Raw genomic sequence first — 121,896 nt, 5'->3', positions numbered from 1 at the left:
AAATACACTATACGTCTACTATTTTGAAGTGGCAAACTAAACGATAAAAGTGGTATTTGAACAAAGTGTGTTGTGTATTTGGTGTCGTGTATTATGTCATAGTGATGGCAGAAAATACAATAAACACAGTAAACAAAAAGACTGGTGGCTTATTTGGAAGCCATTTAATACCCAAACTGCACACTGCTATCTGTTATTTGCACAGCAGCCAGACACTGGTTCAATCAGGGCTGGTGCAGACAGACAGGCATTGGCTCACCATCCAGATGGTGAACCGTTTCATGAGTGTAAATCTACCAGGTCATTCGCTTGGCTGTCTGGCCAGCCCGGCGGCTCATTGGCTGCCAGAACAGACAAAAATCTGCCTAGTAACGACATCGACGGTGAGACAGTGAAGGTGTTTATTACCGTCAAGGGCTTATCTACTTGTTTCTTCAAGCATGATCTTATTTTAAAAGAACACCCATAAAGATATGTCCCCCTTTTTTTTTTTCCTTTTTTTTTTTAAATGGGGAGAACACTATATATGAGCTTTGTTCTCATATTAAATATTAAAGAATATGATCCAGCTGAGACTCATAAGGTACCTGATGTTAGATTTGGCAGGAATGTCTTTGTTTCAATTTTGTATGAGCACACAGCAGAGTGCAATTTCTAAAATGTAGGCTGTCCCCTTTTAAGATGATATACATGTAGATATGCTAACAATGCATTTCTCCAAATATCAACAGTTGGATAGTACATGTATGTTTGTTTGTTTTTTACTGCACTTGAGCAACACAACTCGTCATTTTTTCTGTCATCATATGGTTGCCTTTTTTGAGCAAAAGCGATCACACATCACCTGACTCAAAGTCACAAGACATTTTGTAACATAATTGCAATTAAGACAAGCAATGTTAAACAATTAAAAATACCAACTTTTATTCTTTGAGCATAACATATCAAAGATAAAACCTTAACTCTATGATACCGTCACAAATAACAATGAACTATACAACAGTAAACAAAGAGCAATCAATAACTTCCTTTGGACATGGAATTGTACTCCCTTGGTTAATAATAAAGCAGCGGTGAAATCAATTTTGTGTGTTGATTTGATCATCTGATTGTAAGACAATTATGGAAATGTAAAAGATGCCCTTCAGTCTGTTAAAAAAATATTTCTGATGTTATTTTACGGAAGTTCTTGGCACAACATTTCTAAATGCAATGCAAAACATGCGACTAAACAATTTCAGCTTGCGATGTAAATGTCACGGTTTCTAATGTCACAATGAGACAAACACTTCACGAGCAGGTCCTTAAACGCTAAAGTGCAACACGACACCCGTGTACTTGCCACACGTTTCTTGAATTCCAACACTTATAGTCCCGGTTGCTGAAAGAACGGCTTAACTAAAACACACAAATATTCTTTATCATACAAAAAAGGACTTTAATATCGATTTACAGGCCAAAGAAATGGACAAAAGGATGGCACGTCGCTTACAATAATGTTAGAACGAGATGAATAAAAATACACAGGTAAATGAACAATGTAAAATACAAGGTGACTGTTCCCTATATGACAAGACAGTGAGGCGATAAAGATTTTTTTTAAAAGCATCACAGTTGGGGGGCGGAAATGTGACAAAACTTCATGAATAGCTGCTCCCACACTGTTGCTCTCGTTTTTTTTGATTGGCAGCGTCAATTTGTCTTGACTTCCTTCTTAATACAATAATACTACTCTAAATATCCTGACACAGCCAAGTAACTAGACAGAACTAGATGCATGACAACACAAACAAAACCAGACAGCTGGCAAGGATCAGAACTAATAATCTAGAGTAGAAAATGCTGTTTTGGTTTCATTTTAATGATGTTTAAATGCAGTGTCAGATTTGTCTCTGGACTGTTTATTAGGGGTGGGGAACCTTTTGCAGGCCAGACAACAACAAACAAACAAAAAAACAAAACAAAACAAAAAAAAGTGGGAGTTTTTTTAGAGGGGGAAAAGTTGTATTTTGGTTAAAGGATTTTGCCAAGGAAAGAGTCGTATTACAAGAAAGTGGTATATAAAATAAGAAAAATCGAATTAAGTTTGAGAAAAATCTTATGAGAATAAAAGTCATATTTTTAAAATAAAATGTTCAAAAAAAAGGTCTGAATTTTTAAAACAAAAAATATAGCATAAAAATATAATTAAAAAAAAAACAAAAAACAAAAAGGGAGAAAATGACATTTTTCTGTTTAGCTTTTTACTTTAATCCCAAAGTGTTATGACTATCAGTCCTGTCTAATTACAATTTTCCCCCTTTCAAAAAAAAAAAGAAAAAAAAAAAGCTACTTTTTCTTTAAATTATATATATTTTTTTTCAAAAACAATATTAACATTTAGTTTGTTTCTGGGCTTTTTAACTGTTTACGTTTTGCAGCAATTAGCATTAGAATATAGCTAAGTTTCATCATTATTCACAAATCTGCTTAGAATTGTGGGGAAACAGCTTATCATCATCATGGCCCTGGTTGATCTATTATACTCTGCTGCCACCTGCTGGCCGTTTGTGTAATTACTACCATTTTTTCCAACCCATTCTCTGCAGTTGAAAGGCTGCATCAAAGCCTTCTGTATGTTCTAGCATTAAAAAACACAAAAAAAATGTATAAATACGTCTTTAGAACACTTAATACATTTTAAATGTAACGTATTTATACGTTTTTTTGGGGAGCTAAAGAGTTAAATGTTTCCTTTGAATCCTTCATACACCCACAGTGTTTTTTTGTTTTAGTTCTGAGGTTGTGGGTTCAAATCCGGCTCTGGCCTTTCTGTGCGGAATTTGCATGTTCTCCCCATGCTTTTGTGGCTTTTCTCCCACATAACAAAAACACATTTTGAATGTGAAATTAACTGAAAACTCTGAATTGCCCTTAGGTATGAATGCAAATAGTTGTTTATGTTTGCCTGCGTGCGTGCGTGGGTGAACGCCTGCTTCTTGCTCAAAGTTAGCTGGAATCAGCTCTACCCGCGATTCCTAATTGGCATAAACGATAGAGAAAATGTGAATGTTTAGAAGGCTGGTCATCAGTTCCCCACCCCTGTTGTATATTGACACCAAGTTGTACTGTACAAGAGTGGATTTCCATGTGTATTATGGCGATAGAAAAGTGGCTTATTACCGAAAAAGTCCCATTCGGAAAACTGACTCGCCCTCAGAGAAGATGTATGGAAATGAGCCTGTAAATGTAAACGGAATGGGTATGTGTGCGTGTCTACATCTCGTGGGTGAGGACTTGATGTTGGATCACCAACCCGTTGGCCTGCATGCCGCCGCTCGGCGGCAGCAGCTCGGGCTGACCGTTGGCCTTGGGTTGAGCGGAAGGACGCTCGGGCGGGTGCGAGCTCAAGTGACTGTTGGACTCGTTTAACCGGCGCACGCGGTACGTCTCGTAATGGATGCTGCCCGTGATGTCCTTGATGTTCTGCATGTGCGTCCTGAAACAGACGCAGACAAACGCGTTCTTTATCAATATATAAGTTATGTATAAAACAAACAAACAAAAACTGTAGAGCTGGGGGGGGGGGAGTCAAACTACAATAATGTGACAAATAGAAAGGCGGGGTGGGGAATCACATTACTAGTAAAATTTGAATTTTGCAGAAACAATTACTAATTTAATTAGGCTATTTCGAATTTTATTTGTCTTTAATTCTTTTCTTCCTAATAAAATGAGAATTTAAACACACCTGTGGCAGTTTAGGGTCAGAAAACTAAGACAATAAAATAAATTAAAATAAATAATAAATCAATTAGAATTGCAAGAAAAATTCCCAATTATATCAAATGAGTCAAATTATATTGAGAAACAAGGCTGTAATTTTTGTGGCAACATTTTAAAAGATTTTAAAGACAGAGGCTGAAGAAAATATGAAATACAGTTGAAGTGAGCATTAAATCATACATAAAAACTTTTTTTTTTTACTATTATGGGAAATATATTATATTAAATTAAACATATATTAGAATATTATATATTATACATATTAGAAATCAAAATTTTATAAATATTAAATAAATAAATGTGTATAAATTAAATAAATAAATGAAATAATTTTTAAAAAATAATAAAAAATAAAATAAATATTAAATTAATTATATTATATATTATGAAAAATCAAGTCAACATATTTATTTAGTTTTATAGAAGAAATATTTAATTCGTGGAAAAGATGGCAATTTTTGTTAAAAAAAAACCCCTCATATTTATCTTATTGTATTATATTTACAAATACTTTTTTTCTGAAATAGTTTATTGCAGTAATATACTGTTTACACAATTAACTTTAAATTATTTAATGATTTTGTTTTCCAATTATGGTCCTATATATATGGAATTTTTGTTGACAAATTAAATAAAAAAAATAGTTAAGGAATTGAATAATAAGTGAATAAAAATAAAATCTATATATAAACAATAGCATGATATATATTCCGAATCAATATATTTAAGCTGTTTCTTTACTGCTATTCCCAGACATTTTTATTTAATTTAGTCAAAGCAATAATTATGATAGCCGCTCATTATTATTATTTTCACTATAATCCAACATCACATTATAAAGGAATGCTTCTTTTAGACATAATATACAATGAAGTGTCTGACCTGATGAGAAGGTCTCGCAGGTAAGCGAACTCACAGTGTGCAATGTTCTCCACTGCAAAACAAAGCAGACGCGTATGTCGGTTAATTATTTCATCATTCCTTTCCTGATGCCCTCTAATGGAACTCAACACCCACAGGCAAATCAAGCAAGCCATTAACTAGAACGATATAATGAGAAATTATATGAGCTCATAAATCCACTCAGCTCCAGTGTGCCTGCAAGTCATCCGTTTGCCACATGGTGGTGCTGTTGTTCACCAAAGCTAATGCAGAGCATTTTCTCTGACATAGTGAGTGCAAACCCTCAGCTTTGCACTCTTATTTAATTCACTTTCTTTACTTTGTCTTTGACTAAGGGGGATTTTAAGTGACTGGTTTTCACAAACTAACTGTGACAAGCGACGGGTGCCAGGAGTAAAGCTAACACATGTTTGAATGATAGATTATGTCAAATGTGGAGGAGGAGGGGAAGCTATTTATGTAAAGCTTTGAAATCCACAGGCACTAAATTAAATTCGTCTTTGAGCGCAAGAGAGCGGAATATCTGCTTGGGGTTGGCAATGCTGATTAGTGACGTTGAGTGAACTTGCAAGCTGTATGCACAATTTCCAAACTAGACACTTGAAATCAAGCCTATGAGACATGCACACATAAGAGCATTAGCCATGCAATTCTAAAAGTAAAACACCAGTGGAACTGTTTATTTAATAATAATAATAAAAAAAAAAAGCCCATTCACGCCACCTCCTGGCAGCAAGGTTGTAGTTCAATATCACATGCAAGTATTACCCTCGATGGTGCCCCATTTTGTTCTCCTTCCCAGAATCCTCTTTCCATTCTCCTGGTACTCCTGGTCACTGCCCACCACAGCAAAAGGGATCATTTCCTGTAGATAACACACACACACAAGCACTTGTTTCATGCTGGTTCCATTGACATTTCAGTCATTTATGACGTTTACCCTGATTTTATCATTAATCATCCTGTCCTCCGCGTCCTCGTCAAACTCTTTCTGAGGATAGACGTCGATGTCGTTGGCTCGCAGCCCTTCCCTTATCTGTGGCAAACAGCAAGAGTTTGTGGTTGAAGGGCTCAAAAACGTGGAATGGGTCTCGATGCTCACCGTCTGCTTGAAGTAGTCCCTCTCCTCCAGCGTCAGCGTGTCGGCCTTGGCGATGACGGGCACAATGTTCACCACCTTGCTGAGACGCTTCATGAACTCCACATCCAGAGGCCTTAGGCTGCAAGGGAGACCCCAAAAAAAGAAATGATTAGAAAATGAAAGACACTAACATGCATAATTTATGTCCACTATGCTAATAATGTTGTGGAAGGTGGAGTATGTAACTCATTCCAGTGCGACACAATGTGCATCAATCACACACAGTTTACTGTAATGACCCAAAGCAACCACCAGGTGGCAGCCATGTTATATTCTATTGCAGTCAAGCTGACAACGCTGCATTTTATCCAGTGATACAATACAGACTTACTTGGTTGATTGACGTAACCAGTTTTGTGCGTTAATCAGAACATGTTGTATCAATAACCTATGCTAACCCAAGGAATAACAACAATGCTGGAAGTTACCAGGATCTTTTTAGAATGGTGAATTGTATTGCTCGTGTTTTACATAACAGAACATAATAAAATCCATTTGCTGTTTTTGGCCATCCTCCTGTGGTAATATGGGAAAGAAAGCCAAATAAAAAGCAAAACAGGTGTGGAGTAATCTTCTAGTCTAGATTAGTCTCACTGAGATCGCACATATGGTGATAGTTTGGACTGCAACGTTTGACTTTTAAATCACATTCCCCCCACAAGTTTAACTGAACTCCATCTTGTATCACTTTTGTAATGTTTCATTTGTACTCCTAGCTTCCATCTCCCAACAGCAAGCTCATACTAGCCGCAAGAAAGTCATAATTAGTGACACTGTTGCAACACTTTTCAACTTGTCACTCTCTGTTTGACTTATTTTCTGTTGTTGTTGTTTTTTTTTCTTCCAACTCCCATACAACAACTCTTGGCTGTGTCCTTAAATTAGCTTCAGCCAAGGCGATCCCGGTTCAAAGATCCAGCCGGGCTCAGCCTGGAGGCGAGGACGAGCTGTCTGGGCGCATGACAAGAGAAAAAAAACAACAACAACAAAAAACTACCCAAGTGGATTAGCGAGCAAATGTGACAACAGGAAATCATTCATTCAAACAGATGTCATGTGAGACATACATGAGTAGACATGCATGTACATTATTCTGTATTTCATGTTTCACATATCCCTGCATATATTGCAAAGACAATGCATTTGCACAATCAGATGTGCACCATGTGCTATATACAGAATCATGCTTCTCTTTATGCGGTTGAAAAACAAAAAGATGAATGGAACATTTACCAGCTACAATGCAACACTATATTTTACATAATGCATCATAGCTATATTTCCCATCAAGAAGGCTTTCAGAATGAGGTAATAACCAGAATGACCAAATGGGGGGAAAAAAAAGCAGAATTGGCTTGGTTATTATCAGTAATGGTTGCTGTTGCACGACAGCGCAGTGGCCACTGTTCAGCTATCCAAAACCTCTAAAGCCAAATAAAAGGACTTTGCTGACATGCAAGAAGAATTAGGGCAAGATGATATATGCGAGCATCTTCAGATAAACACAGCAAGATCCTAAATTGCTTACAAAGCACATTTCCCCTGAACAATCAACACAACATTGTAGAACCATCACAGCAGTCTAAGCCTGGTCAACTGCAGACAACTATAATAATAATGGAGCAATTAAAACTAAAACATTCTACATGCATCCTTACTGTGCATTCTAAGCCTTCATTCATTCTGCAGCTCAGATTCATGAGTCAACATACATTTAAATCCATTGCCAATATGCTGACAGATGTTTGTTGTTCCAACATTCATTGAATGGTGACGATTGTGTCTGCATGTAAGCAAACAATACGTACAGTAAAGCGGTTTAGTGGTCACTGTGAGCCCCGTGTTGCAAATCCGAGGCATCCAACGTATTGCATTGTTACAGTGCACACTCACACATGCACATTCCAAAAGCAACAGCTGTGGCGACATGAAGACACGATGAGGGAGGCTGTTAAACAAGGTTTAAACGAACAAAGCTGGACGTCGGAAACATGAGCCAGTAGTGAATGAAGATATCACTAGGGGGTCACAAGGTCACGTTCGTGCTTGCAGTCTGTATGTGTAAACCTTCTGATTTCAATGAGTTAGGCATTAAAATGGCAAATGTTATGAAAGGTACTATTTGGACAAAGTCCAGGGGTCAGCAACCTTTACCGTCAAATGAGCCAGCAAATTAAATATATACTGTATATATATTTTTTGGTCACCATTTTATGGTAATTTCCGTGATTTTCTTTGTTTTTGGACATTTTATGGTTACACTTTAATTTTTGTCTATTCCGCCATTTTTTTTAATTAATTTTCTGACTATTTTTGGGCAATACTTTTCAGCTTTTTATTTTATTTTTTTTTATTTTTTATTTTTTTAAATTCTGACATTTTTGGCAATTTCATGGAATTTTAGAGTAATTTTCTGCTTTTCCCCTTCCTTTATTGACAGTTTATGGTAATTTTTTTAGACATTTTAAAAACCTTTTCATCTACCCTTCGTCTCAACTTAAAAATTTGGATTCTGGCATTTTTTTTTTTTTTAATTATTCATCCATCTACTCATTTTCTTGGCCGCTTATTCCTCACAAGGGTCGCGGGGGGTGCTGGAGCCTATCCCAGCTGGCTTTGGGCAGCAGGCGGACTGCACCCTGAAAATGGTTGCCAGCCAATTACAGGGCATTAATTATTCATTTAGTGTCTCAATCATTAATTTAAAGAATATTTTATTCAAAAATGAAAAATAAATGTGTTTAAAAAATTATTAATTTCGACTAATCTTTTTAGGGAACCACAGGAGAGGGACCAAAGAGCCACATGTTGCAGACCCCTGATAGTCAAATCCATTTGTCTCTTAGGTTTTTTTTTTTTTTAAGTGAATTTTAATGTGGCATTAATTGTGTGTATGGATCAAATGTATAATCTAGTTCCCTGGTGGGATACAATAAATAGAATGTAAAACTGTTTATATAATCTGCCCGTGTGAGTCAGCAATCTTACAAAACGTTAGCAAGTGAGCACAACAGAGTCGGGTAACTTTGTGAAATATGATTCTCCAAAGGCCTCCTCGAGTGTCTCTGAGGAGGTAATGACTTCCACATGTGGTCGCAAGAGAGCCAGCTGCGGTACAACTGATGGATTTGGGAAAATCCCCAGTAGGCCTGCTTCAGCTTGGCAGTAAGGGAGACACAAGTGTGTGTTCCGAGAATGTGTAGTTAGCGACATGCTAGCTTACATTCGACTCTTGTGCGTGCTCACCAGTGGCCAGTGGGCGGGATGAAGTATATGCAGCAGTGCACCCTGGAGTCCGGGATCCTCTTCTTCCTGTCGATGTTGATCTCTTCCTGCAAGTAGGCTTCGTACTGGTCGTTAATGAATTTCATGATGGGCTGCCAGCTGAGGAGAATGTGGGGGAAAAAAAATGTCAGTCAAAATGGAACCCACGCAGAGTAGGATTGAATAGGGGGAAAAATATGTTTTACGTATATGTTATCATTTATTTGTTTGTGAATCAAATCAATATGAACGGAGTTGGACACATTATTTGCTGCGATTAAGTTGTATTATGCACATGAGATTGTGATTTTGTGGTCGCACCAGTTCTCATTGTTGATCTGATCCCCAAAACCTGGCGTGTCGATGACCGTCAGCTTCATCCTCACTCCTTTCTCCTCAATATCTGCACACAGATAACACGCATGACACGTTAACTTAAAGCTCTACATATGAGTCCTTGAGATGTTTCCTATGACTGACTGGCGACCAGTCCAGGGTGTATCCTGGGGCGACGCGCGACGACCCACCGTGGCTGATGGACTTGATTTCCACTGTCTTTGGGATCCTGTCCTCAGGGTTGGGCGCAGCAGACTTGCGGCTCACCTTCGATTTGAACAGCGTGTTCATCAGAGTGGACTTGCCCAGGCCGCTTTGCCCTGTAGATCGTACACAAGCAAACGCAAACACAGTTTGGGGAAGGCTTTTTTTCTGTACCCAGTGTAAAAAGCAAGGTTCTCTCAACTTTACTTAGTGTGTGTGTGTTAACTATTTTAATGGAGCATGAGCATAGTAGGACAGCTGCAGGGTCACATGAAGAATCTATGGAGGTCAAGGGGACAGATGTGTGGACCACACATACATTTTTTTTTTTTTATCAAAGAACTCATTCGCCCATGTTACATACTCTACTACTGTGGTGATCTATGAGGTCAGCTGTTGTATGGATAATATCATGCGTGGTGGTGGTATGGATTTCAATCAAGCTCTGTGAGTGTATAGTATTATAACCAACAACGTCTACCAAAGCTTTCTAAGCCTGTAGCAAAACATTGCAAGATCAATTTATAGAGGATTTCAATTGATATTTTCCAAGAACATACTTTCATTGTTTGGTACACCAGTGGACAGTAAAAAGTGTGATTTAACAACACAGTGATTTATCATCTAAGCGCAGGTTTCATTTGCAGTCAAGGTGATAAAGCAAGTTGATACATGACGGCCTCAAATGTGAGTTGGCCCGCAGCAGTGATGAAAATGCATTACATTTGTACTGAGGTGCATAGTAAATTATTGTATCTCAATATCAGAACAACTGCCTTGAACTGTACTTTGATATGCAAAAAAAAAAAAAATACAGATGTCATGCAGCAGGAATGCAGATGTGTTACCTTGTGGTTTTGTACGTTAATACCTTATAGGGCTTAAAATCAAGGCTTTAATGTGTAGACTGGAGTGTGTTTACACCCATTCACCACTTAGTTATTTTAAAATTTAAAAAAAAAGTTTCAAATATTGCAAATATATAAATTTAAACAACTCAAAATTAGTATTAATAATAATATTTTTGTTTACGATTATGCCGACTTTGTAATTGTGGAGTGTAATAATAGAAATTGTAATTGAATTTCGATTAATTGCACAGCCCTAGCGTGGGGTGCTGTTTTTGCTTTGTTTTCTTTCCAAATTTAAGTGCAATCGCACAGCCACATTTCCATTTAAGTGCAGACAAGCAAAAACGGATGCATGCTGCCCTTTAATTGAAGGTATATTTCTTAACATGACAAATCACCAATTACTTATCGTCATATTTATGTCCACACTGCTCGTTCATTGCAGAGTTAAGCACTGCGTGAGAATTATTACGCCCTGAAGTTCATCCATAAAAAGAACTGCTTTGTTCCACATTTTGGAATGTGGCAACCAAAACCCCAAAATATTCATAATGGATACCATGTGATTGTTTTTTTTTTTTATTGAATTGAGTGCTGAGTCAATAGCTGCTGTAAACACATATGAAAAAATTACAGCTTTGGGGTTTATTGGAAACATGTGCGGTCGTTTCAAAGAATGGAAAAACAAAATGAAGTAACCATTTGTGGAGCTACAGGACAGGACGGCTTGAAAGGTTAAGTCGTTTATTTGAGAGTAAGCGTGGCTTTTGCGATGACCACATGTGCTCGCGTGGAGTCTGGAGAGCAGTTAAAGTCATCTTGAATTATTTTTACGATAAATATCTGCTCTCGCCAACAAAAGCATGACCAAGGAACAAGGCCGGTGAACTTGCTGAGTTATGGTCTGAGGCTCTTAATGCATAAAATGTTGACCCAGACAAGTGGTGCACTGAAAGCAGCGTGACTTTAATACTTAGTTTAACTGAACCACTACCACCACCATATTACTTACTGATTTGACACTGAAATAAATGCATTTTTCATCCCATAATGCAGAAACAAAGACTGAAGGATTTTCCATTTGTGAGATTTCTTCTCACCTTGTTAACCTGTGTGTGCTGCTGAAAGCAATGCAAGATATGTATGGATAACATGGCTGAACAATTACTCAAATTCCTAATTGATCTTGCAATGCAATTTCCAAATCATAAAGGCCATAATTTGGAAGAAGAAAAAAAAAAAAGATCAAAACATTAACAAATCTGCACAAATAAATACATAAATAAATAAACATCCCCCCCCCCCCCCCCCTCCCCCAAAAATGTATCTTTGAAGCTTAAAAGGTCAAAAGTTCAAGGGCGCTTTCGTAAAACTCTGCAAAAATGATTATTCCGTTTCTCATCACCATGTTCGACTCACCCACAACCATGATGTTGAGCTCGAAGCCTTGCTTCATGGCCTTCCTCCTCATCTGCTCCAAGATGGCGTCGATGCCGACGTAGCTGAAGTCGCCGCCGTGGTGGGCCTTGTCCCCTTTGCCGTGCGGCGGGTTGGGGTGGTGTGGCTTGGTGTAGTCGGACATGTTGCTGACTTCTGACCCTGAAGGAAGTATGGAGAGATGATTGGCCTGATGCGTAAGTGACATTCATACCAGAGACCGTGATCTCACATTTACAGCAAGACGTTTTTTTAGTTTAGTGTTATTCCCTTAAATCCTTAATGCAGTCTACTTTACTTTAATTAAAACTACACCAAATAATGAATCAGCAAATGTGAATAAACTAAGAAGACACTAAACCTAAAATATTTGCGTTATTACTGCACAGTGCGACAGGTGCGCTTTGTTTAAGATTTATGAAAGCTCAACAGGCGGATGCTGCCAACTACAAATCACGCCTTACCTCTCTATTGAGGAGGATCTGTAGCAAGACAAATGCTAAATAAACCATGTGCCCAGGTACTGTTGCAACAAGCAAAGTGAAACATTCACAACTCTGCCAACTACACTGGTATGTAGTGCACGTTTCCCTCTGTGGGAGGGGCCAACACATTTCCTGTGCATGTCAGGAAAGCCACAGAGATGTCTCACAGTGCAAACCACATACATACTGGTATACATGGTACACCTGAAGTTGAATAGCTACAAGTACACGCAGTTTGTATGTAGTATTAGAGTTTTGTGCATTCAAATTAAAATGTTTTAGTGTGTGGCTTTGTGGGTTATGTGACGTTATTTCAAAAGCCACAACATTTTATATACACTTGACAATCTAATAAAGCCAAGACAAGATTGACACTGTCACCTTTTCACTTTTACACACACCGACATTTGTAAACGTATCCGTACTTTTGACTCCTTGGTCAAAATAGGCTTGATACTTTTTTCAACCACTGTACGTGACATAAAAAAAGGTAGACAGAGGTTGTTATCTACAGTGGACAGAAGTGACATGGTGATTATTAACGAGTATAACAGATTCAGAGAAGCAAAATAATCCACATCCTTGTGCAACATTTAAGAGAATTGTGCATTTTATGACAACCTAAAAAAAAATAATCACCTGTTCTATTCTAAAAGCTCACAGGTAGGATTTTTTTTTAAATAAGTATAGGCTAATGCTATGAGGACACATTGATTTCATAGGATAAAAGTTGTGCTAGTGTTAGCGTAACGAACATGCCATTTGTAACCACAATTTTTGCTTCTTCTCAGTGTAAGCGCTGAGAAATTGTCAAAGAGCAGGTGTAAATGATATTAATAAAAATAAAAAAAATTTAAAAAAAAAAGAATGAAAGAAAAAAGCTTCCATTGCATTTTCTGTGACTTTAGTGAACATTATCAAAGCTACGAGGCACACATTGTTTGATAGCATAAAAGTTGCGTCAATGCTAGCTAGCTTTTTTTCTTGTAAAAGGGCACACACTGAGAAGTTATCAAAACAGGTGTGAATTACATCATTTTCACTTTTACTAAAATCAAATACACAGTTAATTGCACGCCACTAGAGCCACAAACAATTACATAAGTACATTTCAGAGTCTCTATTTTTACTTAAGCACAAGAATTGACTCACTACTTCTATTTAAATACCACATTTTGCCATTAAAAAAAAAAAACGAGAAAAAAAAAACGAGAAAAAAAAAAAACGAAAAAAAAAAAAAACGAAAAAAAAAAAAAAACACCTGAATATCGTCATACGAGAGTCCCATAAAGCAAATGACAAAAACAGGAAGTTTAGTGCATCTGTTAAAACATTAAAATGTACTGCTACTTATAAGCCTTCAATCACCCAATCCAGCAAAGCACCCCACACAAGAGTCAAGAGCAGAAAAGGCTGTTTGGCATTGGTGAGCGAACATTTGGAACATGGGCGCCCAGCCCACCAGTGCATGCTTCTTACAAATGGGGCATCATACAAATGGAAATAAACAGCCTTTCCAAGAAGCACAAACAAAAACGACTGTCACAATGATTCGGTGCAGTTCGACAAGTATATGAGTGCGAAGTACAGTCACAATAATAAACACTGTTAAATCAATAACTCTTTGACAGTGTCAATCAAAAAAAAAATTGAGCAGATTTTAAATATCCTTGTAAAGGCACATTTTCTGACACGGTTCTTGAATTTCATCAGACTGTGCAGGTGAACCAAATGCCCATCACATTTGACGTACGTGGCAACAGCACCAATTTGCAACACTGCTGGTTGCTGTCAGAAAATGATTTGAGGGGCCCAGCATAGAGTCCTCAAAAGAACATAACAGTAAAGTATCAAATTGTGTTTTCATTGAGGCCCAAAAATGTCCCGCTGCACCCCTGTGTGCAAGCTTTGACAGCACAAGGCTGTTCTCATGTTCCCTCCACTCAATCCCAGTTAGCTTCTCCTCCAATAAAAGACAAAAGAGCTGTAGTTTTGCGCCATACACGAGGGTGCGCCACACCTACTTGCAGCCTCTCTGGTATCTTCCAATGCTTTTCATCTCGCAACTCCCACTTGAGCTGACCGCATCAATGTCCTCACTGTGTGTTGGCCAAATTGCAGTAAATGCAGATGACCCACAACACGATGACCAATTCTATAATAGAATGAGAGCCAATGCAACAAAAGGGCCTTCAACAAAGAGAATGCTTAATTTTGGTTCGTTAAAAAGCCACAAGGACGAAGTAGCATGTAAATGACAGACTGTCCAAAGTTTGGGATGATTTCGCACTTAACAGGCTACTTGACGCATTGAGCCATTTTCAACAGAAAAAAAGATATTATTTAGTCTACAATTGTGACAAACTTCATTATTTTTCATGAACAAGTAATACCTTTAAAACTAATTTTTCCACTTGCTGTCAGGTGAAGATGACATCACCTGTGCTGAGGAAGTAGGTAGCGACCAATCATGGCTCAGTTTGCTGACCAAAGCCAGAAAACAGATGAGCCGGGATTGGTCATTAAAAATTAAATTACCTAAATTAGTTTTTCAAGGTATTAATTGTTCATGAATAATAATGAAGTTATCACATTAATTATAGACAAAATATCAGCTCAATGAGTCAAGTATCCCTTTAAAATATGCAATATGTCTACTACAATGTAGAACCAATTAATGTGCGTTAAAAGCACAAATCTTGACAGGCCCTACCCTTTAAAGCTTTCAAATTTAAGGTCACACACACATTCAAAGTCGCAGATACTACAGTGTAGAACGTGAGGATAGTGAAAAATACATGCACCTCACATAATTTTGTATTTGTATAATGCACAATCATTTTTTTTTTCCATCTGATTTTTATCTCTATTATTCGAGAGGATACTCTGGAGGATAATTGAGTCTAATAATAGTTGATAGCTGTAGCCCTATTTTTTTTTTTTTTTTTTTAAACTAAGTTCACATATAGAGCTACAAAACAACCAAAAACACTGCAGCACACATGCCAGGTCAGTAGGTGGTGATGTTACTTTGTAAAGAAACACGACCAAGTCTTGCCCAACTATATTTGGAATATCCTCCATCTTCATAGCTCACGGATCTGTTGGTTACATAAGCAGTGTAGTCAATGTAAATTTGACTGAAATAATAATGGTGTCATTTTCTAAAATGTCAACTTTGAGAAATTTCTTTCTTTTGATAGTCCAAAAGACAGTTGAGTGGCCAAAATGATACAATTTTTACTGCTGCTAAACTCCCTTATGATGGTAAGATCTTTAAATGGGCCAGGTCAGGGAGGGCACTGAAGTCATGAGCAACAGGCAATCCTGACACTCAGGAATGCAAGATTAATCCACGCTGTAACACGAATCCTCTGAATAGTGCCTGACGGTGGGCCGGAGTTGATTTCCAGCCACGTCGCTGTCCTCATGAACCCCTTTGCTGGGGAATGCAGACGATCAGACGTGACAGGATGAGATCCATTTAACTTTAGTGGACGTGAGGGGTTATCCAACACAATCGTTTCCATGACTCCTTCAAGCTGGACTGGTTGGTCCCAGTGTTGTTGGTGAGCTGCAAATGAGCTGTACTGACATGCTTCAGGTCTGCGGCCAAGCAGCCTCCTGGACACCGTGACCATCTGCAGTCATAGATTTGTGCTTCTAAGAATAGAGCAACACTCTGGCAGGGACAAACAACAACCAAATTCAAGCTGAACACATGCAGTGAAACCAAACATGACCTGTTTTATTTCAAATCTCTTGTTGCTGAAGACTATTTTCATCTTCAACAATGAACTGGCCGTTAGCAGCACCATCCCTCCACTAACACATTATTATGTATTTGCTAAGTGTCAAGACTGCAGGGGCGTCTCATGAGTCACGTCGTAATTAGAGCGTCCTAATGCGACACAAAGACGATGGCGTTGATGACCTTTGCCACACATGCGGCCTTTCCGGATGAGTAAACGAGCGACAAATTAGCAGAGATGTAATGTGTGACTCATATCGCCACTAATGCGTGACATGCAAATCTCAACTCAGCATTGTAACAAAAGCTGGACCACTACGTGGAGTAAAATGCCTTGAGAGATACAAGGGTGTACCTAAACATAGTTGAACCGCTAAATGTGAATAACAATTAAAAAATTAAGTAATGAACAATTCTTTGGATAAAAATATGCCTGTTTAACTTATTCACTGTCAACCATTTTCACTGAAGCAACCCCGATTGACTGATTTTGCAAGTCCCACAGAATATTGTGTTCTATCACTATAAAAACATGGAAGCTACCAAAATAAAGATTAGAGACTCTTCTTTCATCAGGAAAAAAAAAAGTATTTGTATTTGGTTCTGTTTTGCAGCAATTAGCATTAGCATATAGCGCAGTTTCATCATTATTCACATTCCTGGCAAAAAGAGCTTGTTGCAACATGGCCCTGGCTGATCTCTTATACTCTGCTGCCACCTGCTAGCGTTTTTGTTTTTTTTAATAATACACTATAATTACCATTGCTTTAATGCAACCTATTCAGGTCAGAAGCTGCATCAAAGCCTTCAGTATCTCTTGCATTAAAAAACAAAAGAAAACAAAAAAAACATATACATACGTTTTTGGGAGTGAAGGACAAAGTATTAAAAAATGTATATGCACATGTTTGGGCTTGAATGAGTTAATGTAAATTTAGACTAAGATGCTACAAGGAATGATGCAAAACTATGTCTGCTGTCACGTGCAACCCCCAAAACCCCCCATTGTGGCAACTTTTGGAACAGTGAATTCTATCCATCAGATGACAATATTTTTGTCTTTGGAGAAGATAGTTTACATCACAAAAATCTAGCATTTGAACAGGGGTGTGTAGACTTTTTATACCCCCTGTATACACATGTAACTCTGCTGTTTTTGGTGTTTGTGGTTCATCTTTCTGGGGGTGAAAAAAACCCAGCAAATTTCGACACCGCCATCGTTTTTAAATTTTTATTCTACAGAGGTCAACCTCTTTATAAAGGAACCAGTTTGACCCCGGCACAAATCTTAATTCCGCTATTTCCTTTCCGGCCCAACTGTATCATCAACACCTGACCTCTCACAATAAAACACATTCAAATATTTGAGCCACTGACAGCATTCCTTCATTTAACTCCCTTAATGAAAACAGTGTCAACTGAAAACAGATGTTCAGACTGTGACAGTCTTGTTTCTTCCAATACAAACATCATATCAGATGATTTTTGTCTTCACCTTGTGACTTTAGAGAGGATTATGTGAGAGGCTCCCGCTCGGTTTGAGACCAGTTCGAGCTGTAATTTGTGCATGAGTGGACAGATCCCATCAAAGGCAATTCCACTCTCTCATCCTTGATGAAATGTACCTTGGGTCAGGTTTTGGCAGACGTGAATATCCATATTGGGTCATCATCTATCAGAAAATGAATGCATGTAGTATATTGTATTGCTTATCTTTATGCCACGCATTAGTCAAGTATAAAAATCCTCCTGGGACAAATTGCAGCAGCAGAGGAAAATAGGCAAATGACTCATGGAATATACAACATATCATTAACCCTAATGATGAAAATGCTTCTTGCGGTCGTTGGCTGGTACTGAACATTAGAACATGAGGATGGGAGGATTTGTAGGAATGAGCAAAATGTCTTTTACGATTATTTTATTAATGATGCTATCATGTTCCAAAAGACTCTTAATAGGCGCAATATACACTAATGCAAAATTCATCAGATAAAAACAAATGCTTCCCAAACATCTAAGTTGTGTTTTTTTTTCTCATTCAATTAATATACCTATTACCTAAGAAACTCAGGGCGCTAAAAGGTGACCCGCCAGGCTTCCTGTTTTGTTTGGATTGCCCTTTTTGAGATCAATTTGAATTAATTTAATTTAAAATACAAATTAAAATCAACCTTACATATACTTTGGCAACTACTGATTTTCCTTTATTTGTGAAAAAAAAAAAAAAAAAAAAGATTTGAATGTGCACACAAATTCGTGGAGCGGCCGCATGTCAGAGTGTCCTGGAATAGCAATCGTTGTTAAAAGCACCGCCTAACACAAGATAATTTGTCTCGGGGAACTGATTTATAAAATTGTTTTGCCTGAGAGACTGTGCTGTTGTGCAACTGTTTTTCTTAGCAAAAGAGTGCAAATGGGCTCAGAAGCATTTTAGAGGAAGTGAATTTATCTTCAGCTTGAACCACAATAGAATCATTACCCCGTGTGGTCCCGTTGTCTCTCTGAACCAGGAAGGGGCCTGCTAATATGAGCATGGAAGACAAATAGCTTTGGAGGTCTGCACTCCGATACTTTTACAAACCAAATGTGATGACTTGAAATGATTTAAACAGCTCTGTCACTAAGATGAACGTTTGCTGCGGTGCGGTATGATGCGACTGCAATGACATCAGATTGCATTAATAACTTTTAGTCTTCTGTTCCCGCACAAAGGCGTATACTTGCAGTACACCGCACACGTCAGAATAACAAATGAATCCCCTGATGGAGGGACACTGACTGCTTGACAGCATTTAAATGGTTTAAAAACACATGACGGAGACATTTTTGTCACAAGAGACACATGTTTCTTGCTCAAATGTGATTTCTCATATAGTGTGGTTACTTAAAACTATGCTTTTCCCCTTTTCAGCATCTCCCTGCAGGTTTGCTTATCTGCTTTTCCACTCAAATGGTTACTGACAGCGCTTAAACACTGTCTGCACTTATAAGCGGCTGCTAGTTAGAAAAAAACAAAACAGAAAGAAAACATTGGCTCTCATGAGAGGAAACCCCTGGATTTTTGCCCCTGACTGAATTACCAGCTTTCCTGTAGGTGTACATGTACTGTATTTATCTTGGTCTGCCTTGACATATTTCCCCTCACTTTCTTTTACTATATTGGCCCATTGGTGGAACTATAAAAAGAGGGGAGGAAAAAGACATGGCTGCATGGTTACGAGTTTTTTTTGTTGTTTTTTTTTTTTTAAGAAATAAATGCAGGAATGAAATTATAAACATTTTTTTGTACAACAAGACTCAACTTTGTTGCTAGAAAATTGCCCTGTTATGAACTTAACGTGATGTTTAATAAAAAAATTAAAAAAATAAAATAAAAATCATATCACAGTAAAAATAGAATGAATTCAACTCTGCAAATACATGATATACTCTATATTTATTATGATATGAAGATCTTATAGTTCAAATGTGAATAAAAGTAGGACTGCTATTTTTTTCTGTACAAATTAGGTACACAAAGACACTAACCCCGGGTTTTCACCGGTTGCGGTTGCGGTGCGGTTGCGGTGCGGTCCGGCGACGCAAGCAATTAGATTCCATTCATTCGAATGGTGCAGTTTACACCGCTTGCGCGTGCGTTGCGTGTCGACTGCGGAAGGCCTGCGGCGTGCGCGCAAGCCTTCCGCAAGGATAGACCTATTTTCTATTTTTGCCGGACGCCGCAGCGGTAGGCCTCCGGCAAATGGCAAGCTAGCACAAAACACATCGAGCGGGACAGGAAGACCGAGGCAGTTTCAAAATAAATTTCCGGTTACCTTTCAGAATAAAACACTCGCCAGCTCCTATTTCGCAAGCTTTCAGCAAAACGTGACGTGGGCGTCGCCGGGCCATGTGCTCATTCACGGTTTAGACACCAGCGAACATGGACGAGGAGAGGTTTATATTGGAGGTGGAAAACCACAAAATAATATATGACACGGCACATCCTTTTTATAAGGACTGTAATGTATTGTGAGTTTGATGTTCGCGATTGCTTGTTGTGCCCGTCTCGCTTGCCGTACTGAGCGGCAGCCGGACGGGGAAGACAGAAATAAAGAGTGGACCCGCACTGACCCGACTCTCGTTATTAATATACTTTACAAGGACAACCAAAAAAAGGATGCTGCATAGAATCTCATAGCAGAAGAGCACAGACATTCTGTATGTTTGTCGTTGTGAAATGCCACATGATCGCGCGCGCGCGGTCCCGCGAGACACGTTGGGAAGTGGGCGGCGACGGAGCTGCCGGACCGCAGCTGTGCGGAGCCGGTGTGGATTGACAAAAAAATTGACCCGTCCGGAGCACGCAGTCAAGACGCACCGCACCGCAACCGCATCCGGTGAAAACCCGGGGTAAGCGTGAAGAAATTTAACATTTTGTTTCAACTCAATTCTATTGAGAACGTGCATTTGCATATGAGCACAGGATTCAAATATGCACAATTCAGTTTATTGAGTATTTTTTCCTGAACGCTATCAGTAAAGAATGTTCTTTTTAATGGCAAATAAAAGAAATGAAGCAGGTGTGCAAACATATTAAATGCCCGTTTTTTATAACCTTGGCTCCATGTTAATGATGGTTTTATCACATGAAGACAAATAACATTTTTGCAATCTGAATACACAACAGCCACACAAGACAGCAGATCTTCGTCAAATGGCCATTAGAGTATTGCTATGCATATTTTCCGCAGAAAGACAGCTCAAGTCAAGACTGGATAAATTACGCTGCAGTCACCTTGGCCAAAGAACGATGAAAGTCTGTCACAAAACATAACGGGCTGCTTTGGAAAAGTGGCCTGAATGCTGACACCAAACACATTGTGAACCATCCAAATATCTTCGCATGTTTTCCAGTCAGAGTCACTTCTTGCAGGAAGGGACGTAAAAGTTTTGGGCCAAGCACAATTTGGAAGGGATTACTCTTAAAACTGAGATTAATAGGCTTGCATGTTGGAACTGAATGTCCTGTAAAAGGTTTTGAAAAGGAATGCTACGTTTCCATGCATTGTGTGACATACTGGCTGATTCTAGCTGCGTGAATGGCTCGTGAATCTCCATTCTGAAAAAGTACCAAAAGTGACCTGTTTGAGGGTAGAATGGTGTCACACGACATCCAGACTGCTAGGGCGGGGGGGAAAAAAAAAAAAAAAAAAAAAGTATAGTAGAAGAAGAAATAGAAGAAGCTAGCAAACAATTAGCTAACAGTTAGCTTATCTCAATTGGACACTGCAGTTGCAAACTTCTTGTCATTTTTATTTACAGTTACTCCTTTATTTGTATCTGGCAACAGTGTAAATTTCAAAATGATGAGACTAAAAGCTAAGAGAGGCCTGCCGATGACGGCCACAGCTGCCACAGGCAGAAATCGGTGCTTCAAAAAAGCTCTGAAGAATGCTCCTGGCCCTTTTCATCTTTCAGCCCCGTGCTGGCCTACAGAGAGTTTGAACCTCTGAGGGGCCAATGTGGAGCAAAGCAGATGGCGTGATGGGGTGTTGAAATTGTGCTTTCTTCACTGAGAAAGCATGGATAATGACCCGTTCCACAATAGTTCAGTCGGGGGTGCTGTCGATGGAGGGGATCCATGTGGGATTGAGGCTGATGATATAGGACAAAACTCTACAATAACAGTGAAGGAATGGACATTTGTATGCACAAACATTTTACACAAAAACAAAACTTTAAAACCTGCATGTTGCCATTCTGCATAGTTTGATGGGGTTAAACTGGTATTGATTTAGTACATTCCCACTACATCTTATTCAATATTTATCAGACTTTTATCCAAATTGAGAACTTGTCTCAAACATTGCCGTGTAAATAAAACTTTGATGTTTGCATTTCCTTCAAAACACCATTGATCTACAAAAAAAAAAAAAAAAAAAAAAAAAAAAAAAAAAAAAAAAACGGCCAACATTTTTTTTCCTTTATTCTTGTAAACAGCCCCTGTGAGACCGTCTAAGCAAAGGCCAACACCGTAGGGAGGTCTCAGTGGCGCTGTGATGCAGACTCTCTGACAACGGCTATTCATATGTGAGACACATGGAGAAGGAAGTCACAGGGTACAGCCAGAAGGGGAACGTTAAACGACAAATAGCTTAGACGAAACGCAGAAATAGTGCACAGTAAATCACACAAACACCAAGTATAAAGTAGAAACGAGGCTGTCAGGACTTGGACGTTATTCTTCATCATAATGGAACCTATGCACGCTTCAAATGGATGCCAATTCAAAATAACTGAATGCGCAATAAATTGTATTTTTGCAGCATCTGGATGCAACTTTTTTTTTTTTTTTGGATACACCAAGAACTTTACAGTAGGTGCATCAAAAACATGCAGGAAAACTTTGAAACACCATCATGTGTGACATCACAAGAAAAATCAGAGATCAGAGGTGTTCATTTAAGTTGAAGGATTACTTTTTTTTGTAAGACTCACTCTAACGAAAGTGTGAAGTCACAACCTTCGGAGTTGCATTTTGTCGCACAGTATCAGGAAATAAAGAAATATTAAACATGCTTTACAGCAAAGACTGTTCTATTGCTTTCATGTTGGAGGGCTATACTATTTCTCTTGCATGACAGTTAATGACGTTACGCAAAAGTTGCCTGAAGAGTTAATAAAGGTGTTATTGCCACAGCAGTTTGACTCTAAAACAGATTTTCTATTACTCTTATTTCTTACTGGAAAGTAATTTGAAATACAGAAAGTGTCCAAAATCCTCCACCACTTTTTTTCAATATTAGTGTTTGTTTACGTCTTGTTTTCCATCAAAGTTTAGTGAGTGGAAAACTGCCTAAGGCCTTTGAGTGAGAATTTCAATAATATCCTTGCCAAAGAAGTTAATGCCAAATAAAAATAATCTCAAATAACTAATTTCCCCCAAATATTGTACAACTGCAATCCAAGTGTGAGTTCGAACAGATGAAGAACACTTTTTTTCTTCCATGTTGTGTATCCTAAATTCTATGGGAATTATTATTAGTTTGTTTTTTTCAAAATGTTTCAGCCTAAATATTTATAACCTGTTTAAAACAGCAAGGGACCTAATCAAATTAAACTGAATTAAAATCAATATTTATCCATCATCGCCATCTTAGCTGTAAACAGAAAGGGGCTTGTCTATAAAAGCACACAATTACATACGACACAGCTGAAAGTTAGAGAAACCGCTTACTAGGGGTGTTTAAAAAAAATCGATTCGGCGATATATCGCGATACTACATCGCGCGATTCTCGAATCGATTCAATAATCGGCAGAATCGATTTTTTTTTTTTTTTAGGATTCACACCTTGAGCATGGAAGAATGTTATATGAACGGCACATTAAGCCTTAATATTTTTATTTTAATGCTGTTCAAACATGAAACAGATTACAACCTCTATAAGACTGAAATTTCAGATAAATAAATAATACATTTTCATATAAATCTTACACTCTACAAGCTTACTGATTAGTATTTTCTAAATATGAATGAAAAAAAATCGCAACAATCGACTTATAAATTCGTATCGGGATTAATCGGTATCGAATCGAATCGTGACCTGTGAATCGTGATACGAATCGAATCGTCAGGTACTAGGCAATTCACACCCCTACCGCTTACCTATCTACATTTTTCACTTTGTGAACAGGACAAGGCCATGAGACTCTACACATGGATTCAATTATGCTGAATGACTATGGAGAAGTAAGTACTATATAGTGGGACAGAATATTTGCACTTTCGCAGACATGCTTGCTTTACTTTAATACTTGCTAAAGTTTCTCTTTGCAGATATGCATACTCGGGGTGGGGAAAAAGGGGGGGGGGGGGGTTCACTATCACTGAAGTGAAGTGACAAGTAGCTCATTATATAGCTCATTATATACAACAGCCTTTTCTCAACTTCTTGGAACTTTGTTATCCTTCTATAAACTTGAATGGAACCGTGTGAAAATGGGAAAACCATGCCATACTGAAAACTTAATTAAGTCGAGATGTGCTAAATAACAGCAATGGAGAACGGGGGTCTCTTGTATTGACTTCACCATGGTAAAGAAACAAATGAAAGTAAAGGGCTCCAGCGCAAATGCACTGTGGCAGAGTTGCTAACAGCACGTCAAGCTAACATTAATATGTGTGATTATTGTCGTCATTTCTAGCAACATATGCTCAAATCAATGGTTTCATTATTATTATAGACTTAGAGTAGCAAGAAAACACACCAAAAAAACAGAGATTCAGTAGCAAGGAAGAAAAAAAAAAAAAAAAAAAAAAAAAAAAAGACAGGGAGAGAGTAGAGACTCCAGAGTCTCCAGAGCAACAAGCTAAGTTAATGCTAGGATATGTGTGTACTTTATTTCGGGAATTTCTTGCCATATATCCTCAAAAGATACAATTTTACCCCAATTCTGTTGCAGAGTAAACTGAGGTGAGCATGTAAACAGGAAACTGTGGAGTACTATACTGGAATTGGGGTAAGCTAATGTTAGCAACTTAGCACGTGTGTTACAATGTTGTGGCAATTCTGTTGTAGAGAGAGTAGGGAAAAAGACTACTGCAGCAAATTGGAGATTGAGGAGTCGTCTGTCTGTAGTCTCCAAAACAACAGCGTAGTCTCGTGTAAGCATGTGTTTTTACTTTTGTTATTACTAGCTGAGACAAAGACGTTTGCATAGTGTGTAATAATTAGTCCTTTGACCAAACCATAAAAACAGTTAAACTCATGCTGGTTTCAAACAACCCTAATTAAATTTGTGTTAAGTGAACTGATCTTATTAATGCAACGAAAAACAGTAGTTGAGTGGCTTTAATTGACACCCATCGAGACGACGGTAATGAGTAATTGATGCTAAACAGAAATACATGTGACTTGGAGGCAACAAAGACAGGGGAACTGACACCTTTTTTTTTTTGAAGGGCTTCCTCACTCACATCAAAGAATTCGGCAACACACTTATATGGACAGGATAAAAGCTTAAAAGATACAAAACAGGAACTCAAGGTAGTTCCATTAGGATCAAGCAAACGGTGAGAGGAGTTCCTGCTGTGCAACAGATTGAATCAGTCAACTCTTCCTGAACTTTGCCACAAACTTCCAGAGCAGAAAACCAGCTTTTGCATGTGCTAGCATCCCTTTTAGGGGTCGAACTGTGCACTACAGCACAACTGTGGGGCCCTTAAGAAGTAACATTGATTATCCATGCGCGTGCAAGACACAATGGGAGGGAGGTAAAAGGAGGGGGGTGGGTAGACGGGGTGGAGAGTGTGTGGGGGAGTACTGGTAGTGATGACCCCCTCAAACCAACTCACTCTCACACAGACAACAATGGCCTGCATAGCAAAGCTAAACAGGAGTCATTTAGTTTTACTGATCTTGTGCCAAACACAAGCTCAACCTCAACACCACAGTAGACACCTGACAAGCCCACTGGAACACCTCAAAGCGCCAATCAACTACACTCCACTTCTCTTCCTTCCTCCCTCCTATTTAAAAAAAAAAAAAAAATAAAAAAAAAAAAAAATAAAATCTCTCCCTCAGCTTGAAAGAGGAAAAAGCACAAGGCAAGACATATGAACGGCTTCAACTCACCCAACCCTCTTCTTCTCCTTCCTGCTCTTCTTCTCTCCCACTTCTCTGGTGCACACGCTCCTCAATCACAAGCTCCAGCTGGTGAGGCTGCACTGTTGCTGCTACTAACCCCGCCCCCCACTCACACAGTCATGTGACCACCATTCCAAGTGGTGGCCGGGAAAACTCGCCACACTCCACACAGCCACACCCCTCATTCATGAGAATTCAATGGGGAACATTGTGGATGTAGTGCAAAAATCATTTGTGTCTGTGCTTTACATTAATCACAAGACAGGACCACAAGAGTAATTGCTTGTTTACACAGGACAAGAGTTGTTTTCTACAAGAATCATATTTTATATTGGGGAAATCCAGTATTGGGTAGTGACACGCTACATTTACTCCATTAACTTTACTTAAGTCATTTTTGTGATAAATTGTACTAGTCATAGTATTTCAAATGTAACATTATTGTGTGAATACTGAGACATTCACACGTTATTCATATTCTTTATTATTATTATTATTATTATTAATATTCCGCTCCCTTTTTTGTTAAATGCTTCTCCTCCCACATGCAGTAATTCATCCAATTCACATTGTTTCAATTTTAACATAAAACGAAAATTCATGCATCTCCAGTGTGTTATTTTTCTAATAAAAAAAAAAAAATAGTTTTCCCACACAAGTCCACATTTTTCATCCAAACATTCCCCATTGATTCCCAATGGCACGTTCAACACAACAAATTCACATTGTCATGTTCAGCTCATTTAGTTCACCTTGGGAATGATTTTCAACATTCTAGAATTTCCCACAAACCACAAACTCCATATTTTCCCAACATAATGCAATTTTTCCACCAATATTATTCCACATCATTCCATCCATCCATATTCCGAAACTCATTTGGTTTCAAATTTAGCAGCAACGTATTGCATGGTTTTCACTAATATCATTCCAAATCTTTCGATATCATTCCATATCATTCAATATAATTTGACACTTATCAACATATTGCACATTTTTCACCAATATCAGAGCATATCATTCAGGACAATTCCACATTTTTTCACCAACATATTGCGCATTCTTCACCAATAGCATTTCAAGTCATCTTGCGTGATCTATACTGTATCTTTACGTTTGTCAAACATACTTCGGTTGACATGGCTAACTCACTACATGCCCCTACGATGACATAATTTAACCACAATAAGAAATTTGCTGTAAAATCTGTGTTAAATTCTTGATCCTTGGATATTTTGACGAATGCATGCCGATATAGATATTTATTCATCCCATGTGACAAGACAAGTGAGAATTGTTTTAAATGCATAGCATCTGTTTTAATTCGGTACTTCCCTGAATCGTAGACTGGGTGAATGTTTGTGTTTGTGTCTGTGTGTGAACATGACTAACATGTAGAAACTTAATTAAAGCTTCCTCAGAGTCAAAACCAGTAGCAGGAAAATATATGAAGTTGTGTTTCCAAACCCTAAATCTCCATTGGTCAGATTGCTTCCCGTGTGGTTGCTCACCCTAAATGTGAACATTACAAAATGGCACACTTTTGTCAGCTAAAGAATAAATACAGATTCTGGTTATTACAGCATTTTGATTATTTTGTTCCTGTGGCTTTTTTTTTCCATTAGCTCACAAATACAATTGAGAGCAGTTTCACAACATTCAGCACAAATGTTTCCTTCCTGTCAGTGTTGCACTAAATCTTGTTCACACATGGCTGTGGTTTCCACGTGACATGTGTGTCTACACAGCGCACAAAGCTAGATGCATTTCGTGAATGTTGTCTTTGTGGAGTGCTGTGTCCGAACATTACAACTGTAGCCTACTCAGCTCACTTTGAAACGTCTTAAATTAAATGTTGATAGCATCATTTCAAATCCGCCGTAGTAGTGAATAAAGGCCATAAGAACTGTCCGAATACTTCTGCACAAAACTGTGCCGACTCAGCCACCATGACATTAGAATTTCCTGCAAGACTGAACCCTTTGAAATGTGGTGTTCAAAAGGATACATTCCCACAGTACATCTCTCTTTCAACAAGGGGACTATTTTCCATTGAAGCGCTCATGAAACAATTATTAGGATGAAACTCATGACCAGTGGTGTTTGACCTTACTATTTCGTTGTGGGAACTAAAGATCAAACGCGTCAGAGTTATTTTATGAGTCCTGGTAAGAGCCTAAAAAGCTTCGCTCCGAACTAATTTATGGTCAGTAAATTGAATTTGAATTCAAGCACGGTGGTTAACCTTGTGAAAAGCACTCGCAGATGGCGAGAAGCGATGGATCTCCATTTTCCATTGACAAATGTCAAGCAGGAGTCAAATGTTTTGAAAATGAAGTCACCCGATCTTCTCCTTGCAAGTATTGGCTTCCAGAAAGACGAATGTGGTTTTTGATGCCGTGAGGCCCCAAAGTGGAGTGCCATGATTGGCTGCCCACAGTGAACCAATCAGAGCGCAGCACACATGGAGGCGATTAACAAGAATCACCTCGATGACTCAGCCGCCCGAGCGACACGGTAACACTTCCTGCATGAGAGGTCGGGGGTTGGAGGGGAAAAAAAAGGAGAAGTAGGCGGAACCGCTGGGAAAGGTTGGAAGGTTGAGGACAGACATGGAGACGGAGGAAAGAGGAGGAACATCTGGCTCGCAGTGCAATATCTCCAGGGGAGATAGCAGAAATCTGTCAGAGACTTCCTGTTGTGTTTTTTCACTGAGGCTGCGGTGCTCCCCTGTGGTGCAAATGGAGACAGCATGTGTGTGAGGAGTGGTCATCACTCTTAGGGCACAACCATTCACACTGACATTCACACCTATGGAAAACAAAGACTTAAAGACATGAATCTGATGAAGTTGGACCACACAAGGAGCTCAAGATTCAAACGCAGAATCTCTGAACAAGGCCATACCAAAACGTGTGTCTACTTATCTAATTCACATGAAAAGATTTGCCTTAACCGAAAAAAAACCCATCATATGCACTTTCTCAAAAGAAGAACAGATACTCACACACGGTTTCTATTTCATGGTCGGTGTGTGTCTCGCTGTAAGATGAATCCATCTCCACTGTCTCCATAGCGCCTCCACTTCAGTTTAACTAAAGCCCCAAATGTGATAAGACTTGATATCGGCCACGACAGCTGCTGACCGGAGTGACAGTGATGCGCATACGCCAACGTGTCCTCACTCTTTCTGATGTTCTGCAGTGAATTCCTTCCCTGATGAAGAGTAAACACGACGACTCCAGGGGATCGGCCTTCTGGGGAATCCATGGCCCCTTCCTGGATTAGTGGAGGGTTAGTTGCGACGGAGAACAGAAGCGGAAGTCTGCATGTCTTCTCGGAACTCTCCCACTGACCCAGTTATGATGCTGCTCAAAAGCTTCTATGTCCAACGACAACAAGATCACCTCGCTGATCATGTTCCATTGGCTAACCCAGAAAAACTCTTTGTAGTACTATTCAATTTAGTTGGGTTGAGAAGGGCATCTGAAGGACCAGGTGTTTGGATATTGGTGTCATCAGTGTAAGATTTTTAACCTAAAAATCTGGCAAATGTTTACAGATGTAGAATCCTACGTGTTCTGACTAATAGTCCAAAGGCCTCTCTTTGTTGTCAGGTTCAGTACCGAGGCTTTTTCAACCAAAAAGACCTTAAGTTCAAAAGTGATATGCCGAGTTGGAAGGACCTTTGGGAAAGGTGACGCCCGTGTGATTGACCCACAATCTCTTTGATAATTGGAATAGGGCCTCTCTTTTTGGTGTTGTACAGACTTTTAAACCCAATAGACGCAGACTCAGATCTAGGTTGAGGGAACTAATCCCAAGATTTTGATACGGTCCTGTGACGATTTGAACCACAACGGTACGATCCCTTCTAAAGATATACAGCAGCTGGAAACATGTTTATTGGTTGGTTGCCAAAGAATTGTCATTCCTGTGTACTTCTAGCTATTTGTTGTGTTATAGTGTTGTTTCTTTTATTTATTGTGTTCAAAGGCAGGTTACACTGTATTACACTGCTGATGTAACACTGCATCTCGCCTACGCACCTTGAAGTATAAATAATTTCGACGTAAGGATTAGCAGTTCCCAATTGAATCAGTTCAAGATGAACTGAGCTACACTGATTTATTGAAACATGTTCAGGCTTCTATCCTTCTCAACGATGTCATCGACAGCACATCCTGCTCTGTGATGTAACCCCTGCACTTCCTGGCAAAAAGGCTGGGAGAAAAAGTGATCCACCAGCGTAACCTCAATACTTTGCCTAAGATCTTACATAATCTTCCTGTTGCTACAAAGCTAACAATCCCATCTTAAATAGCTGCAACTCTGAGCCAAATGGTGCAACGTTGAAGTAAAGATTTGGCAAATTACAACACAAAATTAGAATTATGGGTTTATATTATTGAACTTTAACAGTCAAGTCTTCCTATGGGGCACATGATTTATCAAAGTCATTGTTCTGTTTTGTTTTTTATTGGCCACAACTGTGTAAGTTTATTTCTTTGGCAAGGCTAAACGTCTGCTGTGGAAATGTGGTGTGAAATGCACAATAATAGATGAGGGTTTCCATAATAGATGAGGGTTTGCGAGTGTTTTTTCTGTCTGTGTGGAAAATTCTGATCAGATCAAAACAGCGTTTGCGCCCTTGGATTTCCCTTTATAGATCTGGAAATAATAGTAGTTGGTACTAAAATGGCACTTGAGTGTCATTTATCACAGCTTAGCCAGAAGAGAACAGCTTGGTTTCATTCATTAAATGATTGGTATATTTTTGAAAAATAGGCTGTTCGGCTGTAAATGGTTGACATTCACTGAAGTGTCTCTGTTATTGTCTCACACACTGACACACACCACGAAATGAGGAGCTCCGTAGGTCCAGAAGAGCTGCCGTTAGCTTGCTAGCTAGCTGGTGGCTAAATGCGCTCGTCGTGGTTGGACAGCCCCGTGACGAGCCGGTGGAATGATTTAATTTATAGCTACAAGAGCCTTTAAGCAGAAATATTTTTTGGGCTCGAAAATATGGGATGTGTGTCGTTTGATTGACAGACTCAAATGCTGTTGCACAAGAGGGTCAATAACATAGCTACAGTTAGGCTGTACTTCGACCTCAAACAAAACAAAACAGAGTTCAAACCATGTAAAATGTTAATGTAAATTTTCAAATGTCTTATGAGACTTGAGCTGTGATCATTTAAAGATGTTTTTTTTTATGCACTGAAAACATTCCTCTTTAAAGGGTAAGGCTACTTTTGTTTTCTTTCAGTTTCCTTTTCAGCTGTTAATGTCTCTGAAATGTGTTAAATGTTAAAACATTGCCAGTGTACAGTTAATAAATATGTGTATTTTGATGACAACAATGTATGCATAGAACTAATAAATTAACTTTACATTAATTCCTATAAAGAAAACTTTGAAAACTTTACTGTATATTCACCATGCCATCGAAGCTGGTGCAAGTACTCTAATAATAGAGACACAAACACATTGTCTGATTTGGGTATTTTAGCATATGTTCACTTCACATGTATACACGCACACACACACACACACGAATCCCCCTGTTACCTCTTCATGTCGGCACAAGTCAGCAGATGGCCGCACTGACCATCTGCTTGCCCGTCCACACAACACACATACACATACACACAGCAATTATTGTCTCTCCAGCATGTCATCAGGCCCAACATCATTAGCAGAGATGTTCTGACCACACATGAACTTTCCAAGTGAATTATCAACTTTCTGCTTTCCACACATCTCAATTTAATTATATCATTGAAATGCCCATTTGTTATCTTCTTTCTTTTTCCTGCCTATCTGAAGAAAGATTATATCAAGTGAAAGAAAACGTGACCACGATTTGCCTAATGAAACTCGGATGGGCCAGACTACACTTCTTTGTTTGTTTTTTTTCATTTCTCGAGATGAGAAAGTCTGATTACAGAGAGACAAATTGTAATGACAAATTGTGGCATTTTCAGCTGCTTGGGCAAAACGGGACTTTTTGCATGTGGTGCATGTGACTGAGTAATGTGTGCAGGCAAAAGAAAGTGTAATAAAGTGGGAAAATAGGAGGGACGGGGGTTGGGATGGGTGGATTTAACGGCGGTTCTGGGATTTGGCAAAATGTCCTAGAAAGACAAATGTCAAGCAGCAGTGGTGGGAAACTTCTTTAACCTCTGACTTCCCCCAGATGCTCAATGTAAACTTCAACTTCCGAACGCCTCATCTGGGCTAAAAAGCCCTGAGTGGATGAGGCCCTTTGTGCGCGTGTGTTTGTTTACGTGAGCCTCACTTGATCTAAAGATATGAATCTATGTATAAAGTCTTCTCATAATACATCATGGAACTTCTAAATAAGGATGCATTGAATCTCTTTGTGTATGTTTGCTCTCATGCTGAAAAGAGTGCCAATATGTATGCTTGCCCAGTTTTACTCAGTTTCACCTGTGTCGCACTGCCTCCTGGTGGCACGTTTGGAAAAGTACACATGACTTGTGACAGCTGCCACTTGTTACAGACTATGGGATGTGCTTGACCTCAAAAGGCAGATGTGAACCATCTTCTTGGTGTTTATTTTTTAATTAGGCAGCCAAACGATGTCTTCCAATCACCCGAGATGATGTCTCAACTGGCGCTTTTAGAAAGCGGATGATTTTGCTCACAAGTCGAGTCATTACCGACCGTCGTGACCTCCAGTGGGATTGTGCCCGAGGCCGCGCGCTCCTGTGTGCGTGTATGTGTGCCTCAATAAAAGCAATCAAGCACAGCTAATCCAAATCTCAAGCCAACGAGTCTGTGCGTGTCTGTCGGTTCACACACGTGCCCTTTCGTGATCTTTGGGCAGGCAGAAACTAATCAATCACCTCCTCACTTTCAAAAGGTCAACGCAAAGAGGAGACAAATGGCTCCGCTTGTTGCCGTCATGACAACTCCACAATTAGGGAAATAAATGCAGCACAAGATTATATGTTTATTTGGGCAACACGAGATACATTTCAGGTCTCCATATGAGCCAAATGAAATTTATTTTGTATATGGAAAAACATCTGAGAAACGGCGCTGGAATGAAATTATAGCTTTTTTGTTTTTGTTTTTTGATGACCACTACACCTCATACTTGACCATTTATTACTTGTATTTCAAATTTTGGCAACAATTACAGACAATACACACATTATACTGTAATCATATGGAACTGAATGTTGATTAATCATGTCATAAAGTAATTGAGTCAAAATGAAACATTACTTGGCAGCAAAGTAGCAAAGACGCCCATCTAGTTTGTTGTCTTGAGGCAGCTCCAGAAAGTTGAGCTACAACCATGCTAGAGCACAACCTCTAGGGACAAGATTAAAGTAGATATAAAAAGTCTACACACCCCTGTTCAAATGCTAGCCATCAGTGTTGGCACAAAACCTTCAGGCTTCTGCTAGGGAGAAGAAAAAAAAAATATCAGGAAAAGTCTACTAGAACAGCTAAATGGTGGCCACTGTGCACTGACTCCCATTTAACAGGAGTTTGAATGTGACTGGTTAATTCTGAACACAACCACATTCCGTTATAACTTAGGGTGTGCACACTTGTGCAACCACATCACTTCAGTTGTTCATTTTGTATCCACACTGTTTGTATGTATTTTCCTTTCATTTATTTTCATAACTTTAAAGCAGTGTTTCTCAATTCCGGTCCTCAGGGCCCCCCGAGCCAGCCTGTTTTCCATGGCTTTAAAGTAACCTAAAATATGTTTTTTTTTTTACTACTTATAGGCCTTCAATTGCAATACGCACTAAATCCCATAAAATATTTTATGAAAAGAAAATGCAGAAATGCAGCCATTTGATTACATTTGTTACATTATTTTTACAGCACAGTTAGACGACAGCAGGACGTCGCCAGTGAATATAGGGGTTCTGTTTGATGGACTGACGAACAGCAGGCCTGTCGGTCAACATAAGATATCCAATACACACAAGTTGATCCGATACTCACGCATTTCTGAGCTCTCAAGGCTACATCGTGCTGGTCAGATCATCATTTATGTCCTTTGAAGTGTATCATCAAAATGATGCTTTATGTCTTCACAGTTTGTGACGGTGAGTTTGGAATCGTAAGAATGTGATGACATGAAACCGAGAATCCTTATGATGGAACGTTTCATGTTGAACTTTGACACACACTTCCCAGCGTTCCTTTGGCCGCGCTTTGATGGAATCACGCTCGGAAGCTGACTAACTTAGGTCACGTGACCCTCGAGAGGGAAAGAGGACGTGCTCCTCCGGGCGGGGGAAACAATCAGGTTGACGTAACCCGGAAGGCAGGAAGGAAGGAAGGATGCGCGCTCGTGTGTGTGTGTGTGTCAGGGACGCATGATGTCATTTCCTCTCGAGTTAAAAGGTCACAAGAGGAGGTACCCTAAAGTAAGAAATATTAAACAAACAGTATGCAAGACAAATGTATTGCTTTTGCTATCAGGTGTTGGATAATTGCCAAGTAAAAACCATCCACCCATTGATCCCATGCCAGCTTTACAAAAGGTGTCACCATTATTTTATAGGTAGAGAAGGAATTAATAAGGGTATAACTGTCTGTAAAAAAAATAAAAAATAAAATAAAAGCCAAAGAAAATGCAAAACACTTTTGGATTTATATCTTTATATGGTCAGATTTGTTCCCCGTACACCAGACCATTGAGCTATATTTGACCAAGAACCTTTTGTTTGAACTCTCCACTGGAAAAAATGGGGGTGAATGAAATCAGTCTGAAAGGAGTGACTGGATTTTTCTTGGGGACTAAAAAGTGGATGATCCTTCAGCTGCTTAAGGCCAACATTTTTAAAATTATGGTTATTACGGCTGGTTGCTAGGTAGACGTGTGTTCGCCTCACAAACACAGCCAGGTGTTTTTGAGAAGAAGCCTTAAATTTATACAGTAGAGGTGCGTCATGAGAATGTTCTCACCTATAAATTGTTCCGTTTGAAATATTTATTTAATCTAGAGGGAGAATTTCTCTGTGAATGTTTTGAAATTCTATTTCATGACAGTTTTGTATTGAGAAGACTCATACTGCCCCAAGGACTTTTTGGATTGAGGAAATATTTAATTTTGGACACTTTGTATGTGAATGAATGAGACTGATTTATTTTAATGTTATTATTATATTAATATTTATTTATTTATTTATTTTTGATGACTAAGATGGACACACACATCCTTGGCCATGATTTTGCTGCAAGACGTTTTGTCTGATTTCCATATTTTTCGGACTATAATTTTTTATTTTTTATTTATTTTTTTTTACATTTTTTCTTCATAGTTTGGCTTGGACTTTCTGTATATTCAGGTCCAACTTGTCAAGTCAAGTCAAGTCAAGTCAAGTCAAGTCAAGTCATCTTTATTATGCACAAAAAAAAAGACTTTTAGACCAGTGTGATTTTTTTTTATGACCTGTTTTTTTTTTCTCCTTCTTCATTATGCATTTTTTGACTGTTGCAACCATTGCAATGACACAGCTTCAATTCAGCTTTTAACAAGCCAATAAGCAATTCAAAGCATGTTAAACTGGATATTTTCTAAATTCTATATTTTCAACAAATAACAATAACAATCTATGATGTTTTTTTCCATGTCTATAAAGTTCAGTTAAATATTTTAACAATGCTGACCAATCAAAAATTCTGCCAAAGGTTTGTTTAAAGAAGAAGTAGCAAAGTTGGATAATTATTTCTTGCAGGGGAGTAAAACCACTAAAAGTAACTCGAGGAGCTTTGAGAAACTAAAGCAAGACATGCTTCAAACAGATATGTGTCTTTATAGTAAGGGTGTTATAATCAAATATACAACATATGTCATTTTGTCATGTCAACAGCAACAGTTACTAATGACAATGCCGAAGTCTGGAAGTGATGTTGGAAGGCAACCGGCCAAGTGCATTGTGGTTATTGTAGGGCCTTTTCCATGCCCCTGTTACTTAACTCATCTTCCAGAATAATGGGAATAAACAGGCAAACGGCTTTCATCATCATCCTCACCAGAAAGCAACATATAAAATACTTGGCAGAGCAACTAATAGTAGTATGACAACACCAGCATTTATCAACCCCCTTACAACAGCATTTAAAGTGTAACTAATACTAATGGCCAAGGTTAAGCTTTCATAGCAAATCATTATAGTTCGCGGATTACCATAAATGCCAGACAGGCCTGCGAGGAAAAAGACATGCTCGCTTGTGTTACTGAGGGCTATGCAAGCCGTCACATTTAACACAATTTGTTACTGGATTTTTCTGGTCAGGAATGTGATGCTGTGGTGAGGGAGTGAGTGGAAAAGAAGCAAGAAGTGAAATGTCAGTAAAAAAAAAAACATAGAGAATCCAAATGGAAAACATTCTAATGTTTTTGTTTGTTTGTTTTAATCTATAGTGGGATTCAAACTTTCCTATAGCCCAGTCAACAGTTAACTTTCATAATTGTGCCAAATTGCGTTGATTGTTGTTTATTGGTGGTCTACCATTTGCTGCACCACTATGATGCCCCATTATGATAGGAACACAGCTATTAGGGACAGGAAAAAAACAAAAAACTAAATGTGCCTTTCGCCTACAGCCAGCTGGGATAAGTTCCAGCTTCAAAGTGACCCTGAAGAGGCTCTTGCAAGTCTTGGTGATATGAGGCACAATTTTGAGTGTAGCCAGAGCCTGTCATGGTAGAAGTATGAGAAGCGCAGCTATGCGTCCAAGAACAGCAGTACATTTTGGCTACAATTTGAATTCATTAAGAACGCATTTTGAACATGACCCCATGTACTACTATAAAGTACGTTGCCAGCATAAAAATCTGTCAAATTGTATTGTATGGGATCTGGTGATGTTGCTTCATACGTCCATGACTCACAAAAAGTTAGGGATATTCGGTTTTCAAGTGAAATTCAGGATGAACCTAAAATGTTCTACCTTTATGGGTGAACTTAACTGAAACACTAAACAATTGAAGATGTGTATTCAGATTATTAGAGATGGTCAAATTTGTGGTCCTGCTATTTCTCTGACTTTTTTTTGGACAGTTAATAATTCTTATGTTGTTCTAAATCTCATCTACTATGGCTGTTATACTATTGTTGACCACTAGATGGTGGCACACAACTTACTCTGGCATGGTGTGAATTTGAAAGAAGAAGAAGAAATAATTCAGAAGTCACCTGCACCGCCTAGTTTTACAATTTAAGGTCATCCTCTGTAATCCTGTTTGTTACGCCTACAGAATTTTTGCCAAATTTCATTTTATAATAGATACCCATACATTATATATTGATATATATTATAAGGTAATACGTTTGTCAGATTGCAAAAAAAAAAAAAAAAAAGCTGACTTTTATTAGTTCTATAATGCTATAAAAACAGTATAGTAGTTATTTATTTCTATATCGTGGATTTCACTTACGGTCAGGGTGGTCTGAAATGTAACCCCACAATGGAGTGGGGATTACTGTAGTGCATTTTATTTTATATTCATCCAAAAATGTCACCCAAGAGCTGAATACTGATAACATTGTGAGTACTAGTGTAAACAGTGCAAATGTATCGTATTGTTGGCAGTCTATCAAGTGAGTGAGATGCACACACCAAAATGCTAAAGAATCTAGGTGTTGTTTATGGGAAGAGAACAATGCATTTTGGGAAAAATACAAATGCTTAAGCAGGACTTACGGTCAGGGTTGGGGGATTTACGTCCAGCGTGGTTTGGTGAGGAGCATCGGAAGGTGGTGACGATGGTGTTGTGGTGAGGATTAGGATGGTGCGGGTGGTGCACTGCCGGATGGTGCCCGTTGTTCTCCACCGGAGCTCTGGTGATGCTGATCTCGGGTTTGCGAATGTCCCCGGGACTTGGAGGCTCAAACTTGCGGGTGTGACTTTGTTCTGGGGTGCGACTGGTCCCGTTGGTGTTACTGATGCCTTCGTTGCGGCGTGTCCCCGGGGAGTCCGTCTTGGCAAAAGTGACCTCCCTCTTGTGGCTCATTTCTGGTGTCCTGGAGTGGCCGAGGACCTCGGGACGCTTCAGGGCGCTGTTGGTTGCAAAGCGCGTGGATGCGGGACTTGTGGCGTCCAACTGCTTGCTGGGTGCGGAGCAGATATCGATGGACAGCTCTGAGCGGCGTGACACGGGTTCGGGTGTCTTGGAGCCACCTCCGCCCATGATGGAGCGAGGTTGGGTGTAGTTGAGGTTGTTGTTGTTAGTAACAGAGGTGGCGGTGCCCAGGTCGCGGTAGTAGATGCTGGTGGGAGACATGGCGTTGCGGTGGGGGGAGTTGGTTGTGCGTCTGGAGCCGGGAGAAGAGTGAGCTGACGTGTCAACATCCTCCACCTCGAAGGACCTCTTCAGAGCTGTGAGTAAAAGGACAAAGATTACACATTACTCACACCTCCAGCCTTCTAAAAATTGGAATTTGATCAAAATGCATCCATCCATTTTCTATTGCGCTTACTCTGTACAAATTAGACAAATTATTCACTTCTGCATTCACACATGTAGACAATTTAGGCGTCAATGACCTTAATGCATATGTTCTTGGAATGTGGTAGGAAGACATACTCGGAAAAATTCATGAGCGCACAGGACAACATGGGTCAGCTTATATTTAAACAGTTTAATGACTTTAGTACTCAGTTTCTTTTTATACTTGTGTCAAGACAAGTGTGACAGTTTATGTAGACGGTGTGAGGTGAATAAGGGTGTATTATGCTTATTAAGTTAAGGTTTTATATATTGAAGTTCTGATTACCTATGTCGAAATGTTACCTAAAACATTGCCTGTACACTTAATACAGTAACTTTTATTTTAGTGTCAGTTTGTTATTCCCGATATTATTGAACTAAATTCAGTCTGGCAAATCGACCAAATCTGAATTCAGAGCCATGCAATGCACTTTAGTTGACCTTTGAGGCACCACAGACTTTCGTAGGCACAAGTTTATGCAGTCTATAAAAGCATACTGTACAACAGGCACAAGCACATGAGGTCATAAAACTAATTAAAAAGTTCAGACCAACTCTTAAACACCCTAAAGCCTTATGGTGGAGGTCTCCCATCACCCACAGCACTTTGTTTCAGGAAATGTATGAGTTGTTTTGTCGTGACCTCAATGCTACATCTACTGTAACACATTAAAATATGGAGTTTTATGCAAAAGCATTTGAGGCATTTTATGTTTGCACACAATGGGCCAAGCATTGCTCACTTGGCCAGAATTTATGAGCAACACGAGCGCGCATCCTTCCTCGAGGTTAGTGGTGACAGGAGCAAATAGATGCACTGTACAAGATGATGATAGTGAGGGATGGGACTCCCCCCTTGGGTAGAGTGCACGAGCTGAGAATGAATGACGTGCCATGCCAGTGCCCACGAGCTGCTAACATAATGACACACGAACCAAGTCGTCTCCCTTAAAAGCTGCTCCCATCCAAAATGTTCATTATTTTATCAGTTTGCAGCCTCTGGTGCCTCTGTGCATGCGTGCGTGCCTTGTATGAAACGAGAACACTCGTGAGTTTCTGCATTACGAGAATGCATTAGTGTTTCTTTTTTTTTCCTTTTTCTTTTTTTTTAAGCGAGTAACCCGCAAAACGTTAACTATTAATCTAATTCACTGCTTTTAAGGTGCTTCATTCCAACTTGGACATTTGATACAACTCACCCTTTGACAAAAACAAGCGAACACCTCAAGGACACTTCCACCAAAGAAAAAAAAAATAGATGCACAGGATACAATAATGTACTTGTAAAGACTAGAGACAGCTAAACTAAAACAAAGTACTTTTTGGCTTGCTAACACAGTAGCACTGATGTGTTAAAAAAAAATAAAAAATACTGTTGGAACACAACAGTTACTACGTTAGCTTAGCAATAATTTAAATTTGTATTGCTAAAATGCTAACACAGTCACCTATGAGTTAAAAAAAAAAAAAAAAGATTTTACTTTCACACTGCAAATCTTAGAAGTTAATCTGTGTAAGAAATTGAATATTGTGTCTAATGTTAACATTTTTACAATAGGGACACAAAGGTTACCATGTTAACAATAATGCTTGTGCTAAAATTCTAGTCACCTACTACAAACAAATGGATTAACTGTTATACTGGATTAACTGTTAAACAAACTGTTATACAGTTAACATTAACTGGCATTTTGATGTTACACTATTGTGTCATTTCCTAAATATCATCATCTAGTAAGCTACAAACTTGTACAGAGGTCTGAAGAGTAAATCAACTGTATTGCCTCCTGCTAACACAATACAATATGCTAACATGCTTACCTAAATTTGAATGAACACCAATTGTATATAACAATTGTATATAACTGCCACATATGAAAAAGTCGATGACATTTGGATGGTGTTATAACATTGTGTCTTGAGGTAATGATTTTTTTTTGTATGTCACGTGACAACAATGCTAAACACACTACTTGGCAATGTTAGCACCAACGCTAATACTTAAATAGATCTTTCGTCTTATTAAAATTAAAATACACATCAATATAGTCTTAAGTTAAGTAGAGTTGATATTCACACAAAACATTATAGTGCTGGTAATAAGCTCAAACCACTCTCTTTCTCCCATTGCTCTATGAACCTCTCATGGAAACACAGTTCGTCATCCACTCCAGTACTATAAAACAGCTTGTAATGCCTTGAAGTGGATATTTATTCTAGAGAACTGTGCTAATTCGCTTGCCCGTGTCCTCCTCACCCCGGCGTTCCTTTTATTTTCAAAATGTTGAAGAGAAATCCCATCCAAGGTTGTGGCTACTTTCGAATTCAGCCAAAGTATGTGTTTGTCTGCCAACATTAGGCTGCAGATTATACAAGCAGCAGGAAAGTTTCACACACTTTAATGGCAACAATTTAAACTCATTTGAAAGCCCTTCGACACTTGTGGTAGTTTATTTTTTTTATACATAATATATAGGAGTTGCAGTGATAATAGAAGGGGTATCGTGATTTCCACATGGTTTGTCATGGAAAAGCAGCAGAAATGATTGGCCTGTTTCGATGACTATTTGTGTTCTTGGTTACTTTGTGATTATACGGCCTCAGTCTTGAGAATAAAGCACACAACCTGAGTGCTTGAGTTTGTATTCAAAGAGTGTGCAGTGAAGTGCACATGATTTAAAAGAAAATATGGACTGCACGCCGCACATGCTTTCAAGTTTGGGAATATACTTTAGGGGAATGGGAAATGGTACGCAGAGCATCTCCATGGCGATCATTCAATTCCGGCATTACGGTATCCCCAATTGTTTTTCAATGTGGTCAACTAAATAAACATGGAAATAGGTTTCCAATAATGTGAGCATGAATATTACAAGTACTATTACAAGTACTATACACAAGTCTGGGAATCAAGTCTGGGATCAAATGAAGGCGAGTTGTTCCGAGTGAAACGGCTGTGTTGGACTACCTATCAATTCAATGTCTCATATGGGAGAACAATGCAGAACAGACAGTAATGCTACAGTTTAGTGGTATTGCAAAAACAAAGATGGATGCAGCTGTGCTTTCACTATGCTTTCACGTTCACGATTATTTGTCGTAATGTCAGGTGTTAGGTTAGATGGCCTTTTTCTCATCGGTGTCATTGTGTTCTCTCTAGTACGGCACAACAATCATTCACACCATTGAGTACCATTACACGATCACGGACCTACAATATGGTCATGTTGAGTCACATGGTCTGCCGCAACAAAAATCATCGTTTCCAAGTATGAAGTGAGATCTAGCTGTACAAAACAGTAAAGTATATAGTGTATTTTCTTCGCAATAATATGTTCTATTTGCCTACACTTCATTGGTAGAATAAGAATCATATTAATCCACTTAAGGGGGCCAGACATTTTTGCCCAAGTGCCCTTGGGCTCGCATTGCGAACATCACAACTCATTTGTTTTCATTTGATCATGTTTTCATTTCATGTTTTCATTGATTTGTCACTCAATTGTGGTAGACATGCCAACCAAAGTGAAAGTTAATTTTCCAGGAGGCGCTACTGTGTCAATATTGACCTGGAAGAATGCTTTTTAAGTATTGGATTGCCTTCAAAAAGACAAATTATTTTTTGGCCTATGAACAATCACAATATAGAGACAATCTAGAAGTTGGAAATCCCATGTTTTAGTTGAGGTGAATATTGGTTCAGACCAACCTTGTCATCATAATCCCCTTTGAAATTCAAGTGATGAATACAATCACTCCCTAACTTGCTTATATACAGTGAGTTTATGTACAAAAGAATGAGCAGATGAATGGTCCATGTGGTGAAAACCAGCAAAAACAAACTGCATTTGTCAAGCCAAGGGCAGGCTATTGAAAGTATTTGGCTTTGTCAGACAAATCCTTGACGCCGTCAAACACACTCCCATGCTATACCCATTGTTGATGTTGGGGAGGAGTAATGCAGAAAAGCCACACGAAAAGATTGCTCAGGTTCGCGTGACCTCCAAAAACTTATTTTGTGCATGTTCTGGATGAAGATTTAAGATGTGAGGTAAATTGCGTGCAGATCTTGGGCGAATTCGCTACAAAGTTTGTGGTTATTTGTAGTAGCAGATGTTTGAATCACTAAGGGGCAATATCATCACCGGTGGAATTTTTACACAGTAACGAGGTAATCCAGCCAGCTGTTAAAAGGTGCTTGGCTACAGGCAACAACCTTTGACAGGTAAAACCGGGTTCAGCTCTACTTAATGGACTATCTCAGACACTGTTGATTTACATCAGTTGAAAGCAGAGGATGAGGACAGTGGTTAGATTCCACTTAACACCTCTGCTACCTGCAGGTTCCAATAGAAACACCAGGCTAAATCACAAGAGTCTAAGTATGCAATCCATTGTGAAGGGTTGAATCAATAAACATCATTAGGGAGAAAGAAGTTGTCCAAAACCAAATGTGTTATTTTTTTCAATCCTTTGTGGTCCAACAGTGTTTGTTTTTTTTAAGCATGGCACCTTTCCACAGACAGTCAAAATAACAAAGCTACACCGGTCTAAAAGTGAGCCGTTCTATTGATGAAAACATGAATGAGCGACTGTGAGGCTTGAGACCAGCTGGAGGAAGCAAGCATGGCCAGAGGAGGAAAAGGAAACAGGTAGAAGAGGGAGAAAGAAAGAAAGAAAAAAAAACAATGACAAAAGGAAGCCATGTCGGTTCCACAAACAATGAAGACACGTGTTGTGACTACTTGTAAAAGTACACATCTTTGGGGGAGCCTCCGACATTATATTCTTCTCTTGAATGATAAATTGCGATTGGGTGGCAACCAGTCCAGGGTGTCCCCCGCCTACTGCCCAGAGCCAGCTGAGATAGGCGCCAGCACCCCCCGCGACCCCTGTGAGGAATAAGCGGTCAAGAAAATGGATGGATGGATGGATCTTGAATGATAAACCGAGCCATTATTGTGTACACGTCTTATTTCCGCTTACTTCCCGGTACTGACACCGGCTGACTTTTTGTGCTGACTAAAGTAGACTTTAGTCACCTTTGCATCCGCTATTGTTTTGTCAAAGCTTGACCTTCTTCTAGTTGGTCATTAGGAGCCAGACATGACCAGTCGTAAACTGTCTCAGTGCAGCAAGAGTAGTGATTTGTTAAAGGTAAACGAACCGCGCCCTGAGGCACACCATGTATATATGTGGCTTGGTGGCCTGGTGGGATGAATGTGTACTATTATCTGGCTCAAGCTGAAAATACTGACATTAGAAAGCATTAAGTTCCATGTGAGCTGACATCAGATTTTTCACGACACTAAATAAAGAAATTGCGATTTCAAAACAACCTTTCCATTGGGAGGAAATTCCACGGTCAAACTTTCACCATCATACAGCGTTCATTAACTGTCCAGGCATTTTTTTCCCCAAGTAACATTTTAACATTCTTAAAGGTTAAACGTGTCAACATGAGTTGGAGTGCAGGTGCCTTGGTTACAGTGTGATTTTGAGCAATATAGTGCCAACTCTCTTGAAGTCATACATTTAGAATTCCAAATTTTTGTGCCACTTGAGAAGCTCAATTTTTTTTTTATAATTGTAAATTTTAAATTGAAGAAACACAGGGACATTTACTGTAACTTTAGATGTTCCACTGTATGAGATTGGCAAGGAAAAATTGTTGAAAAATGTGTATTTAATATGACAAAATTAAGTACCATTTGCTGTTAAATTAACTCAGTCAATCTATGCTAGCACAATACTAGCAAAATATGCTAATGCTATATGCTTAACAAAACATGAGAATGCATTTCTAGCAGTTAAGCCACTGTCAGCTACTTAGATTAGTTATTTCTAATGTTCAACTAAGACTGAAGTCTTTTTATGACCTTAGTCCATATATGTATACACTATATGCCATATATGTATTATGACAGCTGAAAGGCTTTTTGTAACTAACTTTGATGGGAGACATCATTTTGAATCATAAGTCATTCAATTATACATTACAGTCACATACATGCACTTTATTCTCGTAACGTGTCAATGAAGAAACAACACAAACCTTCAAAATCTGAAATGATTCCATCCAAGTGTGGATTGACTCCAGAATCCGACATATTTTTAGTGTTGGTTGCTCGTGTCCAAATGGTGGCAACAAGTGTCACACGCCCACAACTCTCTTAAACTTTGTGGGACTGGCCACGAAGATGTGTATTAAACTATGTTTAAACTTTGGAGAATGAACGTGCATGTTGCCTCCTCCTTTTCCCCTCCCTGTAGGAGAAGACACACTCCCCTCTACTCCCTCCATGTCCTGCGTGTGTGTTTCCCTTGCCCCAACACACACAATCTCCAACACGCACGCACAAATATGGCAACTGTCTATGTACTGTACATGTACAGTTCAGGTGGTCCATTGGCATAGTGATTTCAATCACTTGTATCGCAAATCATCTTTCCATGTTGAAATGGATAGATATGCCATTAATCTGTGAAAAAAAAGAAAAGAAAAAAAAACCTGAATCCACACAAGTCATGCGATTGACCAACTACACCATCAAGAACTTGTGCCATTGAATTATCTACATACTGTAAGTATAAATGTAGCCTCACACAACCTATAATCAGCCAAGATCTCTCTTACAGCCAAGGCTCTTTAAGTACTGTAATGTATATATCTCATTTACAAGTGTCACTTTTGGCCAAGAGGCCCCCCATAAGCCAGCTGGCATGTTAATTAAAGTGCGCTCACTTCAGCGGTCGCCATTTTCTTATGTGTGACAGAAAAACCATGAGTTGACTTCCTGGTAAAAGTTGACATTAGGAAAGCAGGACGGCGCCTCTGGGCAATCAGTGAGATTCCAAGCACCTAACCCACCTTCTGGAAGAACGTGTTATCAGGGGAAATGGAAATGTTAGGATCGAGGGACACATCCTAACAGGTTATCTTGGACCACCGCAATGACCCTTTTTGGGTACGTTTAGAAGATGCATGGCAGGTTAGTACAACGCTTTCACCTTTGCGTGCACAAAAATGTCATTTTATGTATCTAAAAGTATGTTAATCATCATGTTAATCGCAACAGGGATCATCAAGTCTAGCTTTTTTGGTAGCGATCACAAGACGGTAATGAGAACTGGCTCAGTCTATGTGACTCAGTGCCAACTTTGATTTTAGACCTATATGTTTTTTTCAGGGCCAATACCAATGCCGATTATTAGTAGTCAAGGAGGCTGATAACCGATATTTGGAGCCGTTTTTCAGTGAAAAGGTGGGAAACATATGAGCGTCAAAATTTTCTAAAATATAAATGCCAATCTTGACTTTGTTGTAATGTCTTAAAGCATGTTTAATGAACAATTTTTCAAACTTTTAATTTTTTTTTATTTTTTTTTTTTATCTTAGACAATTGACATCCTTTTCAATTTCTAACAAAATTTTCATGGAGCTCTCAAGGTTATCAGTACATCTTAAAAAGTTAAATGGAAACAAACACGTAAATATCTACAATAAATATTTTTTTTCAAAAATTAAAAAAAAAATACCTGAAATCTTAAAATGTTCACATTTCTTCGTTTTAATGTAAAAAAAAAACAAACAAAAACGGCCATAAGGTTCCCATTGGTTGGTTGGTTATACAAGTTGAAGTTTAAAAAAAATGAGAAAAGAAAAAAATGTCAATAGTTCATAATTTACATGGTCAAAAAGGAGTAGTAACATACAAGTTAAACAATAGAAGAAAAAAAAAAACATGTTTATCTTAAGGGCACAGATGTATTAGTCATCAGCATCGCTAATAAAGTTCACTGAAAATTTAAATGAACAGTTCCCTGAGATTAAAATGGTTTTAGATTTACTTTTTATCAGCCATCAGATTTTTTAAAAAGGCAAATAGTAATATGTGTCAAAATGCCCTATAGCCACGCAGATCGGTCTGTCGCTAGCTTACACAACACTTAGCTTTAAGCATTATCATTTGCATTGATGCTATGCTAACGCAACACTAGCTGTGTCCCGGCTAGTCTCCTAAGAGACGACTGAAGGTGATGTTTTGGTTGCCATTGCAATGATGGAGATTCTATTATCCGAGTAATGACTAGCCAGTAGCACATCAACACAATTGTGGAGCTACTATTTTAAGGTACATTTATTCCTTAGTTCTGTTGAAAAATCTAAATTAGCCTTGTATTTGACACATTCTGCTGCCTAGCTCTAGTCTGTATGTCATTCAGGAAAGAAAACAAAACTAATGATTGAATATGAGTATTGAACGAACATGTAAAATCATAAGAAGGAAGTCAACTCTCAAAGGAAATCAACGCTCACCAGCACAGGAAGCAGGACTGTCCACTCCCAGACTGTTATATCTAATCACCATTGATTACACATCACAACAGTGTTTCTATGACAAACACGCAAACAGTCACAGCTGGTGCTTTAACAGGCTGCAAGGACCGATTTGAGCCAATAGCTCCATTCTAGTGGACGCTAATAAGACGCCAAACCCGGCCTACAACACCCGAGAGGTCAACTGCGACACAGGGAAACATTGTGCGTTTATGGCGCAGTCGCTGGTGAGTTGTCACGGGATGAGGAACAGAAAATGGAGCAGGGTAAACACGTAGTATTTGAGAATATCAGGGGAGTTAACCCTTAAAATTCTTGACATTTTGCTTTTTTAATTGGAGTACACATAACTCACATCACAGACCCTACAGTTTGTGCGTGCGTTCGGGCCCGCACACTGCACGTGCTAGCGAAAACATAGTAGACAACATAGTCACATGTATATAAATAAAAGTATATAAATACACACTGTACTTAGACACATCGGAGTGTGTGGCCCATCAGCAGCATTGCCAGCTCAAAGTGAGTCGTGTTGTAAAAGCTGCACCGCAAAGTTTTAGAGCACACACATAAAGAAAAAAAAACAAAACAGTGAGAAAAACAGATTATAGCACAGCCAGTGTATTTATGTCAACATAGTCACAGACTAGTGGCTGAGAGAATGTGGAAAGGTTCCAAAACAACATCTGGGGACGCCTGTGTATGCGCGTGCACGCGTGCTGCTGTTGTGTTCAAGTGTCTGATGGGTAAATCAGCCAAACCAAAATGAATTTGCATCATTTGCCAGTGCTAAGGAATGACACCAGAGTTGGACTTGTATGTGTATCTTTAGTAGAGATGTAACGACATCCAAACATCACGACGATATTATCACGATATGAAGGTCACGATACGATAATTATCACGATATTGTTGGCGATATTTAAAAAAAGATCACAATATTGTAAAAAAGAGAGCTCATACTAAAAAAAAAGCAATATTGTGCTTTTGTACAAAACAGCAATGCATATAAACCACCTATTGAGGCACTTACTTTGTAATGCAAGCACACTTTGATCGCTTCACAAGCAAAACATGGAAGGCCAAAACATCCCTAATGAAAATCAAATTGCACTAATAAACTAGCCACGAGAGGGTGCTAGAACTGCACAAATGGAAATCAACCTGACTTTTTTTTATTAATAAATGTGTTCCTTTTAAATATTGGGAACATGACGACGACAATATTGTGGCAGTTTTAATATCGCAATATCACGTTATTGCCCTTATCGTGACATCCCTAATCTTTAGTGCAAAATAACTTCATCTGCTTAGGATGGACCATCAGTTCTGGACTAAAATTAGATAAATGTATTTAGTAAGTTTTTTTATTGTTGTTGTTGTTTTTTTGCAAACCCAATATAAGTAAGTGTGTTAATTATAATTTCATATCAGGATGAATGTATTCCAGTGACATTTTAACACGCAAAATGTTTATGACATTATGTTTAAATGCATGGCAAGATTCCAACATATCCAGGAAAGAATATTTTGAAATGTATTTATATTTTCGCCATTAAGTATTCTCAAAATGAGAATATTTATGAATTGGGGGGGTGGGGTTCAAGAATAATTACATAAAATTAATAGAAAAACAACAGAGCTTCTTCTAGTAAAGATTTTACAAGTTACAATGAAAACTTTTTTCAAGGAGTTGTTTCATAGTACGCATGTGGGTATGAAGACACATACAAAAGGTCAAAATACATTCTGTAAGTCAAAGGAATTAGAATATGATGAGCTATAATAGCCATAATTACCATAAATTTGTAACAACGAGGGTATATTATACAGGATGTTTCAAATGGATTCCTTTTAAAAGGAGTTGTTGACAAATTTGAACTGAAGTTTCGTGCATAAACTGAATGCTATGCACATAAACACAATTGATACGGAATGAAATGATTCACAAATTGGATGCATATGGATTTTTCTGTTTATTTTCTTCTTGCGGTCAGCTGAGGGCGCTCGTCTTACATCACGACACTGGATAATGTCACCTGTCACACACACACATGCACACATTTATTAAAGGCCCAATTACTCACAATGCTTCAATAATGAAATATGAAATGAATGACAAAACGGGAGGGCGAAGGCGTTTACTCCTAAAGGATTTCCTCTACACCTCTTTTGTGGAACATACTGAACTTTCTTGATTTCCTTCAAAGTGAGATCATGACTGCTTAGGCTGCAAGTCTGCTATAGTGCCTCCATTTCTGTTAAGTGTGTCCATTAAGTCATCTAGTTGTACTTATTGGGGTCTTTTGGTCTTAGTGACACAGGACTGTGGTCATGTACATAATAGTGCAATATGCATAAATTAGCCATAATGGAATCTGCTGCAACAGACATCATACCTCAATTAACCCCTAAGGGATTTTCCACTTGACATATATCTACATATCTACAACTGTATTACTTTTATTATTATTTTTGCTCTAATCTATTATGTAGCCCGCTACCAAATGGCTGGTTGAGAACCATTGCCTTAAAAAGGTAAAAATACCGTCACGTGCTAACAGTTAGCTTGTGCGACTATGGAGTTTCCCATTGTATGCTAGCATTCAGGTAGCCAAACCTATGTGGTTGCTTTAAATACACGTGTAACTCTCTTTGTTTGATAATTAGTTTGGCAGTAACCTTTAACTGACAGTGACATAAACAGCTCGAAGCCTCTTTCTAATTATATCTGTCAAACTGCCACTTTCTGTGGAGTGAGTTGAGTCACCTGCCACCATACAGCACTCTCAATTTTGTACAAAGTCAAAGCAAAAAAAAATAAAATGGGCCAACCGACAGGCATAGGGGCTAAATCTTAAAAAAAATAAAAATAAAATAAAATAAAATCAATCAATCAATCAATCAATTTCAAGGCATCCCTGTATTCTATGGCAATATATTTGATTTGGAGAATGAATGAATAAATGAATATTTGAAATATGTGAAACCAACGTTATTGGTGGAGAGCCAAGATTTGAACCCAAAACCTCTCTACTGAGAAGACATTAAACACATGCTCCACTGTGCAAATTAAAACAACCCTCCTTATAATGCAGTACAGTTGTACCTCACTACAACCACAATAATTGTAAGATTAATTCCTCTTCTACAGTAAAGTGTCATTAACTGGACATTTTATTATCTTGTACAGGTGACTGAGGTGAGCAGAGGTCACATGGGCCACATAATCTGTGAATTAATTCCCCCATCGGTAAATTTCAGACAGTCAGCAGTATAAATCGAAAATATTTCCAAAAGAATCTCTTTTTGTTGGGGCATTGTCATGACAACAGGTGCAAACACTGCAGCAGCAAGAACACACGGGTTGAAATTCAGGAAGTGGCCCAACCCGAGTCAAACGTATCATAGGAAGTAACGCCTGGAAGGAAATGTTAAAAAGAAAAAAAGAAAAATATGAATCGCCCACAAAGCTTCAGAGAAATAAATGATGGTGGATACTACAACACTGACACCATGTGGACATTTTGCACACATGAGGTCCAGTGAGTTAAGATGTTTTATCCACAACTGAATTAAAAGCCAATTTGTGCAAGTGTCATTCATCTTGACGTCCGGATTTAATCAGGCTAAGAATCTGGATTAGCTCTCAATGCAGACAAGCCGCTGTTCCACTAAACTGAGCAAACATTCAAATCAATACAGTTACAGTTTAATGGCACAACCAAAACATCGCAGGATTCAGGACTCGCATGATCTTCTGTCAAATCAGCTGACATTTACTCCTCTCCGGCCTCCTTTGCATCTTAAAATAAACCATCTGCATCTGTCACAATTAATCCAATCTCCTATGGATGCATGGGGACTTCACACTGCTCATGCATTGACAAGCACAGCAGCCACTATTCGACACAAGAAGATTTAAAGTGGGCTAGTGACAGGCCATCACTGGAGCTTTACTAAGTGCTGCTCCACATATGCTAGTTCTTCACTACAGTGATAGTGTGCATGCACTTCTTAAGATCTGAGAGGGGAAACCACAGAAAGAAAGAGATCAGGCCAATCAAAAGCAATCAGGATGACTAACAGACTGCCTCCTCTCATGCAAGTAGTTAAGAAATGGACTGTAACTTACTGGCTATTCTGGCTCGCTCCATAATTCCACCTCAAAGAGCCACTTTATGGAACTTACTCTCCCTCCGTCCCTCTCCACTTCTTCATGAACAACTTCCCCTTTTCATGCCCCGACCGAGTGACTCCTGACGCCCCGTCACCCTGTCCCCCCCTGCGCTCAACCCTCCCCTCTCTCCTCCCGCCCTCCTTCGCTTTGACTTCCTCCAACTTTTAATGTCTTCAGTCTGTCAGAGTAACAACTGACGTCGGTGGGCCATGTGCGACTCATATGGAGTCCCTTTTTTTGTTGTTGTTGCTTTCTTCTTCCTTTTCTATACTCAACACCAAAATGGCTTCCTGGCCCTGCTCACCTTCATGAAAATCCAAACTGGGATTTATTATTCTTATAGAGGCAGAATCATGTACTTTACTGATGTCAATGTGGTTGCTGACTGTGCAGTAGAGGCTGGATGTTTATACAAAACTATTGGGTTCAAATCGCAGCTCAGGCCTTTCTGTGTGAAGTTTGCAATATTCTCCATGACTGAAATATGTCCCACCGGGTTGTCTATAGGCTACTAGGGCACAATAATAGGTGCTAGCCACCAGTTAACTCACAAGCTAATAGGGGTTCCTCTCGGCAGCAGGCATGTACACAGCATCATCTCTTCGCTTGGGTATTTAAATAACACCAAGCTTTTCAGTAGCTTTTCAGTAAAGTGTGGCATGCTAGCTTAGTAGCTCGCTAACTGCGGCTCGTTTACTCAACTCTGCAAGTAGCCAATCATATTTCACCCTGCTAAGACGTCCCCTCAAAAAAAAAAAAGGAAAGAAAAGTTCATTACTGGTGACAGATGATATAAACGTTAATGTAGCCTTGACTTTTTAAAAACCATATAGTAAACTGTCAAACGAGTAATCGGCACATGGTAACAGTACTCCATAAATAGCATGATAAATAATATGAGAAAAATGTATTTATACACATTCATGTTGGAATTGAGTGAATACTCTGTTAAAGATAGAAAGAAGCAGTTTTATCGTCGTCTTATTGTCGGATCCGATGTAGCAGATGTCCTTATTGCAAAATCACCACAGGGAGACTTTTATGTACACACAGCAGATTGAAAGTGACTTCATCAGCGATTTTTAAACTGTGGCCTCGCATTGAGGGGGGGGAAAAAAGAGGAAACGGGCACTGACAATATGTAACCAAAAGGAAATATTAATTAAACATCCTTCATCTAGCAGACGTTCAGCAGTAGCTTTGAGGGTACCAACCCGATATGCAGCCACTGTACCGTAACCGTACCCATAAAGCTACAGTGGAAGCTGGATCCAACTCTGAAAACATTTTCAGTAAAAATATGCCACTAAAGTCACATAAAACTTTGAAATGGCTGATTGTGAAATGGAATTTGAAATCTCCACAGCTCAATGTAGTATCCAATGATTAACTCAATGCCCTGCGATTGGATGGCAACCAGTCCAGGGTGTCCCCCGCCTACTGGCCAGAGCCAGCTGAGATGGGCGCCGGTACCCGCCTGCGACCCTTGTGAGGAATGAGCGGTCAAGAAAATGGATGGATGGATGGATGATTAACTCAAATTTTGTGTTTTGTCTGGCCTTCTTTGCGACACAGGATATCCCAGAAGGTATGTGGGCATAGACATGTTACTGGGTCAACTTGATAAGACTATGTTAAATGACAAAAAAAAAAAAAAAAAACATACAAATATACACATTGCTTCTATCTCACAAAGCTTTTATGATCGTGACAGGTCAACCCTAGGCTGAATCGCATTCAATTTATTTCCTATGGGAAAAAAAACTCCCACACTGCACTGTTGAGTTCTTAATGTCAAAATTTGGAAGGGGTCAAGGGCCACTTGGGGAGCCCCATTCCCAGTGTGAAACACAAAACTGTCAAAGAAAAAGACAACAGCTCACTTCCTTTTTTCTTTCAGAGACCATTAAAGTGAACATGTGTTATACCTGCACAACAACCGCTCCTAAAAATTGTGTTTAAGAGTAGATCTGACAAAATGAAATGACATAAAGACAAATGGAGGATCAAGAGCGATTTCAACAATCAAACAAACCTTCTCCCACCCTCTTAAATCCTGGTGCGCGTTCAGACATCAGAGCAGCGATGTGAGGCAAAGCAAAGGAAGATTAAGGATTTGTTTTTGTTTTTTTGTTTTTTTTTAAGCATGAGCATGCATTGTCAACCCAGAGATGATGACAGTGGAGAAAGCCATTCAATTGTAAGTTGCAACTACTGTCCGTGCATATAATTACAACAAGTCCGTTGTTCAATTTCTGCACGTGCGTCTGTGACACGACAGTGTTGACATTGTCTTGAGCAAGAGCATGCAAGTGTGTGTTGTCACAGTTCTCATGTGGTTAATCAGCCTATTGTGTCATGCTGTGATCATGTTGAGATTGAATAAAGAGAGATAGACAGGATTAGTTCTTAAATGCTCCTCTGTGTATTCATTTCATTTTACCAACGTTCTATTATAAAGGACATACGATATAAATTGTTTTGTTTTTTTCTTTTATTGTGCAAATACACCTGCAAATTGTTTTTAAAACGCTAAAGTAAAAAATAAAAAATGAAGTAGACATATTTTTCTGAGATTCCCATCCTCAAGAAAATATTACTCCTAGTATAGGGATGACATCATACCATCTGGTTGGACGCTTCATAATTCAAAATGTAATCAAGAGGGAGTTTGCCAAAAAAAAAAATTAATGACTTTTTTGTCATATTTGTTTAAACTGTCAGTATGACGTGACAGTAGTACATGGGGAAAATAATTTGAAAATAATAGTCCTCTCTGGTCCCATCTGGTGCCTCTAATTTGATTTGCAACCACAATGAAAACAAAAAAAAACAAAAACACCAATCACAGACAGGAGGCTTGACAGTCAAAGTGTCAATCATCAAGCTGACCTATTAGTTATAGTAAATTCCTTCCCATTTACTTCCAAATTCACGTTTGTGTTCTCATTCGCATCGCATCGTCGGTAGCAAGACGGACTTGCGAAGCAGGCTGTGACAGGAACTACAACTACTTACTGCTTTCGCATCTAAAATCATGTGAAACATAGTCCTACTGTGGTCATCTGTGGTTAGAAAACGCAAGTTGATCTTTCTAGTGGTGTATCTCCAATGTGTGACCGATGTGAGATAAACAACAGCGAACTCACAATAGCTGTTGGTACCGTGTAAAAAAGGTTGGATAATGAGTGCACTGCATCGACATGTTTAGCGCTGTTGAAGAGTCACCCAGGATAGCATTTAGTATCAACGATTCATGCTCAGTCTTTCGCACCTCCCCTTCTTGATAAAGATTGACTAGTGATGAAATTAGGTGAAATTATAGCATCCTACTTTTTCAATTTGAAAATCTGGTCACTAAATAACACTCCATACGTCATACAAACAGCGTAGCAGCCGTGGCTAACGTCATCTTGTTTACAGTGCTAATGCTAGTTTAAATAATGCTAGCGCTGCTATTTTGTTGAAGCTGTATATGTATTCTTTGAGACTATTTATCATTACATGTAAGTCATGCTACCAACATAGCAGTGGTGGCTAACATTGACTTGTTGACTGTCAATGCTATCATAGTATTGCTAGCGCCTCTGTTGTTAAAACTTGACATGAGACTATATCATAATTGATAATCGCATGACATTATGAATGGCCATGTTCCCGAATTGCACTTATACCCATAAGTGATGGTCACAGCTAAGTAAAGTGAGGCTAAATTCTAATCTTGCTAACAGTTATCACTGCCAACTCCCCCTTTAACAAAGTAAAAAGTTGCTCTTTCTTGTAAAAGACTTAATTCTTACTCCCTCACATACCTTTCATCACCTGCACACTCCATCATCCCAACCAGATAGAGGCCGACCCTCCCACTTGACACACGCACGGAATGGAACGGCTACGAGCATTGGAATGAACACCCACTGACCAACACTCAAATGTATATTCAACTTGACAACATATTCTTCATGGATGACTCAAATACACACTACCATGCATGCACTTTCCAGCACATATGCTAAAAGATGTAGCTTATATTTACAGTCACTTAGGCAGATGGTCATGAGGCACAGACAGTCACGTGTGCTTGTTCAATCATGCAAACGCACACATATCCCCCCCTAAAAAAGGGCTGCGTACCACACACTGACTGAGTGGATGGTGGGCCCCGGGCTGCACATTAATGTAAGCCGTCACTTCAGAGCACAACCTACAGAGTAACGCGTGACTCCAACATTCTATATTTAGTTACGTAAGAGTGAAGCAAAACAACAAAAAAGTCACCAGCATGCCAGCGCACACTTAAGGGATGCCTGCCAGCGACTGATGCACAATGAAGGAGAAGGAAGAGAGGGAAGAGGGTAAAAGATTGTGGTGGAGGGGCAGGCAGGCAGAGCGAGCATGGAAAGTCTTGAAGGTCCACAAAGTGTTTGGTCCTCATGACATCAGGGGAAAAAAACACGTGTAAAAAGGATTTAAAGGACTGTTTGCCAACCATCCATCCATTTTCTATCTTGGTTTGTCAGAGCAATGTTCGCTATTGATACTTTTCAAGTGACAAAAGTTATTGAGGATAGAACGGACAACAATAAACACACATGCTAACATTCGCTCATCCTGTGGCAGAGTGATATTGTGTTAGTGGAAGATGAGTTAAGCAGCAAAATACAGCTGTTTTTATCCATCACAGGGGGCGGCCATTTTGCCACTTGCTGTCGACTAAAGATGCCATCAATGTTGCTCTGGTCTTAGGTAATAACCAATCACAGCTCAGCTTCAGAAAACAGGTGAGCTGTGATTGGTTATTACCTGAGCCCTGAGCAATGTATCACCTGTTTTCTGAAGCTGAACTGTGATTGGTTATTACCTGAGCAACATTGATGTCATCTTTAGTCGACAGCAAGTGGCAAAATGGCCGCCCCCTGAGATGGAGATAAATGGCTGGATTGTGCTTCATAACTCATATTCCACAAATGTAATATTAATAAGAATCTCATTTTTAGACTAGTGAAGTCACATATAACATATTATTGTCAACAATTATTTAAGGTTGTCTTCCCCTTTAAGCAAATGAAACAAGTTAGCTAGTAAGCAAGTTCCTGGTTCTTGGAGAATGACACGAATGTCTTCGACCTAGACGGATGATATTTCAGTTACAGACGGTTTGATCAGAACAGTGGAGCCTTAAGAACCACACATCTATGTGATCTGATGAGGAATAAAACAGCATGAGGCAGTGTGATGCGGTGCAGCCAGCCACAGCCGGATGACCTCACCAGAGCGCTACGCGCCGCTCATTTCCCCCACAACCCCCTTCCGCGTCATCGTTGTACACCGCCACGCACGTGTTGCCAAGAGAAAGATAGCGAGTGAGTGAGAGAGAGAGAAAAGGGGGGAGGCAGGGAGGGAGCAAGGGAGGCGCTGTCCTCCTCGCTTGCTCCACATCCGACCTGGGGCATGTACAGAGGACGACAAAACTCTTCACATCACTCATCCACCAAAAGCCAAATTTAGAAGCTGACCCTGTACGCTCATGACTCTGTTTCCATGAGGAAATAGAAGTCCTGCATGTTGTTCAGTGGTTCGACAACTCCGTTTTGGTGCCATTATGGCAGGTTTATACAAAATCTGGAATTGATTTTGATGAGACTTCTGCTAATTGAACATGACGTACCATCAAAAGTACGCCCAGAAACAATGCGCAGATCATCTGAGAAATCAGGATAATGAGGTCTGATTGTGTCTCTATTTTCCCAATCAGACCGTCCACCTGACCACATCAAACAGATAGATGGCCAGAGATTACAATTTTGAATCGTGGCAAAATCATTGGCCGATGGTCAGCCACTCATGAAAACTACTTGTTGAACCCTACGCACTGCGTGACAGTTCCTTTGATTTTGTTCACATCCATCGAGGACAAATTAAGGAACACGTTTTCCGTATAATAACGTTATGGCACCCAGCTTTAGTGTAAATGCTGAAGCAGACACGTGGATCACCAGGATAATCACAAGCAGCCTTTCGCAGATTCCCAACAAGTGAAGACGTTTCAGGGCCCATAAAGGCAGCAGGGTGAAGAAAGGCCACATCATTGCTCATGTTGAGTCAGCAGCTGGCACCGTGTCCAGTCTACGCCGAAGGCCAACGAGCCAATGCTGGGAAACATACAAAAGTAGAACCAACTCATGACCCTGTTACTTGTTATACACACATTCACAATGCGAGCTCAGTGCACAACTCACGCGGCGTATCTAATCAAATCCAGTTGGGAAAAAAAAAAAAAAAAACGCCATCTTTTTAAGCCGCGACTATAGGCTCCTCTCTTCCACTTTGCTGACAATTGAAATCCCATCATGAGGTCAGTTGGACCGTCGAGCCAGAGCGTCGGTTCATCACAGTATGGCCGTGCGTGCTGCAACTGACATATATTTCCTTCGCGCCATACGGTAACCATTAGACGCGAAATGCAGCTGGCAGAAGACTTGTGTAAAATGGGATTTCATCAAACATCACTTTTTTAAGATTGAAGAGCTATGTTATTGAAAAATAGGCCGACACCTATTGTGGACATTGTCACAGGCCCAGTTTGCGCTGGTTCACAATGATTGCTGATTGCCGTCATGTGTGGCTTTTAGCTGAGACTGATTTTCGCCTGGTTGAACTTATCGTCAGAATTTCCATTACCACAACAACAATCCTAGTGTCTTTAAAGGCACGGTCTTCCGTTTTCACTCAGGAAAATGCACTATATAAATACAGGATGTATACACTTGAACTCCTTCTCAGTCTACACCTCTGGGCTTCTGTTAATGTATGGTGGTAATTTTTTCCTAAACACCCACCTCTCCAGCCTGTATTTTGCCATTTTGTGTTTGTTTTGTCAATTTGTCGGGTGCATGACGTCACTCCCGCGGCAACTTGACAGCACGCCGACAAATTCGCACGGCCCCGTCTGCGACCAACCCGACCGAACTCTGGAGCAACAATTAGCTAAAGGATAATATAACCAAGTTAATGTTGATTCTCAACACTGCAATGTAAGTCCAACTAACTTTGAGGGCTACACATTCCAACATGCTTGTGGCAGTGGCATAATTTTGGTCAGTGCTCAATCAGTTGCCAATTGGTTGTTACCTAATAGCACTTGAGATGTCTGCCAAGGCTGAATAAACCAAAACATGTCCATGTGACTTTTTGCAAGGCTTACTGCTCCTTTCCAGTGTTGTTTCATGCAAATCAGTCTGATGGTTTGGTCGCTTACTGTCCACACTTGGCACCAATGCAAGTGGACTGTAACGGCAAAAAGTGGAAGTCTGTTCTCCTATTTATCCCCATAAAGATCTCAACCAAATCTAAAAATAATAATTAAAAGCCAGTCTTTACACATCAATCTTGACTCTTACTTTTGTGATCCCGACCTCTTGTGTTATAAAAATTGCCACATCAGCACGAGGCCCCACCGCCTTCACCTCCAACTCTGCAAATGTGCCCAAAAGTGAAGCAGGGATGATGTTGGAAAAAGAAAGAGAAGAAAGAAAGAGAGAGTTCCTGCGGTTCCTCGTGGCTTTGGCGCTCTATAATCAGCATGCCAAGCCCCTGATGTCCAAATCCACCACTTGGACCCCGACAAGCTACACACATGCAAGAACACGCACACGCTGCAGTTGGACACATGTGCCTGAAGGCACACACACATGCACAGTAAGCTCTGCAGTGATCTCTGCTCATGTGGAGTTTGGCTGTGGAGCACGTCCGGAATGGATGGTTTGATGAGCGTGACAAGGAAGTGAATCAAATGCTGCGACCTTGGCAGTGACCGTATCGGAAACCAATTCGATACCTGAGGGAGACTTTGGGAAAACACAAAGAGGACAAGGGAGAATATTCCGATGTGTATGATGTATTAAGAATATGGTCGAATGTCACTAGTAAGAGACCAGGTGTTGGGTTTCTGGACAGATGTTTCTCCTGCTCCTCCCAGTTCGAGAATCACAGCTCAGCTAAATCTGACCTAATTCTTTCTTTCCGCCTGAGGTATTGATCTTGTTCTTTGTTCCCGATGTTGCTGTTGTTCCCGGACCACCGCGAAGTCTGTCAGTGAGCCAGCACTTCCATGTCAGATTGGAACTTTCAGGCGTTCATTCTCAACCACCTTTGACATTTGGACTCCCGGGGTTTGCTAATCAATTACGTCATTTGAGGAGCAACTTTCTAATTTTGAGGCGCAATTTTTTTTCACTGGTTCGTCACCTGATGCAAAGGTTTTTATTAAACAATTAAAAAGAATGTTTGTTTTTTTCTATGTATAAACTATTCAAACAAATCTAAATAGTTTAATCTTGGGTTGTACGTTCTACTACAATGTGATTTTGAAAACATGTATTGTGCGACCCTCAAAATCAAAGTCATTAGAAAACTCATGATTCTATTATGAAAACAAACACATAAATAACATTACAGATATTATACTGTACAATTTTGTTATATCCTTTTAATAGGGCTGTGCAGTTAATCGAAATTTATTTATAATTTCAAGTACAATACACTCCACAATTACAAAATCAGCATAATCGTAAAAATAGATTATTAATACACATTTTTGAGCTGTTTAAATTTATACATTTGCACTTTTTAAATTTTTAAATAATTAATTTGATAAATTTTGTTACACCCAAAAGGAACTTCAAGTTTTTGCCAACATAAATAAATAAATAAATAAATAAATAAATAAATAAATATTATAAATGTTGGCCCAAAAGGAACTCACATAATTATAGCGTTCATTTTTTTTTTTAAATTGGTCTTAATATTTTTTAAAAGTGTAAACATATTCTTGTTTTGTACCAATTAACAAATTATTGTCCTACTGCACAGTGCACAAGCTGCACTCCAACTTCAAGTTTTTGCCAACATAAATAAATAAGTAAATCAATCAATAAATAAATAAATATTATAAATTCTGTTTGGTCCAAGAGGAACTTACATACTTATTGTGCTTCTATTTTGTTTTAAATTGGTCTGAATATTTTCCAATTAAACATTTTTCTTGTTTTGTACCAAAAGAAGAAAAAATCCTAAATCCTTTGAATAATTGTGATTTCAATTATTGCCAAATTAATTGTGATTATAATTTTTTTCCATAATCGAGCAGCCCTACCTTTTAAGGTTATAGAGGCCACGCCTCCCGACCAATGTATGTATGCCATAACGTAATTAATTCGCAGTTTTGGTCCTGTTAGCTGTGCAGCAACCTTTCGTGCAAATACTCAAAATACTTAATACTAAATATTAAAAATCTTAATAGACGTAGGATGTATATTTTTTTTCTTGGATTGATCATTTTACTCATGTCCTGCTGTCAGGTAGTACTGACAAAAAGTTGTTTGTTTTCTTGTTTTTTTGTTTTTTTTTTAAACTGCAAAGTCGCCCATCTAATGCTAAGGAATATAATTTAGATTGTTATCATACTTCTTTTTTTTTATAGCTTTTTTGTTGTCTGCGTGTGACTTCGAGCGTCGCTTTTGGAACGGAATTTGCAGTAATGGAAAAAAAAGAATGACAGCGAGAAAGAATTAATGCCGTTTTTCCTGGTCTGTAGCCCACCAAAGTTGATTGATGTCCCTCTTTCATTTAAGGGTAAATTTGTTGTTGCATGAATGAGGCTCAACTTGACTATTTATGAGAAATGATATGAATTTATGGCGTCTTTCAGTTTCGAAGCCGGCATAATGAGCTGGCCAAAGACCGATCATAATATTTCTAATCAGTCAAACTGCTAAGATCCACAAATATGTTTGCTTATAATACTGTCTTCAGTCACTTGGCCATTTTTTTTTTCTTCTGAAGACTATGTTTTTATGATTCACATGAGATGAACCCATGCATGGTCTTCTTCTTTTCAACAGCTATACATTCTACACTTCATTCTTTGGCCTCCTTGTTGATTGTTTGGCTCATAATCACCTCGACTTTTGTCTTCTCGAGAGGAATTTGGCTGCTGCTGACATCCTTGCTTACTGCCTGTGTTCCGCAATTGCCTGTGGGACACACTATACTGCAAGTCCACTATCTGATCTGAAGTTTCTGTCCAGGCAACTGCAGTCTATGCAAAAAGACACAAATAGTGCAGAGGCTTCCAATCCCCAAGGCATTTTATTTGGCTCGAGACAAACAAAGCGACTGAAAGGGTGAGACATTCTGATGTTCACAACTCCGTACATCCTACATTTAAGTTGATGTTAATTGGGGCAAAAACAAAAACACACAGTAACGAGGGCGCTCTCGTTTTAATGGCATCTGTGTGCAACATCAGGTGTTTTGTCTAATGAGCAAAGTCCTTCACGACTGGCTGGCTGCTCGTCACGTTAAGCAGCAGTGACGTGGCCTGTTTTCCTCCTTATGTTACTTACACGCCCGCTTTTTTAAACGCCGGAACGTCATTGTCCACCCGCTCTATTTATAGACACGGTGGAACATGATGTCATACTCGCATTTGCATGCGTGTGCACTCAGCCGTGTTGGAGATACGAGACTTTTCATCGCGGATTGAGAGGGATCCTCCATGTGTGAAGTAGCAGTCGGGAATCGTTGCTTTGTGCGAAAGCAAGTTTGATTGTCATTGGAGCGTTTGTTAAACTAGCGGACATTTCAGTGCAAATCCAGAGGGAAAAAAAATCATTAACAGTTAATTAATTGTAATCTTGTTTGTTTTAGAATATTTAAATTCAGGTTAAATGAGAGTAAGCACACATCTACCACCATTTAAAAGGCTTCTAAATAAACCTCAAAGAAAGTTCAGCTATTCTAATAGACTTTTTTTTTTTTTTTTTTGCTTTCTAGCATAAGCATATTTGAAAATTCCCCAGTTGTCAGGGGGTGTGCAAACTTGTGCAACCACATGATCTCACTCTCATTCTTAATACTACTTAAAATCACAGTATTAGTGGAAAAAGGTTTGAAATTATTTGTCTTGGTCTTATCTCAAAAACTGGCATTTGAACAGGGTGTGTAGACTTTTTATATCTGCAACTGATATTACAATATATAAGTGAGTAAAAGGCAATGTCAGACTGAACTGTAACAGTGCTGACACACATGATGAGATGTCCTGGCAGACTCTAAATTGTCCATAAGTATGAATGTGAATGATTGTTGATAAGTGACTGGCAAGTCGTCCAGGGTGCACCCTGCTTCTCGCCCATAATCAGCTGAGATGAACGCTATAGAAAAATGGATGGATGTAAGGTTCATAACCCAGCATTAATCATATTATCTTAATAAGTACTTGAGCAAATACGATGTGTCATTTCCTGCAGTGGGCCGGAGAGGATTGAAATAATAGCTGAGCAAAAAGTTATCAAGTGGGGAGGAATTCAACTTTCGCTGGGAAGTTATCTCCTGCAGGCCTCATAAGAGTAGCGAACACATTGAGCTTTTTGAACTCGCTGCCGACTAAAAGCAGAACGATAAGAGCGGTTTAATCCCGGCGGATGAGCTCAAGCACGGGAGGTTAAGGTGATAAGAAGAATTATACGACCCGTCAAGCTTTGGCAGCTCGACTGGAGATCGTGAATCAAATCGCAGGGAGTACAACTCTCGTTTGGTGGCAACCTAAGGCCAATGTATGAGTCACACTCATGAGAATGTAGACATTGTGGAAGAGAAATAAAGAGCTAGATTGACTCCCTTTCCTCTGCTACTGCTCTATGGGAGACAATGGAGGGAGCGTGGTAAAAGGCTGACTAGAATTTGCATATTATTGTTTCCCCAAGGGGTCTTTATTTACTCAGTTGGAGGGAGAGCATCCTTTGGACTTTATTTGTGAACACACATATTTGTGATAGTGGTACCTGGGGATTAATGTTGAATTCCTAAAACACTTACTGCAAATCATCATTCCCCTTTGAAATGACCGGAAATGCCATTAATCAGTTCCAGCCTTCTGCCAAAATAGCGGAGGCTATTTAATCGCTTTAAATACACAATGTATAACTCTCTTTGTTTTGTTTAGTTTGAGAGTAAACTTCAACTATGGGTTGCAATAAGCGGCCTCATTTAATATCTAACAAAATGTTACTTGTGATCGTCGGTTTATACAGTATTTCGAAAACCTAGTAAGTCAGGTCACTTGTACACAAGGCAAAACTATATATAACTGTTTAACTGAAAAATTAGTTCATTTGATCCGGGCATGTTTGTATTTATTTTTTAGACTGTCCATGTGTGTTCATGGCGTCTACGTACGGAGACAACTACAGTTACAATTTTAACTTGCAAGTGACTTGCAACATAATATAATTACAAACTCATATTTAAGAATATTAATGTAATCATATTTATATATAAGAATCTATAATTACTTTGCACATTTGTATTTTAATATAATTCAGAAAACAAATTTATTATTATTTTTATGAATATATGAATAAATAATAATATATATTTTGTTTTGATAGCATTATCAATGAATACATTTTCAACTGAAAATCAGCGTTATTGTTATAAAGGCGTAATTTTTTATCCAGTGCTTGCTTATATTGGGTGTCAGAGTGCTCACATGTGCCTAATGGTACCAGCGTCAAAGAATCGGCCTATTACTTAACATGAATATGATCTGACCTGAAACATAGTCGCACAGCAGCGCAGCTAACGTTGAGTCAATTTCCCATCCAAATATCTTTTCGCTGTCACCACATTATTTTGCTCCAGTGTTCACTTGAACCTGCAGGTCAACATCAAGAACACTCCTCTGCAGAGTGGAATAAATCCTCATAACACGCTCCCCCGGGCAAATGTCCAACACAAAGGAGTGTATTGAAAGCTGAGGACAGGCGATGAGAAGATAAAACACAGTGGACTGTGATCTCTCATGCGTAGGAAGTTAGAACGGGGGAGAGAAAAAAAAAAGTCAAAAGAAACGCAGTGCATTCACTCGACGAGTCTCCCTGTTGATTCAGGGTCACTGAAATTGAAAGTGGAGAATAACACGAGTCCATTTAACTCATCAAGTCAAATGAGGTCCCACGAACAACATCCTCCCTAAAAACACAACACAGTTTTACTATTTGTTGTGATTTTTTTTCATTTATAAAGAGAAGAGTATGTTTCTCTGTTAGTTTTTGCCTTTCTTGAAGTCTGCCTAGCAACATATGATGCTGCAAAAGTCACATATTACTATCACAATAAGTTGAGCTTTTATTTTACTTTAAAAAAAAAAGAATCTAACTTAGCAAGATTTAGCTCTTTACAAATCAATACACTAAATTTAACAGATCTTAATATTTAGTAAACAAATATTTTTATATTCAGAAATATTTAAAAAGTGGTAAAAGACAAAAACGTTATTTACAACATGCACCCCTACTCTGATGAGTATTACATTTTTAGAATATGAATTAAGCAGGAGGGCGGCCATTTCCCCACTTGCTATCAACTGGAAATGACATCACAAGGCTTACGGGCTCAGCTTACGAACGTCACATGACCAAACTCAGAAAACAGGCGAGTCCTTACCTAAGCCCTTAGGGACAGTGATGTCATTTTCAGTCGACCACAAGTGGCAGCACGAGGCAAAATGGCTGCCCCTGAGACGGATAAAAGCAGGTGGATTTTCTGCTTAATTCATATTGCGCAAACACAGTTTGAATCAGAACGCCATGTTTACACTGATGGAGGTGCATAGAGAACACAGTGTAATGATTTCTTTTTTTCTCTTTTTTTTTTTTTTTTACTTGACTTCCCCTATATTATTATTATTATTATTATTTTATTATTATTATTATTCATTATTAATTTTTTTTAATTTTTTTTATTTTTTACTTTTTTGTAATATATACATATACTAAAGGCAGCAGGATTTAGACTTTAAATCCGGTAACATAATTGAATAAATCCACAAAGGATAAAAGTTGTGTGCTTATCTCTTATCTTGAAAGAATATTTGACGCCTTAAGGTGAAGATGCTGAGCATCCAACCTGCTGGAGGCCTGGCAGGACTTCACAGTGAGCGTCTAACCTCTGGTCTCATGCTTCCTCTTTACCACAATCAAGCGTGTGATACAAACGATCAAAGTGCACCTCTAAGTTAACACAAACGCTCTTTCCCTTCTTCTTCTTCTTCTTCTTCAAGCCGACAGCTAAGTCTCCTAAAACGAATGCCCAAAACACACCACCTCTCTGACATTCATGTTCGCTAAAAAGGTCAAGAGCAGATTCCTTGAGGCGCCGCACTGCTGCCGTCTATTTGCATGTGACAACCCACCAAACGTGCATGAATGACTGAGCAATATTCTCTGGGCCTGGATTTCAATGTGTCCTCTTTGCGTCACAGAATCTGCTTGTGCCCGTTTCATCCGGAGTGACGCCGACGCCGTTTCACCCCCCCCTCCCAAGAGTCCCTCCTGTGTGGTCGCAAATGTTGGAAACACGTCGCCACAGATGGGACCCAGAAGAGAAATTGTTGTGTAACATAACATGAACACGGGAGCTCACAAATCTGCATTCAAACGCTTGACAAGCTTGATTGATGTTATTCAGCTTGGGCAAACTTATAACAATAAAATCGTATCATTTTTCTGCAGATTTCAAATCAAAGCATCTCCACTTAGATTAGATATATTTAGTTCTTTTCAATGTTACTACCAATGAAGTTAAAAAAAAATCCATTTGCAACAAACCACATCAAGTCATATATCAAATTAAAGCCCTTGACGAGGGCTTCCCCGATATGTAATTATTTCCATTATTCTCTCTTTGATGTCATTTCCATCTCCAATATTTATCAGTCCTGCCTAGATGCAGCAGCCAATCATATTTCATCAGATCGTGTCCTGCCTAGAAATCAAGTGGGATTCACAATAATGCCTCATTGACACAGCTCAACTCCCCTCGGTTCATCAGTACAGCACTAATATTACTCGTTCTATGCAGAAGATAAAGAATATGAGTATAGTTATATTGTCTACCTACATATTGTTGCTACACAGTACGTTAATTTTGTTGCTTAAAAGGTTAAAGCACTGCAAATACATGTTTATTAGCGTTAGCATTAAGCTAGCAGAATAACAGATTCTTGATTTATTTTTTATTTGACAGTAAACTAAGTGGGACTGACAAAACAGCTTGAAGCCTCTTTTTTGAGGAATTGTTCACTACTTGCCAAACCGGTTGGTCGAATGACGGCTCTTACCTAAAAAAACAAAACAAAACAAAAAAACAGACAAGTTGAGTCACTCGTATCACAAGGCACCAAGTATTTTATAATTTTTGGTTAATAAGTGCTGATATTTTGTCACAATGACCACAAAAATAAAAGTTTGTTTGTTTGTTTGTTTGTTTGTTTGTTTGTTTGTTTGTTTGTTTGTTTGTTTGTTTGTTTGTTTGTTTGTTTGTTTGTTTGTTTGTTTGTTTGTTTGTTTGTTGGAGGGGTCGATAACATCACTAATCTCGACTTTCTTATTCAACTTAAATATCAGTCAGAAAACCCGGTCGCTATAAAAAAATATTTGGCTTTAGATCTTTGTAACTGTCAAAGCTTCAAAGAAGCGGCCACATTCAAAGCCAAATAAGACGATTAAAAAAACGATTTAAAAAAAAAAAAAAAAAGATACTGGCTTAATGTATGTCACATTTAGAGTTTGGTTAACCAGGAAAACGTTTTTGTTTTTTGTTTTTAATCATAAATGCTGTTAGGTTATGCAGATGTACCTAGTAAAATGTCAGATTATATAAGGTATATAAGCACAGTCCAAAACCTCCCATACACATTAGCAGAATACTGTGAGAGCAAAATGGGGGCAGAGCCCCGAGGGGGCCGGTGCATCCACAGAGAGAAAAAGGTCATCTGGGATGACCGAACATCTGACTTCAGTAGCTCGGGGACCCAGAGGTGCACCCTAGGGTGCTTCATGCACAACTGTTCTCCACAATTGTCCCAAAAGAGATTCACTGACTGAAATAAACTTTAAGAGGATTTACGATAGACAAAAACTGCTATTGGATAACATCAAATCTCATGAGGTCAGTTTCAATTGACCTTACCTGAATTTGGAGTTTTCTTCATGCTGCCTGTGTCCACTCGCACGCGTGAAGCAGAGGAAGAAATCTTGCTCACTTTACGGTCTAATTAGAGCGTGACTCCGTGCGGCACACAGAGTGGGATGTGTGGCGTGATTGGCTGTGTAGTGAGGATGCTGAGATGCGAGACAGCACGCGCCTATTAAAGGGAGGGGGTGGGTGGGGAATCCCCCCCATGACGTACACATAGGAGGTGTTAAAGGAGGGCTTTCGTTTTGAAAGCTGCATTAAAGTACAGTGATACTTTCTTGGTGACATGATGGCACAGTGTGTTCATTAGTACATTAATATTATTAGCTGTTCGTCACAGAGGATAAAAAATAAAGAGCGGAGTACTCTTATATTTTCCGTCTTTGTGTTTTATTGCACTTTGTGTTTAATCCGTTGCTTAAAAGGGTTGTAGCACTATAAAGTGTGCTATTTAGCATTAGCATTAGGCTAGCGGACTGACAGGCCAAGCCGCAAGGCATGCGGCTGTTCTAAATAACAAAGTGCAATTCTTATATTTTTTTTAGTTTGACTGTAAACTCCACAAGCCAGGGGCAGGTTTGTGACATGTTCAATTCTATTTCGAAAATCAGCTCGAGTTCTACTGACAATTCCGAGTTTACGTCACAAGTCAAAACGGCGGTCAACTCGGTGAAAGGAAGCTCTCTGCTCATTGAAAACCATTGGACCTTAGATTGTTGTCATTTGATTTGTGAAGATTATTTTGATTTCAATATGTGATTAAATCTGCCTGGTTTGTATGCTAGTTATAGGCAAAAGCAATACAATACGCCGTTTTATTGACACCGTGTAAAGCTAGCATTTGCAATTCATTGCATTGCGGAAATATCGGAAATGCCCGGATGTTCGGAATTGTCAATTCCGGAAAAGGGGGCAGCAGAAACCAATCAAAAAGGAGGGGAGATTTTCCACGGGAATCCCAGTTGAATTTAATTTGTTTTATGAGAATCTGGTGTTGAAATAATTTTATATTTTGTATGTGAAGCAACTTGGACTTGTCATTTCTAACGTACATTACTGGCCAAGACAAGAACAAACGTATTCTTACCAAGTCTTCAACTGTCTACGACACTGGGAAACATTTTGTGAAGCAGGTAGGTGTTTTGTTTTCGTTTCAACTCCAACCACAGGTTTGACGTCCATTTGCTGCTCAATACTGCTCTCTGCTGGCTCACCAACATCTGATGATACTAAGCACGTTTTACAGCGTCGTTGAGCCTTGAGCAACCAAAAGGGAAATAAAGCCGAAATATTGTAGGTTGAAAATAAATACTGCAACCATCGAATTTCGTTTGAACTACACTCCCGTGCAAGCTGTTGAAGTGACAGGGCGGCCATCTTACTCCTCCCATCTTACGAGCATACTACTGCAAACAGTGGCGTGCACAGACATTTTCTGGGGCAAGTGCTCTGAGGGGGGGGCAGTTTTTGCGCAAATGGAATAATAGTAAATAAATAGACCAATTAGTAACCAAACAGCCCAAGGGCCTGAGAATGAATAATACTGACAGTTGTCATTACAAGAAGGCAAAAGGGTGTTTCTCACAGGCAAGTGACAATTCCAAACATCCGACCATTTCTGATATATCCACAATGCAACTCAATTAAAATGCTTTGACCACGAGGATGTATTGGACTGCTTTTGAATGTGATTAGTGACTACTAGCCAGTGGCGGGAAGTGAGTTTTTGGAGTGGATATGCTGAAGCGTCACATAAAGAATTAGAAATTAAGAATAATTTTGGGGTATTTTTATTGTTAATGATCCAAAGTCCAATGCTTATCAATGCATGGATCACAGAGAGCTTCCTTTCACCGTCATGAGTCTGACTATGTGGTGGTTATCACGTTATCTATTCTTGAATTAGCATATAGCATTTTAAACTAGCTAATTAGGTAGCCATTCGGCTAATATATGCTCATTTGTTTGTGCTGTATGAGACATATACTACTTCACAACAAAATGATTATAGGTAAGGAATAGAGGGCAAACAACCAATACAATTTCACTGGATTCATAATAAGTTACTTGGCTGGTGGAGGAGCAGGGGAAGGAGATGCCTGCGTGTGTTTGTGTCTGTCCCACTCCGACCAACGGTGGCTAGCGGTCACGTGACAAAGGGAGAGAGAGAGAGAGCTCGGACGGTGCTAACCCCACCAACCACACACACGATTAATCATGTAGCTTTTGTAAGATTGTGTCAACACTGACCTGTCCTCAGTGTTTATTAAAAAACAAAACAAAAAAACAACAACAACAAAAACGAACTTTCCAAAGGGTACTTTAGGCAGAGGGGCAAGTTGTCAGCACCACTAGGGGTCTACCTGTGTACGCCTATGACTGCAAACTATCTATATGTAGACATACTGCACGTAAGCAGTTAGTATAGGGCCGGGGGGTTGTGACGGGGTGGTCACTATTTTTTAACAAGTAAAAATATAAAACTAAAAAATACAACTGGACGGTATATCTGCTGATTTTAAGACCCCCTTTTTCTTTTATCGCTCAGTTCCTTAGACCCCAATATTAGATTTGGCAGAGGCATTTTTTGTTGAATTACAGTTATAATTCTTTAATTAAAAAAAATATTCAAGTTTCCTCCTAGCTGACATTAAGCATATAATTTATACATGGATTTAGGGGAAGTTGTAAAATATCTGAAGTCCTCTTCTTGTTTATGTTTAACAAATTGGAAACATGATAAATCAAGCTGTTTCTACAAAATACTGTCTCTGATGTTCTCCGATTTCGATACTGTAAATGCATAGGATCGCATGCCGAGAAAAACGTTTCATGGGAGGAGTAAGATGGCGGCCTCATGGCTTCAAAAGTCTTGGCCTATCGGTTTGCATACACTATACTTAGCTACTTGTAATGTAACTACGTGCATACACGGTAGTGATTTTTTTTCACTATTACATACTCTAATTTGATAAATTTCTTGGGTTTCTTATATATTCAAATGTGTTCAAAATGTTGTTGTGCTATTTGTGCACCAGATGGCAGTCTCGAGTTGCTTGGGGGAAGAACAAATTCTGGTTTCACCCGCTGGTGTTCTCTACCCAGATGAAAAACAAGACGTAATACCATTGATAATGTATGGCAGGAATATCATTTAATACACAAACAAATTACTTGAGAGTTAAAAAAAAAAAAAGAAAAAAAAGTGTGGTTAACATTTTTTCCATCCTATCTGTGCATTACAATTTCCAGTAAAGTACATAAAACAACATACACCCACATTTCCCATGAAATACAAACTTTGCATTGCATTGTGCATATAAAATCAAAATCAAATTTGAAATTGTACATATTACAAATACATGAACAAATCACTTTCATAAAAAATTATACTTGAAACAACACAAACAAAACAAGCAAGCACCAGAGTTATACGTGAAATTAATGATTAACCATTTTGTCCTGCTGTTGAATTGTGTACTTTTGCACATGCTGATAAACCGCTGTTGTCTACGATGTGATGACGTATGTTTGGGTAGCACAAACACACGCACATACACAAACACAATGCCTGAACGAGTTAAGTAACGCGAGACAGGTTGTAATGATATAAATTTTACACTGTGTCATTTAGATTGGAGCCCCAATAAACGTTTAATTCCGTAAGACTACATTTATATTTTAATACTTGTCTGGAACACATATTGGACCCGGAAACTTGCAGTAGTTTATATTGGTTGCTTTCTAAGTGCTGCTACATATAGAGTCATGAATTGCTGAGTGTTGATTCACACACACACAAAAAAAAAGTTTAAAAAAAAAAGGTCATAAAGTATAAAAGAAGGGATTAGTAGCGTGGGAAGAGGCCTTCTTTTTGGCCTGGCTACCATTCGGGGTGACTGAGTTAAGTAGAAAGTGAAACAGAATTCAAATTGCATGCACAAACACACACACACAGTTCATGCCTGCTACTTAACAATGAAAAGCTTAAAAAGGACGGTTAAGTAACTATTTTAATCTTTCCAGTGTGTAAATGCTTCCAAAGTCCATAATCAGCTTTGATATATTCTCATCGGTTTCTATTTTACTCAGCAGCCAAAGTATTTCTGCTCCTCTTTGTTTATGGGTATTAATTAACATTTAATGGCTTAATGCGTGCAGATGATTGCTTTAATCATTAAAAAAAAAAAAAAAAAAAAAGAGGTCAGGTGTATCCCAGTCTCAAGTGAACTGCTTCCAAGTGTCCATGCTCAGAATGAATTTACAGCATTGCACTCATTAGGACTAAAAACATCACAATTGTTGTGACTTCTTTCAATGTGTCGTAAACAACGTACGCTGCACATTTTGTGAACATCTGGTGAAAAAAATACTTGGGAAGAGGATATTGAACAAAATAATTTCAATATGAGGGGGGTTGGTCCCAGTAAGATTATTGTTCTAAATTGCTCAGCCCCACAAATAACTGTACACGCAAAATTGTTCTTTTTTACCTATCAGGCTCAATTTACAGTAGCTTCCTATTATTCAGTGAAAATGCTGACTTGTGATTCCTGTCGGTAAGTCACGAGGTAGACAACGTCTCCTAACAAAAAGAAAGAAATGCATTAAAAGTGTCATAGTCACCAAACTAAGTCGACATTTATGCGTGATGAATACCTCATGCCTTGGTTTCCTGGCATTCGGGGATCACCAAAAGATGTTCCCGTGGACAACCTTTGGTTGAAGAACAAAAGGAACGTGAGGACAAGCTAAATTGTTTTAATTAAAAAGAGTCACATCTGCACAAGCTTACCTTGCTCTGGATCTGTTCCAGGTCGAGGAACCTGTTCTCCTGAAACAAAAATAACATCATGCTAATGAGAAGATTAACACATCCTGGGACGCAAACTGAACAAAATTTCCACTCAAACAACGGAAAGGAAAGTGTCCTTACCACACCCTAAGCCAGGGATCTAAACTGAGACTTAACAACAGTACACCCTAACCCAAATCGCCCAAAATAACCCAGGTTGGAAATAGGATTTAGCAGAATACTACCTAACGCAAACAACTGTTGAATAAACTACATCCTAAGAGTGTAAACTAGCCCGGGTATGGGCAACTGGTGGCCCACAGGCAAATACTCGAAAAATATATGCAAGGATCAACTGTAGTTTTAAGTTGTAATATTGCCATACAACACTAGATGGCAGAAATTGTATTTACATTGGGTCTTATATGCTACATCTCGAGTAGGCTCAATATTTATTTATTTATTTTATGGATTTGGAATGATATGCAGGACAAACAGAGCACCTCAATAATATTAACATTTTTTGAGTGAGTTGATTTTTGTAAAAAAAAAAAAAGAGTTGTTGCACAGTTTCTTGTTCAGCAGTTTTGTGCTGTCCTTGAATAGTTTTTTAATGCAACAAAACCCTTTGCACTGGGAAAAAAATCACAGTATTTGGTTATTTTGTTGCTTGCTTCAAACCTTTGTTGTTGGGTCTTTTATGCATGCGTTGAGTATTATGAAAATTTTAAAATATCAAAAGGACATATTTTGTCTATATTTAAAGTGGAATTTTTGTCAAACGTCTGTTTAGGAAGAAGAAAAATTGTGACCCCCTCCATCATTTTAGTTAACCCGAAAATCAAGATATAAACCGGAATACTAAAAAAAAAAAAATATATATATATATATATATATATATATATATATATATATATATATATATATATATATATATATATATATATATTGACACTTGGTTGTAAACTGGACTATACTAAGAATATACTAAAATATAAAGTAGCATGATCCAAATCCTGGCATCAAACCAGGAGATTAGACTAGTTGAAGGCTACTCCAAACTTTGGGATGTAAACTGGACTAACCCAGAAGTTAACCAGAAACCTAAGACTAACTCTAGTGTGCAAGATGGGAAGGATAACCCCCATTTAACTCCATGTTTATATTTTATCTGAGGTTATTGTGGGCTGCTGCACTTCCATTGACAATTATCAAAAGTGGCACAACATAACTGAAGTTGAGAGCATGCTTGAACTAGCATGGAATGAGATGTGGAAACTTGCCTGTGGCTGCAGCATAATCTTACTTCCTACATTTTGTTAATGTGACTTTCTCTTTGGGCTGAAATATGAATCCAATTCAAATTGTCATCACAATGTAGTAATTTGCAAATGCTGAAATTTTGAATTTGTTATTTATGGATATTGTTTTTTGCAACACAGATTAAGTTCATATTAAATTGCAATCACAATACTGAGGGAAAATGTATAATTATGTACAGTATACTTACTTTTACAATGCTTCCTCTTTAGCGTCAGATACAGCAAGAGTCCAACAATCAGCGACCCGATGACCACGACTGGTGCCACTACTTTTGTAGGCACATCCAAGCCTTTCACTTCTGGATCTCGTCCCTGCTCTACACAGGTAAACAATACACAGCAGATTTAAATTCCTTTCACTTAAAGAAACAAAATCGTTTTACTTTCTTTTTCTGCCTAGAAGGAGTTTGAGTGGTCAAACATTGTTCCAGTAATTTCCCTTTTGAAAGGAACCTGTGGCTTTCCTTCCCCACATGCAAGAGCATTATAGTAAGTATACTATATAAATCAATACAAAAGACAGCTACAGTACATTTTTAATGCAATTCAATTCATTAAAGTGGAATTCAACCTTAACTCTTTGACCGCCAAAAACGTTTAATAACGTTTAGTAAAATCACAACGTATGCCACCATAAACGTTAAATGACGTCAACTAAGTTTTTTATTTTATTTATTTTTCTCAGTGCAACATCTATGTGCAGCGTTGCCTGGTCAATGGGTTGTGGAATCAAAAACACTAACTATAGCCAGCAGATGGAAGCATTGTATCTCTTTTCGTGAATGATCAAAGCCTTTGTCATATCATTGTTTTTTTTGGTTGTTGTTTTTTTTTGATAACGTGTGGCAGTAAAAGAGTTAAACACATTTTGACAATAATACAGTATGTTATATGTAACCTCACTAGTCTAAACATGACATTCTGGTTAACATTTTTTTGTGGAATATGAGTAACTTATGAAGCAAAATCCAAACATTTTGATCCATCTCAGGGGGCGGACATTTTGCCACTTGCTGTCGATTGAAGATGACATCACAGTTGCGCAGGGCTCAGGCAACGGCCAATCACAGCTCGCCTGTTTTCTGAAGCTGTGCTGTGATTGGTTGTTACCTGAGACTTGAGCAACATTGATGTCAGCAACTGTGATGTCAACTTCAGTCGACAGCAAGTAGCAAAATGGCCGCCTCCTGAGATGGATAAAAATGACTGGATTTTGCTGTTTAACTCATATTCCATTAATGCAATATTAACCAGAATGCCATATTTGGACTAGTGGGGCTACATAGAACATATTATTATAAAAAAAAAAAAATAAATAAAAATAAAATAAAAAAGTGGGGGTTTCCTTTCCTCTTAAAAGGGACAATGTGTAGAATTTAGTTCCATCTAGTGGTGAACTAACAGAATGCAACAAACTAAGTTCGAAGTGAGTGCATTTTGAAGCACGTGCACTACGGTGTCTCAGAGAGACCACACTTTGCAAGCATACCACCAATTACTACATTCTGCTTTGGGTATCCGTAGCAGAAGGTTTGTGGCGAAATGTAAGGCGCACCTTTGCCATATAATTAGCAATGACTAGACCTATGATTATATGAAAATGGAAGTTAATGTGATAAAAACATTTTTTTTTGTATATTACTGAAATTAAGAGCGAATTTTTAAAATTAACATTGGAAATTCTACACCCTATCTCTTTAACATAGCAATAAATCAAAGCATGTAATGAAATGGTCCTCGTTCCACTATCATTCAAATTTTCCCCAACCGTACATTTTGCATTACATTAACAACACCATGTCCTACTAAAAAGAAAAATTAAATAAAATTTCTGAGTAAATGGGGGGAAAAAATCTGCACCATAAGGGGAAGTTGCAACACTTATGCAATTAAATGCATTAAGGTTGTGACCATGTTATTGTGAAACTAGTTGAGTGACATTACAGGAAGTTTAATCACACCTGGACCAGCATGTGGCCTTTTCTTGTTTTTGTTTAGTTTATTTTTGTAGTAGAGTTACATTGAAAGGTTAGAGGAATCCGATGTAAAGATATAGTGTGATGCACTGCAGCGATAAAGCACATCAGATGCAAAAGCAAGCAAAACAAATGGAGCAAGTCGCGACCATCCGTCCAGTTCTGATAAAACTATGACTTTTATCTCTTCTGGAGTCACCCTTATTTACGAGCTTTTGTCAAATCTAAGCCACGCCCCCCCCCACCAACGTGGCATCTTTCACTACTAATAGATGCACTCGTTGGTTTCGGACAAACCACTGATGCTGCAACTTGGCAAGAATTATTGTTGAGATTGCAAACCTGATGAACTTGACAGATTGGATTAAAAGAAACTGCTCATCATGATGGCGAAAATCTAAAAACAAATACCTTTTTTTTTTTTCCCTCCAATGTACCGCAAAATGTTCCTGTTTCATTTCTGGCTGTACTAGTTCCAGCTTGTCTTTCACTACCGCGCAAATTTTGTTTTGCATTGGAAGGAACATTAATCAAACTTCTTCTCACGCTCTTAACACACCTTGTTCATAATGCTTGCTGTTTTGGAATAAGTCGGACACAAAAGAGCCAAAAAAAAAAAAAAAAAAAGGACAACATATGTCAAATTTAGACACATTCTTGAAAATAAATATCAGAATCTGTTGACCCACCTGCAAGATGGGTCATCTTGGGTATCATCAAACTGGCCTCGTCGTCTTTGCCGCCACTAACGTTGAACACCACGCAGGTGTACTTGGAGGAGTCCCACCCTTGCGACAGAGTCAGCTCGGTGGAAAGGCTGAACAGTCCGTTTTCCAGCACCCTGGCCACCGTTTCGGCACTCGCGTCCTCCTGCGCGTTGGCCCCGACAAACCAGCCCAACCGGCCCTTGGGGTAGCCGCCTTCCGAGCGGCACGTCAGGGTGACTTTGGAGTTCGGGGTGACGTTCGCCGTGGTGGTGTGGATGCTGGGAGTGTTGTATTTGGCTGAGAGAGACAGTGAATGGGAGAATTACACTCACAGGCAATTTTATGCACACCGAGTTGTTTGTTTTTAAGTACATGCCGATACCAAGTATCAAACCGATATCTCGGCAATATATTATGAAGAAAAGAAAAAAATACAAATGGTCTCAATTAGCTTTTTAAAAAAAAAAATTAAAAAAAAAAATCAATAAAGGTATAACGTTTTATATGGCCATAAGTCAGCAGTTGTTTAAAACAAGTAAAAAATAAAAAAATTAAAAAAAAAATTTAAATAGTGAAAAAACATTTTCAGTTGATTTTTCAGCTGAAAATCACGTGATCGTCCCTGATTTCCGACCCCTTGATCGGATCGGGACAACTAGTTATAGCAAAAACATTATATTGGCACTATAAAAAAAAAAAAAAAAAAGAAGTCAAAATTACTCAAAAATGTTGCAATCTAATTGGGATATAACAAGAAAAAACACGTAATTTTGATTAGATAAAATCTTATTTCAAAAAGAGAGCAATAAATTTAGTATAGAATACCTCAATTTTAAAAGAATTAAGTCTGATTTTATAGGCATAAAATTATAAAGAAAAGTCATAATTTTGCAAAAAAAAAAGGTTGTAGAAAGTCATCATTCGACAGAAATTAAAAATAATAAATAATACTATTTTAAAAAAACTCACCTTAAAAAACTCAAAGTCCCCTGACAAGAAAATGTTGAAATATTACACGAAAATCTAATAAAAAAATTTACAAATTAAATTCTGATTTTTACAATTTCTATTGAAATAACACAAGAAAAGAAACGGGGCTTTAAATAGAGTAAAATTCTGAATTTTAGGAAGAAAATAAAAATTATAAATTAGAAAATAAATAAGTTGTAACATTATGACAAAAGAGAATTCTGCAAGTTTTAAATTTTACTGGCATCAATTCATAATGATAAACATATGTAAACGTATTTTTTATTTTTTTTTTGTAATTCAAGTGGCTTTATGAAAACAGGTATAAAAAAAAAAATTCCAATAAATTTTCAATTTTATGCTAATTCAAATTAATATGAAAAGAAAACACATGCAAAAACAATTATGTAATGAGACAAGAAAAGCACAAATTTAGCAAAATATTTTTTTAAAACTAGACTTTTTTTTTTATGAGAATAAAGTCATAGTCATAGAAAAAGTTTTTTTTTCCTAGATATTTTTTTTTTAGGTTTTATTTCAAATGAAAGTGAAATATTAGGGCATGTTGAGAATTTGCGGCGTTACACGACTCTCACCCGTTACACGAAGGCTGGCTGAGCTGGTGTATGAGCCGCTGTCGGTTATCACCATGCATGAGTAGTTGCCATGGTCGGTCACGCTGGTGTTGGCGATTAGCAGGGACACGTTCAAGGACTTGCTGTTCCATGACGGTTCAGCAAACGAATAGCCTGGCGAGGACTTCCGTATGTTATAGTGAACCAGCAGAACCTCTGAACCGTTTTTCTTCCAAACAATGGTCTCCACAGTTAGATCATTCACCACCCGTGACGTCATGATCATGCATTCCACCACAGACGGTTGACCGTACTGGCCCAAGCTTTCTTTGTTACAGTCCAACTTCACGGAAGCTGTGGGAAATAAAAGGACATTTCTTCAAGTCACAAAATAATTTGCCCTCCTCTCCTCATTTTTTTTTTTTTTTTTTTTTGCATTATGTGTTTGTTCCAGCCAATCATGTGTTTGAATGATGATTTTAGCCTTAGCAAGAGATTAAATAACTTGTATCGCTTTAAAATAAATAGGATTGACATGAGATGCTTTTGTGTAGATTGTATAAGAGTAGAACTTGCGGTTCAACACATTTTGCCCACTAACGCAGACCATCGTCAGCAGCCACAACACGATACCAGCTGAGGCCATTGTAATTTACCTGCAAATAGACATGGGAGGAGTGGTTTCACATAACACAAAACCAAATCTGTAGCAAATCTGTAATCAGTAGAGTTGTTAATGTCAGTCTAAACACTGGCCCCATTGAAAAGAACATTTGTAATGTTAAGGTATTTTTTTAAATACAGTAAGTCCTCATCTAGAAATCTAGAACCTGTCCTCAGGCATTTGATAAAAAAAAAAAAAAAAAAAAAAAAAAATCAACTATTTGCATTTTTTGTTATACAGTTAGGCCCAAAAATATTTGGACAGTGACGCGTTTTGTTATTTTAGCTGTTGACCAAAAACATATCCAGGATACAATCATATAATCAACATAGAATTAAAGTGCAGACTCTCTGCTTTAATTTGAGAGTATTGATAACCAAATTGGAGAAGGGTTTAGGAATTACTCTTAGCATTTTAGCTCTTTAAAATGTAGCTGTCTCTTTTTCCAGGGGACCAAAAGTAATTGGACAATTGACTCAGAAGGCTGCAAAAAAAAAAGAAAAAAAGAAAATAAAAACAAAGACCCTTCCCTCATTAATCACTGTCCAAATATTTCTGGGCCAAATTGTACTTCTATTTTTCTATTTCTATTATTAGGAAAACACCTTTTTTTTTTTTTTTTTATGAAATTGGGACCTGAGGTGATAATTCTTAAAAAGCTTTAGGTGAATAGGAGCAATGATTAAGCCATTCATCGACGACTGGTGTGGAATTTGTAAGCTTGTGTGTGTCTTTTGTAGTTTGTTTGGCTCCAGAAGAGGCCACCCTTCCAGCTATTCAAAGCGTTTGTGCAATCTGATAACCATCTCTGTTTTCACTTTTCTTTTCAGAAGCACGACCATTATAGTTGATTATTCAGCGAGGGAAGTTGCTGTTGCCCTGTTAAGGGAAATGAAGCATTTTTACCAGGTGGACAGGATCTTAAAACCAACTCATACATGAACTGGTCCAAATATTCCTAATATATATACATGTGTATATCACAGTAGATGTTTTTGCAATATTTAGCATTTTAGTTGCAATTTTCACAATGTTAAGGACACGTTAAACATTTGATTTTTTTTTTTTTAAAGTGAGTTTCTGTTTTTGTGAATTCCATCTTAATTTTTAGTTTTGCATGTGAAATTAAATTGTTTTCCCCCTGATAGTAAAACAACTACAGTGCATATAAAAAAAAAAGTCTACACAGCCCTGTTCAAATGCCACGTATGGTATTAAAAAAAAGGAGACGAAGGTAACTTATTTCAAACATATTTCAACAATTCATGTGATCTATATCTTGTCTTGTACATATGCAACTGGAAAAAAAAAACACAATAAAGGTTTTCAAGAGGTGAAGAAAAATAAATAACTGAGATAATGATAAATGTGCATAACACCTTTTTATTATTAACTAGTGTTGTTCCGATACCGATACTGGTATCGGCAGAGGTGCCGATACTGCATTAAAACAGTGGTATCGGTATCGGTGACTACTCACAAGTAACATGCCGATACCATTAATTCCAACGCTAATATAGGATTTTGGATGCAGCATCTTGTCTTGCTGGTGCACAACATTCACTGGTATGTGACATGTTCACTGCATGCCGATCTAAGATATCCTATTGGCCCTTGAATGCTCTGAACCAATAGCAGGAAAGCTTTTTCATGTTGAGGGAAAAAAAAAAAAAAACTTAAGTATCGGTATGGTATCGGTATCGGCCGGTACTGAAAAGCTGGGTATCGGTATCGGGAGCCAAAAAACGTTATCGGAACAACACTATTATTAACCTCATTATTTTCCACTTTTGAAAGAAAATCAGTTAGGTTTTACAGGTTTAAAGGTGAGAGGTGTCATGTGAAGTCTATTTTAAACATCTGACATTTAAACATTCAGTACAGTAAGTTTGTAACCACAATCTTTCCATTTACACACGACTAGTACTTCCTCAATTATAAACATACGCTTTATAAACCAGTTCTTTACAGTGTCAGTTCTACTCTAGACTAGATACAGTTATAATTGCACTAAATGGTAACTAAACCTGTTGAGCAGCATATGACGACAGAATGGAAAAACAAACCGTATGCAACAAGGGTCATAGAGACAATAATGACAAGCTAGTGGCTGTTTACATTAACAGTTTATTTAACCTACAGGAAAGGAGTAAGAAGTAAGTTTCCCGTGTCTGCTATTCCTCAACTTCACTCATCAAAAAGTCTTGTTGTTTTTTCAGTGACCAAAAAATGTTCAGGAAAGTAAAAGTCTAACAAAAGCTCTGAGGTCAAATCATGCGAGGATTGAAATGGTGAGTGCTGCCAAATATTTTTTTTTCTTTTTCTTTTCTTTGTGTTGCCGCCACAAATTGGTGCCAGTGATGGTAAAAAGCAAAAGTGTGATGAACAAGGAAATGGGCTGCACAATACAATATGGTTAAAATGTATCATTTTAGGATACACCAAAAGAAGCAAACAAGCTAATTTTATAGTACCGTCATTTCCACCCTTTCTACTTCAGTTGTTGCCATATTAACAGAGAAGTAAGTACAGGAGACCCTCATCGTGCTCCTCCATTGTGTTGATTTGTTCAATATGGTCTTTTTATTTATTTATTTTGCAATTTCCCATGGTTTGGGTTTCAATATGAGCACTGTATGTAAAAGCAGATTATGAGCAGTGGTGTCCAAAGAGCGCAGCTGTGAGGGAACAGCTCCACCCCCACATTCTTTCAAGGGATGGAGTGCTCATGTAATAAAAAAAAAAAAAAAAAAAAAAAAAAAAAAAAAAGTGCCAAGGAATAAGGGGAGAGTCGGTGGCCTGATTACAAAAAAAAAGAAAAAAAAAAACACTCCTGATGGGGTCAATACAGAGATTTACGGCACATGCAAAATTGATTATTTTTCGTGATCCACTTCACTAACGGGCCATAACAAACCCATATCACATTTGTTTCAGTTGTTTTTGTCTTTAGGATTATAAAAAATATGTAGTGGCCTGAAAAGTCCCAATATTTCATGAAAGTCGTACTTTTTAAATTTAGTTTAGGTTAATTATTTTGACCCAGTAGATTGGGTTGAAGATTGGTTTTGGGCCGGTTGACGAGCAAATTTATTTTATGACAAAAAAAATCTGAATAAAAAGTTTTAAAGTTTTTTTTGCGGAAAAAAAAAAAGAAGTCATGGTTACAGAGGAAAAAGCAACATGAGGATGAAAAAAATGTAAAATAAAATCACAGTTTTTTTTTCATTAGAAATTAAAATTTCATTTTTTTTTTACATAAAAAATATTATGATTATGATTATTATTATTATTTACAATCATTTCATAATGTTGGAAGAATAAGGTCCCAAGTTTGTAAGAATATGTTCTTAAGACAAAAACCCGTTGAAAATAAATGATAATTAAAAAAAAATGGCAATTACAATCCAAAAGTAAAATCTAGTAGTAATAAATATATAATATGACGTTAATAAAGTTACAGAAAGGAAGAATGCATTTTGTCAGCATACTTTTATTAGATGGACCTCTCTCACTTTTGACCATTAACAACGTTATTTATTATTATTACTAAAACTGAAACACTGAACACAGTAATTGCTTGAAGAGGGGCAAAGTTATTTTTACTCTTCATGGCATACCACACTTCACAGCATGTAAACACTGATAAACAATCCTGCAAGGTGACCTAGTTGTGCCAAGTGCCTGCACTATTGAATTTGGTGGTTCTCCAAAATTGAACCTGGCTATCAATAAATGATGCTGCATCATTTTAAACAAGTTTAGCAATGAAACAAAAATGCTAATCCAGATATTACTTCTCTCATGCAATTTCTCATGAACAGTTGTACAGGTGAGGCTAGGCTACTAACTTGTCAAAAATATTTGTGGCTTGACAGCACATACTTTGGGTCAAAAGTTTACAAACGTGTCTGAATCACAGCTGCGACCGCAGCAAAATCTTTGGCAATGTTCAGCGTCATTTCCAGGCTGCTTTCTTGTCATACAGAAAACCATGTGGTAATGATTCCACTCATTTTGGATGTTTCTTACCAGGAGCTAAACTAGCTAGTTTCTTAAAAAAAAATAATTATATATATATATATATATATATATATATATATATATATATATATATATATATATATATATATATATATATATATATATAATAACTATAGTCAATTACAATTTGAAGTCTGGAATGCATGCTCAATCGGATTCAGGTCAGATGATGGATTTAGCCATTGTATAACATTCCACTTTTTTTCTTTTTTTTCTTTTTTTAGAACTTATTGTTATGCTTCAGATCACTGTCCATCTGCACTGTGAAGCGCAGTCACATGAGTTCAGAATGATATGGCTGAAAATGAGAACATGATATTGCCTGAAACACTTCAGAATTCAACTTACTGCTTTGGTCAGCCGTCACATCATCATTTAAATGCAAAAGGAAGAAGTTCCATTGTCAGCCATATGTGCCCACGAAATGACACCGGCACGCTAAAGTAGTACGGCCATTTTGGATAAAGTTATGGTTTACCAGTGAAATGTTAGGAAGAAATTTAGTGGAAATAATAACGTTTTGTTGACATAATAATGTTTGTAATATCAGTTTGTACAGATTTATTTTTATTTTTTTAACAAAATGAACAGAACAAATCCATTTAGCACTTTATTTTAGATGGAGCCCCCAGCCCTTGAGTTTGACACCGTGATTTGCATGCATGTTTTTGGATTGTGGGAGGAAGCTGGAGCAAAAAACTCGAAAAAGCACAGGATGAAAATGTTAAAACTGGAGGTTGAGATTCGAACCCTAAATGGAAAGTCCCTGGCCTGGACGCAAAAAGTTTGAAACCCCCCTGGTCCAATCATGACAACTCGTCTTTATAATTATTATTTAATTATTATAATTAAGTTATTAGATGGCAAGTGCCACACGACACCATAGCGAAAGTGCTGCAACTGAGCGCAGTGAGTTTACCTTGCACGTAAATAAGGCGAACACGTTACACACCTGAAGTTTACATAAAGGATCAAACACGCATTAGTAAACATGTTGACTCACCTAAAGCATATTATCATTGATGGACGCTTGTTAACGTAAAGGCAGTGTGCGACGGACGACTGTACTCCACTTTCCTCTTGGCTCGGCAGCAGCGCCACAATCTTCGTTGTCTCAAGGCTGACTGGCAGATTGCCTGTGGTGATTCCCGACCGCTTCTTTGGGTTTACTTTCACTTTCGGTATGAATACAAGAGAGGCAGGACTAAACATGGCAGGACGAGGTTCTGGGCTTTTATTAGATTTTTTTTTAAATGATATTGTCGTGGTTATTGGAGGTTGAAGAGGGTTGATGCTAAGGCAGGGTGAGAGGGGGCTAAGTTTAACTCGTGTAAAGCACTTTTTTTGTAATTAAAAACTAACTGAAACATTTATTAAATGTCAATTGAAGAATAGCCCCCCCAAAAAAATGTATCAGACCAGTAACAGGTTTTGAATAAGTTATATTACAGAACTACGCAATACAAAGTTGTTCTCAAAATGTCGACTTTCCAATGTCCTTTATTTTCAAATGACTTGAGAAAGATTTATGAGAGAAAAGATTATTCATGCAATTTTTAAAAAACATCTTTCAGGGGTAGCTGTAATATTCCTTTGTACTAACTAGCAGACCAGAAACGCTGCATTTTTAAAAACCACCTTCTGTAATTTTGTCTCAAATTCTCCTCATTCACGTTTTTTTTTTTTTTTTTTTAAAGGAATTCATGTTATTTCCACAAGCGAATGAGGACAAGCAACCATGGTCTGAATTGATTTTTAATGTCAATTTTCCATTTGTGCCATTTCTTCAATTCAAACGTCTGCAAGCGACTTTAACATCCAGCATGAGGACAAAAAAAAGGAACGACAACAAAAACTGTACAGGATGCCACCGGAAGTATTGACAGTTGAACGTCACACGCAATAATCTGGCTGTTTGGCGTCTCTGTTGCCCATCGAAGCAGTGAGATCGTGAACATTTGAAGAAACAAAGGCTGAGCTGTGTCATAAGGTCACTTGTCAAATGTAGGACAGGTTGTTTAACATCAGGCCCAACAACAACATTCTGCTGGTTTGCAACGTAACGCAAGGACACGATGTCTCTGCTTTTCATGCAACCAGAAAATCCAACCTTGACTGAGTTTGGAACGCAAAAGAGGCACACTTCATTTCATTTCAGAGCGGTAAAACATCGAGAGGTTAGCCACAATACAAAAAGGACAAATTTGGAATACTGGGGATTATTGATGTTCTTCTTAAGTATTTTTTTTAATACCATAACCAGTAAAAAGGTTGAAATTTCCATGCAGTCACAGTACAACAACATGTTTCTATCACACAAAAATATTAAAAAAGGCTGCACAGTAAGTTTCTCATCACTTGTAATTCAGATTCAGGACCAAACGGGCATGCGGGGAGGTTCTAATCCGATCAAAATTGAAAAGTGAAAGCTTTCTGTTGATGTTTGTGTTGTCGCCTGCAGTTTGTGCCTTGTCATGGGGAAAAAATGTGGGGCGAATTAGCGTACGTTGATACGGGGTTGGACGAGATCCTTGCGGCTTCTCTGCGGGTGAAGGACCAAACGGAAAGACATAAAGTGCTTCTGTCAAAATAAATAACAACGGTACATAATGGTTCCAAAGAGGAGGTATCAAAACAATGCACTTGAGATGTGGAGGAGGACTGGCACTAAGGGAAACATCAGAGGGGAGGTCCGAGGTACCGTTACGGGGGGGGTCCCAGTTTGAGATGTATGGAGGAAAGGAGAAAGCGGGGAGGGGGAGGTGGTGATGGCGGTGGGCTCGCTTGGCAGCAATTTAACCCAGTATGAGGCTGGACTTTCCTCCGGGGGGATTCCTTCGTCCGGAGGGTGGTCCCGCTGCCGGATCCTCAGCTGGAGGGGTGTCATCTTGGCGCTCGGGAGCAGCTGCTGCCTCAGCCGAGTCATTGCCTGTGATAATGAGAATTGTATTAAATCACAATCGCAACATTAAGGAGGTGGGTGGGGGGAGTTCACAATTCAATTATTTTTCAAAACGTTAAGCCCTCATAGTTTTTTTTTTTTTTTTTTTATTATAACTTAGCAGAAATACAGCAATGCGCATGCAACAGGCAAAGCTTGTTTGTTAACATGATGACGTGATGATGGGGAAGGAAACATACTCACCATTGTCACATACAGGCGTGTCTCCATCCTAATAAAAAAAAAAAAAAAAAAAAAAAAGGAAAGGAAGGACATTCTGTATCAAAGCCCACAATGGAAATTCTTACTTGAATCATAAATACTCATGATACTAATATTATCTTCTGTCAAAACAATTACTGACCCGTTTAGTAATGGTTTCCTATTTTTATCTAAAAAGGGAGATGACGCGTGAATGTTGAAACTTAATATGCAAATTTCATCATTGACAGAGACGATGCTGAAAGTCAAACACTTGTATGCTATGTGACCTTGTACGACCAGAATAAGCCGCAAACGTTCCCACCATTTTCTTGCTTGTACTCTTGGCAAGACGAGAACAATGTAAACAAATGAAAGCTAAGTGAAGCAGAAGCGGGGAGATTTCACTTCCTGTTTTCATTTCTCCCTCCTTTAATTTAGTGCAATGTGAGACAACTATTGTAAAGTAAACAATATCCAGATGTGTACATTACTGCCCATCTGTACTTGCATCAATGTAAATAATAAACTTTATGTAAATTCAATAATTGCAAAGTGTGAACAAGATAAAAGGGAGAGGGAAGTATTTGTGTACTTCTGCTTCAGTCTGCATGTTGCGCTTCCCTGTTGTGCGTCTCATGACCAGGAAACTGATCTTTACCAATGAGGGGGCATCCGATGAGTTCACAGCGTTGGTGGCGCCTCTCCTAAGGGGGGCTGACGACTCACCGCACAGGACGCCCGTCGGCTTCCCACCTGGAAAACGAGGACGTTGTGACAGACCAGCTTGCAAGACACTTGCGTCATATTATCTATGCAATGTCTTTGCGATCTTTATGCAATCATTTAGAAGGAAATTGTGAGTCTAGTCTGGACACCATCAGGAAAAGTTGACCGCTAATAGTGATACAAACACTATCATTTAGTTCACACATACATCATATCTACATTACACATGAAATAGTGTCTTAAAAGTCACTTAAAGGTAATGCTTCAACATTATGCCATGACTAAACAAGGACAATTTATGCTAAACGGTTAGCAATCACGATTAGCATTAGCGCGCTAGCGATTACCACTTAAGGTGCACAAACACTATTATTTCGTTTACACAAACATTTATATGAAAGCTACACATGTACAGTAATAGTGTCTTAAAAGTGACTAACAAACAATGCTTCAACATTATTCCATGTGTAAACAAGAGTACAACTAGCTGTTAGCTACTTGAGGTCAAGAACTTTCTGTCCCTGTCTTCTTCTGGTCACGTTTAGTGTATGGCTGCCCTCTAGTGGTTAAGTGATGAACATCTAAAACCAAGTGGCAGGTTATATTTTGGAATTACAGCCCAAGTGTAGCCCATAAAACATGGACGGCCCAAACATGGTTCTGGCTGAGTTTCGAGGCAGAAAGTATAAGTCGACTTATCCGACTTGGTCGACTTTGTGACAAAACAGAAAATTATCAGTATTGGTATCAGCTTGGTGGAAATGATATAATATGTTGGGGTTTAGTGATTACTTCATATTTAATCTTTATACCGCAAAATTGCATTCATGGCGAGTACCTGGCGGATTATTCCGCCTATTAGCGTAGGGGTCTTCCGGCTCGGCAAAAACGCTGGAGGCCATCTTGTCTTTGCGGACGGGAGGTTTGTCCTCGTCGGCGCCAAAAGTGATGTTGGAGGCGCCGCCCGGAGGACGCAGAACCCTGAGAAGAAAAACGTGCAGCATCATGTCAGTTGGACAGCAGTGATTGTTTCCTATCTGACGGCAACAGGTTATGCAACTATACTGCATTGTAATGACATCGGTGATGATCAGGAATTGTGTTCTTAAGTTCTGAAAGTGGCAGCCGCACTATCATTACACAACACTGCTACGGCTACTAATAGTGGGAGCAATTAATAGAATACAGAGAAGTCATGCTAACCACTAGCCTATCAAAAAATGCAATAAATAAATTATTAAATGTAGCTGGAGTCACGTCATAGCAGAAAATAACCTTCCAGTTCCATGAAGAACAAATTAACACGAAAATTAATACGTCTCGAGAGAAAATTATATGCAACCCCTAGCAACAGTAGTAAGGTCATTCCAAAGTGCAACATCTTGGTTTTCAGAAACACTAAAAAAATAAAAAAATAAAAATAAAAAAAAAATATTGTGGTGGTTAGTAAATGTTACTTTTGCCAGTCAATTTTCTTTCCTTAATTGGGCACCTGCCTCAAATTACATCTGCTCGTTAGTCAGAAGTTAAAAACAGTGCAGTTATCATCACACCTTGGACTGCTGGACCAAGTGGATTTAACTTCGCTAAGAGACTGCACAACCCAATCAGAAATACTGTCATTATAATTTTTAGATAACAGGATTCAATTTATACCAGGATATGAATTTTAGGCCTATATGAACCAGCCCTCATGCAAACAAATGATCAATATCATTTTGTTAACAGTAATTAGATTGCATCAAAACAATAACATCATATTGCCGTATGTGAAACTTCATGATGTGTGGTAATCATGAGAAAAAATTATATTTTGTATTAAATTCTTCCTATTATTTCTTTTTGTATGCTTAATTCACAAGAAGGCTTTGTTCTTAAATATTTTTTGTCCAATGTATCAAGTACTGCATAATACCTAATAAATAATTTTGATGCACAAGTGTCAAAGAGTACCACACATTTATCTGAAGGAGACTTCTGTTTGCCTGAAGCAGACAAGTGTGTTAATGCTTTGGCCAAGTAACAAGATTTTGCACTTGCCTTGCCGCATGGCTGGTTGTGTATTTTCATATGTCATATTGTCATATGCTTGTCAAACCTCCACAACTTAATGCTCTTTTTCAGTTGCCAGTTACACACTGTGCTGCTGCTTTTACGTCACACTCTTTAACAAGTTGGAGTGGAACCTAACAGTACCCCCTGGTGAAAATATAAAGGTTAGTACAGCTAACTAGATTTGTCATTGGAGTGTCTATTTGGGGAGAGGTGTTTACTTTTTCCAAGTACTTCAAGAGCCAAACTAACAACGTGTGGGCTGGTGGCCATACTTGAGGTCAGTTTGCTCTCAAACCCTGGACATTAAGTACAGTACTATCAAAAAATAAATTCTTCTTACCAAGTTAGTGTTTTCACTTTTTTTTTTTTTACCATAACATTCTTCATATTCATGGCGGCAGTAATCCTTACATCACTTAAAAAAAAACAGCTTGTACCATGTCAATCGTCTTTAAAAAAAAAAAATGTAATCAATGGACTAATGGGTTCATCGTCATAATTAATGATCGTTTCGGTTTCAAAATTAGACAGTGACCTCTTTGTTGCCTTTCAAAGTGATGGGGAAACCCACACGACGTGGCCCCACCCTACCAGTACTGGAACATCCCACCCTGCGAAGGCCAACGTTACGTTTTCTTTTCGTTTCGGTTTTCATGAAAATTGATACCAACAGTACATCGGTCAATAGGATGAATGATGAATTGAAAAAGGCAGTTACAGTTGAAAAATACTGGTGTATTTCGTTAATGGCTAGCTAACTGCAAGGTGTACAAAGGAACATGTGCTGCAATGCTAGTAGCTTTTTTATGCTCCTTCAATGAGGCCTTTATTTTAGCAGTACGACTACGTTCCTAATTTCTATACGACTCAAAAAAATAATACTGGCAAAGGGTTCAGAACCAGAAGAGGACGTTTAGGATGTTCACGACGATAGTCTGGCTGGCTAACGGCATAATGGTGGTAGTGATGGAAAGCACGGATATTTTTATTTATTTTTTACCTGGAGCTGTTTTTAGCACCGGGCTCCATCCCTTGATATGTCGTCGTGGTCGTCATTTTCACAGTCGTCGCAATAAAAACAGAACGGAATATACTTGCGTTCTAGTCTGAAGTGTGGCGTATTTCAACGCCTCATCTTTGTCCGTCCAAAGCAGTTGCTGCTTCAATCAACCTGCTTCCGATCTCGGTGTGATTTGTTAAGTTCGATGCTGTGCACGACAAAATGTCACTTCCGGCGCTACCTTGAAAATAAAGGTACCCCACCCCCATCGATAATGAAAGGGACCACTTCCGTTCATTTGTGGTCTGTGCTCGTGTAGGGTCAATTGACAAAATTACGGCAGGTCATTTTTTGCAACAAAATTCGTTTTTACGCCTTACATCATTTTAAGCGATATATTACCAAAACATTTTAAAACAAAAGGTCACACCTATGGACTTTCATTTTGGGGAATTCAATATATATTTTTTTGTCCATAATTTTTTTTTTGTTAAATGTTAACACGAGTGGGCATGGTTGTCTGTGACTGCCTGGCGACCAGGTCACGGTGTAGTCCGAAGCCAGCCAGGATTGGTTCCAGCTCACCTGCGACCCTTGAACAGAAGATGCAGCAATAGAAAATGGGATGAATGTGTTCTTTGGATTTTAATTGTACCATCATTTAGTTATCTGTTGTATTCTATCACTTAAAAACAAGCGGGCATTAAAAAAACAAAACAAAACAAAGAAAGAATTTATTCCAATAAATTTTCATGAACAGAAAGGATTTAAAATGTTGGATTGGTTGATGACTAACAAAAGCTGTTGGAAGTATAAAAAACTTGAGGAACTCTAAATTCCCTTCAACCCACAACTGCTGAGAGAACAAACACGCTGACGTGAGTGGCTGACCGTGTAAAGAGCTACAACAACCATGCTGCTGCTTGCGGCGGGACACGTGTTCCACTGGCTGGTAGCATAAACATGACAAAAACTGGGGCAGAATGAAGACGCTCAAGGACATGGAAATGGGAGGTAGAGATGTACAGAGGAAACAGTCTAAGGAGAACATCCACCGGTTTGCTGCTGGAACACGTCGATCGTATCTTCGTCCTCCATTTCCAGCTGGAAAAAAATAAAAAAAAATAAGAAAAATCTATGTCAGATGAGAGGATAAGGATCCACACAAATTACCACTGCTGTGGCGACCCCTGCGGATAAAAAAATAAAAAAATTAATAAAAAGTGCCCAAAATGGGAAATCTCATTTACTGCTGTATCAACTTTCCACCAACAGAGGGTGCTATTATACTGTGAAAGGCACAAGTAGTTTGAATACAGCAAGAATGTAGGTAAATTAATTATGGAGACTGTCGAACAAATTCGTCACCCTATTTTTATGGTTGACCTTTTTCCCCAGCCCTAAACAAATATCATTTTCATGCCCTGAAAGAAATAATTACACAACATAGTGTGGCACATTGTCCTCGCAGAACCTCTAAAATACATCATGAGCAGATAGGAACAAATATTCAAATTTTATGTAATGTGCTACGAATGAATAGATGACTTATCTAGGCAAATACTTCTTGTTTGTAGCTGTAAAAAGCTACAAAAGTCTCCTTTCAAGGGTTAATGCAAGTGTTCCACTATGAAGGATCAATAGTATTCAAAAATATAAATCAAATATTTAATACCTGCGAGGGTGTGTCCTTTTCATTGATTGGCTGGCCATCAAACCGAAATCGTATCTGCCTCATTGATAATCCCTGTGAAGAAGGACAGAAAAATGATGTTCCTTCCTAATAGTTGATTCAATACTGTGATTTAGACAATGATTCCAATTAAACAAGATGCAACATGAGTTGAGTATCATGGCATTTATATAACCAATCAAGAAAACTCACATGAAACATATGTTGAATTTGATTCGTCACTTTAATGTCTTATAAAACAATGTTCAAACAGTGTTTTTTTTTGTTTGTGTATTAGTTGTTGGGGGTTTTTTGGTCCACGGACTAGAAAAATAAAAATGTGATGTGGTCTGTTTTGGTTCCCTTCCTTCTCCACACTCATCACTTTCTTTTCTTTCTTTTTTTTTTTAGAAAATTTACTTGGCCAAACTTATATTTACTGTTTTTTTTAGACAATATGGTTGTATGCTCCTTTTTTTTTTTTCTTAATGCACTGATTGAGAAGGTATCAGATCAGGACTCTACACGGGAGATACTTAAAACCAAATACTTAAACTCTGACTCAGCTGCTAAAAAAAAATATTAAGGGACATCCCTACTAGTTTTGTTTGTATTCCAGGCTCTCAAAATGTCTTCCTGTAGAACCGGGCCCTGTTGCCAAAAAAAAAAGGTTTGTTGTCACCTTGGTATGACGTGCCTCACCTGGCGTTCGCAATAAGCGATCATGAGTTTTTGAAGTTGAGTATGCCTCTTGATCTTGAACTGTACTACCGAACCGTCCTGGCCAGCCACCTTCAGGTTGATGTGCTCGTTCTCCGTTTTCACTCCCTCCTAGCAGACACAAACATCAACAAGTTATCATGCTGCCCAGCGACATAGGTTTACCCACGCCGGAAAGCACTTAACGGCCTATTCAAAACATACATTACGCCCGCTAACGTGTTTGAACACTCCAATCCCTATACTAACATTAAGTACAGACGCCAGGGATTATGTTTACGTAATGGTTTACCCCATAACAATATTTATATATAATATAAAATACAATAGATTACCGAATTCCCTTCCGTTTCAGGCTTTCAGGCACACTATGCGCGCTAGCCTGCCACGCTAATTATGCCGCTAGCTAGCTCGATTGTGTGTTCACGTCGGGTCCGGCGGCTAAATCTTTCCTCGAATTATTTGGCTCGGACCCGATAATATTATCTAATATTTTCGTATCTGTGTAAACAACGGCAATTGTATAAGATGGTGAAAAGGCGTACATGAATGCCGTTACCTTAGGCTTCTCGTCCGCCATGGCTGCTGCGTTCGTTGTCTTGCTGCCGCTCTGTACCTTGTCTTCTTCGCTGTGTGAACGCCCCCAAGTAATGGAGCGTTAGCGCCGCCTAGTGCAAACAAAAACAAACAAAACACGAAACTACATTGAAATTCCCTGTGGTAGGTAATAACGACTATGAGCTACATTTACTCAATTTCGGGGTTTTTTTCAATGCTACTTTTATTCCCTTAGATTGAGCTACATTCTGCTGTTATTTTTAATCTACTGTAGCTGTGTGAGTTACCAACTGTGGCTGATCACTGACTGACAGGTACTATAAGCTCTAAAGCCGAAAGTCAAATAAAAACAATTTATTGCCTTCATGGTTTGGTTTGGCTTGTCAGTAAGACTTGTGTCACTTGACTCTGGATCACCAATCCAACATAACCACTAGTGACTGTTAAACTCCATTTTGATACCCAAGCAGAGAAAAGCAGTCACCTGACCGCACCTTAGAAGGTTTTCAAAGTGACTCTTTCACGTGAAACAGCAATAATCTCTGTTCGCCTTACAAATAGGCTCCAGCTCACTCGACTCAAGTGAGGTAAACAAAAGAAAAGTCGTCAAGCACCAAATGTCTCTGCCTAAAAATGTTGACATTTCAGACGGCAAGAACTTGAGAAACAAACAAATATGCTCTGTAGAACTTGAGAAACAAACAAATATGCTCTGTGGAGTAAAACCAGCAAGTCAGCCATATCATGTGAATGCAAATTGCATTTCATCCAACCCCATCAGACCCATGGAGTTCTCTTTGCCTGGCTGCAGAAAGGGTTGTGCGAATTCAAATGAAGCAGGGAGAAATGTCTAGCTACATAAAAATGACAAAAAGCAGACATTTGTATTGTAGACATTGCTTTACATTCTTTATTTGTCATGGACTGAAAAATAAATATATATAAAATAATATATATTTAAGCAATATCCCATAAGAAAGCACATTTAGAAAAAAACACAAAAAACTCCTCACTACTGTACATACTCTTCATATTGGAAACCACATGGAGGCAAAATGACATTAACACAGTCAAAGAAAAGACTTTTGAATCATTTGTGCCTTCAAAGGAAACACAATTACTGTATAATATACTGTAGTAAAAGGTGTATATAATAAAAAGTTGTTCTGTGCATGGGGACCTTCATTCACTTATGCAACAGTATATATGCACAAGAAAAACGTAACCCTTCCAACTATTGCAACTGAAGAATAAATAGTGTGCAACGTCAATAAATAAACACAAGTGGATAAATAAAAAGCAAATCATTTTGCAAGTAGGGCTCCAGACTCCTTAATAACAGACTGACCAAACAACAGAAACTTGTTGGGCTTCACAATCCATGTTTTTTGCACTCTAACAAGATGCGCAACAATTTTTCATTTTGACTTGATAGAAAGTCAACACGTTATGAGAGCAATAAGTTAATGCTGTGTGATTTGTTATCACATTGGAGACTTGAATGAAGGGAAACGATGCAAGAAGGCCTTTTGTTTGCATTAAAATTAAATGAGGCATAATTACAATTTTTCTCCAAATAACAGCGGAGTCCTAATTAGGCTGGATTTATACTACAGGTTCCAGTTCACAATTCAGGTTTAATGTTTCTACTGTGTGTGTTTTAAATCTTGCTTTGTTTAATTTTAACAGACATTTAACCTACATGCATGTCAGAAATCAGGATTATTTCATTACACTATTGCTGACCAAAACAGCAACACCTACCAAAGCACCGGTCTCCCAGTTAAATTCAATTGTGGAGACTGAGTGCATGTTGTAAACAAGTTCCCTGGACAGTATCAAGGTTGATCTCACCCAGCCTCTTTGGCAATATTTGCATGTTTTTATTCCAATGTATTATTTTTAACTCTTTGACTGCCAAACATTATCCAAAAAACAACCCCAACAGTGCCAGCCGATTTCGAGCATTCTCACTCCTTTCAAGGCAAACAAAATATTGTACGCTACGACTACATAAACATAAAAAAAAAAAAAAAAAAAAAGTGTTTCTACCTTATTCCGTTCTTTAGTAATCACGATTCGAAAATAGGTAATTGGAGTGACATTGAAAAGATAAAAAAAAATTTGCACAACAGTGACTTAAGACACTATTTATTTTTTTTGTTTATTGACGCTCTGTGAATTAGATTTAATGTGACAAAGGCTTTGATCATTCACGTCATCCTTGAAAACGTTCAATTTCATCATATCAGTTGTGTTTCATTGTAATTTCATATACCGTGATCCCAATGAAAAGAGATACATTGCTGCCATCTGCTGGCCATAGTTAGTGGGTGGTTTTTGATTCCACAACCCAATGAGCAGGCAGTGTTGCACAAGAAGGGGAGAAAAAAAACAAAAAACAAAAAAAAAAACCTTAGTAAACGTCAATTAACGTTTAGGGCAGCATTCATTAGGATTTTAGCGTAGGTCATTAAACGTTTTTGGTGGTCAAAGAGTTAAAAATGGCACTTTAAGTTTACATAAACAAAAATATAGAAGTGAAATTCGAACAACCCCTGGCCAGTATTTGTGGATATAAGATATTCCAAACTCGTTCTTTTCTAATGACCTACCCACCCTGTTTTTTTTTTTTTTTTTTTTTTTGTAGAAATCCAGAAGGGGAGGTGATGTGGGATCACAGGCTTCCCCATCTGTCAGGAGTTGGAAACTCGTTCACTTCCCCAACATCCGTGTAGGGTTGCTCATCCAGCGTGAATGTCAACTTGTACCTCATCCGTACCTTTTCCTGCCAATCAAGTACACAGACACACATCCACACAAGCACAAGGTAGAAATGTGACATTGAAATGCAAAACAAACGTATGACTGAGTTGGTGAAAACAGCCTCAGGCTCAACACTACCTTGCGAGGATTGGCAAGCAGCACGACCTGAGTGATGGCAGCAGGGGGCAGGATGGGGTTGAAGGGAGCTAGCTGCGTCGCAGAGGGTGGCTGCAATTTCACTTTCATAGTCTGCACGGGAGCGCGCACACATGCAAAACACAAGCCAAGTAAATAAGGCATCGTTGCTCATATTTACAGAGTTAATCAATGCACGGTTTTGATTGATGTTGTCATAGAGATATACTAAAACGTTGTTTCGATCACTTTTGGTTTGTTGTCTTTGTGAAGTGCAATCAAACATTTGTGGGTTTGTTTATCTCTAACGCTTGCTTTTTCAATATCTCAAATTTAGAGAAAAAAAACACACCAGATATTAACAATAGAAGTGATTTGCCCTGCTATAATTTTTTTTTTTAAAAAGGTTCAATTTTCTGTAGTTGTTTACAAACTCAGTGGCTGACAATATACCAATCAGTCACAACATGCATTTTCACAACTTGAAAAATAAAATGAGTTCCAAATTGCCATCTCACGCAATCCATCTTTACTGAAATTTTATTTCACAGCATGTATTTTTATTACTGCATTATGCTGAGAGCGGTTCAGAATATTTTTGACTCATGTAGCGTAGAATGGAACTACTGTCATTATTTGTTTTTGTTTGTTTATTGAACATGTAAACAAACAAGTAGCAGATAAAAAATTCAAAAGAAAAAAGAAACTTATAGCAATCATTCGCGATAGATTACATGTTTAAATGGAGTAGGAAGAAGTTTAAAAACTTATCTAGTCCCACCGCTTATTCTTTTTATCTTTTGACTTGTGTCATTATTAATACATTTCAATAATAAAAAGTGTAATCCTGCTCATGTGAACAACTGCACTTTAACACATGTACATTTTTATCAATAGTGTGTGTACATGAAATTCATAGGCGTACACAATAATACATCCTCATACTCACATATACAATTTTAATTACGCTCATAACGGTACATCGGAAATAAAATATTCCAGAAAAAATGAAAATCAGGAATCTACTCACACTTAGCTGTGTTGGAGATAAAAATAGAAATATAAGATCTAAAAGACAATCAATTGCCCAAGTCATATGTTGTTTATATTTTATTCATCAATGGAATATGTTTGGGAAAAACAAACAAATATTATGCTCCATGTTCTGTTTTTCTTGTTTTTGTTTTTTTTGTTTTTTTTTGACTGCACATCTGTTAATAGTTCAAAGTTGACAGAGGTCTGTGCTATTCTTCGTGGAATATTTTGAGTCGAAAAAAGGCATGGAAAATATTCTGCACGGCCTTCAGTATGGTGATTTTCCACATCTTTACACAGGCTCAAACCACAGCATTACTGTATTATCTTTTTAAACAGAATGATGAAGGACAGGAACACAGTGTACAGATGTCCAAAAAAATAAATAAATAAAGTAAGTATATTTTACCTTAGGAACAGCTGCCTGCAGTACAACGTCCTTAACGGGAAGTGGGGATGTATTCAGCATGGAGGCCACAATCACCAACACATCAGGCCTGCCGGGCGGACAGTCGCTGGCGAAATGCAGCAGCAGGCGAATGCCACCTTTGTCGTATGCTGTGACTGGACACATCTTACCTAGAATAAAGCAGCTCAAATTTAGGTCAAAGCAAGTTCATTAAGTTATCTGTATTGAGTTTGTACACGGAATATTCCACATGAGCCCACTAATTCAGAAAATGTTGTTTTTGGGGATGGCATACTTTTTGTGAGATGTGCCTTGGGTCAATAATGGCTGAGAAACACTTGACAAGCTTATACATGTTGCACACACCCAGTAACACAAACTCACTTGGTTTGACAGCATCCAAAGGTACAAAGACATCAGCGAGAGACGCCTCATCTATACCACCTAGAGAGGGCTGGCCGTGTGTGAGGATGGGGGACGGAGAGTGTAATGGAGCGTTGTTGACGAGACCACTGGCCGGGGGGCAATTAGACGCCACTGGCATCCCTTCTTGGAGATTGGAAGGAGAACACAAACCGCCACGCTTGGCTTGTGTGCTGTCAAAGTGCACTACGGGGATGCTGTGGGCATAATCACACAGAAGACCATCAGATGAGTACTGCTCTGCCGGCAAAGATAACCATTCAGAGGCCACAAAAGCGATGTCATGAGTAATAATTGATGTTCCGCTTTACACTTCTAACTGCTAACATTTTGTTAAGTGCTCAAAATACTATAGTTCTTTCAAAGGGTCTTTTTATGAAGTCAAGGTGAATGAGTTATGTTAATCAATCTGTGATTTGGAGTCAGTTAGGAGTAAGGCTAAGGCTTTGCAATGCATATTTGTTATATTCTAACTTATTACTGTGTTTTACAGGGCAATGAATACTACATCGCAACACGTGTTAATTCGATTAGAGGAGAGCAATTTCCAGAGCAGTGGCGCCTATAGAGTGTTTCATGACAATGCTTGTAAGTCGAAACACTTGTATCTCAAATTGTGTTTTCCTATTCAAATTAATAGAAACGACATTAATCCACTCCAGCCTCCCCCCCCCCAAAAAAAAAAAGTCAAAATGTGCATTTTAACAAGGAAAAATAGTACTTTATAACATTTTACATACAAAAACACAGTAAGGTCATATTGTAATTAAATAGAACTTAAAGGTGCGGTATGTAATAAGTGACCACTAGAATGCAGCCAAAATGCATGCATTTAGAAGCACACACGCTACGGTAGCTCAGAGAGACCACATTTCACAAGCCAATCACCAATTCAAGTTTTGCACAAGCAAATGAGCATCTCGGCCACGACAGTGACTTGGCAGCCTGTGTGAAGCCCAACGAGCGACACCGAAAGACAGAGCGAGCCAGATTTAGCCGGAGCAGCTAACAAGAGTGGCGAGCGGGAGTTAGCCGGAGCCATCGGCTGGAGTGGCTAACAAGAGCGGCTGGCGGGAGAAGCTCGTTTAAAAAAAAACAAAAAAACAAAAAAACAAAAAACAAAAAAAAAAAAAAAAAAGCCAACTCAACTTGCATCAGCTTAGTGCCGACTACAAAATAAAAAAAAAATAAAAAAAATAAAAAAATCTGAAGTTGTCCAACCCCCGGTGAAAATACCACCTGCTACTCACCTTTCAATACCGCCTAAATCAAGCAGGTCTAGGTCTGGTAGACTGCGACCCAGGGAAGAAGGTGCCCTTGGGGAATGCAGTGCATCAGCAGAGGCTTGTGGCGAATTTAGCATGGTGGTTGACAGAAGCGAAGCCACGGGGAACGGCGCGCTCCATGTGGGGCCAATTTGTGTCTGCTGGAGTGTGAAAGGTGACTGTGGAGTGTTGAACCCCGGGTTGAGGATTGAGATGGAGGCTGCAGGTCTTGCTACTGAAGTTGTGTCCAAAAGTTCCACATCTTGACTAGAATTCTGAATTGATAAAGGAAACAATGAGACACTATTTTATTTTAGTAAAATATTAGGGTGGTAATGAAATGATTTCAATGTACCTGGAAGGGATGTATGGAATTGCTTATGCTTGTAGGTAGCACTGATTCAGTTGCAACAGGTCCAGAAGATCCTGTCAAGAACAGAAAACTAAGTGAGCATTCTTCTGTTGCCTTGATGATTAGTCATTAAAAAAAAAAAAAAAAAAAAAAATCGCAAGCCACTCTCTCTGTCGAAGTGTGTATTTCTTTGGAGTTGGGGGGGATTGAGCAACATTTGCCCAAGGTCAGCTCTGCTAGGTAAACCTTTTATCACAGCATACCAGCGGATTTTAAATTATTAAGCTTTTTGAAGTTTTGCACTGCCCTTATCAGGGGGGAACAGAATTCTCAAATCACTGGTCACGCCATGAGGTAAGCCTACACATTTCAATAAGATTAAGTAATGCTGACTGATGATTAACAAAGTCGATGAGGTTCATTTAACAATATATGTTTATTCTTAAGGTTGTTGTAGTAGTAATGCATCCTGCTGAAAGCAGTTACTAACAAAAGTTTTATATAAAGACGCAAAAAATGTTATTAATATTTAAAAACTGAGCATCATTATCTTTGTAAAAAGATTTTCACAACAAACTAAATGGGATCTACCGCCTCATTATTCTCAGCGCAAATTGGGTTGAGTGGAGTATATGCCCCTCGCTACAATATTGATCTTTTACATTATTTATATTATTCATCCATTTTCTGTAGCGCTTGTCCTCATTAGGGTGGCAGGTGAGCCTGAGCTGATCGTCGCTGACTGATTGAGAGGCAAGGTACATCTTCAGCTGGTTGCCCGCTAATTGGATGGCACATGTAGACGAAGGGCATGAAGCTAACTTGCACGCTTTTGGAATCTGGGAGGAAACCAGAGTACCACATATACCATACAGGGTGTCAGGATTCAAACCCGAAACCTCATAACTGTGAAGCAGATGTCCTTAACCACTTGGTCACTGTGCTGTCATTTCCTCTCATTATTTTTATATTTCAAGTCTAAAAACCCAGAAATACTTTTTATTTTGGTTGTCACAACATGTCATTTAGTATGGCTTCTCGAGGACTTTATTTAAAAAAAAAAAGAAATCTGACAGTTCAGAACAACTCCTCAAAATTTTGATTAAATAGCATTGGACACAGTTGTCATGGAGGAACACACATTTCCGTTTTCCCGGGCAGAATGTCATTTTTTTCTTGTCAAGCACTGACAGTAGTGAGTCACTTACCTCCCTGTGGTTTTGAACTCTGACAAGCACAGCGGTGAACGTTACCTAAAGTCAGCAGCTCCTCATCCATCAGAGAAAACGGTGCAGACGCTATGTCAGAGCTCGCAGGGGATGTTCCAGCAACAGCAGTTCCACACAGAAGATCAACATGAGAAACCGTGTTAGATGTCAAATCTTTCTTTTCTAGTTGTGAGAATCTTGGGATGTCCACTTCTGTCAAATCAATCAAACTCTCTGACTGAGTTGTGGAGCTGGTGCCTATTGCAACGGGGGAAAAAAAAAGCACTCTAGGTTACCTTGTCATGTCATGTGCAACAGGTCAGTTTAAAATGGTAAAAAGTCAAAAGTAATATCGCAGCGCCTATTAGTATTTTCACCAGTGGCATTTGCATTGCACACGACAGAAATACCACGGAGAGGGTGGCATATTGTTCGGCATCCAGTAGGGGTGTGAATTGCCTCGTACCTGACGATTCGATTCGTATCACGATTCACAGGTCACGATTCGATTCGATACCGATTAATCCCGATACGAATTTATAAGTCGATTGTTGCGATTTTTTTCATTCAAATTTAGAAAATACTAATCAGTAAGCTTGTAGAGTGTAAGATTTATATGAAAATGTATTATTTATTTATCTGAAATTTCAGTCTTATAGAGGTTGTAATCTGTTTCATGTTTGAACAGCATTAAATTAAAATATTAAGGCTTAATGTTCCGTTCATATAACATTCTTCCATGCTCAAGGTGTGAATCCTAAAAAAAAAAAAAAAAAAAAAAAAAAAAAAATCGATTCTGCCGATTATTGAATCGATTCGAGAATCGCGCGATGTAGTATCGCGATATATCGCCGAATCGATTTTTTTTAACACCCCTAGCATCCAGTATTATCACAGAACTCGGGGAACAGATTGTCTTTCCACTTTATAAGCCTGTGTGAATGGGAATAGACTTCATGCATGCTATTTTCTTCAAATCTAAATCACAGTTGAATGACACTCTCCACTTCTTTAATTAAACAAATTTGAAGAAATCTTCTCACATTATTTCCCAATGTCAGAAAATATGTTTTTGTAGCATGCTTCCCCCCCCCCACACTGTGAAATATTTTCGTTCTCTTGTGAATGAGAGGATTTAAAACAATTGAGGCAAAATAAGCCGCTTTTCCATTGTAACGAAACAGTCTGGCTCTGCCCTGTGTGGTTGCTTGTGAGTTGTGAGGGAACCTACTAATTAACGCGAATGACAAAATTCTCATTAATAACAGAAAAAAACAAATCATGAACTGTACCTTGTTTGACTGCTGATGGTGTTTTTGTCACTCCATTTATGGATTGGCTTTCCACAATTTTCTTACAAGAATTAATGACAATGGTGAGGTCATCGTTGGCCTGCAGGATGTCTCCTAGTCGATACACAGGAGAGATTGGCATAAACTTTGGTACTGTCAAAAAAAATCTTTTTTCTCATTTGAAATTATGCATGTAATTAACTGATTACAAAAGAGGAGGGTGAGTGTGCAGTGAATCAAAAAATGTTGACAACATTGAATGTCAAAAGAAATAATATATAACAGGTGCTCTTCAAATTTGGCAGGCAAAAAATGTTGATAAAAAGCCTTTTTAATTGATTAATCAAAATTCTACAATGCAATTAATCTGATTAAAACATTTACCATAATTGTTTACCAGCTCTAATTTTACAACTTAGTTGACTAATAAGTATTACTTTATTACTATTTGTGCATTATAGTGGCGTGTTCCGACTTTTTTTTTTTTAAACAAAGTTTGCCTCTATCAATTTTTAAAATCAATTTTGAAAACTGTTTTTCTTGTAATGTACTTTTTTTTGTAATTTTAGTAAGCTTTTTTTAATATATATATTGATTTTAAATGTCTTTAGTTATTTTTTTAATGTTTCTAAATGTACTTTTAATGATAGCACATTTTAATTACTTTTTGTATAAAATCTAAATAAAGCAATATGTGGTTGCGTTAGCCTCCCTCCACTAAACATACGGACAAGCAAAAGCAGATCATCACACTCGTCTGAAAGGACTCCTCACCCAAGTTGGTGTCGTTATCGTCCGTTTCTGTAGCAAGCTGACACACTGTTAGTCTCAGCTTGTCACAGTCGAGGTACAGCTCCTGTAAAAACATGATGTTGCTAGTAACGAGTTTGAAGTGTGAATCGTGCCATTAACGTTTGCTTGTCGATGATGTTCAAGACAAGCTGTTAAAATGTGTGCGGAGAACAAACCCTAATGAGATCCTTGTCACCATCAGTGGAGTCTTCAGGGCTGAAGTAAGCCAGCATCTCATTAAGGAGTTTGACCCTGTTATTGACCGCCTCCAGTGTGCTCTTCTGCTTTGACATTTTCTGCGTTCTCACTTCGTCCTGCGACAAAAGTTAATTACACGGTTCTCATTAAACTGCTGTCGCTTCATGGCTCGAAAATTGGCTTGAATTCAGGATGACTGATTTACCTCCTTCACCATGTTCTTGATGAGCCGATTTGCTGCCTCCAGATCCGCTGGCTTTTTGCTCTTGAGCAGCTCTGCCAACCTCTGCAGTGGTGAAAAACAACAACATTGTGGAACTGTCAAATGTTACCCCTCAGCCATAGATTACACACATACACAAACAAACACAGAACCCAACAGCCCAGATTTCTGCCATAAATCAAATGTCGTGAACAGTGGGACAACCATTTTGGGGCGCCATCAATTGTCTGCAAAAGGAAATCAACATTTCAAAAAAGTTAGGGAAAAAAAAGCGTACAAAACTACAAAGAGACTTTAAAACACTTATAATAGAAACAATTTCAAGAAATGACATACTAAATATTAACTTCATATATTCAAAATAATTGTCATTGTATATAGGCTTACAACAAGGCAAACAGCATTTTTATCATTTGCCATGGCAAAAAGAAAAAGAGACGCCGCCCTTTTGCTATCCAAACTGAAAAAAGGTAAATGTAGGCTGCTGTGCGCACACTAACATTAGGAAATTCATTTGAACTGTTGCTCGCCACAACAGCAAGTAAACAGACATCCACCTGAATTAAAGTTACAGTGCTGCTTCCTGCGAGTTCACAAATTCCCTGCAGAGCAGTGAAGAATTTAGATTTTAAACATAAAGACGGTGGATTTTAAAAATGATTTGTCTTGCAATAACACCATGTGATTGCTTCACACTGTGTTTTATTTGAGGGATGTGCATGTTTTGTTTTTTTTTCCCAATCTGTCAGTTCTTCAAAGTATTCTGCATTTCTCCATACAGACAGATCCTTTTTACTTTGTTTTGAACGCCAGTTTCCCTTGTCACAAATTGTCATATAAAACGACATTACTTATTTAATATTATCTCCAAAAAGCCTTTGTACAAATAAAGGCCTCCCCAATTTGCATACGAGTAAACATGCCAGGATTTGGGGAAAAATAAATAAATAAAAGAAATCAGCTTGCATGACGTCTGACAGTCTGACATGCATTGAACCATCTTCATACACAGTCACTTGCAAGAAAAAATATGCCATTAAAAATCGATTTAAATATAAAAGGAGATGGAGACGTAGGTGCTGTTTGCTGATAAGCAGTGTTCAAACACGCCAGGTGTGAAATTATTCAAATGGTTCGTCTTACTCTGCCTTTGTGCTCATCATCAAACACAGGATTCTTGGGCCGCTGAGACGGTGATGTTGGGACTAATGTCGCATCTAGAGAGATCTCTGGATCAGCCAACACAATGCCTGGAGATATGAATACACATACTGCATTTAATAACTTCATGTTAACGACCGGTAATAAACGTACATCATAGACCATGCATCTATAATGTACGGTGATTGAGGATAAGTGGTTCAGATAATTTTATTTCACTCGCCTTGGCTCTTCAACATCTGATAAGCCTCACAGATTTTGGTTTCCTCGGGTAGATAAATGGTCCAACTGTAAATCATCTCAATCACTTTCAACTTCACCTTGTCAGACACTTTGTCTCCTAAATACTGAAGGAAGAAAAAAAAACTTGATACATAATATGATGTACAAGTAAAAATGTTCACCAATTTTGGTGCCACTCACTTTAGGTGAGATCACTTTAATGAGCTCGTTTAAAAAACGGAATTTCCCCACTTCGTTCTGAAACCTCTGGCCGCAGTTCTTCATGCAAGCTTCCAGAACCTACAATAGGAAAAACAAGAAATTCTTTTTTTTTTTGAAAATATTAACAGGCAGAATAGGGATGCTGAAAGCTGCCTTTTAGAACTCGTGTAGAATTAGCAACAATTCTGCTAGACAGCTTTCAGATATATGTTTAACACTTTTTTTTAAAATATATTTACACATTTAATGAACTGTACATTCTGAAAAACAAAACTTAAAACCAATATGTACAGTGTTCACAAAAGTGGGTAAGTCAAGAAGGAGCACACCATATGGCCACAACTAACAGAGAACATGATGTAAACTACTCGAGAATTGAGCTACATCCATGCTATGATATCTCCTTAGGGCAACATTATTATGTGCAATACAACCCACACAAAGACACCAAAGTAATAATACAACATTAGAAATAGAGGAATATGTACAACTTCCCTCGCAATAAAACAAAAAATTGTATAAGCTTATAATTAACAAAAACTGCAAATGCATTTATTTATTTGTTTTCAACTGAACAAATTAATGTATTAATACTACTACACAACTTAACTTCATATAGATTATTTTATTTTATTATTATTATTATTATTTTTTATTATTCCATACACAGAGTGGGAGTCCTAATGGACAGATTACATGAGGGTGCAACTTGAATTTATACACACATCAAAAATTGACGTTTATTGCGACCTACACTTAACGCAGTTTAAGCTGTCATATCAAAAAATATTTGTATTTAAAAAAAACAGGACATGAATTCAAAACAAAAAAATGAAAATCATTAAGTCCATCTGTAACTGAGTGCGCCTACTCGTGCCACATGATGGAAACATGTTGATTGCATACCGTGAGTAACCACGAACTGGGTAGACATTAAGAAACCCCAAAATTCCTGAACTTGGATAAATATGAGCATGCTACTTTATTAATCACGTAAACCAAAAATAGATCAAATAAAAACTGGAAACAATTTGCCTTCAAAGGGCCTGCACACAGGCAATCGATGACATCACCATTTTTCCATCCTCTGATTGGTTGGTCAGATCAAGTCAAGTTCAACTTGCAAAACACATCTGTAGAATTGCACACCTGCATTTTATTTGAATGTTTTACATTTTTGTCATTGTAGTAGAATGATATGCTCCAGATGAAGTGCACAGTTTTGTGCTGTCATTTTGTGTTTTGGTTGATGGTTTCTATCATGTTGGTATTAAGAGATTGATTAACTCGGGTTGCAACTGAAGGCCCAGGTACCAAATGCATGGTCCACCACTAAGATAGAATGACTCTTTTAAAAAAAAAAAAAAAAAAAAAAAGGAATATAATTTGACTTCAGATTGTTCCACTGTACAGAAAGTTATAAAACACGATAACATACCATCAAGGCTTGTCGTGCCTCCCATTCCTGTGGTGAATGGATCTTGTGTACCAAGAGTCTTGCGGCTATTTGCGGGCTGGGAAAAGACGGGACAACAATACAAACATTTACCGTAATGACCACATAATATAGAGCTGACAATTGGCCGTGTCCAGCACAGCGAGCAAACTGAGTAGTTACATTGTATGGGCGCGCTTCGTCATATTGCGAAACATTTGCACTGATTGCATCAACGTGATCTTACCCCTCAAGCTCCTTATTGATTTGGTCACAGAATCCCATAATATACTCCCAGTCTTCTTGTCTGTTGGAAGGATTGGTGGCTTTGTCTGGATGGGGGAAGGAGAAAAAAAAATAGTGGATTACCTGTTTACATGGCATTTACAGTTAAATCTTTTGATTCTCACTGTCATAAATAAGTGGAGATGGAGAAAAGTGTATGACACACGGTTTTAATCCACCGTGTATAACAACCAAAGGGCAAACAGTAGAACGTTTTTGGTCAATTTCAGTGTTTGCATGACTGTAGAAACACATTTCTTGAGTGGAAACTTTTTAAAAGCGAAGCGGCAGGTCTCAGATGGTAGGAAGGTCAGCTCCGAACCAGAAAGTTGTGGGTTCAAGCCGTAGCCCTTGTGACCAAGGCGAACTGCCCTTAAGCAAGATACTGAACTTCCAGTTGTGTTAAAGTGCAAGCCCTTAAAAACAAAAAAGTAAACACTTGGCTCCTGTTTCAGTTGAACTCATGTTCTCTCTTTCTACATGTCATATATTTAAAACGCAACATGACATGTTTTGACAACTAAGAGAGGCTTGTTTGGTTTTTATTTTGAAGTCATCACTTAAAACTTCAAAGAAAATAATGGCGCAGATGAACATGTCATTTAACTTTCAAGGGCATCATGCATAAATAATGTTTTGCCAGGAACTTCACTCATTAAGCTGCTCACATTATCTAACGATAAATTCATCAGTTAATGTTTTTTTTTTTTTGCACTTTTTGTACTTGAAAATTCCTCAATGTACAGTTTAACATATTCAAGGTCAATAAATGGATTGTTAAACCAATGTTCTACCTGTCTGCCATGAGACTATGTTCTTGCAAGCCTTGACGGACCCAAGAAGAAGTTATTTGATACATTTTATATCGATATTTTTCTTTTATAATTAATCAGCCAATTAATCGGTTATCAGAATTTTTCTGCCAAATTATTGGAAACGTTTTTAAAAAAAATAAAAATAAAAAAAAATAAAAATCCATGCTGGTTGTGCCCTAATAACTACATCTGCAACTACAATATATTATTTGTTCAGTAAACAGTTCAATTATGGAATGGCAACAGAGCTGTAATTGCATCAATCCAAGACATTAATATTGCAGCGGTAAGAAACATGAATATCCTAATTTATTTTAGCTTGATACATTTTTGTGGTGTAGCTTCAGTATAGTGAAGCTTCATTTAATGTAAATTCAAAGCTCACTATTTACCATTTAACTCGTGATCTAACAGTGGTAAGGAAGTTTGAGACCCCCAGATGGCCTGTTTTGTTTTCAACCACCTTCACACAAGACTGTGAACTCATGCATCTCTCACATCTTTTTTTTTTTTTTTTAACTCCAACCTTGACTGTATTTATCCACCTTTTCTTCCTGTTTGACTTCATCAGTAGTCTTCACAAGAATCAGCTTGTGCTCCTTTGCGATAAAAGTTCAAATCTGCAGAGTCCTGGGGCTCAAGGAATTTGTGCGTGGCAAAATCACTGAATACAGTATGACTCGTAAAGTACTTTTAAAGCTCAGCCACAACAAAAAGTTACTTCCCCTCAATGCTAATCAACAGCTGCGTCAGAACGACTTTTTAGTCCGGTAAATGTCAACACTACGACTGAAACTATTCAAACAGAAGCCAAACTTTAGATTTCGCTCACTGCGACCGATGCAACTTTGACACAGATACATATATTTTCTGGTTACTGGTTCTTTATATGGTTAAAACTGACTTTTAAAGTGTACTTACTAAGCCAGGACTCGAGCGACTCGCCATCAGCCGCCATGTTGGCGCTCCCTCCCCTTCAAGCCAAACAATACCTTGTTGCAGATGCGTTCAATGACTGTGGGACAAATGGGTAACACTAATTTTTACAGTATGACCTCACACACTATTAACTCATTCACTGCCTTTGACAAGTATACTTGTCAATTGTATTTTTTAGAGCGGTGCTAAATGGGGGCGAATCTGAGCATGCTCCACTGTAAATATCAAACTTGGAAACAACTTTACTGATGCCCAACCACCGGTAGATGACATCATAGCCCCATTTTATAGGAAATAAACACAGTTTCAGAGTCCATGGGAGAAATGGCTGTATTTTGGCAAACCTACATTTTTCTGCTGTCAATTATAAAAGAACGGGACGGGACAAAAAGTAGGGAGTCTATTCTGTTATTTGGTAGATTCGGTTTATATATAATTATTGAATGGAATATCACGTGAGTATTGGAAATGTAAAAAATTTCTATAATGACTGGCAGTGAAGGAGTTAATTAATTGCCATCTATTTTTCGAGTTTTAATTACAGAAAACATATTTGCAAACTTTCTTTTCCCCCAACTACAGTAATATGTACATTATGATTTTCATTTGTTTTTAACCCCCAACAACACACACAGTTTCTCGCAGTTATGCCTGTTTTTTGGGGGGGGGTTTTCCCCTCCTCAATGCATTTCAACGGATGTCAAGTCCTTCTTCCCACTAACTTCATTTTTTTGTGAATATATAGTCGGTTTTTATTTTACATAATAAGGATTTATTCTGCAGGGTCACACTGTCTGCTACATTTTCATGATTCTGATAAGGACACAAAAGCACCGCGGTCACCAAGGCTGTTTGTGCAACACCACTTGATGCACAGATCTCTAAAAAAATAAACATGTTTTTATTTTAATGTTTATTTCATGTGATCATAGTAGCTATTTTTTTGTGTTGCGAAATGCTGAGTTGTTTATCACTACGTTAAAAATATAAGAAACACTGGTGTGATTTTGTTCGATTGATGGCCAGTCTTATCTGCAACAGCTGCATGACCTTCATGTGCGAGTAGACTACAGTAGCATCAAAAATATTGAGTCGTCTGTAGGGAATTTATAATAATTGGGCACCATACACTTCATGTACCGCCCTTAAAGTTGAGTAATAGTAATAACTGTGACTGTGACTTTTTCCAAAGTTTTCTTATGATCGTGCGTTTAAAGGTTGCTTCACTTTATTTTCAGCACCATACAAAGTGCAGGCGTCAAACAATGTAAAAGCCAACTAAATTGAACAATGAACAGTCAACTAGTTCTCTTGTCTTCTTCCTGGCTTTTGTGAGAGACAAAAGAAGATCTCGGTATGAAAGAGGCTTTGGAAAGCTTTTCACAGGCAATAATTACGAGTAAACAAGGTTAAACACACAACCAATTCTATTATTTTGAAGTTTGAAGTTTGAAGTTTATTGAACATATGCATATATACATATATAATTATATAAACACATAAACACACAAAGAAAGTTAAAAGTAAAAAATAAAAGAAACATCCAATAAATATCGATGTATATGTTCATTTTACGATGCAATCGCAGAAACATGTTCTTCCTTTTTTTTTTTAAGAGAAACATGTTCTTCCTTGAACACAATCAAAAGCTTATGAAAGATAAATTGATAGATTAAAAAAAAACTAATAAAAGAAAAGTGACAGCATTTTAAAAGAACATTCAAGAATATATTTGTCAGTTTCCAAGGTGCTAAAATACAATAAGACGACACCCCATCTCGAAAATGAATCTGCACAGACAAAAAACAAAAAAAACAAAACAATTTCCCAATAATCATGCCCATCTTTCTGTTATACGTTCCCTTCCACAAGTCAGCAATGGAATCATTCAACGGGCAAATGAGGTCTTCCTTTTTGGAGTCCGGGTCCCCTTCATCTCAAATCTCAAAAGTTGTACAGCACCTCAAAACATAAACACCCTCGTCTTAGCAAAACAGCTGTAGATAAATGGTAGAGACATAATCACAGTCCAAGTACTAAGCCAATCAATAATAATCTACAGCTGGGGTCACCAATTTTGGTCCTCGAGGGCACCTATCTTGCATGTTTTGGATGTTTCTTATTCAAATGATCAGGATTGTTATCACGCGTCTAAGGAGCTGCTCATGAATCATATGTGTCAAAGGTGAACTGTTCAATTATTTAAAAAGTCAGTAGTGCTCAGTTTACTATCAGAAGTGTTAATTTAACAAAATCTGAGTCGTATCTAACGATTGTCATGTTGAGCCTACTGAAAACAATGCATTTAATGCAGATTTAATGAGGGTCATAGTTTGACTCTGGAACACTAACTATTTCCATAATTTCCATTTTTCTAAGGGTGAGGTAAAAAAATAAGAAACAAAAACAGCTCTCAGCACGGTAAAGCACAGTTCTACACAACCACGGCCAAAAGCACACAATTTAATGAATCCCTTTCTGACACAATGTCAGGCATCATTAGCATTGTAAAAGCACACACCTCTCAAATTGGACCTGATTAACTGGTGCAGGTGTTGTGGCTAGCGAGCCGAGAAGGATTTGCAATACGTTTGGGATGGGAATCGACCAAATATAATAAATTTCCCCCGTGTTGTCTGAATCACAAAAGTAGAATTGATTAGAGCTAGCATAGCAGAAGTTGTTTTCCCTTCAAATGTCTGTGGTGCTTGCTTTTATTGTGTGTACTGGAACTTGTATTTCCTTAAAGTCATTAATTATGATGGAAAATATGGTCTTGTTGAAAATATAAGCAGTGTTGCCGGTAACGCACGTTCAAAGTAACTAGTAGTCTTTTCAAAGTAACTAGTTACTTTTCAAAGTAACTAGTAGTCTAACGCGTTACTTTATTCTAGAAAGTAGTCTGATTAAAGTTACTGTCCAGAGATTCAATGCGTTACTCCACATTTTCATGAAGAAGGCAAAATATCTCACTGTTGTAACAGTCACAAACAACTGCCGCTAACTACGAAGATGAGGCGGCATTGATCACCAAACTGAATTCAGCCATGGTCTGGTCGTGAATGGTTTGCACATTCAAAACAAAAGTGATGATACTTTTACTACTAGTTTTATTAACCAACAGGCACACAACGCAACAAAAAGTGTACATTATCGACCATAAAAGTGGTAAAAAAATAATTTATTTCCATCCTCAACTGGTACGTGAAGCATTCTGGGATGAGGTCGTCTCCGCCCTCTCTCCAGGGGGAGTGACGTCAGACAAGTCACGTTTTCAGCATGCACGAGTCGACTCAAGTGTACACATTGGAATAGCGGAACAAACAATAGTGGAATTAAGGGGAATTTCATTTTCAAACTGGAAAGATTTTTATTTTTTGTTTTATAAAAAGTATTTCTGTTACAAGAAGTCAAGAGAGACTGCCTATTTTGTTTTTCATTAAAAAAACAACTTTATTTTCATGTTAAAAATGCACTTTCAATAAAGTATTTGGAACTCCGTTTCTACCGCATTATTTTTATGTTGAGATGGTGTTATCAGTAGCTGCTGAAAGTAACTAAAAAAATAACTGTTAATCTAATTTAGTTACTTTTAAAATCAAGTAATCAGTAACGCAATTTAGTTACTTTTAAAACCAAGTAATCAGTAAAGTAACTAAGTTACCTTTTCAAGGTAACTGTGGCAACACTGAATATAAGTACCTTAAACATTTATTACTTTTGTGTTAACTTGGATATTTGTTGTCCACGTTATGAACTGGCACTCAAAACTCATTTGATAGGATCTCCGTACACCGAGGAGCCTCCGGTTCAAGTAGACGACAGTGCGAGCTACTCTGAAATTCCGCTTTGAATCCCGTCGCATGGATATGCGAGACTGACGCAAGTGTGTGCAATTCTCAATTTTCGCCATCCTTTTCTCAGTTTCCTGGAGGACACGTTCAGTCACGCCACCTGACTTCGCTCCTTAAGTTTGCGTGTGTGCGTACCATTAAGGCTCTGGTACCATGGCAATGATGTTTATAAGAGGGCATGTGTGGATGTTATTAAATGCGCTTATAAAGATGGAACATCACTGCTGAAAGCTGTTTATCCATATCCTTATGGCTCATGATCATCTAGCAGAATGCTTACGAGTGCGGCTCCAGGACTTTTCTCTCTGAGTGAGGAGGGCTTAATCGACACTTGAGGTGCCGAAAAAATAACATAAATATATGTAAAAAAAAAAAAAAATATATATATATATAAATATTAGGGGTGTTAAAAAAAATCGATTCGGCGATATATCGCGATACTACATCGCGCGATTCTCGAATCGATTCAATAATCATTGAATCGATTTTTTTTTTTTTTTTTTTTTTTTTAAGGATTCACACCTTGAGCATGGAAGAATGTTATATGAACGGAACATTAAGCCTTAATATTTTATTTCAATGCTATTCAGACATGAAACAAATTACAACCTCTATAAGACTGAAATTTCAGATAAATAAATAATACATTTTCATATAAATCTTACACTCTACAAGCTTACTGATTAGTATTTTCTAAATTTGAATGAAAAAAAATCGCAACAATCGACTTATAAATTCGTATCGGGATTAATCGGTATCGAATCGAATCGTGACCTGTGAATCGTGATACGAATCGAATCGTCAGGTACTAGGCAATTCACACCCCTATTAAGAGCTATCTCATCTTTAACATGAAGTAACTTGTGAAATTCTGCACATTTTTAATATTGTAGAATGCAACTTGACCTCAGTCTCCACAAATATGTGCATTATTATTACATTTATTACTGATTAATTTTGACGTGGACGTGTCTGCTGCGTTGCGACTGGAATTCCCCTAGTACAGGCTTTGCAAGTCAGGGGTGGTCATTAATCACGTGTTTAAAAAAAAAAATAAAAAAAATGGTGGCGTTAAAGGAACTTTAAATTAACTTAAAATTAACACACGAATTTTGACACCCGTAAAAAAAAATACTCAAGGAATTTTTCCTCTATGTTTGCTACGTTCCCTATTCTTGAGTCAGATCACTTCCTGTTCATTTTATGATACTGCAGTTGAACATGCCTTGGTCAGAACACTCAAAATCTGCCATAATGTACAATATGACATATGTAATATAATAAACACAACTCCTTTAAAACCACATTTTTATCAGAAGTATTTATCCACCCAGTTTCCACCAAGCATAAGATTTAAAAAAAAAAAAAAAAAAAAAAAAAAAAAAACTTGGTCGGGATTTTCATATGTGGAATAATTTGGATACTGTCCAGTTGTTGGGGGCTGTGTGAGTCCCCAACAACTACGGCAATGGCATTAAATAGAAGATGACGAGCACATTATAAACCATTTATATTTTGCTCCACACCTGCCGACTCACTTTTATAGGATTATCAACTTGAATTGAGCAAAACAGTTTGACTGACTTCAGTAGGGGAGAAAAAAAAACAAAAAACAGTCCTCATGCGGTATATTGATCTAGACCATGTGCATGCGGTGTTCCAAAAGTGAGAGACGATTATGCGTGGTGAATGGATCGCCTACTTGGCGGTGATGTGCCTGAGTGGAAAGAGGGTGCATGTACAAGTTGAAAATATGAATCAATATTAAGTGCTTGCTTGTCGAGTGTTATGATAGTGTGAGTGTTATCGAGCCAACCATTTGACGTGGTAATTGTTCCGATGGCGGCCACCTAACTTGAATTTCTAACATAATTGTGGCAAATGATTGTATGAAAAATACAAATACGCAGCACAGTTTGGCTTTTATATTGATGGTTTTTCTGGGTTTTGACAGATGAAAGTGGGTATATATTGAAAGGAGGCGCTCACTCCCATTCACTTGAACATAACCAGTGCGGTACGTGCACATTTGATGTATGTAAATATGGTTTAGTATTACAGCATTGTAAATATAATACTGTACTATGCTGTTTTGTTATGGCTCGGTGGCGGCCTGCTGGTTCGCACACGCTTAAAAACTCGGAAACGTGTATACAAACTCCTTATCATGAAAACTAAGAAGTGCTACTAGTTCAGATAGACAGTGAGTCAACTTCATATTCAAAGCTAAATGAAAGTACGATTTGATACTTTTGCTTCAGTACTGCGCCGTGATAAACAAAAATCAATACTGTACACCACGATTTTCACATTTTGGGGCACCTAAAACGAAATGCCCTCTTGCGCATGACACGCGACCTCTCTTAGTTCACAGCAAGGATCAACTCTGTGTGCGTCTTTCTTTTTGGCCAAATGGAATGAGGTTCCCCTGGTTTAAAAGGTTAGCCTCCATCCCCACAGTTTTATGACCTTTGAAATAATCAGATGCTAGATCAGGTATCTTCAATTAAACTTCGGAGGGGTCTGGTTGCAATGGATCGCTCGGGGCAAAGGTCCAGAAAAAGGTTTGGAGCCAATCCTACAAAATGTGTCAAATGACACATTTCCTTTCCCCTTTTCACTTAAAAACAAAAACAAAAACAAAAAACAAAGAGTAATATTTACTTGAAAAAAAACACCCTAGTAACTGAGAAATCCTCAGGAAATTTTACAAGTAAAGTTTTAAGTACATTTTACTAGTTTATTGACGAAGAAGAAGAAGAAGAAGAAGAAGAAGAAGAAGAAGAAGAAGAAGAAGAAGAAGAAGAAGAAGAAGAAGAAGAAGAAGAGAAAGAAGAAGAAGAAGAAGAAGAAGAAGAGAAAGAAGAAGAAGAGGAAAAAGAAGAAGAGGAAAAAGAAGAAGAGGAAACAGAAGAAGAAGAAGCTATGTAAGGTTGAGGAACGAATTCATGACCTTTAACTTGGGTGACAGCCACTCTACCACCTGAGCCATGCCACTCCTTCTGTGGGGTAGTATATTGCAGGCATTCGGTGGAACCCTTTGATTTAAGAAGAAGAAGAAGAAGAGGAAGAAGACGAAGAAGAAGAAGAAGAAGAAATAAGCTATTTAAGCTTTGAAGAACGAACTCATGACCTTTAACTTGGGTAACAGCCACTCTACCACCTGAGCCATGCCACTCCTTCTGTGGGGTAGTATATTGCTGGTGTTACGTGGAACACTTGGACCTCCAAGAGACCATTTTTTGGTCTCATTTTGGACACACCAGCAATGCAGTATAATGGCAAATAGCAAGAGTGGCATGGCTCAGGTGGTAGCATGGCTGTCTCCCAAACTGAAGGTCATGAGTTCATTCCTCAACGCTGATATAGCATTAAAAAAAATAAAATAAAATGTACTCAAAATTTCCCTTTTACAATTTACTTACGTAAAAACAACGTTACTAGTTTTTTTAAATAAATATGACTCCCTATTTTTTACAGTGACAAATGCAATGTTTTGTTCTCTATGGGAAAAAAACCAACCTCTATACCATAAATGATACATCTGCATCACTTCCACTCATATACTTTTCAGCAGTTGTGTTTTCAGTTGCCTGAATGTCACTAGACTACTTTCATATTGCCTTCTCGAGATTTGCTGGATTTGCTTTCATTGTTACAGCTGTCTTGTGAAGCACCCCAAGATCCGTCACATTTCCGTCCACCTTTTTTGTTGTTCAAATGAGACAATGGAAATTTAATTATTGAGAGGCTTCACGCAGCAAAGTGTTCCTTCAAGTACAGGGAGTCCTCAATTTATGTTTCATTCTTTATGGCGGCATCCTAACTCAAGTTTGTACACCATTTGGAACATGTAGTTCCAGTTATTAGTCAGTAAATATCTGCTTTAGAAGATGCTTGCACTGCACATTCAGTGCATACTGCTCGGAATTTCAAATCAGTAGTCATAAGCCTGCAACACCATGTAATTCAAATGATGATGTTATTTTCTTCCATACAAAATAAATGTTAAACTTAATTTTCCAATCCAGTTCTTCACACTTTCTTTTTTCAGACCATTTTTGTAATGCAAAATTGTTGCAGTGGGACAATCAGATGATTTGTTTGTGCAGTACCTAGACCATCATATAATTTTGTCCTAATCTGTCCTTCAGATATAAAACTGCACCTTTCAGTTTGCGGCTGAGCAAAACATGACCTTAAAAACATGCTCGTTTGGGTTGTCCATTTTCTGAGAATTAAGTTTAGCTGTTCTTGGGATTTTTGATGAGGGAGGGGACTTTTTGCAGGCTTTTTTGAGGAGACTGTTATGTGATGTGAGTCAGAGATGCTTTTATTCAATGCACTCCATTCCTTTTGGTTTGTTCTCAATACTCAGACAATAACGGAAGCGTGGAACTGCCAATTTTGAGTCAATATTTTTGATTGCCGAGTACATTCGAACCTATTTGCGTATTTAAATACGGTCCAACGTAGTCACAAATAAGCTCTAATATTCATTATGGGAAAATATGCTACGCTTGTAGCATTTAGCCTACGTTGAACGTACTCATGGAAGGTATTTCCGAGTTTGTTTAAACATATTTGCAAGCATAAAAAATTTGTGAGTATGTTTGAACGCATTTGAGCGTTAGGTACGTTTGAACGTACTTGTGAGTATGTTCGAACGTATTTGCGAGTATGTTTTAACGTACTTGCGAGTATGTTTGAATGCATTTGCGAGTACGTTTAAGTGCATTTGAACGTATTTGCGAGTATGTTCGAACATATTTGCAAGTACGTTTGAACTTAATTACGTGTATGCTTGAGCGTATTTGCAAGTATGTTCAAACGAATTTGCGAGTATGTCCGAACGTATTTGCGAGTATGTTCGAACGTATTTGCGAGTATGTTCGAACGTATTTGCGAGTATGTTCGAACGTATTTGCGAGTATGTTCAAACGTATTTGCGAGTATGTCCGAACGTATTTGCGAGTATGTTCAAACGAATTTGCGAGTATGTCCGAACGTATTTGCGAGTATGTTCGAACGTATTTGCGAGTATGTTCGAACGTATTTGCGAGTATGTTCAAACGTATTTGCGAGTATGTTCGAACGTATTTGCGAGTATGTTCGAACGTATTTGCGAGTATGTTCGAACGTATTTGCGAGTATGTTCGAACGTATTTGCGAGTATGTTCGAACGTATTTGCGAGTATGTTCAAACGAATTTGCGAGTATGTCCGAACGTATTTGCGAGTATGTTCGAACGTATTTGCGAGTATGTTCGAACGTATTTGCGAGCATGTTCGAACGTATTTGCGAGTATGTTCGAACGTATTTGCGAGTATGTTCAAACGTATTTGCGAGTATGTTCGAACGTATTTGCGAGTATGTTCGAACGTATTTGCGAGTATGTTCAAACGTATTTGCGAGTATGTTCGAACGTATTTGCGAGTATGTTCGAACGTATTTGCGAGTATGTTCGAACGTATTTGCGAGTATGTTCGAACGTATTTGCGAGCATGTTCGAACGTATTTGCGAGTATGTTCGAACGTATTTGCGAGTATGTTCGAACGTATTTGTGAGCATGTTCGAACATATTTGCGAGTATGTTCGAGCGTATTTGCGAGTAGGTTCGAACGTATTTGCGAGTATGTTTGAACATACGTGTGAGAATCTTTGAAAGTATTTGTGAATACTGTATGTTTGAACGTATTTGCGAGTATGTTTGAACATGTTTGCGAGTATGTTTTAACGTACTTGCGAGTATGTTTGAATGCATTTGCGAGTACGTTTAAGTGCATTTGAACGTATTTGCGAGTATGTTCGAATATATTTGCAAGTACGTTTGAACTTAATTACGTGTATGCTTGAGCGTATTTGCAAGTATGTTCAAACGAATTTGCGAGTATGTTCGAACGTATTTGCGAGTATGTTCGAACGTATTTGCGAGTATGTTCGAACGTATTTGCGAGCATGTTCGAACATATTTGCAAGTATGTTTGAACTTAATTACGTGTATGCTTGAGCGTATTTGCAAGTATGTTCGAACGTATTTGTGAGTATGTTTGAACGTATTTACGAGTATGTTTGAACATACTCATAAATACATTCAAGCACCAGGACAAATAGTTCACCATGGACATTTATTTTAGTCTCCACCGATTAGAAGATTGTTGCTTGGTCGAGATGTTTTGATTTAGCGATTTTGAGAACTGGAACAACACACTTGATAAATCTAATTAAACCAGCTACAAGAGCACAGAGGATTAAATGATTTCCTTTATCATACGGAGTCCAAATCAAACTGTGAAGCAAATGTCATGTTTCAACTGGGACTGGCTTGCAAAAAGGCAACGTGAGCTCGACCTGAACAAATGTGACATTTGAAGAGATAACAAGGCGCACGTCGGGGATATCAACGACCGAAGAAGACATGTGACAGCTTCGAGCATATTGGCTTGGGTCGGCATTATGGGCACAGAGATTTGACTGGATATATGTAGCAGCTCTCAAGCTAAATCCATCATATTGGATGAAAATTATTGGTGTACAGCCAACTTGATACCCCTTCAGAGATGTTCAGTCTGGGCTCTGGCTGGGCCATTTGCAGCGTTGCCCTTTATTTTCCCGGCTGTGTGCTCCGGGTTATTGTCCTGGATTTTCTACAGACGTCGTACTTGTACAGCGACACGCTCTGTCTACTGTGTGAATCAATTGAGTTAACCTTTACTCGCAATGTTTTGCTTATTATTCCAAATTTAGATGCAGAAACAACTCGAGGAGGAACAGTCTAAAATGCTGAACAGGTTGAGGCTTAACGTGGACAGCATCCGTAATAACTACCTGGGTAATCGTGTTGATATTTTCAGAGATGGAGGTGGGTATAAGATGGCATGTCGACATGAATTTTGGTGACTGATCGCAGTTTTTGGACATCAGACAACGTAGAGCTTTTGAGCAATGTCTTAATGTGCACAGCATCTGTAATACTGGGGATATCATTTTGAGCTTACCTGAGCTCAATTTTGAGCATCATGGCAAATGCTGTAAAATAATACAGACACAGTATATACATTTAGTTTTGTGTTTATAGTTAAATAGATTAGCAACAACGAAATGAAATGAAAACTGGTCTTTAGCGCAGACGCATCACTTGTGCTTTCATTCCAGATTGATGTTTTGAGCATTTCTATTCACAGCTTCTGCTCTTTCTATTTTATAACATGCAAGCAGGCACAAGAAATCATGCATGTCGCAGACAGAAAAGATTTATTTGACATGCCTCCAATTTTTTCGGAAGGTTTGGATGGTGCGTATTCAGACTCGCCTCAGGAATCATTTAATCTTGCAGACTGGCATCCCTTCGAAATTTTAATTAGATGTGTGGGAATGAATGCTAAAAGTTTTGTGAGTATTTCTAGTACGCAGCCCAATACCCCTCAATGTCATATACCAAAATTGAGCATTAATGTCATTGTGGAGGATTTTAATACAGTCCTACCCCAAACGACTTTGGTGATGTTTTGCATGCAAAACTTAAAACAACCTAAAAATTACATTTAAACCAAGGCTGAAGTTCATTTTTGTATTTTTTGTGTATGTTTGATTTGTACATGAGACGTGATGTTTGGAGTAGGCTGGGCCGATTATCGGCACTGATATTCAGCATTTTGACAAATATCGGCCATTTTGAATTATACGCCCAATGATAGATCCATTGAAAAAAGCGTTGAATTCAGGGAAGTAATTATTTACATTTTCAGAGATGCTGCTGTTGAATCATTCCAACTGAGTCGCATCGATTTGGATTCCAAAGTGCATGGGAGTGTGAAAGAAAGTCAATCGGTCACATCATTTAGCCAATTTTACATAAGTGGTGTCTGAGGGTGTTTATTTGCTCAAACTGTCAGTCGTCTATTTAGCAAAGCCTCTATTGGAATGGAAAGCATCTATTTGTGGAAAGGTATGTAGTTGTTTGAGTGGAAGTAATTAAATGAGTTGGGAGATTCAGTTTGAGGAAATGCATAAAATGACTGTCAATCAGAGTAAAAGGGGTTGGAAAATCAAGCTGGCAAAAAAGACACACAAAAGCGACAACCTCTCATTTAATCCCTACAGGCAGAAATTTTAAAAATGATCCTTAAAATATACCTTCTTTAGCTGTAATTGCATGTGGGGAGTTCAAAAGAAGGAACATAAAAAGGCAGGAAGGCAAGTAGATATCCACATGGGTGCACATGGCAGGGGGCGAAGGTGGATGGGGGGTGTCAGTGAGTGAACAATAATTCAAAAAGCTGTGGATGAACACGTCTGCTTTGACGACTACGGAATAATTAACTTAATTACGCTTAATTACATTTTGTGTAAAAGTTTATTATTTCTTTAGTTTTTCCACGCGTTCATTGCTAGTTTCATCCAGTCTAGTTTTTGTCTGGTGAAAAATGTGAGTTGGCGAAAATATTTTTTACTTAGCTTTCGTTAATGAAACTAACACTCCTAGACATTAAAAAAAAAAAAAAAAAAGTTCTTAGAACTGATACCATTTAGTGTCACATTAACACTTCATTGCGAACAAGTCATGCTACCATTGTAGCACAGTGGCACATAGTTTCTGTTTACAGTGCTAGTGCTAGCTTAGTACTGCTAGCATTGTTGTTTCGCTCGATATGTATTCCTTATTCGCCACAACTCTACTCACTTTTCATAACGGCTCGAGCTTGTTGTCTCGAACACTGCGCCTCGTACCACTTTTTTTTTCTTAGTTTCTTCCGGTGTGTGCGTGTGTTGCTGATAACCCAAAGACTCGAGTGTGTGGCGGCCAATGGCTTATTTGAAATCCAATTTCGTATCAGGAGTGTCACATAGAATGCACAATGGTTTGTTTTATATAATATGTCGAGTGGAGGGAAACATCTGCATGATAGAAATCATTTAGTGGACGCTTTGCCGAATGAATACTTCAAGTTTTCACACGCAACCACTTCACTGCAACACAAGAGTGAAACTTCTCAGGCTTTTTTAAATGGCATTTCAAAGCCGCTTTTTCATCAGCTCCATGGATGGCATTAGTAAAACGTTTTTTAAAAAGCATGAGATAGTGTCCACTCAACCTTGACAATGAAAAATAAGGCATTGAATATGCAGTGGTTATCAAGGTACAGCACACCCAATATACGTTATATATTACTATTTACCAGAGGTGGGTAGAAATGAGGAAGGATGGGGGGGACGTTGATAAATGAGGCTTAGACAAGAAAAATTTTAAGATTTAATTTGTCCATTAAAACAAACAGTCCTGATTCACACAAGAAAAATGCTTCTCAAGTTCAGAGATCATTCTATCCGGATATGGAAACAACAATTTCCTTTTGAGCTCTTCTGAAGAAACACTTCACTTCACTACCTGGCCAACAAGTGGATTCATCAATAAATCCATCCATTTTCTTTGTCATCCACCATCTTCGAAGACAACTCCTACTAACTATATAAAATATAAATATAGCCTTTGTTCATCAGTGCTACTACAAAGCGCCCTTGTGTCTTAAAAAAAAAATAAAAAAAAAAAAAATACAAGGACATCAAGGCCAAGGTTAAGCAAGAACTCATTTTGTGCAAATCTTTCACAAAAATCAACTCACTCAAAAAATTAAAATTATGTTTTTCCTGCATATCATTTTCTTCAGGCACTATGTTTTTCCTGCTTTGATTTGATTTGATAGATTTGACTTATTGAACATACAAACAAACAGCAGAGAAACAAAAATTAAAAAAAAGAAAATACTAGGTTAATATTTTAAAAATAAAATGTCTAAACCTGGTTATGAAAACAAGTGCACTTGGACACCTGCTTTTCATTCATAATCTGCAAAAAAAAAAAATTATTGGGCCTATTCACGTTGCAGTATACGGCAGTATAAGACCCAGTGCAAAAACAACTAAGCCATGTCTGCCATCTAGTGGTGGATGGTGATAGTACAACTCAGTGGAGCCTCATTATAGTGATAGGCCCACAATTATTGAAAATCCACATATAATTGTGGTGGTGGTGCTAGCTTAGAGTTGCTAGTACGTACTGTTGTATTGTTTAAGATGGATACTATTGGTTGTGACATTATAAGAACTTTTTTTTTATAATCATCTATCTTAGCTTTGCTAGTACGTACAGTTATATTGTTTAAGCTGGATATTTGTCATGACTATATAAGCACTTTTTATAATCAGCTAGCTTAGCATTGCTAGCACTGTCATATTGTTTAAGCTGGATACTATTTGCCATGTTTGTTCTGTATTTGTGGGGGAGGAAATGTGCTTTGTGTAACACAGTAGTGAACAGCTTCTTGTTTTCAGTGCTGGTGGTGCTAGCTTAGAGTTGCTAGTACATACTGTTGTATTGTTTAAGATGGATACTATTGGTCGTGACTTTATAAGAACTTTTTTTTTTAAATAATCATCTATCTTAGCTTTGCTAGTACGTACAGTTATATTGTTTAAGCTGGATATTTGTCATGACTATATACGCACTTTTTATAATCAGCTAGCTTAGCATTGCTAGCACTGTCATATTGTTTAAGCTGGATACTATTTGTCATGAATATAAAAGCACTTTTTATAATCATATGCCAATGTGAATGGCCATGTTTGTAAATCGCATGTATGTACATTAATAAGTAAGTAGTGTAGTTTTTGGTCAAAGACTTGGGGATGAGCGTGGGGTCTGAACACCAAGACCGTGTTTTACAACATTGCCTCTTAGTGTCACCTTCTTATTTTTTAGTTTCCTGTTGGTGCCTAACTTACTAGTTTAAGTCATTCAATGACTACATTTTACACTTTTTTTTACAAATACGATTTCAGAGAATATAATGTTGCTAAGCAATTTAACAAATGAAGAACAAATGCGGTATTTAAGGAGGAATTACATCAGTTATGAGTTCATCAGGTGAGGTCACAAGTTAAAAGCTATACAGAGAGAACGCTATAGAACACCATTTGGGAGAAAAAGATGGAAAAGTGTGGTACATCTCAAATCACGGCATTTGCCGTGCTAAAAAAAGGAAACCTTGAGAGTGGTGCGTGACTGCTGTACAATCTTCAAAGGGATCTCACTCAATAATCAGATA

General features: G+C 38.2%; 5 protein-coding genes and 1 long non-coding RNA gene across 13 annotated transcripts; 1 reads left to right on the top strand and 5 right to left on the bottom strand.

The window, feature by feature from the left end:
• Positions 1-899: 899 nt before the first annotated feature.
• septin9b (septin 9b) lies at positions 900-66,966 on the bottom strand. Of its 7 annotated transcripts, none has more exons than XM_077525769.1 (11): positions 66,826-66,966; positions 37,483-38,157; positions 11,884-12,063; positions 9,601-9,729; positions 9,395-9,476; positions 9,056-9,193; positions 5,771-5,888; positions 5,609-5,704; positions 5,437-5,533; positions 4,648-4,699; positions 900-3,478 (listed from the first exon to the last, which is right to left on the bottom strand). In XM_077525769.1, the coding sequence occupies exons 1-11, from the start codon at positions 66,845-66,847 to the stop codon at positions 3,256-3,258; spliced, it is 1,812 nt and encodes a 603-aa protein (XP_077381895.1). In that variant the 5' UTR covers positions 66,848-66,966; the 3' UTR covers positions 900-3,255. The 7 variants fall into 7 exon arrangements, with proteins under 7 accessions (XP_077381895.1, XP_077381897.1, XP_077381898.1 ...); XM_077525771.1 differs by lacking the exon at positions 66,826-66,966 and adding an exon at positions 54,603-54,624; XM_077525772.1 differs by lacking the exon at positions 66,826-66,966 and adding an exon at positions 51,342-51,472.
• A 2,997-nt stretch (positions 66,967-69,963) lies between these two features.
• LOC144021082 (T-lymphocyte activation antigen CD86) lies at positions 69,964-83,034 on the bottom strand. The gene is made up of 8 exons (XM_077525093.1): positions 82,887-83,034; positions 77,752-77,831; positions 77,197-77,529; positions 75,614-75,928; positions 73,137-73,265; positions 71,627-71,665; positions 71,491-71,547; positions 69,964-71,416 (listed from the first exon to the last, which is right to left on the bottom strand). Exons 2-7 carry the CDS (start codon positions 77,819-77,821, stop codon positions 71,492-71,494), a joined length of 942 nt encoding a protein of 313 aa, XP_077381219.1. The 5' UTR covers positions 77,822-77,831; positions 82,887-83,034; the 3' UTR covers positions 69,964-71,416; position 71,491.
• A 586-nt stretch (positions 83,035-83,620) lies between these two features.
• Positions 83,621-89,282, bottom strand: jpt1a (Jupiter microtubule associated homolog 1a). Its single transcript, XM_077523708.1, has 5 exons — positions 88,810-89,282; positions 86,593-86,735; positions 85,687-85,781; positions 85,029-85,056; positions 83,621-84,812 (listed from the first exon to the last, which is right to left on the bottom strand). The coding sequence occupies exons 1-5, from the start codon at positions 88,863-88,865 to the stop codon at positions 84,679-84,681; spliced, it is 456 nt and encodes a 151-aa protein (XP_077379834.1). The 5' UTR covers positions 88,866-89,282; the 3' UTR covers positions 83,621-84,678.
• Positions 89,283-89,512: 230 nt separating this feature from the next.
• sumo2a (small ubiquitin like modifier 2a) lies at positions 89,513-91,910 on the bottom strand. Of its 2 annotated transcripts, none has more exons than XM_077523709.1 (4): positions 91,761-91,910; positions 91,184-91,312; positions 90,485-90,556; positions 89,513-89,913 (listed from the first exon to the last, which is right to left on the bottom strand). In XM_077523709.1, exons 1-4 carry the CDS (start codon positions 91,779-91,781, stop codon positions 89,848-89,850), a joined length of 288 nt encoding a protein of 95 aa, XP_077379835.1. In that variant the 5' UTR covers positions 91,782-91,910; the 3' UTR covers positions 89,513-89,847. The 2 variants fall into 2 exon arrangements, with proteins under 2 accessions (XP_077379835.1, XP_077379836.1); XM_077523710.1 differs by having other exon boundaries at positions 89,854-89,999.
• On the top strand, positions 91,570-94,990 carry LOC144020335 (uncharacterized). The gene is made up of 3 exons (XR_013283853.1): positions 91,570-91,921; positions 91,995-92,073; positions 94,410-94,990. It is a non-coding gene; the product is annotated as an uncharacterized LOC144020335 (long non-coding RNA).
• gga3a (golgi associated, gamma adaptin ear containing, ARF binding protein 3a) lies at positions 92,641-106,996 on the bottom strand. Its single transcript, XM_077523707.1, has 17 exons — positions 106,919-106,996; positions 105,145-105,229; positions 104,901-104,976; positions 103,442-103,540; positions 103,242-103,365; positions 103,001-103,107; positions 101,840-101,920; positions 101,613-101,750; positions 101,419-101,500; positions 100,645-100,758; positions 99,398-99,610; positions 98,148-98,218; positions 97,778-98,067; positions 96,489-96,724; positions 96,105-96,274; positions 94,664-94,774; positions 92,641-94,547 (listed from the first exon to the last, which is right to left on the bottom strand). The coding sequence occupies exons 1-17, from the start codon at positions 106,953-106,955 to the stop codon at positions 94,437-94,439; spliced, it is 2,145 nt and encodes a 714-aa protein (XP_077379833.1). The 5' UTR covers positions 106,956-106,996; the 3' UTR covers positions 92,641-94,436.
• Between the last annotated feature and the right edge of the window lie 14,900 nt (positions 106,997-121,896).

The sequence above is a fragment of the Festucalex cinctus genome, chromosome 6 (assembly GCF_051991245.1).
Source record: "Festucalex cinctus isolate MCC-2025b chromosome 6, RoL_Fcin_1.0, whole genome shotgun sequence".
Classification (NCBI taxonomy): Eukaryota; Metazoa; Chordata; class Actinopteri; order Syngnathiformes; family Syngnathidae; genus Festucalex; species Festucalex cinctus.
This window is presented reverse-complemented; position numbering and strand designations above follow the sequence as displayed.

Excerpts from the sequence above, each read along its gene's own strand:
- septin9b (XM_077525768.1), bottom strand. The coding sequence starts at position 44,379 with ATGTCGGATTCTGGAGTCAATCCACACTTGGATGGAATCATTTCAGAT. Across the intron at positions 38,158-44,324 it reads AATCATTTCAGATTTTGAAG|CTCTGAAGAGGTCCTTCGAG; the intron begins GTTTGTGTTGTT and ends TTTTACTCACAG. Across the intron at positions 4,700-5,436 it reads AAAATGGGGCACCATCGAGG|TGGAGAACATTGCACACTGT; the intron begins GTAATACTTGCA and ends TTTGTTTTGCAG.
- LOC144021082 (XM_077525093.1), bottom strand. The coding sequence starts at position 77,821 with ATGGCCTCAGCTGGTATCGTGTTGTGGCTGCTGACGATGGTCTGCGTT. Across the intron at positions 71,666-73,136 it reads AAAGAGGAAGCATTGTAAAA|GAGAACAGGTTCCTCGACCT; the intron begins GTAAGTATACTG and ends TTTTTGTTTCAG. Across the intron at positions 71,548-71,626 it reads TGGAACAGATCCAGAGCAAG|GTTGTCCACGGGAACATCTT; the intron begins GTAAGCTTGTGC and ends CTTCAACCAAAG.
- jpt1a (XM_077523708.1), bottom strand. The coding sequence starts at position 88,865 with ATGACGACCACGACGACATATCAAGGGATGGAGCCCGGTGCTAAAAAC. Across the intron at positions 86,736-88,809 it reads GGTGCTAAAAACAGCTCCAG|GGTTCTGCGTCCTCCGGGCG; the intron begins GTAAAAAATAAA and ends TTTTCTTCTCAG. Across the intron at positions 85,057-85,686 it reads CATCGGATGCCCCCTCATTG|GATGGAGACACGCCTGTATG; the intron begins GTAAAGATCAGT and ends TTTTTTTATTAG.
- sumo2a (XM_077523709.1), bottom strand. The coding sequence starts at position 91,781 with ATGGCGGACGAGAAGCCTAAG. Across the intron at positions 90,557-91,183 it reads TCGCTTATTGCGAACGCCAG|GGATTATCAATGAGGCAGAT; the intron begins GTGAGGCACGTC and ends CCTTCTTCACAG. Across the intron at positions 89,914-90,484 it reads AAAAGGACACACCCTCGCAG|CTGGAAATGGAGGACGAAGA; the intron begins GTATTAAATATT and ends ATTTTTTTCCAG.
- gga3a (XM_077523707.1), bottom strand. The coding sequence starts at position 106,955 with ATGGCGGCTGATGGCGAGTCGCTCGAGTCCTGGCTTA. Across the intron at positions 101,501-101,612 it reads GTGACAAGGATCTCATTAGG|GAGCTGTACCTCGACTGTGA; the intron begins GTTTGTTCTCCG and ends ATGTTTTTACAG. Across the intron at positions 100,759-101,418 it reads CGATAACGACACCAACTTGG|GAGACATCCTGCAGGCCAAC; the intron begins GTGAGGAGTCCT and ends TGTATCGACTAG.